This window comes from Dermacentor albipictus, chromosome 2 (genome assembly GCF_038994185.2).
Source record: "Dermacentor albipictus isolate Rhodes 1998 colony chromosome 2, USDA_Dalb.pri_finalv2, whole genome shotgun sequence".
Classification (NCBI taxonomy): domain Eukaryota; kingdom Metazoa; phylum Arthropoda; class Arachnida; order Ixodida; family Ixodidae; genus Dermacentor; species Dermacentor albipictus.
In genome coordinates, this window is record NC_091822.1 from 65990511 (window position 1) to 66112406 (window position 121896).

General features: G+C 47.5%; 2 protein-coding genes and 3 pseudogenes across 3 annotated transcripts; 3 read left to right on the forward strand and 2 right to left on the reverse strand.

Annotated features, from left to right (window-relative positions):
- Window positions 1–12443: 12443 nt before the first annotated feature.
- On the reverse strand, window positions 12444–19317 carry LOC135903223 (uncharacterized). 2 transcript variants are annotated; one of them, XM_065433631.1, is made up of 2 exons: window positions 17892–19317; window positions 12444–14251 (listed from the first exon to the last, which is right to left on the reverse strand). In XM_065433631.1, exon 2 carries the CDS (start codon window positions 14161–14163, stop codon window positions 12787–12789), a length of 1377 nt encoding a protein of 458 aa, XP_065289703.1. In that variant the 5' UTR covers window positions 14164–14251; window positions 17892–19317; the 3' UTR covers window positions 12444–12786. Both variants share the same exon structure in this region, with proteins under 2 accessions (XP_065289703.1, XP_065289704.1).
- A 13838-nt stretch (window positions 19318–33155) lies between these two features.
- LOC135903289 (U5 spliceosomal RNA) lies at window positions 33156–33285 on the forward strand (annotated as a pseudogene).
- Window positions 33286–37561: 4276 nt separating this feature from the next.
- LOC135903290 (U5 spliceosomal RNA) lies at window positions 37562–37691 on the forward strand (annotated as a pseudogene).
- An 8985-nt stretch (window positions 37692–46676) lies between these two features.
- On the reverse strand, window positions 46677–46821 carry LOC135903286 (U5 spliceosomal RNA; annotated as a pseudogene).
- Window positions 46822–54940: 8119 nt separating this feature from the next.
- dtn (transmembrane protein 132C dtn) lies at window positions 54941–117940 on the forward strand. Its single transcript, XM_065433630.2, has 14 exons — window positions 54941–55199; window positions 57986–58335; window positions 63696–63874; window positions 65782–66051; window positions 69943–70089; window positions 75431–75656; window positions 76390–76533; window positions 82046–82248; window positions 82934–83021; window positions 89911–90162; window positions 94236–94427; window positions 103610–103813; window positions 106452–106778; window positions 108528–117940. The coding sequence occupies exons 1-14, from the start codon at window positions 55160–55162 to the stop codon at window positions 109317–109319; spliced, it is 3414 nt and encodes a 1137-aa protein (XP_065289702.1). The 5' UTR covers window positions 54941–55159; the 3' UTR covers window positions 109320–117940.
- The last annotated feature ends 3956 nt before the right edge of the window (window positions 117941–121896 follow it).

Sequence of the window (121896 nt, forward strand, 5' to 3'; positions counted from 1 at the left end):
TTTGAATAGGGCGCGTCGGTGTAGGTCCCGAGCTAAAGCCTCATCTTAAGGACAATGTCCTTTGGATGACGAATATTGTAAATACGCTTGCTATAGAGTACGCAGCATCATTAGGGCGAACATTTTGCTAGTGACATTTCTGATAGCAACTGTCCCCATACCGTCTACATCGATTGTACCTAGGAAACGCAGTAGAAGTATAATAGGTCAAGAACCAAGAGCCTTCTACACGTGCAAATAATAAAAGAATACTAAAAGAGAATTTTATAACAGTTCATTTAGAAATAACAGGCACAAACAGGCATCTAAATCCGCGCACCTAAATGGGTGACGCTGGGTTATGTTAAAGCACTTGATTTACAAGCAAGTGCCAAGGATCCATCTCTTATGAAGGTAGGTGAATTAGGCAGGCCCTGAGGATAGGAATTAGGTGAGGTGCCGAGGACGGTGGGCTGGCCAGGGCTATCAGGGCACGGAGCTGACGTCGGTAGGCTGGTTGGTCAGTTTTCGGACGACGGTGGGCTGGGCAAGGCCCTGAGGGCCGCGATAACACATTGGTTTCATTGCATTTGCTGCCGCCTCACACAGAGACATCCCCCTTATTTGGAGGCGATGCTTGCACTGAAAAATAAACACAGATATTATCAGGGATGTCGGAATGACAAATGTATGTGGCGATGTTTTCATGTTGAAAAATGGCCATGCTGCAAGAAGTTTGAGCAGAGTTCGAAGGGGTGAATCAAGAAATCTTGCTGCGAGGATTTGTGAAGCAACACTGTTATTACACAACTGGCAGTACGTCACCTTTACAAATCAACTGTGTTGATAGAGAACCCAAACTTGTCCAGTTTAAAGTCGACAGATGACGACATAACAAATGCTGCCAACAAGGCTTAGCCGGGACACACTAGTGCGTCAAGAATATACAGGTTGGTCATTTCTAAGTTTTACGTAATTTATATATTGGCCGTGACAGATAACATAATTCTAGTCCTTGAGCTTCATTATTCCTAGAGGGGGACATTACTTGCCCGATAAATCAAAAACTGATGTTTAACTAATGAACAAAAATGCACTAATTACCTTCTGAATTCATAACCTTAGGGCACATCTGGCAAGTTACCATTTGTAGCCGGTAAATTGCAAGGCGTATCCACTTGGAATTAATTTCCAGAATGACTGCCAGTTTGGAAATATGCGCCATCAAACTTGCCCTAGAAACGCACTAGTGTTCCACTTACTTTTTTGACAAAACCATCATTTCTGCATTGAAGCACAAAAGTAATTGGAACGCCCATGTATTTCAATCCATACTTTGTGAAATGATATCTCGAAACTGGTGTCATCCGGAAAATTCATTTCAAGTGGATACGTTTTGCAAGCTCACCGGCTGCAATTCCTGAATTACAATAGGAGCCATAAAGTAAGTAAAAAAGAGGTTAATTTCTGCATTTTAATTGTCGTAGCTGCAACAGGTCATTTTTAAAAATTCCATAGTACCTAAAAATGATCACCCAGTATGGCGGCACACACATGTATCGAGACAATCTGGTTTTGGGTTGACATATTAGGCTCCACTCAAACAATTGGGGCCTCACAAAAATTGGCCTGTAGGCTCATTCCCCATGGTAACCTTTAGTAAAAGGCGAAAGGTTCTGTTTAGAAAAAGTTTATTCAACAAGAGACGATACGAACACTGAGTCCCAATCACGGCACAATTCCACCACGACAATGACATATACAAAGTACGAAGCACGGTATACACGACACGTTTTCAATGTGTCCGAGTCCTCACTCACTAACACATAACTACATAGACCCACGCAACACACAGTCACACAGAAACTTATTGTCACGTTATATAAAATGATGTTGATATACACAGTGTACACAAAGGTTAGGTACAATGACGTCACAGAGACATTTTGCATAATTTTGAAGTGTTGCTATGAGATAGGTATATACAAAAATTATCAAGTATATGAGATCACCCACACGCACAAGCCACATGCACTACATTCTGTGCACATTCAGTGAACACATCTGATGGCCTGGCTACAAGAACCAGGCTGGTCGAAAATTAAGCCGTACGCGTCTATCAGACACCGACAGGAAACGGAATGGCCACTGTCGAAGGAACTCTTCTTCCCCAAGGAAGAACCACTCCTCTGACAGAAACAACAGTAGCTCAATGTGGAACCTCCCCAGAAGTGGAAACAGAGCGCGGCGACGATGTCCTGCGGCAACTGCTCGCACCGGTTACGCCATTGACAAAAGGCCCCCGCAGCAATTAAAGTCGCACAAAGCAGCCACGGGAGCAGCGACCAGATGTAATAAAGGGGTTAAAACCAAGGCCACGGAAACCAGTGTGCACGGCCCTCCAAAATACCCTTGCAATGACGCATTGCAGCAGCACATGTTTATTGGATTCCTGAAGGGGCAATTTGGACACAGCGAAGATGGGACTACGCCCCCCCCCCCCTCTAACCTGTCACGAGTTGGAAGCACTTGCCACCCTAGACGCCACATGAAGTCGCGTAGTTGGCCAGGCAGAACTAATGCCGTTATTGCATCCCACGACACATTATTGGAACGTGCGCGGCGCGCTGGAGGAACTAGAGGAAGAAGTAAGGCCGACATTGCATTCACAACGCGGTTTTCAAAAACGTCTACATCAGAGCATACCTGTTGTATGTGGCGATAATATGCCACCGCCGTTGAGTAAAATGCAGGTGCGTTTAACACTTGTGGTCCGTGATTTAAGTACGCATCCGGTAACATGTAACACATTTTTGTGCCAAGGAAATAGCAGGCGAGTACACGCGCAGTACACGAATCGCGCTGTAACAGATGGAGCAGAAATCGAAGAGCAAGCCGCGGGCAGCGGACAGACACGGATGGGAACGCGAACCCACCATGAGTGCGTAGTTGCCCAAGCACCGCGCGACAGACCAGTTCTGTACTCCCCGACCAGAAGAAGCAACCATGAAGGGACTGCAGAGAACTAGTAGCTCGTAATGGTGGCTGTACAACGTGACAAACGTACCACACTCGGCCGCAAAATACAGACTGTGCTAAGTAGCTTCTTTCTAATATAGAGGTAAATCATACGCTTGAACATCTTGAATATTTTGCCTTATATCTTCAAGAATTGAGAGCCACACAGATTCTGATATGCCATCATAGGTGTAATCAATGCCTAAAATACGAATAGAGTCGCTCTTTTGAAGACGGAAAATAGGACTTAGGCGTGTCTGTGGTGAACCAATGAACACATAACGACATTTTGAAAACTTTAGCGCAGCACCTGGAATATTTCCGTACTCAGGGAAAATTCGAAGAAAACGGGATAAGCTATCTTCATTCCTGAGATACAATGTGATGTCATCGGCGAAGGCTGTCATCTTCACAACACCACTACCAGGCAGTGGGAGACCGCACACGTGAGGGTCTCTCAGTACTGAGCGTAGAAATGGCCCAAGATTGAGCACAAAGAGCACTGGGGATATAGGGCATCCTTGACGAACACCACGAGTAACGGGAAATGGTGCACTTTTCTGACCATCAAGAAACAATGTACTTCGGATATTTGAATAGGCAGCCCTAATAAGTTCAACAAAATTTGACAAAAAGCCAAACGAGGTCAGTACATTAAATATGTAGCTGTGTTCAAGGCGCTCTAATGCCATTTCTTTATCTAGGTAAACTAAGAGACCACGCGCTGACCTGGTCAGCGTGCATGTCATTATGTCACGCGTAACGAACGAAAGACTGTGATTCTCTGTGCCAGGGACTGAGCATGTTTTGTAGTCAGCGTTTAGAAGCTTCATTGGCCTCCATTCTCCTGGTCGAACTGATGATGGATCGTGCTTAGGTATCAGCACAATACGGCCATCGCGAAAACTAGACAGGAATTCAAAGTTCTCAAAGCAGCGGCTGATAATAGACACGAAAGTGGCACCAATATCTTCCTACAATGTTAGATAAAACTTCATGGGTAACCCGCCAGGTCCTGGGGCCGAGCCACGCTTCATGGAAGATAATGCTGCTTTTACCTCGTCAGCTGACGGTCGTGTACAAAGACGTTCAGCGACTTCAGGTGGAACCTGAGGCAGCTCACTAAGCATGTCGACGTTATCATGACCCATTCGCATATTCGTACGCGCCATATTTTCAAAACGCGATACAAAGAGCGAATAATCACGCGTGGGAGGTGACATGACAGGAAGTGCTCTAGGGGTTACAGAACCGAATGCATTCGGCTGTCTTAAAAGCGAGTTTCTTGCAAAGCGCAGAACTTCAAGGTGTGCTCACGGATTACCTCTGCATCGCCAAGCAGACGCTGTCAAAGACGACGCTGCGATGAGGTGTTGGATACGCCTGCGTAGCTCTCGCTGCCATGACCGCATCAGCGGAGTCGGCTGATTGACCCGAAGGGCAATACGGAGCTCCGTGGCAGTATCCGCTAGTTCTTCTGACGTGCGTCGTCTGAGTGCACGACCTTCGTATGAACAATGCAGACGCCACTGCACCTTGAGCGCCTCCCATGGCCCTCGGTCAGAAATAGAAACAGAGGTTTGCAAGACTCTTGACAAACAAGAGCGCGAATGCACCTCATGTAGAACGCGGATGTCGAGGCACCGAGGTTTTGCTGATGAAGACGCAGGGAAGCAAACTTCAAGCATAACTGGTCGATGATTCGAAATATAAACAGAAGATGAAGGTAAAGTTATTACACCAGATTGGGAGACATACTGAGTTCAATTGGTTGGCCCATAGGCACGGTGTAATCTGCTTGACGACGCGCCGCGTCGCCACGTCCAGACAAATGAACCATGAAAAATTGGCAGTGGCTAGGTCAGCTATGCCAGGATAAACGTAGCGAAAGCTAAGGCATAGCATGGTTAGCCTTGGTTAATCTTGATTGCAAGTCCTGGTTTGGTTGTCTAGCTATGTTGCGGCGTTTAGCCAGTCGTTCGGCGCGCTGTTCGTCTGTTTCCTGGCCGATTCATTTCCTCTACATATCGTTCCGATGTCGATTCCAGGCCTCCCCCTGCTTATCACAATTGTCGCCTTCCATACTGCCGCCTCAACCACAGTTGAGGCGCACGCGAGCTCTTTTTTAACGCGACAGCGTTAAGGAGCTCGTGTCGCAGAAAAGCCGGTGTCGTCGGTGTCAGCGTCGGTGTGGGCGTCGGCGGCGTTGGCCGTGAGCGATAAATCCCAGCAGGCACTTCATGAATAAAAAACAACTTGCAAGATGGGCTGGGTGGGAATCGAACCAGGGTCTCCGGAGTGTGAGACGGAGGCGCTACCCCTGAGCCACGGGTTCGATGCTTCAAAGAGGTACAAACGCGCCTCTAGTGAATGCGGTGTTGCCTTAGAAACGAGCTGTTTCTCAGGCTCAGCCGTGCGTCGCTTGCTCAGGCGCACATTTCGTTGCCGCGCCGAACGCTGCGTTGCTCGACGCTCACCGCGTCCGATGCGGGGCGCGTAGTCGCGGCGCCGTAGCCCGTTGTCTTACATCCCTTGGCGGGTCGACGGGAACGCTGTCGCGTTCCACTCTTGAAGGCGAAGCTTAAGCGTCCTCCAGTTTTTTTCAATCCTCCGACATGTTATCAGGCATACGACGCAGTTGGCGAAGCGAGCGGAGGCGAGCGCAGCGACGACGAACGCGGTGTGACGTCATGCCAAACGGCGGTTGCGGAAAGGCGCGGCGCTGCGCACCGGCGGAACACCTGTGGCTCGTTGCTAGTAGTGGCGCATGCGCAGTAGTGACTAGTGAGGGCGAGAGAGAGAGAGAGAAATATTCGCGGCGGGGAGCGCGTTGTGACGTCATGTGCCTCCTCGGAGCACCGTCACGGCGAAATGGCAAGTTCGCGGCCAGTAAAGCTTTCTCTTTAGAAGTCGATATGTATCCAGCAACGAAAAGCGCTGGACGAGGCGACGCAGCTTCCGTGCGTTCCATTTAGGGCGACCCCAGCCCGGGCCTTGCACATCTGCTCGCGTGTCTAAAACGCAATCAAAATCCCCAAAGAGAACTACGTGACGACCATCCAGGAAATACACGTCCAGGTCACGAAAAAGTCGTTAGACCTAATGGCTTGCGCAGGCCCGTAGATGCACAAAATCCGTAACCTAAATGAAGATAGTACACAATCAAATGCAAGTATCCGCCCTGTCCCACCATAAAAGACATAATGATGTCGCAAGAGAGTTCTGTTGAAAATAATAATACCGACTCCACTAGAGCGTGACGCCACGCAAGAGAAAAAACAATCGAGGTTGAAAGTGAGCTTGAAAGTAAGAACGTGTCCAATAGGGAAAAAAATTGTTTCTTGCAAACTGGTCAATGCAGCCTCTGTTTATACGAAGTTTGCCCATGTGGCGGAGGAAGCGGCGATCGCTCTGGCTTTTCATAGCTCAAAAGTTCCCGCTATCATCTTCTCGGACTCGCGCACGGCGGTTAGATTCTTCTCGTCCACTCTCGTATCTGAACAGGCGAACAGTATTTTGCTTAAAGCACTTCAAAGGACTAGGGCGAGCAGCGAAGGATACCACATCTCGTGGTTCCCAGCCCATCTAGATAGCTCAGTTAACCCGCTTGGATGTAATCCTAACGAGCAGGCCCAGCGGAGAGCGCGTGATTTCACGTACCGCGCTGTCACGGGTAGCCAGGCTCGTAACGAGGTCAACATCCACAAAGATCCATTATGTACTTTCCACGAAATTGTTTCCCATTATCGACTGGGCAGGAGGATATTTCTACCCCCTCACCCTAAATTAAACAAACATTTCTCAGGCTAGCACACTCAGAGTTCTGCAAACCCGTTCGTATCCCACTCCTCGGTCTCTTAACAGGATAGATCCTGCCCACTCACAGTCGTGCCCCAAATGTGGTCATGACTCATGCTCTTTTGAACACATGCTCTGGCTGTGTCCAGCCCTTAACGCCTCTCTACCCATCACGAAAGAACAATGGCAGGAATCGCTCAAGAGCAGCAATCTCCACATGCAACTCCAGGCTGTCCAGAGGGCCCACGACATTGCGGCGGAACTTCACCTCCCGGTCCCATTGTGGGTGGCGCCACCGACTTGATCTGCGGGAGCCTTCGGTTTTAGCTCCGCAAGATCTCATTCCCTCAGGACTCAAATAAAGTTCTTGTCATGTCTTTGCAAACACAGAATGTCACAATTTTTAGCGCGGGCCACACTGATAATTTCGGCTTGTTTCATAAGACTTCGGAATCCCTGTGCATTCAATGAAGATTTTCAGGGTGTCAGCCATATTTAATTAAATGTGTCGCCTAACTGACCTGGTTGTGTTGCTCAAGTCGGCGCCCCGGGAACAATTCCAGCGGACATGCAGTAAACACGTCAGTTCTTCGACACTCTCGAAGAAGGCTGAGGTTTCTTTGGCCGTTGTAACTCGGCGCGGCGATCCGGGGCGCCGTCCGAGCCGGAGGATGACGCCTCGGCACACATTACGTCTCGTGCGACCACCATTTCCAAGTCGAGTCCACCCTGGCTTGGCGAAAGTCCAACGCTACTATCAACTCCAAGGCTGAAGCTATTTTCAGATGATGATGATGATGATGATGATGATGATGATGATGGAAGCGGGTGGGCTGCGGGATCGGTGACATCGCCGCCGACAACTTCTGCAGCCGGGGGCTCATTCAGATGGAACGGCGCAGTGGCTTTTCCAGAAGAGTCAAACATCAGGTGTGGCGTTGGAAGTGACGCAACTGAGGCGGATGAAGGCACCGCAGACTTCGTTGGTGTAGCGAGCGCCGATATCGCCGGGCCAGGTGTTTTAGCCGTGTCGAAAACTTCGGTGCAATCAGGACTTATGGCAGTAGTCAAAGTGGAGGTGCCACCGGCCACAAGACGCCTGTCTCTCGCTGTCTGGGAGGCCGGTGAACATGGTGTGCTGCGATCGGCCACACCGCCAACAGCACGGTCCTCCATTTCGGCTGACGAGGCCGGCGAACATGGCGTGTTTTGAATGCTCGAGCTGCATGCTTCTTCTTTGTCATTTTCCGACGCTGGTTGGTGCGGTGTCAAGGCAATCTCTCTGGTTACGGTGCCACGCGCCGTCGCGACCGCAGCTGACGCCGGCGGTAAGGAGGTAAAGGCACCAGCAGTAGCGTCTGAGTAGGAACGCCGCACAGGGCACACGACTGTAGGGTGACCAGCCCCGCAACGCCGACAAGGACGGTCACATCCGTCGCCTTCGTGGCCATGGATACCACAACGGCCACAGAACGCTGCGGTGCACTGAGCCCGGTAGTGGTTGCCAGAGCCACACCGATGACACACGCGTTGCAAGCCGCGGTGGTCAAACGTCACACGATGACCAAAGACTCGCAGATAATTGGGAACAGGGGTTGAGGTGCTCATTTCCATTCGAACGAATCGGGTGCCCGTGAGCACGCCATGTCGTCCGCTCATAACCCAAGCGTTGACAGACAGAACCTTGCCGTATGATGACAGTGCCTGGACGAGCACTTCATTCGGAACGAAGGATGGCAAGAAGAGGCAGGTTACGTTGGTGACCTGCGAGCCGACGGGAACGACAGGGCAACGCTCGCCACCGATGACAAGGCAGACAGCATCGACGATTAGAGTCACGGAAACCATACTCTTGACGGCGACTTGGAAGTTGAAGCCTCCCATGTGCTGAATGCAATAGATATATAGGCCAACTATTGAGGCCGTCGCGTCGACGACTCTCTCGGGACCATTCACCGCCGGGACAGCAACATCGAAGAACTGGGCCTTCTAAGGTGCCCACAGAACTGTAGGTGTCATGGCGTGAAAGATGGACGCCCCTGAGGTGAAACACGCAGGGACGTCAGCAGAAACAGCAAACCGGTGTGTTTAGAAAAAGTTTATTTCGACAAGAGACGATACGAACACTGAGTCATAATCACGGCACAATTCCACGCGGACGATAACATGTAAGACACGAAACACAGCGCGTTGTCAACGCGAGTAGTGTCCGAGTCCTCACGCACCAACATATAAACACGTATACCCACGGAAAGGCACAGTTACACATAAACTAAATGCCACATGTACAAAATGATTTTCAATATATACAGTGTGCACAATGGTTATATACAATGATGATGTGATAGAACACTTTACACAATTTTGAAGTGATGTGCACGAGATGTGTATATACAAAAATGATCATGTATACGAGAGGACACACACACAGAAATCACGGGCACCTGCATTCTATGTGCATTAAATGAATATTTCTGATGGTCTGGCTACAAGAACCAGGCTGGACGAAAATTCAGCCATACGCGTCCATTAGCCACCGACAGGAAACGACATGACCACTGTCGAAGGAACTCTTCTTCTCCAAGGAAGAACAACTCCTCCGACAGAAACGACAGTAGCTCAGAGTAGAGCCTCCCCATAAGTGGAAATAGAGCGTGGTGACGACGTCCCATGGCAACTGCCTCGCACCGGTTACGCCATAGACAGAAGGCCCCCGCAGCAATTAAAAGTCGCGCGAAGCGGCCACGTGAGCAGCGACCAGATGTAATAAAGCGGTTGACTCCAAGGCCACGAAATCCAGTATGCACGGCCCTCCAAAATATCCTGGCAACGACGCATTGCAGCAGTACATGTTTATTGGATTCTTGAAGGGGGCAATTGGGACACTGCGAAGATGGGACAACGCCCCACCGCTCAAGCCTGTCCCGAGTTGGAAGCACTTGCCACCCTAAACGCCACATGAAGTCGCGTAGGTGGCCAGGCAAAAATGATGCCGTTATCGCATCCCACGACACATTATTGGAATGTGCGAGGCGCGCTGGGGGAACTAGAGGAAGCAGTAAGGCTGACATAGTATCTACTACACGGTTTTGGAGAACGTCTATATCAGGACATACCTGTTGTATGTGGCGATAAAATGCCACGGTCGTACAGTAAAATGTAGGCGCGTTTAACACTTGTGGGCCGCGATTTAAGTGTACGCCCGGTAACATGTAGCGAATTTTCGTGCCAAGGAAATAGCAAGCGAGTTCACGCGCTGGACACTGATCATGCTGTAACAGACGGAGCAGAAATCGCAGAGCAAGCAGCTGGCAGCGGACAGACACGGATGGGAAGGCGAACCCACCGCGAGAGCGTGGTTGCCCAAGCGCCGCGCGACAGACTAGTTCTGTACGGCGCGACCAGAAGAAGGCACCAAGAAGGGACTGCAAGGACCTAGTAACCCGTAATGGTGGCTGTACGACGTGACAAACGTACCACACTCGGCCGCAAAATACAGACTGCGCTAAGTACCTTCTTTCTGATAGGGGTAAATCATAACCTTGAACATCTTCAATATTTCGCCTTACATCTTCAAGAATTGAGAGCCACACAGAGTCTGATATGCCATTAGAGGTGTAGTCAAGGCCTAAAATGCGAAGAGAATTGCTCTTTTGTAGACGGAAAAGGGGACTTAGGCGTGTCTGTGGTGAACCAATGAACAAATAACGACATTTTGAAAAATTTAGCGCAGCACCTGAAATATTTCCGTACTCAGTGAAAATTCGAAGGCTACGGGTTAAGCTATCTTCATTCCTGAGATATAATGTGATATCATCGGCGAAGGCTGTCACCTTTACAACACCGCTACCAGGCAGTGGGAGACCGCATACGTAAGGGTCTCTCACTGTTGAGCGCAGAAATGGTTCAAGACTGAGCACAAAAAGTACTGCGGATAGAGGGCACCCTTGACGAACGCCACGTGTAACGGGAAACGGTGCACTTTCTCGACCATCAAGGAACAATGTACTTCGGATATTTGAATAGGTATTCCTAATAAGTTCAACAAAATTTGACGAGAAGCCGAACGAGGTCAGTACATTAAAAATGTAGTTATGTTCAAGGCGATCGAATGCCTTTTCTTGATCCAGTGAAACTAAGAGACCACGTGCCGACCTGGTCAGCGTGTATGTCATTATGTCACGAGTAACGAACGAAAGACTGTGTATCTCTCTGCCAGGGACTGAGCATGCCTGATGGTGTCCTATTAGGGAAGGCATCAGGCTTCTCAAGCGCCGGGTGAGAACAGCTGTGAAGGTTTTGTAGTCAACGTTGAGAAGCGTGATTGGCCTCCATTCCTCTGGACGAACTGATGACGGATCGTGCTTAGGTATCAGCACAATACGACCGTCCCGAAAACTGAACGGGAAATCAAAGTTCTCAAAGCATTGGCTGATAACCGATACGAAAGTGGCACCAATATCTTCCCAGAACGTTAGATAAAACTCCACGGGTAACCCGTCCGGCCCTGGGGCCGAGCCACGCTTCATTGAAGATAATGTTGCCTTCACTTCCTCGGCTGATGGTCGTGCACAAAGACGGTTAGCTACCTCAGGTGGAACCTTAGGCAGCCCACTAAGCAAAGTATGAAGTCCTTGAGAGCCAGAATCTATTTGCATGGTCGTACGCGCCATGTTTTCAAAATGCCTTACAAAGAGCGAATAATCACGTGTGGGAGGTGGTGTAACAGGAAGTGATCTTGGGGCCGCAGAACCGAATGCATTCGGCTGTTTAAAAAGCGAGTTTCTTGAAAAGCGCAGAACTTCGGGATGTGCACACGGATTACGTCTGCATCGCCAAGCAGCAGCTGACAAAGACGACGCCGCGATGAGGCGTTGGAAACGCCTCCGTAGCTCACGCTGCCAGGACCGCATCAACGGAGTCAGTTGATTGACCCGAAGGGCGATGCGGAGCTTCGTGGCAGTATCCGCCAGTTCCTCTGACATACGTCGTCTGAGTGCACGTCCTTCAACTGAACAGTGTAGACGCCACTGCACCTTAAGCGCATCCCATGACTCTCGGTCAGATCTAGAAACAGAGGCGCCCAAAACTCGTGACAAACAAGAGCGCGAGCGTGCGTCATGTAGAACGCGCATGTCCAGACGCCAGGGTATTACTGATGAGGAAGCAGGGAAGCGAATTTCAAGTATTACTGGTTTGTGATCGGAAATATAAACAGGGGATGAAGGTAACGTTATCACATCAGACTGGGTGACATACTGAGCTAAACTGCTTGGCACATAGGCACGGTCTAACCTGCTTGACGACGCACCGCGTCGCCAGGTCCAGGCAAAGAAATAATCATGAAAAAGTTGATATGTATCTAGCAACGAAAAATGCTGGACGAGGCGACGCAACTCCCGAGCGTTCCAATCAGGGCGACCCCAGCCCGGGCCCTGCACATCTGCTCGCGTGTCTAAGACGCAGTTAAAATCCCCAACGAGCACCACGTGACGACCGTCAAGGAAATACACGTCCAGGTCACGGAAAAAATCATTGGACTTAATGGCCTGCGCGGGTCCATATATATGCACAAAATCCGTAACCTAAATGAAGATAGTACACAATCAAATGCCAATATTCACCCAGTCCCATCATAAAAGACATGATGATCTCGCAAGAGAGCTCTGTTGAAAATAATAATACCAACTCCGCTAGATCGTGATGTAGCGAAGGAGAAGAAACAGTCTAGGTTAAAAGTGCGTTTGAAAGTGAGGACATGTCCAATGGTGAAAAAATTTGTTTCTTGTAAACACAGTATGTCACACTGTTTTGCGCGGGCCACGCTAATAATTTCGGCTTGTTTTACAGGACTTCGGAACCCTTGTGCATTTAATGAAATAATTTTCAGGGTGTCAGCCATAATTAATTAAATGTATCACCAAAGTGACCTGGTCGTGTTGTTCAAGTCGGCGCCCCGGGAACAAGTCCAGGGGTTAAGCAGTCCACGCGTCACTTCTTCGACCCTCTCGAAGAAGGCCGAGGTTTTTTGGGCCGCTGTAACTCGGCACGGCGATCGGGGCCGCCGTCCGAGCCAGAGGCTGACGCATGAGCGCGCTTTACGTCTCGTGGGGCCGCCATTTCTATGTCGAGTTCATCCAGGCTCGGCGAGAGTCCAACGCTGCTATCAACTCCGAGGCTGAAGCTGTTTTCTGATGAGGATGATGTCGGTATCGGTAAGACGGCGGGTTTGGTTTCATCGTCACCGACAACCTCGGCAGCCGGGGGCCCACTCAGATGCAAAGGCTGCGCCGCTGTAGGAGATGCAACTGAGGCTGATGAAGCCGCAGCAGACTTCGTGGGTACATCGACTGCAGCGATCGCAGGGTCAGACGCTATATCCGCGTTCAAAACTTTATGGGGGTCAGGAGGAGTGATGGTAACAGCCGAAGTGGAGGCGCTTTCGGCTACAGCACGCATGTCCCCTGCTTGAAAGGCCAGCGAACATGGCGTGTTGCGATCCGCCACGTCACGGTCTTCTTTTTCAGTAGAGGAGGCCGGCGAACATGGCGCGCTGTGACTTCTCATGCTGCATGCTTCTTCTTTTTCATTTCTTGACGCTAGTTCATGCGGTGTCAGTGCAATTTCTTTGGTTGTGGCGTCACGCGCAGTCGCAACCGCAGTTGACGCCGGCGGTAAGGGGGGAAAGGCTCCAGTAGCAGCGTCTGAGTATGAACGCCGCACAGGGCACGCGACCGTAGGGTGACTATCCCCGCAACGCCGACAAGGACGGTCACACCCGTCGCTTTCGTGGCCATGGACGCCACAACGGCCACAGAACGCTGCGGTGCACTGTGCACGGTAGTGGTCGCTGGAACCGCACCGACGACACACGCGTTGCAAGCCGCGGTAGTCAAACGTTACACGATGACCAGAGACTCGGAGATAATTGGGGACAGGTGTTGTGGTGCTCATTTCCATACGCACGAAGCGTGTGCCCGTGAGCACGCCACGTCGTCCGCTCATGAGACCAGCGCTGACAGACAGAACCTTGCCGTATGGTGATAGTGCCTGGACGAGGACTTCGTTCGGAACGAAGGACGGCAAAAAGAGGCAGGTTACGTTGGTTACCTGCGGGCCAACGGGAACGATGGGACAACGCTCGCCACCGATGATGAGGCAGCCAGCATCGACGATTAGAGTCATGGAAGCCATGCTCTTGACGGTGACTTGGAAGTTGAGGCCTCCCATGTGCTGAACGCAGTAGACCTCAGAGAGGCCAACTATTGAGGCCGTCGCGTCGACGACGGTCTCGGAACCATTCCCCGTAGGGACAACAGCATCGAAGACGTGGGCCTTCGAGGGAGTCCATGACGCTGTAGGCGCCATGGCGTGAGAGGTGGACGTCCCCGACGTGGAACACGCAGGGGCGTCGGTAGAACCGCTTGTTCCGTGCGCCTTCTTCTTCTTCTTCGAACTGTTTAGAAAAAGTTTATTTACACTATTTACAAGACATCATAAAAGCAATCATACAAGCAACACTATGTAAAATGAGAATACAGAACTATACATTGTGAAACACACACTTTACATGTATGATGGCAAGGAACATTGTATACAATACATGGAAATGAAATTGAAAGGAGTAACATGAAGTTGCAATTGAAGTGGCGTACTTATCGCCCCTCCGGACGGAAGACTAGCTGCACTCGGCCGTTTCGAACAAAAACAAACGGGCACGACCAGTGGCGGAGAAACTCCTGTTCCCCGAGGAAGAACAGTTCGTCCGCGAGGAAAGCGGGCACCTCTCGCCTCAAGCGGCCCATTATAGGCCACAGTGCTCTGCGGCGACAGTTTCCTGCCACCGCTTCACAGCGGTTTCGCCACAGACTGAACAGGGCTGCCACGAGAAGAAGGCCGGCGAAACGCCCGCGCGGAAACCTTCCGCTCGATACAAAGTCCCGGACGCCCTGGCCTCGAAACCCCGCATGGACGGCGCGCCAAAATACGCGTGCGACAACGCACTCGATTGTTGCGTGTCTGTTTGTCTCCACCGACGTGCAGTTTGGGCATGTGGAGACACGCACCACGCCCCAGCGTTCTAACCTATCCCGGGTTGGGAGCAGTCCCCAGCCAAGTTTCCAAATAAAATCACGGAGGTGGCCAGGCAGCGTAGCCGTGGCAATGCGCTTCCACTGGAGACGATGCGCTATGGGACGTCGGTCAGGGGGCACCAAGGGAAGTAGGACAGCGCCCATTATTTCTACAACCCTGTCAGAGCAGGGGTCGACGTCTGGACAGGTGGCTGACAGATGCCTGCGGAAGGCTACGCTTGTCCTGTACACCGCAGGAGCTTCCGCCGACTGCGGTCCACGATTCACGGGGCTCGTAGGCAGCAAAACCCGCAGTGAGGTGCCAAGGAAGTACCCTGCAAGGGTCTGCGCGGGGGAGCCATCATTGGCCAGGGTCCGCATTAAAGTCCGCAGTAATAGTACGGAGGCTGTTACTGACACATTCGGGAAGGATAAGCCGCCGCGATCACGGGGCTGGGCTAACGCCGGTCGTGCCAAAAGCTCAGTTCCACCCGCCCAAAAAAACGAGTTGGCACTGCTTTGCACACTCCTCAAGACACGAAGGGGGGGCTTAGCAACGTGGCACAAGTACCAAAAGTTCCCCAAGAAGATGGACTGTACGAGGTAACGCCGTTCGAGAAGAGGCAAGTCGAAATCACGGGCTGCCTGAACGTTGTTCTTTAGTGTATCCATGACGGGAATCCACATGCCCTCCCAAATGCCTGATGGATCGAAACATATACCCAAAATCTTTATTTTAGGATGCCACTGTAATGGCGAGGCAATATGGAGACGTGAATTTGGGGAACCAATGAAAAAATATTTACTTTTGGAATAATTTAGCCTTGCACCTGATATTGAACTGTAGTCCTGAAATGTGTTTAGGGCATAGAGGAGTGACTGTTCGTTGTGGACATACAGTGTAATGTCATCCGCATATGCCGTTACTTTGACAGATGAGCTACCGGGTAGCGGAAGGCCTCTAATATGCGGATGACGTTCTAAGGCTATTAGGTAAGGTTCTAGGGATAAAATAAACAAAACTGGAGAAAGAGGGCAGCCCTGACGGACCCCTCTCGTAACAGGAAAGGGCCTACTTTCGCGTGAGTCTAAGGACAATGTGCTTTCGATATTGCTGTACATTGCTCGGATCAGGTCAGTAAAATTTGGGGGGAAACCGAAAGCGTCTAATGTTCCAAATATATATTCGTGTTCCAAGTAATCGAATGCTTTTTCCTGATCCAGAGAGACTAACAAGCCTTGACTATGGCGACCAATCGTGTACTGAATTATGTCGCGTGTAACACACGAGTGAGTATGTATTTCACGGCCCGGTATTGAGCACGCCTGGTGCCACGCGATAAGCGACGGGAGGAGATTTCCAAGTCGGCGAACAATTACACAGGCTAAAATTTTATAATCGACGTTTAGCAGAGTGATGGGACGCCAATCGTCGGGGTGCGTTGATGTGGGCTCTTTCTTGGGGATCAGTGAAATGCGACTTTTACCAAAGGAAAGCGGCAAGGTGCGATCTTCAAAGCACCGTTCTAATACTCGCGTGAGCAATGGTCCAATGGCGTCCCAGAACTCCGAATAAAACTCCACAGGGAGACCGTCGGGGCCTGGGGCCGACCCACGCTTCATTGTATCCAGCGTTCCCTTAATCTCGTCACTGGATGGCGGAGCAAGGAGCGCTTCACACGATTGGCTGTCAACGCGTGGCAGTGCGCTCAGCAGGGGATGAGCGGACGCTCGGGCAGCGTCGATGGAAAGAGTCTTTTGTGCCACGTTTCTGAAGTGCGCGACGAAGTCGTAAAAGTCGCGGGAACCGGCACCAGGCGGGGGGGCGTCCGAATCCAGAGAATGGGCCGGTAATCCCGCCGGACGAATAAATGCGCGGCGAGCGTACCTGAGGACTTCGGGGTGCGCACACGGTGCCCGCCTACAGCGCCAAGCGGCAGCCGACAGCGAGGAAGCCCGCACTAGCCGCTGGTAGCGCTCGACAAGCTCATTTTTCCACGCGCACATAACTGCCGTCGGAAGCGGGCTGCGCTGTGCGATGCGCAACTTCGTCACCAACGCCGTCATTTCCCCGGAGACGCGAGCCCGTAGGGCTCGGCCCGACGCACTGCAGTGATGACGCCACTGCTCTTTTAACATATCCCAGTCATCTGGGTCGGCTCCGATAAGGGACGCTCTAACAGCTCGCAGTAAACCGGCTTTGGAGTCAAGGTCGTGCAGGACGCGGCAGTCGAGACGCCATGGGCCTCGAGCTGACGGAGACCCTGAGGGCAGCTCTAATACCAGCTCGAAGGGGCGGTGGTCGCTTACATATACTGGCGACGCAGGAAGTGGGCGCACCTCGGCGACATGAACGTAGCTGGTAAGACGCCGCGGTACATAGGCTCTGTCTAGTCTACTCGACGATGCCCCGCGACGCCACGTCCAAACGTACGTACTACCGTGGAGCAGTTCATACGCGTCGAGGAGCGCAAACTGCTGCACCAGCCGACCTAGCTCCCTGGCGTTGCCGTTAGGCCTGCCCCTGCCAGGGCCCTGGACATCTGCGTCCGAATCCAGCACACAATTGAAATCGCCCAAAAGAATAACCGGACGCGAATCTAAGAAATATACATCCAAAGGTTTAAAAAACGCGTTAGAATTCGCAGATTGCGCCGGCCCATGGATACATAGAAATCGGATACGTACAGAGTGAAATGTGCAGTCGAACGCCAGCACGCGTCCGAGCGCGTCGAAGGTTACATGATGGTCGCGCAACAGATTACGGTTAAGAACAAGCACTCCAACGCCGCTCGAACGCGTGGTGGCGTACGAGAAAAAGCAGTCAATATTGAAAGCGCGCTTGAACATCAAGACGTCGCTTAAATTAAAGAAATTTGTTTCTTGCAGGAAGAGGAGGTCGCAGGCCGACGAACGGGCAAAGGCGACCACCTCTGCCTGCTTTTGAACGTTACGAAACCCATGCACATTAAAAGTCATCACTCTGAGTAGAAGATCCATATTGGTAGATAAAGGGTGGGGTACCTTCAACTGACGGGGGCGAGTTCAATTGCGCCGAAATCGGCGCAGAAAGTCTCATTTCTTCCGCACTGGCGACCCGGCAGAAGCGCGAGGCTTCCGGGGTCGAGAGGAAGCCCTCAATGGGCTCCTGTCACGCGACGAAATGTCCGAGTCGGTGGTTGAGCCGCGGTGCCTTTTCGTGCCAGTGGTGGGGAGGGAGGGTGGCACGAAAATGTCCGGGCTGCTGCCGCTCACATCACTAGCAGTACAGTCGTCTTCAATTCTTGTAGACGACGACGCACTCGAGGAACTGGTATATGCGTCGCCCAGGGACGCCGCGTCGTCATCCTCGCCAGGCGTCTCATCGATCACAAGGCTGCACGCCGCCGAGTCTACAGACAGACAGGGCGACGAAACAGCCTCTAGGGCATTGTCCTCTGTGGGCGCTCGCGATGTTGGGGGTTCGACACGGTGTTCTCCGGCCATCTCCTGGGAGCACAGAGGTATGACCGGTTCCGGAACGCTCTCGCAGTTCTCCGGTTCCGGGCTCGCGGGGGACGTTGTCGGCGTCTCAGCTGGTGCCGCTGGTAGCGCATCTTCCTGGGCGGGAGTCAACGCGGCTGGCGAATCGGTCGGTGGATCAGGTGAGTGAGTACTCGACTGGAGCGGCGGGAAGTTCTTCGACGCCGCCTCCGAGTAGGTTCGCCGCAGGGAGCAGGCGACTGTTGCATGTGGATCCCCGCAGCGGCGACACGGCAAAATGCAGCCCTTACCGATGTGGCCATAGATGCCGCACCTTGCGCAGAAGGGTGCTGTGCACTGCACACGGAAATGGCCCGAAGACCCACAACGCCGACAGACGCGCTGCATACCTTTGTAGTCGCAGGTGACGCGGTGGCCTGCCACTTTCAGGTAGTTGGGGACTGGTGAGCCGGGCTTCATCTCAATACGGACGTAGCGCGTTCCAGTGGTGACAGTGGGACGCGAGCCCATCACACCTCGGTTGATGTGCAGTACTTTACCGTACGGTGACAGCGCTTGGGCCAGCGTTTCGCTAGAAACGCGGCACGGTAGAAACATGACGGTCACTTGCGTGACTTGCGGGCTCAGGGGAACGATGGAGACGCGTTCATCCCCGATGACGAGGCTGGCAGCGTCGACGATTTTAGCCATGGCGGCTTCGCTCTTCAGGGTGACTTGATAATTGCGTCCGCCGAAGTGTTGGACGCAATAAACTTCCTCCAAGGATACTATCGAAGCCGTCGCGTCGACGACGTCTTCGGGACTTGTCCCCTCAGGGACCACAACATCGAAGGCATAAGCCTTCGGGGGCGGTTGGCTTACCATGGTCGCGTCGGCGTTCGCCAGCCGAAGAACGCCTAGCTGCACTGGAAATGAACCCGGCCACCAGCTACGGGTGGCCGAGACTGTTTAACGCCGCTCGACTACACCATGACTACACTTTGATCTTAGCCAAAAGGCCGAGAAGCGAGAAGCGAGAACTACGGTTGAAACTGACCTCAAGCGAGACCTGAACAACAGTAATACGTGCGCTCTTCAGAGTGGAGCATTCGAACTGACCCTCACACTGTAACAACGTTAGGTGTTCGTTCGACGAAAAGTATTTGTTAGGCATGCCGAAATGACAAATTTCATTTAAACCACCCGATGGACACAAGCTCTGACTGTAGGGCCTTTAATCGAATCTTATTGAAAACTTATTGAGTTAAGAGCGTAATTGGGCCGAACGCTCTGAGCGGCATCACATAATTCAACACGGAGAATCGCTGGCATTACCAGTGCTCCTACCAAGATGTTATTTTCTGTCGCATGTAGTGCAGTGCCGTCTTATGAATTAATCGGTAATTGCATGCAAGGAGGTTTGATTTAATGCATATCGAGTGTCATCCTACGCGGGTGTCCAAATATCCCGGGTATCCATAGCGAAGAATGCAGAACCAACGTGCTTATATACCTCGAGTGGTTCCTATATATTGCGTATTCGACGCTTCTGGCTCAAATGCGAGCGTGAGCTTTTGTTGCGATACCAATTTAGTGACGCTCGAGGCGCGTTTGCGATGCTGCCGTTGGTGTCGGCGCCGTCGTGCTGTCACTGCATCGAACCGCACGGCCCATGCGTTGTTTAGGTCTCCGGAGACTCGACAAACGGTCATTGCATTAGGCGGCAAAATGCGAGGAAGCCAAAAGGACACCCCCTTATTCTCACTCAGCTGAGCGGGTGCATGACCGTGGCGTACCTATCACCGAAACTGGCATGAGTGAACCTGTCAGTGCCAGGAGTCGCCAGTCTGCAAGTGCAACAAAGTTGATCACTTATTTTAGTTCTAGAGTGTCGTGATTAAAAAGAAAGGTGCAGTATTTCATTCTATGAATTGCGTTCGTTCACGGCATTGCACCATGTTGGTTTCTTACACTGTATCTATTATCAGTATATGCGATGCCATCGTCACTATACAGGGTGTTTCAGGTAACTTGTGCCAATGATTTTTAAAACGTTGATTAGCCACAGCTTAATGAAACCAACGACATGCGGTTTGCCATCACTTGGCGCTCGTTGGAGTATTTTTTTTATATTCCGCTTAAATAGTTAAGATGAACTACGCAAAATTTTTAATATTCCCTTTAGGGCCAAGTGCGCTTCGCCGCGTTGCATGGGGGTTCAGAAACGACCGATCCTTTTTTTTTTTGTGTGGCAACGTACATGTACATGCTGCGTGGCGATTTCTTTTTCCGGCGTTTAGAGAAAGCCCGCGAAATATCAAGTAAAACCACGTGACTGCGCTCGTGCGCTATCTTATTGCAGCGCGCTCAACCGTGCGTCGAGCCTATCGCTTATCAGGGACGACGACGCTTCCTTTCCGTGTGCCACCGACTGTCGCACTGTGAAGCCGATGGCTGGAGCCGCGGCCGCCGACTTCGCCACGCTCCGCGCACGCGGTTCTTTCGCACGAACGGCGATTGAGAGCGCAGCAATACGATAGCGCACGAGCGCGGTCACGTGGTGTTGTTTAACATTTCACGGGCTTTCTTTAAACGCCGAAAAACCACATACCGCATCATGTGCGTTGCCACTAAAATTGGGCCGGTCGTTTCTGAGCCCCCTTTACAACATAACGAAACGCCCTTAGCCCTAAAGTGAATATTTAGGAAATTGCATAATTCATCTTAATGAGTTATTAATTAAGTAGAACATAAAAACTAGTCTAAGGAAAACTACATGACGACAAACCATAAGCCGATTGGTTTCATTCAGCTGCGCCTAAGCGCTTTTTTTTTTATCATTGGCACAAGTTACGTGAAACACCTTTTAAATGTCCTTGTGCAGTGCTGCCGACTCTAGGAAAAGTTCCCTAGATCAAGAAATTTTAGGCACTGTTTAGGTAATATGAGACTATTGCCAGCCTTTAGAAAAATTTCGCACTAAGAAGAAAGCATTGCTGCGAAGCCAGAACGACCAACACGTGGAACTGCTGCCACGGAGGCCGTGTTTCGATTTCAGCAACCGCAAATCACCTTCGCATTACCAGGCTATAAGTACGACTTGTGAGTGTACTGCAGTGTACTGAACGCGCTGCGCCAAACAAACGACAGGATGTGGATGTCCTGGGCTGGTTTCCAAAGCACCGATATTGCGCTGCTTGCATTCTGCCGTGTACTGATGTGCACCTCGAAGGAAATTATCATCTGTAACTGGCGAAACAAACGTATGCCGCAACAGTGGACAAAACATGCAGTAAGGCAAATCTCGGCGTAGGCGGGCAAATGTGTACCAACCACCGAGCACAACAAGGCGGCCGCGGCGCTGAGCAGCGCCGTGAACGAACTCAATTCATTGAATGAAATACTGCACTTTTCTTTTTAATCACGACACTCTAAAACTATTTAGGCGGAATATAAAAAAAGAATACTCCAACGAGCGCCAAGTGACGGGAAACCACATGCCGTTGGTTTCATTAAGCTGGGGCTAACCAACGTTTTAAAAACGCCCGCACAGCATGATCAGCTACCTTTCGAGCACGCTTATGCGCGCCCACGGGCGCGGGTAGAAGTGCAGAGCATTTTCATTCTTTTAGGCCCCGCTGGTAGGTCAAGATCGAATTCAAGTTCGCAGTTATTTGGCTACACATTGCGCGTTCTGCTCGCGTTCGTTTACAGCAGCTGGCGTTTCAGTAGCGTCTGGTGTTGTGCAACTAGGTGCTCCCGTCAACATTTAAAACTACCGAATATCGTTCACCGTTTTATAAGCAGGTCATTGCGTTTCAGAAAAGCTTATGAGCCTACTATAGTATGCATATATAAGGTGCCCTAGCTCACGTTAGCCATGCTCTTCAAATAAAGGAGCGTCCAAAGTCATGATGTGAGATACGATTGTAAGACTTAAAGCGTTCGGTCCCCACGGGTCTGAGACTGAACACCGTAGGTCTTAAAGGCATATTTAGCACCATGAATTCCTAATCTTTTTTTTCTTTGAAGTGCTTGGCTAACGTTAGCTGGGACACACGGTATAACTGAATTCAATTCTGCGGTTTCACATCACAGAATCACGATTTGATTGTGAGTCATGCCGTGGGGGGGGGGGGGGGGGGGGGGGGCTCCGGATTATTTTGTCCACCAGAGGATCTGTAACGTGCCCACAATGCGTGAGACACGGCCGTTCTTGCAGTACACGCGGTATACTGCCAGTATTATCTCATGATTTATTGTCTGATCGCACAGAACAGACATACGCTCACTGGCACCATTGCGTGGGTCAAATGGCGCTGTATCTGTGCATAAGCCTGTTTGCTAGATCTTGTAACGTATCAGGCGCGATAAATGAAATTGGTCAAATTTTATTTTACTTCGTCCTATGACAATGCGGCGTGAAAGGAGGCGTGAGCGTAAAGGAATAAACGGCCGCAAGAAGCAAGCCCCCATGGACGAGTCAATAAAGGAACACATCTGCAAAACTCGGGCAGAACTCACCTACAATGACAATCCGAGTATGCGAATAGCCGAAACGCGTCAGTCACGTGTGAGGCGTGCCGGGCTTTTTTTTGTGTTTTCCAGTGAACAAGCTGCGCCTTCTGGTTGCGCCACCGTGAGGTCCGGGCGGACCCAGTGGCACAGACACAGTGACTCAAGTTGGCGTCAAAGAGGTTCATTGCAGAGTGGCGCATACCCAGTGGCGCATGCGCAAGTTCGCGTCAGAGATGTCAGTGTCCGCTATGCGCATTCCTCTATTAAAATGCTTGCATCTGGTGTTCAGTTTTAGCAATTAGCTGGTGCTGTTCGTTTAGTTCGGAGGGTATCAAATCGGCACCATGGACTCAAGGAGGATAACCTCATTCGACTAATGCATGCCTTCGTTCTGTGCCACTTTACATACGTGGCAGCCATGCATCGATGGAAACGGGCAGAGCGGGATAAATTGAATGCACAGCTTAGGAAGATTACCAAGCGGGCTCTCGGGTTACCCATATACACTTGTAGAGAGCGCTTAATGCAGCTTGGCATTCATAACACTCTTGAAGAGATTGCAGAGGCCCAGGAGCGCGCACAGCTAACTCGCATCACAACAACGAAGGCAGGGAGATCCACCTTGCACGAACTCGGATATCACCCCGATAGAGTAGCGGAGGAGTTCTGTGACGTTCCTCCGTCGATTCGTGAGAACATTACGGTCGCGCCAATACCTAGGAGCATGCACCCCTATCATAATCGCGGTAGAAAGAGGGCAAGGGCGGCCAACCTCCTTAGGCAAATACACAGTGATCAGCGACAGGTCAGCTTTGTGGATGCCGCTTCTTGTAAGGGACGTCGGGCGTTTGCCATCGTCACTGTTGATGGTCGGCAAGGAATCAACAATGCTCCCTCGGTTCGAACGAGGGACTCCGAAATAGCTGAACAAATGGCTATTGCACTAGCCCTGTTGGATAGCTCACGGGATGTCATCTATAGACCATAATACGCTAGCCTCGCACCCAGACTAATCGAACGCATACTCTCGCACCCGGATTGCCCGGTCGACCAGCGCCATAATGTCACGTGGTCGTGACGTTGAATAACACAGTAGCAGTACTGTGAACGACAAAACTAACTTTTATTGGGCGAACCTGTGCCCACAAAACAGGCTACACTTAGAGCGCAACGATAGCGGCGAACACGCTCGGCGATCGTCGAAAATCTGATCAGCGGGTCAAGCGCGTCGGCTTTTATACAGCAATCATCGAATGTTCCAGATTAAACGTTGGGACCCGCATGCCTTCTAAAATGTTCTACACCATTCGTGTCAAGCGATGAAATCAGATAACACAACGTTCGGCGACAACAGACAGCGGATAGAAGCATCGATAACTTTCCAGAAACTTCGGACACATGCAGGCGCGTCCCGCGCTGTGCGATAACATTTGTTAGGCGACAATACTTGTCGCCCGATAAAGACAAGTACACGTGTCAATACCCCCCTCTTAAAAAAGCATCGACCCGATGCTGCAAACAAACGAAAGTAATAAGTAAGCACTCATAGCAAAGAAAAAAAAACAAAATAAGGAAAGTTAGTTAGCGTCCGTAAAATGGTTTAAGACGCACCACGTGGACCACTTCAGGTCGTGCGCGACGTCGCTGTGAATGCGAAATGCCGTCTGGCACGACCTCATAGTCCAGAGCGCCAATACGTCGGATGACCTTGTAGGGTCCGAAATAGCGTCGGAGTAGTTTCTCACTGAGTCCTCGTCGGCGTATCGGTGTCCAAACCCAAACACGGTCGCCGGGCTGGTACTCAACAAAGCGTCGTCGGAGGTTGTAGTGTCGGCTGTCGGTCCTCTGTTGGTTCTTGATCCGTAGGCGGGCGAGCTGTCGGGCTTCTTCGGCGCGCTGGAGATAGCTAGCGACGTCAACATTCTCTTCGTCAGTGACGTGGGGCAGCATGGCGTCGAGCGTCGTCGTCGGGTTCCTGCCGTAAACCAGCTTAAACGGCGTGATCTGTGTTGTTTCTTGCACCGCCGTGTTGTAAGCGAATGTTACGTACGGCAGGACGGCATCCCAGGTCTTGTGTTCGACGTCGACGTACATCGCTAGCATGTCGGCGAGGGTCTTATTCAGCCGCTCGTCTGCGGGTGGTAGGCCGTGGTCCTCCTGTGCGTTGTCTGACTGTATTTCAGAATGGCTTGGGTGAGCTCTGCTGTAAAGGCCGTTCCTCTGTCGGTGATGAGGACTTCTGGGGCGCCGTGTCGAAGCAGGATGTTTTCGACAAAGAATTTTGCCACTTCGGCTGCGCTACCTTTCGGCAGTGCTTTAGTTTCAGCGAAGCGGGTAAGGTAGTCTGTCGCCACGACGATCCACTTATTTCCGGTTGTTGACGTCGGAAAGGGTCCCAGCAAGTCCATCCCGATCTGCTGGAATGGTCGGCAAGGAGGCTCGATTGGCTGTAGTAATCCGGCTGGCCTTGTTGGCGGTGTCTTGCGTCGCTGACAGTCTCGGCATGTTCTGACATAACGGGCGACGTCGGCGGTCAGGCGCGGCCAATAATACTTTTCTTGTATCCTCGATAGTGTCCGGGGAAAACCGAGGTGTCCAGCGGTCGGATCGTCATGTAGGGCGTGCAATACTTCTGGACGAAGTCCTGACAGGACAACAAGAAGGTAGTTGGCGCGGACTGGTGAAAAGTTCTTCTTCACGAGGAGATTGTTTTGAAGCGTGAAGGAAGATAATCCGCGCTTAAATGCCCTGGGGACAACGTCGGTGTGCCCTTCCAAATATTCCACCAGTCCTTTTAGCTCCGGGTCTGCCCGTTGCTGTTCAGCGAAGTCTTCCGCGCTTATCATGCTAAGGAAGGCGTCGTCATCTTCGTCATCTTGCGGCGGCGGGTCAATGGGGGCGCGTGATAGGCAATCGGCATCGGAGTGTTTTCGTCCGGACTTGTAGGTTACAGTGATGTCGTATTCTTGTAGTCTGAGGCTCCACCGCGCCAGTCGTCCTGAAGGATCCTTTATACTCGCTAGCCAACACAACGCGTGATGGTCACTGACGACTTTGAATGGCCTGCCATAAAGATAAGGGCGAAATTTAGCTGTAGCCCAAACGATGGCGAGGCATTCCTTTTCGGTCGTAGAATAGTTGCCTTCCGCTTTTGACAGAGACCGGCTAGCGTAAGCTATCACCTGTTCGACTCCGTTTCTCCTCTGGACTAGAACGGCACCGAGGCCTAGGCTACTGGCGTCAGTATGGATTTCTGTATCGGCGTACTCGTCGAAGTGCGCAAGTACAGGCGGCGACTGCATGCGTCGTTTGAGTTCTTCAAATGCGTCGGCCTGCGGCGTTTCCCACTTGAACTCAACATCACATTTAGTTAGACGTGTCAACGGCTCGGCGATGCGTGAAAAGTCCTTGACAAAGCGCCTGTAGTAGGCACACATGCCAAAGAATCTACGCACTGCCTTCTTGTCGGTGGGCTGCGGGAACTTTGCGATGGCAGCTGTTTTCTGGGGGTCGGGGCGTACTCCGGATTTACTGATGACGTGGCCTAGGAACAGAAGCTCGTCGTAAGCGAAGCGGCATTTTTCTGGCTTCAGAGTGAGCCCTGATGACTTGATGGCCTCTAGTACTGTCGTAAGCCGCCTAAGGTGATCGTCGAAATTTTCGGCGAAGACGACGACGTCATCCAAGTAAACAAGGCAGGTCTGCCACTTCAATCCTGCTAACACCGTGTCCATGACGCGCTGGAAAGTTGCAGGTGCCGAGCAGAGTCCGAATGGCATGACCTTGAACTCGTAGAGGCCGTCTGGCGTGATGAAGGCGGTCTTTTCGCGATCTCTCTCGTCGACTTCTATTTGCCAGTAGCCAGACTTGAGATCCATCGACGAGAAGTACTTAGCGTTGCAGAGCCGATCCAATGCGTCGTCTATCCGTGGAAGGGGGTATACGTCCTTCTTCGTGATCTTGTTCAGACGACGATAATCGACGCAGAAACGTAGGGTTCCGTCCTTTTTCTTCACCAGGACAACAGGGGATGCCCACGGGCTTTTCGACGGCTGGATGATGTCGTCGCGCAGCATTTCGTCGACTTGTTCTCTTATAGCTTCGCGTTCTCGCAGCGAAACTCGGTAAGGGCTTTGGCGGAGTGGTCGAGCGTACTCCTCGGTGATTATGCGATGCTTGGCGACTGGTGTTTGTCGAATCCTCGATGTCGTCGAAAAGCAGCCTTTGTATCGTCGGAGCAGACTTCTGAGCTGCTGTTGCTTAATCACTGGGAGACTTGGATTAATGTCGTAGTCTGGTTCGGGAACCATGGTCGTCGGGGTAGATGCGGCGGAATCCGAGAGGACAAACGCATTACCGGTTTCCACAATTTCCTCGATGTACGCGATCGTCGTGCCCTTGTTGATGTGCTTGAACTCCTGGCTGAAGTTTGTCAGCAACACTTCAGTTTTCCCTCCATGCAGTCGAGCGATCCCTCTTGCGACGCAAATTTCACGGTCTAGCAGGAGACGTTGGTCGCCTTCGATGACACCTTCTACGTCAGCGGGTATTTCGGTGCCGACCGAAATAACAATGCTGGAGCGGGGCGGGATGCTCACTTGGTATTCGAGCACACTCAAGGCGTGGTGACTACGAGGGCTCTCCGGCGGTATCGCTTTATCTTCCGACAGCGTTATTGACTTCGACTTCAGGTCGATGACTGCGCCGTGTTGGTTCAGGAAGTCCATACCGAGAATGACGTCTCGTGAACACTGTTGGAGGATAACGAAGGTGGCAGGGTAAGTCCGGTCATGAACGGTAATTCTTGCCGTGCAGACTCCAGACGGCGTGATGAGGTGTCCTCCAGCGGTTCGAATTTGAGGGCCTTCCCACGTAGTCTTAACTTTCTTCAACTGGGCGGTGATGTGTCCACTCATGACGGAGTAATCAGCCCCTGTGTCGACTAAGGCAGTGACTGCGTGGCCGTCGAGAAGCACGTCGAGGTCGGTGGTTCTTTGTCTGGCGTTGCAGTTAGGTCGTGGCGTCGGATCACGGCTGCGTCGTGTTGAACTGAAGTTGGAACGTCGCGTCGTCAAGTCGTCGTTCGTCGGTGTAGTCTTGCCTTCCTGACTTCGTCGGGACGGCGGCGTGTCGTTGTTATGTCGTCGAGATCGTTTCGTCGTCGTCTTCGTCGGCGGCGGAGGATCTTCGTCAGTTCGACGAACAGCAACCGCACCTCCATCGGTTGCTGCTTTTAGTTTTCCGGATATGGGCTCGCTGACCGGCCCCGGGCTGGGCCAGTGTATGGTCGGCGCTGCGGCGACAGGTAGCGTCCTGGTGACGGCGAACGGGATGGCCGTCGAGGGCTCCACTGAGTAGCGGCGAGGTAATCGGCGATGTCACGTGGGCGCTCTCCAAGCTGTGGACGCGGCGCGTTGACGGCGAAACCTCGCAGTCCCATCTCCCGGTACGGACATCGTCGGTAGACGTGACCCGCTTCTCCGCAGTGGTAGCAGAGCGGGCGGTGGTCAGGAGCACGCCAAATGTCCGTCTTCCTCGCGTAGGTGCGCTGGGCGACGGGTGGTCGTGCTGGCGGCGGCGGACGACGAAATTGCGGCGTTACAGGGCCCTGGCGCGGTCGCTGAGGAGGGCCTTGACGGCGTACGACGGCGGCGTAGGTCATCGCTTCGGGTTGGGGTTGCGGTAATTGAGGTTGCACCTCCGGGACTCCAAGCGACCGCTGAACCTCATCTTTGACGATGTCAGCGATCGAGGCCACTTGAGGCTGCGACGACGGGAAGATCTTCTGAAGCTCCTCTCGTACGACTGCCCTGATAGCCTCGCGCAGGTCTTCGGAGGCCAGTGATTGAACTCCGGCATAGTTTGTAGCGTTGGTGCGGCGGTCGAATTGCCGGTTTCGCATCTCGAGTGTCTTCTCGATGCTAGTGGCCTCGCGAAGAAACTCGTCGACAGTCTTCGGTGGGTTTCGTACCATACCGGCGAAAAGTTCCTCCTTAACACCACGCATTAGTAGCCGGACTTTCTTTTCCTCGGACATTTCCGGGTCGGCGTGGCGGAATAGGCGGCTCATTTCTTCTGTAAAAATCGCGGTGGTCTCGTTGGGCAGCTGCACTCGGGTTTCCAGTAGTGCTTGGGCTCGTTCTCGGCGTACGACGCTTGTGAATGTCTTCAGGAAGCCGCTTCGGAAAAGGTCCCAGGTAGTCAAGGTGGCTTCTCGGTTCTCGAACCACGTCCTGGCAGCGTCTTCCAATGCGAAGAAGACATGTCGCAGTTTGTCTTCGCTGTTCCAGTTGTTAAAAGCAGCGACCCTCTCGTATGTCTCAAGCCAGCTTTCTGCGTCCTCGAACGTTGAACCGCGGAACGTCGGAGGCTCCCTGGGCTGCTGCAGCACGACGGGGGATGCTGGGGCTGCCATTGGGGTGGACTTGGTGGCGATCTTCCTGCACGTCTCAGGTAGGAGTCCGTGCTCTGGGGGCAGTCCTTGCAGCCGGCGGCTAGCTCGCTGGTCTTGGGCGACGTTGGTTTTGTCCTCGGGCTTCGGGCTTGGATCGCGGCTTTGCGGGGGCGTTCGGTACATGAACGCACAAGCACCTCCACCAGATGTCACGTGGTCGTGACGTTGAATAACACAGTAGCAGTACTGTGAACGACAAAACTAACTTTTATTGGGCGAACCTGTGCCCACAAAACAGGCTACACTTATAGCGCAATTATAGGCTAGCGCTAGCTCTAGCACTCCAAAGTGCGGAAATGTGCCCGTTCACGCGGATCCAAAGTACAAGAAGTCATCTGGGCATCGTTGCGTCGTGTTTGACTGCCAAAATAACCAGCGGAAAAGGAGCAGGTTGCTTAGCGCTGTTTGCGAAGAGCATAATACACGTAGGGAATCGTGCCGGTGCGGTGTTTTCAGCCTGCACCGATTTCCATCCGCAACGAAGAATGGCAAGCTGCACCACCGGCGGATAGCTGCAGTGAATAGGAAGAACTACCAACCCCGTGAAAATGCACGAGTGAGTATTCGGTCTGTGTATATTTTGGTGCCACGTTCAACTTTGCGCCCTACGAACGTAATATGTGTAACACGCAGGTATGCTCTGAGCACTTTCTGGACAAGCCCACAGAGCAGAATCCCGCGCCGGTGCTTCGCCTTGGCTATAACAAGAAGGCAAGCCTTTTCGTGTTTTCATTCAGGCAGAGCTCCCGACGGTTAAGCGGAACAGTTGAGTTTGCGGTTAGCGATCCTTGCAGCTGGTGCACGGCATGACCATTAAGCGTGAACAAGTTGCAGGCGATAGTATGTTGCCCTGCTGCTGAGCGTTATTGCTAATGAAAGTAAACCGAAGTCTGCTCGTCACGTAGCATTCGTCCACAAAAACGTAAACGACGAATGCTCGTCGCCGAAGGCGTTCTTGCAGCGCGCCTGTCTTTACGAGCTGGTGTTGCTGGTGTCATTCGTAACGAATTCATTTGAGCCTCCTGAGCTCTAAAGTGCGTGCGGGCTGTTATGCGGGGCAAAGCGCAAAATTTTTCCGTTCATAAGGCCAGGAAAATAAGGTGCTTAATTATTGTTGTATTTCGTAACAAAATTTTGCTTGTTCTCACCAGTGTTTTTACTGTTTTTTTTTTTCTAAAGGAGCGCTAACAATCCGATATGGCCTCGCACAAGCGAAACAGGTCTGATACCAGGTAGCTGCAGTTGGTGGGGCTAACTGTTTGGAATGCAGGTGCGGTTGTTGTCTTGTGCCAAAGGCTTCCCTGATGATGCACCTTTAAGTAGGGATGGTAATTTTATGTGCCCTGTCATGGTTTGTGCGATTGTACAACACCTGCATCCGTCATGCTCGCCCTGTTATACGGGCTTTGACTGCACATGTAGTTGAACATTATAACTACTGTAGTTCCTCATTTTCCAATTAGTGCAGGTTTAGCATCATATGCTGCTTTTTCGAGTGCTGTAGGCTTGTGTTCTGAATGTTGTACTCTTAAGTGGTTGCACGATACAATTGGCCTGGTGCATTTTCTATTTCATTTTGCGAGGACTTTATATCTTCGCAACAGTGATGGCATGGGAAAGAACTACAGCCCTTTTTACTATAACATCTATTTGTTTTCAATGTGCAGGTGGTGAAGGGCAGGCGTCTGCTAATCATGCAGTCAAACGACCTCGCCAGTTGGTTGCCAAACACGGCCAACCCAGTAGGGACCATGACAAACAAGACCAAACGGAATGTGCAGAGGACAATGTTCTGCGTGCTTTAATAATGACACCAACACAGTGCTGTAAGATCCTTCACAGGTTACGTGCTTACGTGGTTACCCGATGTATTCGCTTCTGCAGTCTGCACATCACTCAGTGTGGCCATTGCGGACTTGCATGAGGTCTTGAAGTTTGATTGAATCGAGACAGCGAAAATGACAGACTAGAAAAAACGCGAAACACACCTTCCGCGCAGCTAAAAAGCCCAAGTTTCGCTTTCGCGCCGGGTCACATCTCCCGGCGTGGCAGCCCAGGCCTGCTACTTCGCGGCGCTTGGGATAGATAGCGCGATTAGCGCTCATCAATATGGCGGCGCGTTTTGAATTCACGGTGTTTTGGTGTATAGTGATTCAAGATCTGCAGTCAGAGCATTTGAAAAAGGCACAGTTTCCAAATAGCCCCTCAGACTTATTGGGGGCAAGGCAATCACGCACCACTTCATTTATTGGTTTCCGGCACATCAGGGTCAGATAAAGGGTGCTCCTCCCAACCTCAACGAGACGGCTCACGGGGCTGCGCGTGAACTTGTCCACCGCGCTACCCTCGACCAGTTGGAAGCCGACTCCCCAGAGAACAGGGACACGCCCTCCACCTACAACGAGATTACTAAACACTACTATCTCAGCCGTAGAGCCTACTTTGTTCCTCATCCGCGCCTTAATAGAGCTCAAGCATTAGCACTCCGTCTACTACAAACGAATACCTATCCGAATCCGTCGCTCTTACATAAAATCTATTCGGATACTTACACCAACGCTACCTGCCACGATTGTGGAGATATAGCCACGTTAGACCATATGCTCTGGCGATGTGCCCGTTCGCGCTCTATCATAGCTAGCAGCTCGGCCAGATGGGAGGCGGTTCTCCGCAGCCCTCTTCTGGCTGACCAACTCTGGGCTGCCCAGCAGGCCCACGATGCGGAGGAGAGGCTCGGCCCTCCGGTTCTCACGTGGGAGCGGCCCGCTTCGTGAAGACTCACGATCTGCAGGACTTCTTTAAAGTTTCACCACACCATACAATACCATACCATACCATACCGGATGTTCAGCAACGCGTCAGCTCAGACTTTGGCTCGAGATCTCACGCGCCGAGCCTCGTCCGCGGACGCGGACGGCGTGAACGAGGAGGAGAGGCACCAGGAATCCTGCGAGACGTATGACGAAATAGCCCCATCGCTTGAGACGTCGCACGCTCCCACCGCAGGCCAAGCAACTCTATAAAACGCAAGCGGTCGCGTCTAGGCGACTCTAAACAAACACATACCCACACCCAAAGTACATTAACAAAATCAAAGTGGCCAAGGAAAGCGACCTATGTAGACTCTGTTCACAAACAGGGACACTCACAAACATTATTAATGTGGGAATGCACCTCGCTCCCTCGGTCAGCAGCGAGACTGACTGGACCGCCTGGCTCACGGTCGGGGACATCGACCGACAGCTTGGGCCGGTGGACTCTGCGGAGAAGACCAAGCAGGCCCAGGGCCTTACTTGAGTCCGACCCCTTAGCCACCCCTCCCCCCGCTTTCAATAAAGTTTATCTCCACCATCACTATCAGCAACACTGTTCTCTCGAAATTACGTTGGGTGTCCCGCGCAATTATAGATTGTCCCAGTTGTCCAGTTTTAAATCGAAGCTTTTTTTCCCTCTTCCTTCAACCTTTACACTCACAAGTTCACAGCGTGCATATGCATGACATGAGCGCGGCAGAGAGGATAGGCGACGCAAGAATGTCGTTTGGGCCTTACCACCGCGTCGGATGGGCACAATGCCCTCTGAAGCTCCCTAGCTGCCGCCTCAATGCCCTTGCTCCGAGGTCGAATTACATTATGCCGCTCAGAGCGTTCTGCATAATTACGCTCTTAGCTCTAAGTTTTCGATAAGATTCAATTAAAGGCCCTACGGGCAGAGCTTACTTGTATCCTTTGGTTTAAATACAATTTCGCATTTCGGCACGACTAATAAATGATTTACGTCGAACAAACAGCTAACGCTGCTACAGTGTGAGGGTCAGTTCGAATGCCCCGCTCCGCACAGTGGACGGGCAATTATTGCTCAGGTCTCTCCTCAGGACCACATACGAACTAACCTTTCGCCTTTTACTAAAGGTTACCGTGGGGAGGGACACTCCAATGAGCCTATGGGCCAATTTTTGTGAGGCCCCACTTGTTTGAGTGGGGCCTAATATGTCAATCCAAAATCAGATTTTCTTGATACATGTGTGCGCCACCTTACAGGGTGATCATCTTTAAGTACTATGGAAATTGTTAGGAATCACCTGTTGCAGCTACCCAAATTCTTGTCCTTCAGCTGGAGTATTCGAAGAGGCGTCCAGAAATAGAAACACGTATTCAACTAATTCACAAAAATCCACAAATTAACTTCCTAATTAGTTGATTTCCGGCACATAATGCAATTTGCGAATTGTAGCCGGTGAGCTTCCAAGACGTATCCACTGGAAATGAATTTCCAGGACGACACCGCAGCAGAGAGGCTCGGCTTTCCTGTACCGACCTGGGAGCGGCCCGCTGCGTGCTGACAAGCGTTCCGAAGGGCCTGAATAAGGTTTTACCATACCAGCATCGAGTTATTATTTCAGCAAGTGTGGAACGAAATGCAGGGGCGTTAGAGTTACTTTTGTGCTACATTCCATAACAGAACATTTTCCCAAAAAACTAAGTGGAACAGTAGTGCATTTCTAGGGCAACTTTGATGGCGCATATCTCCAAACTGGTGTCATTTGGAATTTTATTCCAAGTCGATATACCTTACCAGCTCACTCGCTACAATTCGTAAATTGCGAGATGTGCCATAAAGTAATTAATTCAAAATATATTTACAGTATCTGTTACATCCTTTATTGCCGGAGGCAGGGTACAGACTGGCGGGAAGCCGCCGTCACGTGACACATGGTAACTCAGGGTTGCTTAGCCCTAAGATTGTCCGGCTATCTACCCAACAGCTCTACCCTACCACCATCTACCAACTCTACACAACAGCTTGTCCCTTGATCTAAACATTGCCACCTTCCTAGAGTTCCATGTTACTTCTGGCGCCATTTCCAGCATTCCTACTTCCCAAAGACGCTGCTGCTCTTCCTCCGCCTTACCGGCCCTCAGTGGTAAACGACTGAATGCGTCAGCATTGGAAAGCTTCTCTGCGGGTCGATACTCAATTTCATAGTCATATGCTCATAACATGAGAGTCCAACGCAGCATCCGTGGTGATAGCACCAGGGGAATGGGCTTGGCATGGTGCAACAGTCTTAAGAGAGGTTTGTGGTCCGTCACAATTTTGAAATGCCTCCCATACAACGACTGATCGAACTTCTTAATGCCAAAGCCAATTGCGAGCGCTTCTCGGTCTGTTTGGGCATAATTCCGTTCTCCTGCGCTCATAGTTCTCGATGCATATTCAACCGGTCTCTCGTTGTCATCTTCACCCACATGACTCGACACAGCACCCAGTCCATACGGGGAAGTGTCACAGGCCAGCACTAGGGGCCTGTTGACATCATAGTGCGCAAGAATACGCGAGGACTGCAGCAGATCTTTCGCCTGGCGAAATGCGTCTGCCTCGGCTCCCGTCCAACGCCACTCGCGACCCTTGTCCAACAGCCGGTACAGTGGCTCCAAGGCATGAGCTCCTCCTTTAAGAAACTTGCTCTAAAAGTTCAGAGTTCCCAAAAAGGCTTGAAGTTCCTTTTTGCGTGTCGGCTCCGGGGCCTCGTGAATACCACGCACCTTGTCTTCTCGGCTGCACACCTGCAGAGTTCACGCTGAATCTCAAGTAACACACTTCCTCAACACAAAATTGACATTTGCCAAACTTCAGTCGCAGACCGTCTTCATGGATTCTTTTGAGCACCTCTTGCAAACGAGCATGATGCTGTGCATCATCTCTTTCACCGATCAAGATGTCATCCAAGAACACAAGCACACCATCAATTCTATGCAACAGTTCTTCCATGTACCTCTGAAAAATAGCCACTGCCACTGTCACGCCAAATTGAAGACGGGTTACGCGGAATAGTACCCGATGTGTTGTAACCGTCAACAAGCCAGCTGTTTCTTCATTAACAGTCTTCTGTTGATATGATTGTCCGAGGTATAGCCTTGAAAACTTCGAGCAACCTGCCAGCCTGGCAAACAGCTGCTCTGGTGTCGGCAGAGGATACGTTTCCCACTGTACTACACGATTGACTGTGCTCTTGTAGTCCCCGCAGATCCTTATCGATCCATCTTTTTTGACAACTGGAACGACAGGTGTTGCCCACTTCGAGAGCCGTACAGGCTGGAAAATGCCTTGGCTCACCAACCTGTCCAGTGCTTCGTCGACCTTCGGTCTCAATGCAAACGGTACTTGCCGTGGCTTCAGAAATCGCGGCGAAGCTGCCGGGTTCACCTCTATGCGTACAGGAGGTCCTTTACTTGTCCCAAGTCCAGGCTCAAAGACTGAAGAATACTTCTTGAGCGAGGCCGTTGTTCCCCTACTGCCAGTTCTACTCGGCTCGCACATATTGTCAACACCACTCAGACTTATTCCCCAAGGACTTGAACCAGTTCCGACCGATAAGTCCGATACTAGCACCTTTAACCACCACCAATCGCAGGCGATGCTGCTGCCCCCTTAATCCCACCGTCACGGTCAGTTCACCCAACAGTCGTAGTTCATTGTTATTGTAAGCATATTCGCAGCTTCCGCATAGTCCGGTCGTTGATGATTGAACACACTGCACCCGAGTCCACCTCCATCTCTAGGGGACTTCCGTTGACGCGCACTTCCACTCTCACGGCTGGCTTCTCACCAGACAGCACGAACACGTCGTATACGTCCGACGCAGCATTCTTGTGACGGCCACCATTGGCCCGTTTTCTGCTCGGAGAGTTCGGCTCAGCCGAAGCGCGAGCTGCAGCCTTCCTCCTGCATGCTCTTACTATGTGCCCTCGTTGCTTGCAGAAGTGGCACTGCACATTAATGAATTGGCAACTGCTTGGCGAATGCGCACCCTTGCAGCGGAAACATCCGCTTGTGCTCCCAGGCGAACCAGCCTGCTTCTGGGTACCCTCCTTGGCTGTCACTGGGGCAGAGACTTTCGTAACACATGGGTCGAAACGCTTCCCGCTCACGCTGCAAACTTCAGACGATGTGCCACTGCCGCGAATTTGCTCGGTCTGTCGCTGCGCAGATTCCATTGCAATGGCTTATCGTGAGCTGTCGCAAACGTAAGCTCCGGCTCCGCCAGCAACCGGCGCTGAAGAGTCTCGCTTCGCACCCCGCACACCAGCCGGTCGCGAAACATGTCGTCGAGCGACGCACCGAAATCGCAATGTTCCGAGAGACGTCGCAGTTCTGCGATGTAGTCGGCAATAGACTCACCGGGCTGCTGCTGACGTGTGCCAAACTTGAAACGCTGTTCTGTCACCCAGTGGCGTAGCTAGGTCGTCTGGCACCCGGGACCCATAGGTCTTCTGTCACCCCCCTCCCCGGGTGTAGCCGGCGGAAAGAGGGGTGTCTTCAGACGTATCTGACACCCCCCCCCCTCACTGGCCCCTTGCACCCGGGGCCCACGGCCCCCCGGCCCCCCCTGTTGCTACGCCACTGCTGTCACCAACGGTCGCGGCGAGAAGTAGTTTGAGAGACGCATGAGGATCTCATCGTAGGCCACCGCCGACGGCGCATACGGAGAACAAAGGGAGCGAACGATGGCATACGTTGCCGGGCCGCAAACGCTGCAGAGCGTTGCTCGCTTCTTCTCGTTACCGTCGATGTCGTTTGCTTGAAAGAAAAATTCGAGGCGCTCCAAATACAAGGGCCAAGACTCTGTCGGAACGAATTCCCCAATCGTGCACAGTGCAGCTGCCATTTTCTCTACCGCCAACCGCTTCGGCTAGCCATATGCCTAATCAGCCCTAAATTTGAATCCCCGTCGCCAATTATGTTACATCCTTTATTGCCGGAGGCCGGGTACAGACTGGCGGGGAGCCGCCGTCCGGTGACACATGGTAACAAAGGGTTGCTTAGCCCTAAGATTGCTTTAAAGCGAAGCTTTCTTTCCCTCTTCCTTCGACCTTTACACTCGCAGGTTCACAGCGTGCATGGCAGGAGCGTGGCAGAGAGGATAGGCGACGCAAGAATGTCATTTGGGCCTTACCACCGCGTCGGACGGGCACAATGCCCCCTGAAGCTCCCTAGCTGTCGCCTCAATGCCCTTGCTCCGAGGTCGAATTACATTATGCCGCTCAGAGAGTTCTGCAGAATTACGCTCTTAGCTCGAAGTTTTCGATAAGATTCAATTAAAGGCCCTACGGGCAGAGCTTACTTGTATCCGTTGGTTTAAATACAATTTCGCATTTCGGCACGACTAATAAATTATTTACGTCGAACAAACAGTTAACGCTGCTATAGTGTGAGGGTCAGTTCGAATGCCCCGCTCCGCACAGTGAACGGGTAATTATTGCTCAGGTCTCTCCTCAGGACCACACACGAACTAACCTTTCGCCTTTTACTAAAGGTTACCGTGGGGAGGGACACTCCAATGAGCCTATGGGCCAATTTTTGTGAGGCCCCACTTGTTTGAGTGGGGCCTAATATGTGAATCCAAAATCAGATTCTCTTGATACATGTGTGCGCCACCTTACCGGGTGATCGTCTTTAAGTGCTATGGAAATTGTTAAAAAAAACCTGTTGCAGCTACCCAAATTCTTGTCCTTCACCTGGAGTATTCGAAGAGGTGTCCAGAAATAGAAACACGCATTCAATTAATTCACAAAAATCCACAAATTAACTTCCTAATTAGTTGATTTCCGGCACATAATGCAATTTGCGAATTGTAGCCGGTGAGCTTGCAAGACGTATCAACTGGAAATTAATTTCCAGGACGTAACCGCAGCAGAGAGGCTCGGCTTTACTGTACCGACCTGGGAGCGGCCCGGTACGTGCTGACAAGCGTTCCGAAGGGCCTGAATAAGGTTTTACCATACCAGCATCGAGTTATTATTTCACCAAGTGTGGAACGAAATGCAGGGGCGTTAGAGTTACTTTTGTGCTACATTCCATAAAAGAAAATTCGTAAACTGCGAGATGTGCCATACAGTAATTAACTCAAAAGATAATTACAGTATTTTTGTCAATTCGTCGAAGTCTGTTTTTGATTTCTCGTACAAGTAATATGTCCACCTGTATGAATTATCAAGCTCAACGACTTGAATTATGTTATCTGCAACTGCCTAATTGTAAATTACACAAAACATTTATTTGTCCACCCTGTGTATTCTTGACACAGTACGTGTGTCCCTGCTAATCCTTGTTGGCAGCGTTTGTTATGGCATGTGTCGACTTTAAACTGGACGAGTCTTGGTTCGCTATCAACACAGTTGATTTGTAAAAGCGACGCACTGTCAGTTGTGTCGCAGCATGGTGACCACGCGGTAAATGATACATAAATCACCGCGAGAGGGGGCACGTGTTGTCCACGCGAACAGCGTTCATAGAACTGCCAGGCCATTTTTAAAGCGAAGCGTGCTTTGCCTTTTCTTACCACTTTTCCACTGCTGCTGCTGCTGCCCCGTACGACGCGTGGAGGTGTTTCAGAGCGTGCATATACATGGCAGAAGCGTGGCAGAGAGGAAAGGCGATGCGAGAAACTCGTCTGCATCCTTCTATCACTTCGCACGTGCACAATGATCTCTCAAGCTCCCTGGCCGTCACCACAATACCCTTTTTACAGCTGTGATAATCGATGAGCCCCCGCAAAAGCCTTGCGGAAACTGCAGCGCTTCCCTACACTAAATGGAGGCAGAGAACGGGCAGAATCGACGCAGTCAAGAAAAGAGTGGGCGACAGCCCTGCCACTCATCGCTCGCAGTTCCCATACATGGGGGCAGGGGGGAGAGGTAAGACACGACGCAAAATGCGATGAAGTGCTACTACTAGACGCGAGAGGGGTCGCACGTCAAATCAACACTTCTGTGCCCACCGCGATAGCTTTGCGGCTGTGGCATTGCTCGAGGTTGCGGGTTCGATCCCGACCACGGCAGCCGCATTTCGAGGGGGGGGGGGCGAAATACAAAAAACGCTGGTATGGTGCACGTAACGAACCCCATGGGTTCGAAATTCATCCGGAGTCCTCCTCCACCGCACGCCTCATTATCCGATTGTGGTTTCGGCAGGTAGAGCTTAAAGTTTCACTTCTGCGACGATGTGATGTACCATGTGAGGCAATGACAACGCTAACGTTCTCGGAAGTTATGAACACTGGCGCACAACAATGGCTCAAAGAAACGCGTCCTGCTGTGCGTTCTGTGTACAACGCACGCAAACAAAAGTTTTGCTCCCAAGGTAATGTTTAACGTGAACTCGTCACTCTAGGGTTGGACTAAACGGTGCAGAAATTCGACATTCGCCGTCAACGTCACCGTAAGATATCGTCAATCAAATCAAACAGCACCGAAAGATTCAATTACATCGATTCCCACAGTGCGTGGGTCCGCATAATTTTACAGCGAAGCTGTATTCCTCTACCGTCCAAGGAAATTTTCGTGTCGTCGGCGTGGTAAGCAAAAAACTCCCCATACGTGTGCCGATCTCGGAGATAGTGCAATACCGGCCCAACCCGCGACGGAGGTGAAGCACGCTCAGGCGTGAAGCAGTCCCCATACGTGGGCCGATCCTGAAGATAGTGCATTGCCGGGCCGACCCGAGGCGGAGGTGAAGCAGGCGTTAAGCACTCCTCATACGTGGGCCGATCCCGAAGATTGTGCAATGCCGGCCCAACTTGTGACGGAGGTGAAGCATGCCGTGAAGCAGTCCCCATACGTGGGGCGATCCCGAAGATAGTGCAATGCCGGGCCCACCGGAGGCGGAGGTGAAGCAGGCGTTAAGCACTCCTCATACGTGGGCCGATCCCGAAGATAGTGCAATGCTGAGCAGACCCGCGGCGGACAACACGGCGGACAAATAGGGAGACATGAAAAACGACCACAAGGCCCACTTATAACTCCAACTTAACTCACGGACAACTTTCTGTGGCAATGAAGGGAAAGCTACGGGGGCGGAGCTTCTGCATAAGCGTTACCGCGCCAAGTAGTCCACCAGCGTTTGGCAGGGCTTTTGGTCGTTCGGAACAGACGCTGAATCGGCGCAGCTTCCACGTGCGATTGTTTCGCATTTGCTCAGACGTAGAAGGGAAAAGCCGCAAAATAAGTAAGCTTTTACATTCAGTGGTGTGTTTTGTCTTATTTAACTGTTGCTAATAAAGTGTTTATGTTTTGGCTTCCCCAGCCTAAACAAATGTGGATGAAAACGCGGGGCTCTTTTCAGAAGTGCTCTCGCCTGTGCGCACTCTGCCTCTCTGCTTCCCTTCATAGCCACAGAAAGTTGTGCGCGACTATAGACGTGCTTCTGCTCACACTGCCATTGAACTACGGATAATATTTTACTGTTTTCAGGGACCACAAGTGGTTTGTCTGCGTATGTTGAAGCCTTTCAATCTTCCATTCCTTCAAATCTTCAAGATCTGCGAAAATACCACATTTACGCACCAGGTGTTATTACCAGTTCATTGTAAAATATTTAGCGCGCACAATTGACAAGGACAGAGTGAAGGGGGACACACGTGTGTCCACGTGTGTCCCCCTTCACTCCGTCCTTGTCAATTGTGCGGGCTAAATATTTTACAATGAATTCGTACCAACTCGCCCAACTATCAGTTCTGCTGTAATTACCAGAGTTTCATGACAGATGTGCGTCCACTTTCTGAACGCTTTTTAAAGCGGAAAGTGGACCTTATCGCAACAGCCAATTTGGTTTTCACGCCAAACACCCACTTAAGAAACGTTAAAGGTTTGCTGCAAATCCACCCAAAATATTGCATCTTGGCACGCAGTACAGTGTCCTGTTTTCTGCGCTGTATACTGAACAGCGTGCTACTATAAACATGATATAAACTCATTAAAGAGCGACGAACGACGACGAACTTACTTAGTGCTAGAACACGTCTGTCCCAGCTAGCCAGTTTTTGTCAAATTTTTATCAGTCTTTGGAAAGCTTTCCGCGTCCATCACCTCAGGCTAGGACGCGGAACGTTCCGCAGGCTCGTGCGGCCAGAAATCTGCGACCGCAAGCTCTTCTAAAAATCATTAGTACTTACTGCCTTAAGTCATTAAGGCACCAAGCCAACCACCAGTGAAGGCTCAAGAGAAGCTCCTACTCTCGTGGCCGTGGATGATGGGCCTATTGCCGGCCCGTCTGGCCAGAGCTCTACATTGACAAGCTCCTCAAGCAAACGAGGCACCTAGCTGGTCCAGCACCAGCGAAAACACAGAGGTCTACTCAATTACAGGCGGCGACTCATAGGATGACAGCTTCGTGTCGTTGAGGAGCCGAAGGGCTAATAGTAGGCTCATCAAGGCGTCATCACCAGCGAATACGTCAACCATGCAGGCAAGCAGTAAACCCTGGCCGCACACCATCCTCTTCATGCCAGTTGATTCTTCGGTAAGCCTACGAGTATTGAACCGGCAAGCTCTCTCTGTTTTTTGAGGGAAAGGCACCAAATGGCATCGAGGAGGTCCGGCTCAACACACGGAAGAATGTTCTAGCTGTCGACACAACCCATGTAACCAGGCTGGAGAAGCTACGACAGATAACAGATTTGGGCAACATAAAAGTACGACCGGTCATACCCATGGATGGGGCCTGCACTGCAGGTATAATGCATCATACTGAATGGGCGATTTCAAACACGGACCTGCCAAATCTGATAATACAATCGTACGAAGGAATGGTCATCACGCACGCATACCCCCTCGGAAACAGCCGTTGCATGAAGATAATGTTCAAGGTTGGTTCCATCCTTTCGCACGTAAAGGTCTGTCATTTGCGACATGTCGTACGGCAGTTTGTTTCAAAGCCTCTTCAATGCCATAAGTTCTTCAGTATCCGTCATGTTAACGGCGTCTGCGCCAACTCCACAATGTGCCCCCGGTGCGCAGAGTCGCACACGGTAGACGTCTGCCGGGCAACAAACTTTAGGTGTGGCAACTGCGAAGGCACTCATGAAGCGACATCTAAAGAATGCTAAAGAAAGCTAAAGAATGCTGCAAGGGATAACTCACCCCATAGAGAAGCCTCAGAAAAAATCTGACGTCGACGTAATTGTTGACGGAAACGCTCAAGACAGGGTGGAGTTCGTGCACTGCTTGTGCCAACGCCATCATCTTCAAATAGAACGCCCAAGAAACACAAGGAGGCCTCAAATGGAAAAGGCTCCCCCCGTGGAAGAGTGGCCGGCGCTGGCAAGCTCAGTCTTCTAAAGAGCATCCACCGCTTGATGCTCCCATCGAAGCCCGCTTCTATTGGTGAGGCTTCAACAGTGGACTGCCAAATGACTACGGTGTTGCGATCCATTGTGAATGTCACGAGGGCTATGCTGACAAGCATTTACACCCCATCTGCACGAAATGGCTTACAAGTGCTGTACACGCTGAGCTCCATCCTAGCAAGCCTTGAGTGAAGCCATGGCTGACAATCACCAGTCATTTTGTAAGGAGGTCAGAGAAGCATCCATCCTTCAGTGAAACGCTTGAGGTCTAAGATCTCGCATCGCCGGTTTTCGTCAGCTTGTTCTCACTAACCGATTTCCAATCATTGCCATCTGTGAACCAAGATTATCATATCCAATAATGCCATCCGGCTACGAGACAATATTCTCATCAAACGACAGCAAAAGTAGCAAGGTCGTCGTGTTTATTCGCCGAAGCTCACTTACATCGTCCAGCCTGTGCAACCTCATGACGACAATCCGTATGTGTGCATGACTGTTAAAAATAGAAAAGTCACCCTTGCACTCTTAGTGGTGCATCTGTCCCCGTTAAGCCGATTTGACACTAAAAGACTAGATGACATCTTAAAAGCGCAACCTTGTCCGTGGATTCTCACCAGGGACTTCAACGCACACCATACCATTTCGGGAAGCTCAAAAGTTTGCGCGACGGGACGAGGACTAGCTTCATTAGTTTCCAACAATGGTCCCTACCTGCTGAATGGCGTGATTCCAACGTCTGTGTGGGGAATAACGTATAGCAGCTGCCTCAATTTGACTTCCGTCTCCGCCACTTCGTCACACATTTTAAGTGGTTTTTGGACATTAAAACGCATGGAAGCGACCACATCCCCACTTACCCACTTAGATCAAGGGGCTGTCTAACACGTATACGCCCACCGCGATACGAAGAATAGATTGGACTGTATTTAAATCTGAGATCGAGGACGTTTGTCACAAAGGCCTCTCTTGTGGACTTCAACAAGCTATCAAGGAAACGGCACGGACGGCCACGCGCACGCTCACGTGTTCTCCAAGGTACTCTGAATTCGACCTGGAATTGGAGCGGCTTCGCGTGATTCGCTGTCGTGCTGAAAGAAGATATCGACGGCCTAAGTCAATTCAGGATCTAAGGACAGCCCGGCGCATGCAAAAGAAGATACAGCGCCGCATTGATAAACTTGAGGTAGAGCGGTTGTCGCAATATTGTGCGTCCCTAGATCCCGGCAAACTGCTATCTCAAATATGGAGAACTGTGCGAGGTCCACGTTCTGTTCCGGAACAGCGCTTTCCGTTTCCGGTGGGAAAGAGCTGTACGCATCTAATGCAAGACAGTGCCGCCCAGCAAGATAGGAGACTGTTAGCGGCAGGCTATCCAAAGACTTTAATCTCTGCAGTGGCTGAATCTGTGTTCAAGCGTTTGAAAATGAAAAATAGAGGGGATCGCGAAGTGCGAGACAAAATAAAAAAAGATCTTGGTGGTTATGCCATATGTACATGGCATTTCACACAGATTGAAAAAAGTTGCGGCAAGAAACGACGTCCGATTGGTTTGTTCTGCGGCTTGTAAGCTTACGAAACTTTGCATGAGGGTCTCGCAGCATTGTACGCGAAAGAATACGTGCAATACCAAGCATGGTCGCGAAGTACCGCACGTGCGACACATATGTAGTGTACAGTATTCCTTCGAAATTTGGTAGAGATTGCATAGGACAAACCGGTCAATGTGTGAATGATCGGATGCGTGAGAATGCGAATTTAATACCCACAGGCACAGGAGGTAATCTTCCGCTACCTTGTAAGGAGTGTGGTTGTAATCCCATCTACAGTGACGTTTCAACCTTGGGGAAGGCTAAGACTTAGCAGGAAAGAGAGTTGAGTGAAGCCTATCGCATCTGTAAACTTGACCCCGAGAAGTGTGTAAGCGCGCCATCTGTGTTCCTTGCCAAGAAAGAACTTTTATTTCTTGATCTGTGTAGACGCATATAGATAAGGTGGTGACCGTGTTGTGTTATGTTGTGCCTTGTGCATGTGTAGTACAGACTCGGGGGACGGCGTTTTCATGAATGAAGTTCAGTTCTTAGTCCAGCCACCCTCCTGTCGCTTTTTCTGTGTCTGCTTCTCGATTTTTTTCAACTTTCAAGTTTGCTGGCATTCTCCTATAATAACCATGTACCAACTAGTCCAACAAGCCACTCTTATGAAAGACTATAATTATCCCGTCCTTTTTTTTCTCTTTCCGTTTATCCCCGCTCTTCTTTCCGCCTTTACTTCCCCTTTCCCTTACCCTAGTGCAGGGTAGCAGACCGGAGATTTTAGCTCTGGTTAACCTCCCTTCCTTTCTCTCATTTGCATCTCTCTATCTCTCTCATTCAAAACCTATCGGTCGGTCTGGCTATCAAGTACCACAAGTGCGCTTACTGAGCTCACGCAAGAAACAAAAGCAGAATTTGTTTGGGTCCTGTTCAGATTTCACAGCTTTTTCCCTGGAGCTTCATATGTCTTTGACATGTGCAGACAAATTCATCCACCTTCGAGAACCATTGATATGTGTGCAGTTTTACAGAGGCGGATCTATCGTTTTCCAGCCAAATTTGACAATGACTTTGAGAAAATACAGTTTTGAGCGAGCAGCCGCTTGAGATATTCTTTAAGGGAAGCTTTTGCTCAAGCGCAACTCCAACGCGGCCTAATGAAATACATGTAAAAAGCAAAAACGCTTTCGGAGATATCCCCTGGACCAATTTTCATGAAATTTGTTGCATTTGAAGGAGAAAGTTAAATTGCAGTGACTGTTGGAAGCATAATTTCGATTTAGAGCCTGAATTTTGTTGTTAAAAATTTGGAAATTTCGAAAGTTTGAAAAATGTAGCAGCACGAAGTTTACAAATTAATAGCTCTGCATCAAGAACAAATATCGTGGTTCTGTAAACAGCATCCACTAAATCATTGAAAGCGGACAAATTTGGTATGTCATTTTTTACCTTACGTGAATCTGTTACGTTGTGTACAAGGGTTTTGCAAAAGATGTATTTCCTTACTACTAATTTTTTTTTACATTCATGTATAACAAATTAATTTTGTCCACTTTAGATGTACTATTAGGTGCAATTCACATAATTGTGATATCAGTTTTCATAGCCGAGTTACAGAGATGTAAACTTGATAGTGTAGTTTTCCGAAAATCTTCTATTTTTGCCACTTTTTGATAAATAATTGACGACTTAAATCAAAAATTCGTAACAAACAGCCACTATATTTTAAGCTTTTCTTTTAAATGCAACAAACCTCGTCAAATTTGGTGAAGTGGTTGCCGAGAAAAACGAATTATTCTTTTACATGTATTTAGCTAGGAGCATCCTATAGCTAAAGCTTCCTTTTAATAACTTATTCCAATGGTTGAGTATAAAGCAGCATATGTTTTTGTGTACAGAGCATGATAAACATTTTGACGCCAGTTGAAACAAGCTTGGTGCAATGGTGCGCCATGCACTGTTCCAGAACGTGTCCCGCTTTCTGTGTGTTAACTCCAGGTTTTAGAATATTCATGTCCAGGTTTTCCCTCACTCTGTAGGGTTGCGCCAATATCTTTGGTGACATTGCTACATACCTAGAAAGAAAATTGCGGCAGATTTCATCTCACGATGATTGTCGACGGCAATGCGAACAGCAATCGAACAATGTAGCGACACACCATATATTCCTGAAGCCGCGTTTATTTGGCACGTGTAGTGGCGATCCTAAGACTTTCGTCGCGTCGGCTATGTGCCACGTGCTGCGATATCGCACCACTACGCTGGCAGACCAGCTCTGGGCCGTCCGGCAAGCCGAAGATGCCGCCCGAGTCCAAGGACTTCGAGCCGCCACCTGAGGCCACCACAGCAAGAACTGCCGGACTAGTCTTTAATAAAGTTTCTTCTTCTTGCTATGACACCCACTTGCGAAGGCCGCCATTAACATGGAACTATGACGTCGACTGTGTGACGATGAAATGAAGAAGGAGCAATACTGATTGAACGACATAGGCGCATAACGACGATGGCATGACGCCAATAAGACAAATGACTACGTCACTTTGGCCAATCAACTGTGCTGATAGCGAACCCAGACGTGTCCAGTTTCAAGCCGACACATAACGCCATAACAAACGCTGGCAACAACGGTTAGCCGGGTCATTCATACCGCGCAAAGAATACATGACACCGCACATACGTATCAAGACAATCTATCTTTTGCGGTTACTTATTAGGCCCCACGCAAACAAGTGGGGCCTCACAAAAATTGGCCTATAGGCTCATCGGAGTGTCCCTATGGTGTCCCTCCCCACGGTAACCTTTAGTAAAAGGCGAAAGGTGTGTTTAGAAAAAGTTTATTTCGACAAGAGACGATACGAACACTGAGTCATAATTCGTGTGGGGTCATAATTCGCACTGACCCTCACACTGTAACAAAGTTAGCTGTTCTTTCGACGAAAATTATTTGTTAGGCATACCGAAATGCGAAATTGTGTTTAAACCAACCGAAGGAAGCAAGCTCTGCCTGTAAGGCCTTTAAATGAATCTTATTGAGCAAGTTAGAGCTAGGAGTGTAATTGCGCAGAATGCTCTGAGCGGCATCACGTAACTTCGAGCTCGGAGCAACGCTCGCGTTGCCAGCCCTGCTACCGAAAGGTCTTTATTTTTATTTTTTCCTGTCGCATGTAGGGCAGTGTTCACATATGTATGAATGGGTTGTTTCGTGCATGGAGGTTTGATGTAATGCATCTCGAGTATCATCCTACGCGGGTGGCCAAACATCTCTGGACTTTATAACGAAGAATGCAGAACCCACGGGCTATTATACCTCGAGTGGTTCCTATAGATACCGTATGCGACACTTATCACTCAAATACTGGCATTATCATGAGCGCTGTCACCGTTGGTGTCGGTGCCGTTGAGCTGTCACTGCATCGAACCGCACGCGTGGCCCACGCGTGGTTTGGGCCCCAGTGACTCGAAAAACCTGCAGTGCATTTGGCTACAAAAGCGAGGAAGCCAAGAGGACGCACCCTCATTCTCCACTCAGCTGAGTGGGTTCATGACCGACGCTATCACCGAAACTGGAATGGCTGACCCTGTCAGTGCCTGGAGCGGCCAGTCTGCAGGTGCAACAAAGTTGAACATTTATTTTACTTCTACCGTGTCGTGATTAACAAGAAAGGTGCAGTATTTCATTATATGAAACAAAATTTGCTCACGGCTTCGCACCATAATGGTTTCTTACACTGCATGTGCCATCAGTATGTGCAATGCAATCGTCACTACACATGTCCTTGTGCAGCAATGTTGCCAACTCTAGGAAAATTTTCCTAGGTCAAGAGATTTCAGGCAGAGTCTGGGTAAATTGGGAATACTGTAAGCATTTAGGGAAATTTGGCACTAAGAATAAAGCACTGCTGCGACGCCGCACCGACTGGCAGTGGGCCTGTGCCGTCAGCGCCTTCGCAGAGGAACGGGCAACGCTGGCCTGACGAGCGGCATCGGAGCCAGCTGTGGAAGAAGACCGCGACGAACGCACGAGCGCGTTCGCTCTGTTACGCCGACGCCAGCGCTCGACCCAAGACTGGGCCCCTAAGAACTGCGCTCTAAAAAGCTACACAAAATTTTCAGTCTACTAACATATCAGAAGAATGTACTTTTACAGGAAATATATTTGTAAACGGAACCACCGCATCTTGCAATAATCGAGGGAATCTTTTGAAATTCGTACCTAGTCAGAGGTAAACTGCTTTCGGAAGTTGGCAGCTCTAGCACTTTGTGAGATCGTTCGTGTAACTGTTTATCCAGGCACTAAAATATGTGTTTCTGCTTGCCCATACCGTGGTCTCATTATGATTCACGCCATGGTGTGTAACTCCGGATTTATTCTCACCACCGAGGCTTCTTTAATGTGAACCCAGTGCTGGGGACACGAGCGTTCTTGCGCACCACCCCAATCGGAATGCGGCCGCCAGTACCGGAATCGAACCCGCGACCTCGAGCTCAGCAGCGCGACGCCATAGTATCTGGGCTGCAGTGGCGGGTCACGTATAACCATTTATCTTTGTTCTGTTAGCAACTTAGTACTGCGTGACATTCTTGCATTTGTTGCTGATCTTTTGAACACTGTTGTACCTTTGGCTAACTACATCGCTAATATTGCAAAGTCTTACACCATTCGTGCTGTTACTCAGTTTCATGTTCGTTTCTTTCTGTGCATACCCAGAGAAGTTCTTTTTTCTTTCATTTTCATCATGCGGCAAGCAGTGTAGGGGATGACGGACTCGTCAAAATCGTCCACGCAATTTCCCCCCTTCAGTTCGTTCCAACGGAGAATTAAAAATAAAGTCAGTTCCATTCTTAACCCTTTCCCTACGCGAAAAAAGAAGAAAACTTTATTAAATTTAACGGAACTTCTTTTTTGGCTCAGCTTGTAGAGCCTTTTTTTTTTTCTGAATAAAACGGTACCATTCTTTGAATTCAATTGGGATTCCTTTATTTCACAAATTGCGTAAAAACATAGCTTGAAGAAGGCTTCACTGCACGGTGGCCCTATTGTCCTGCAAAAAAAAAAGCGTTTTGAAGGGCTCGATACGCCGTGAAAAAAAACAGAATATGAAGGCAAAATTGCCTAAACGGTGCAGTAACATGCACATGAATAGTGGTTACTTTTCCGCAGCTCCTAAACTTCGTATGGTAGACTCACGGGCAGCCGCAAGGTCATCCGGTCCATCCACAGAACCGTACGTCGTCATCAGATTCCTCAGATGAGAACACTTCACTTTTCGTTTCTGTGCAAAACTCTACAGAGCAGTCGCCCAATGAGGAGTCATCGAAATACTTTCTTTTGCGCGCGCTTTCATTGTCTCGTTTCGAGGAGGCAATCATGTTTTATGCGGGTATGCCAGAGGCGGCAATATAAGGAAGGCCGGCGCTGGGTGCACGCGCGTGGCAGCAGACGACCCCAAGTGGAGTCCGCTGCTGCCACGCATGATGACGTCACAAAAAGAAAACTTAGTAAAAAATACATGAAATGCTAACGTTATCGTTTTGTTGTTAAATACACTACGCCTAAATAAATAAAGCATTTATTTTATGCTGCGTTTCAAAATCGAAAATGACTGTCGGCGCCTACACACGCGTGCACGCAATGGGAGGACCGTTGCGATTCCTTGTGGCTGTGTGGTGTGTACTGTAGTATTGAATCACTGTGTAATATCGGCGAGTACGAATAACGTTGCCGTTACGAAGCTACAGAAGCTTCGAACGAACTGTGCTGCATCCACGAAACAGCACGACATGTCGCATCATTTGGACTGTCGGTTTCGAAGAGTCGTGGTAGCACAGCGCCGACTGCATATGGTGCCGACACGGATCATGCATATTGCAGGGTGTGTCGTATGTAGCGATTCTTTAAGTTGTGTGTACGCCTTCTGGCAAAGTCGGATGCCTGTTTGGCCTTGGACACCACGTCGACACACTGCTCTCGAGCTCGAAAACGCAGAAGTGGTGCGCGTCGGCATTGACGTCGATGTAGGGTGCATACACATTTCCAAATCGCTGTGCAAAGTAAGGGCGCCTTTTGTCGATGAGCAAAGTGCATTCAAACATTTCGCGTCGCCTTAAGCACGCAGAAGCCTAGTAACGAAAGCCTGGACATGAAACGTGAATCTAACAGAAAGGCCTGTTCCCGCCTCAAGGCAATGTCAGCAAGTGTCTGTGACGAGTGTCAAGTGACTCACACGAGGCTGGGCGTTGAAAAGTGTGTCTCGAGTGCCGCTGCTTCACTCTGGCCAGGGCCCAACCCGCTTTCATGAACCATTTGAAATGCCCAGTGTATTAGTTGCTATAGATTGTGGTGCAGTGAAACAGCCATTCCATAGCAGCCATGAAAATTACCTGTGGAAGTAATAATAATGCGATAGGCTTTCGTGGTTATTGTCATTATGTATCACATGCATCGGAGTGCGATCATTTACACCCTGTGCTCGTGTTTAGATAAATGCTTTATCTTCTGAAGCAATATCTGCAACAGCAATCCTACGAAGGATGAAACATTTGTTTTTTTTTCCGCGATCGATGCACAACACTAAGCGGCAACTGCAGCAACAAGCATTTGGAACGAGTTTAAACGTTTTTACCATAACAGCAAAACGTTCTGCCAAACTGAGAGCCCACATATGCTCCATTCACATCAGTAAATTCAACAAACAAGAGCAACAGCACTGAAAAACGTAACAGGGGCTGCACAAGACCACACCATCAACCATAAACGCGCTCCAAGGCATAAAGAAACGAGCTGCTCCAGCGTTGCGCCCAAGTGTGGCTCGAGATCGCAAGCTCGAACACCATCCGGTTCTTCCAGCGCAACTAACTAGAACAACATTCTATCACACAACACAGTAAGAAACCGTAAAATTGTGTTTTAGCCAAGCTGAAGCACTGAAGCAGCTCCAGCAGCGCGCGCAAAACTATAAACCGGAACACGCCATACTTGTTTAAACAACGTCATCATAACTGTGACGTCACTTCCGTGCGTGGCAGCAGCGTTTTGGTATGGCATTTCGCTTCTACCACGCGCGTGTCACCAGACACAAATGGCACAACATGGGCAAGTGAGGCCATCTAGTGTCAGGAATCGCAACTAGCTGCAATAGGACGATCACCGTCGTCAAAGGTTCACTGTGTGACAAATGTTTGTTTATGACGACGTTACTTTGATACAAAATTTCATGACGACGATACTCATCAGCGGGATGTAAAGGGTTAACGAAGAAATTGGTACGTTTAGGAAACCTACGCACTAATACCTACGGTCTCCAATCGTGAGATCCATTCGGCAGTGCTTTCATTTACAGCGTCATCTACCTTAATACATAATTAAGGGAAACCTGTCCCATCCAGTTCAGATTTTTCTCCTCCGCTATCTACTCGCCATCTTTAGTAAGTACTATCTCGACGCTCACCCAAGAGCGCACGTAGTCCCTGATATGGCTGTGGTCGGTTTTGCCTCTCGTCTGTCCAAGTACACGTGGCAGTGGCAGTTGTTTAGAGCTGAGAAACGTGCTGTTGGGCTCGTTGGTTCGTCATGACGTATGCAAAGGGCACCAGACAACAACATGGCGGACAAACAGGGAGGCATGAAGAACGACCACAAGGCCCACTTATAACTCCAACTAAACTCGCGGACAACTTTCTGTGGCAATGAAGGAAAAGCTACGGGGGCGGAGCTTCTGCACATGTGTTACCGCGCCAAGTAGTCCGCCAGCGTTTGACAGTGCTTTTGGTGGCTCGGAACAGACGCTGAATCGACGTAGTTTCGCGTTTGCCTAGACGCGGCATGTAAAAGCCGCAAAATAAGTAAACTTTTTCATTCAGTGGTGTGTTTTATCTTATTGAATTGTTGCTAATTAAGTGTTTATGTTTCTCTTCCCCAGCTTAAAGTAATGCAGATAAAAACACGGGACTCTTTTCAGAAGCGCTCTCACTTGCGCGCGCTTTGCCTCCGTAGCTTTCCCTTCATTGCCGCAGAAAGTTGTCCGCGAGTGTAACAGCACTTACAGTTACAGCGCGGTATACAACTTGTGGTCGTCTCGATGTCTCCTTATTTGTCCTTCTGGGACCGTTTGTAGGTCATGTTAAGAGCTCGTCCCGCTCGTGTAATTATTCTAATTATTACAGAGAAACCATATACCTCTACCGTCCAAGGAAGTTTTCGCGTCGTTGGCGTGGTAAGCAAAAAACGTGGGCCGATCCCGAAGATAGGGCAACACCGGCCCGACCCGCGGTGGAGGTGAAACAGGCGTTAAGCACTTCCCATACGTGGGCCGATCCCGAAGATAGTGAAATGCCATGCCGACCCGCGGCGGAGGTGCAGTTCGCCACTAAGGGGCCCACATACACAGCTTCGCTGGTCATCCTTCTTCACAGAGTGGAAGGGCACTGAGTTTTTTGCTTGGTGTACTTCTCTGTTTCTTTATCACATGCAATTCGCTCATACATGCTTGTCTCGAGAGCAATAGTATCATTGGAATTGAAATCGCTGACACCAACAGTTAAAATCTGCTGTTCTTGACTGCCTTCTCCACATTACACGACCCGCCAAGACTTCAGTTCTTCCTATCAACCTCAACAAGAATTTCAGCTTGCTCTCTCATCCACACACCTCTGTTGTTCCTGTCCATTAACATTCCAGATATCATTGTTATCACTCGTTGGGCAGCCCTTAGATTCCTCTCAAGCTTCTTTGTTATCCTTGAAGCTACGGTCCTTCAGGTTAGCATTGGTTAATGATATGACTAGCACTTTATCGCATATTGCAATGCGTAACTAATAGAGTGTGTCATATGAAGAGATTTCAGGGTTCATTATCCCATATTTTACTTGCGAAAGATGCGGTCTCAATACAAGCTTCTCAGATGAATGTCTTTTTCTGTTCCCCAAAATACCTGTTTAGCCCAACACTAAACAGCACATATGGCAGGTGTTTATCCGCCTGCCCTCTGCGATGTTGCATGTGTGTTTTCAGAGTAAGGTGAAGTCTGTGCGGTTCGTATACCTTTTACCATGAACGAGCTAAGCATATCAACAGCCGTCAAAGCGCTTGAATAATCACCTGCAAGCAATTGGGCAGTCAAAAGCACCTACATAATCAGTCTTATTAAGAAAGCTTCCGTCGAATTGGGTACGTACCATTTGAAAATTGAGAGGCCGTTTTCACGTGTTGCACAAACACCGATCCCGAAGATAGTGTAATACCGGCCCGACCCGCGGCGGGCGTGAATCAGGCGTTAAGCACTCCCCATACGTGGGCCGATCCCGAAGATGGTACACAATGCTGGACTGAGCCGCGGCGGAGGTGCAGTTCGCCATTAAGGGGCCCACATATATTGCAGCTGGTCATCCTTCTTCACAGAGCGGGAGGACACTGATATTTTTAATTAATTAGTTGATGAGTAAAGGTTATGCAATGGTTCTTGTAAAATATGTTGATCCAAAGGAGTCATATAAAAAGGTTCCTTTAGTCCAGGGATCCACTCGTCAACTTTTTTTAGGGAGTTCTGGAAGAGGAGCATGCCGGCGATCTTCCAGCAATAGCCATAACCCTCTCAATGTTCCTATAAAGGCCGACCTACATTCGGCGTTTCCTCGACTTCCATTGGCGTTGGGTCGCCCGGCGCCGAGGGACGCAAGGTCAACGGACGCCGGTAGAAACGCTGGATGCGTGTCGGTGTAGACGGTCTTCATGCGAGCCTCGGCACAAATGAATTACCTCTCCGAAGACTTCAATATCAGCATAAGATTCCACCTGGAAATCATTGCGGGTCTTCAGAGTTTCGGGACGAGCTGACACGTACCGTTCATGAATTACGCCCCCAAGAGTTTGCATACATTTAAGTTTTTTGAACGATTTAATTTTTCATAACTCTCGGAATATAGTGTCGCGCGTCGTTTTGCTTTGCTTTTGCCGGCGTTCGTTTTCACTGGGCTAGCTGTCACTGTTTATTTTATCACTGTTATCAAGTTGTCGCTCGCTTCAATTTGCGACGGGCACCCAATCTCATCGGAAAGCCTCCTTTGCTACACAGAATTCCCGACAACGGTCAAGAAATATCGAATACCGCACAGGCATGTCTCGAGCCTAGCGACCGCAATAATTCGGTGATCGCGAACACGAGCAAAGAGTAAAACTACGAGACGTGTCACCTGTAACGCTCCACGTATAAGCCCTTAATTGCGTCTTTTCAGGTTTGGTACGTTGTACAGAGGTCAGGTTTCAACGACGATTTCTCACAATTCTTTTCATTTTTTTACGATTTTATTCCGTAATTATAGTTATTTTCGGGAACTTTTTCGGAATGCCCGCTTCGCGGACAGGCATGTTCGAAGTGCAAAGCCAGTGTAGTAAAGTGCTGCTGAAAAAGTACTCCCACGAATAGCTTGCGGGACTGATTTATCGAGAATTGTTGGCTATATTAAAAAATAGCGAAAATTATGCTCTAGCGAAAATTAACTCGCCTTCATAAGGCCCGGGCCGGCACAGAACGCCTAGCGGTTCAGACCAGTGTGCCGCTGGAGGACGAGGCTATCGCGAACGGTAAGTATTTTTATAGCATTATAGCCCCTAGGAAAAAACGACAGTGCTCCCAGCCTAAATTGATCGATATAAAATCAGACCGACGCTCTGCTCAGATCAAAAAGGGCGCCACCCAGAAGCGACCAATCGCGACAAAGTAGAGCAAGAGCCATGAACGCTTGTGTCCTGCCACTAGCGCACAACCCAACGCGACAGTAATGTTTAGTTCCAAAACTCACCACTACAAACAAATTTGGCAACGTAAAGCGCTGCTTGTCGACGCCCATGCTACTTGTGTTGGCAAGTAGCGCCAGTCTTTGATCCTGTAATCTCGTCATTTTGCGCATAGCGGTGAGCCTGGGAACTACTTGGTTTGCTCGATTTTGTTCCGTTTCGTCCCGCCGTAAGGACATCGCGACGTCGGTCGAGCGGAGTGTGTTGCAATGGGAAGGGGCGACGCGCGGAAGCGGCACTCGCCCGAAGGATGCTGCTGGATGCTCGAGTGCATTGTGGGAAAGCCGATGCAGACGCTCATCTGCGCACGATGGCGGACGCCCAGTCGATAAAAGGGCTCTCTTTTGTATGTTCACGCTAGAAATGGATCTTTAGCGAAGGTGCTCGCCGACGGAACCTGCAGACATGAAACACTGGAAAGACCTGGTGTGGATTTTCTGTGCCGGTGAGTGCCGACCGACAGCTGATTAGCGTTCTGGCGTTGCCTCCAGACTGAGTACGCGGGAGGCAGTGCGGCCTTGTTTTGCGTGACACTGCGTTCGTTGTTTGTATGGGCGTTTCTCCGGCCGCGCGCGCGCAGGAAACGTCGTTGCCTCGTTCGGCAGAAAGACGATGAACGTCACGGGCACCCAGCGACAACGGCAAACTCAGAATCTAGATATTACGCATACAAGCGGCGCCCGTACGTGTAGACGTCTGACGTACGGAGACGGCAGGTGCCGATTCTCCGGCGCCCGCGCCGCAACGACGTGACTGGCATGCCGTTTCGGCGTGCTTTTATTGCGAGGTGTACACCACGTTCTCAAGACTTCGTACAAGTCACCGTATTCGCCCCAACTCCTTAATTCTTGATGCATGGCGATCCAAGGCCGGCGTAGGAGACGATCGCCTTCGATCGCAGCTTGCCATTTTCGAGCGGTGTTTTGCTTTTGACATGTGCTTTTTCGCCGCGCGCGTGGCCTTCCATTGCAGCCCGGCGCGCGCGCTATGCGCGCCCGTTAACGATCATAACAACCGGCTCTTCCTTCAAGCTTGCCGTATCCGTCTGCTTCCTGCCAACTTGTGGTTTCGCGTGTAAGCTAAGCTACAAACTGAGACAGCGATGGAAGCAAATGTGACACCTCTTTGGATCGTGCGCGCGGTCGCCGGGAGATTGCAATTCGCAAACAAACACGTAGCCGGGCGAGCTCTGTCTTTGGGTTGGGCGCGGTGCGTGACATTCGTCGACATCGCGGACCGGCGTCGCTGCCGACCCTGTCAACGTGGTTAGGAGGGGCGAGCGCGTCGCGTTTTTTCCTTCTTTGGGTACCCAAAAATAGGGTGGCCATTTTTAAAGGGAGGAGAGAGGAGGACGTGCGTAGTGGCGGAGCCCGTTTGCGGGACCATCAACTCGCGCGCGCGCGCGTCTCCGATGAGAGAGGATTTATGGCTTTATTGCGCTGGCCCGTCGGCTCGCCGTGGTGGGCCCTGGCTAGAGCAATTTGGAGCAGCTGTCCGGTTGCCCTTTGTGAAGAGAGGCGATCTGTCCCGCGGCTATTGGCCGTGCGCTTCGAAATCGCGACGCGATTGAGAGGACATCGAGCCGTGCGTTCTGGTCGCCCTGCGCTGTGGGTGCGGTACGTGCATGAGCTTCTAGTGACTCGATCCGTACGCTTACAATAAAGTGACGCACTTTCATGATACGTTAATGTAATCACTCGAGAGCTAATTTGTGTGATAGGTCAGAGTAACTCGATGCATTTCGGCTGGGTTAATTGCTCAAATTAACCCATCACCCGTCCAGCAACAGTTTGTTTCTGCTGGTTATTCCTGGAGGCCGTCCAACGATCATAACACGCACTTCATATGTAATGCACACCGCAGGAATCGAAATATATTATGTGTGGAATTGAATGACAGCATAGCAATTTATCATGCATGATGTGCTTGCAAATTATTTGAGAGTATACAATAATTGCCCTTTAATTACGTTCCAACAAATGTATAATGGTGTATTCATGTAAAGCATAGATATAGTACCCAGCCATTATGGGCAATTGTGCTCGCACAGTCTTAGATCACACGTATACAAACATGTTCAGTGGAACTATTTCATCATTATACCTAATCTTATAGATGCATTCAATCTAGCCTCTCGTAGAGGTTGGACAGGACGATTGGTCAGATGAACCCTACAAATGAAGTTAGACTTGAGTTTTTAACTGCTACCACAGAAAAATGACAAATATGTGACACTGATCATCCTATAGTTTGTACCTGGCACACTAGTACTTTACCAACTCCACCTAACTATACCATACATAAATAAGATATATTATCCCTGCCCTTTCCCTTAGGTCTGTTGAATATAGGTTTAATTAAATCTCTGAATGCCACAAAATTACCCAGAAAAGCAAATTTTTTACGTCTCTATAAACTATATATTTATGTCACCTTCAGGATATTTTGTGTCGTATGCATTTCTTGTTTTCTTTCATATTTCTGTCTGCATATCAGACAAATTTATTATCTGTGCCACTAGGGAAATAACAACAACCAGCATTCGAAGAGCTAGCTATTTTATGTGATGATTACTTCATGTGATTAAATTATGGAGAATCTGATGGCATCGTGCGTTGATTGGCACTATAACCTTTGTGTGTCAGTTGTCTGACATAGTGGGAAGTAGGCCACTTTCACAAAGCATGTTGTTAACTTCGGGAATAGATTTCTTTGTTGTCTTGAATTACATCCAGCATTACACACAGTTCACCTGGAATACACTAATTCATCCAAGTTAATCTTCCCTAGCTCTTGGTAGGGAAGATTACTGGAATGTTCTTGATATTGCTTGCATGTGATGTCGGGGTAATAGGCTGCTATTCTTATTTATTTATTTTTTAGCATGGTTTCATATTCTAGCGTATTGGTTCAGCCTTGTCTGTAAGAGACATTCAAGCGCAATAGAGGACACAAACAAAACGAAGTGGACACACTCGGGCATTAGCTTCACCAACTGTTCATAAGGCGATTTTTTGAGCCATTTGTGCCAAAGACTTCCATGTGGCACAACTGACTCTACTACACATCAGCACTAACTTCAACAAGTGGCTTTGCAAATTCATTTATAAAGCCCTTGAATCTTCTTGGACATGTTTGTCTTCGAGTATATGCGTATCCTGATTGTTTCCTAAATACATGTAGAGCTTGTAGCTGATGGCACGGCTCGTCTTGCTACACCATTTCTCGCAGTGCGGGTCCTGTGGGCAGCCAGTGTCGAGGTGGTGCTGGACCCCGGCGATGCGACGGGGGCATTCTTCTTGAGCTCACCAGATGAGTCAGGGGGCGTGGAGGCATTGTCATCCGAGCCCTCGCGACGCTTTGCACTCACTTTCTCGAGCCGCATGACGGTAGTGGCACAGTTTGGGCCGTTCTCAGTGCGTCAGACTGTGTACGCAGCCAGCCCGCTAGCCTCGGTGGGGAACCAGAGCAGCACCTCGGAGGGGCCCGAGCCCATGGGTGACGTGACGGCCCACCTGGTGACCCCGGCGCCTCGCAGGGACCAGCCGACGTTACGCATCCTCTTCCACACTGGTTCGGAGGTGAGTTGCACACAGTAGGCTCGCTTTAGTAAAAACTCCAATGAGATTATTTCCACGATAGGCTGAAACATTTTGGCAATTTAGTTTCCTGTATTTACGCTTGTTAAGAACGCAGTTAAGGAAAACTACATCTTTCTAGAAAAACTAAATGGTATTTCTCTTTTATGTTTTGCTCGAGGCGCTACGCTTGGACATGGCTATTTATGTGTCATAATGTCTAAGCAACATTTTAAGCAGAAAACAGCTAAGTGCTTATCTAATACAATCATGGTAGCTCAAGTATGTAGCCGCAAACTCTGAAATTGGGCTACGTTTAAGGGCCTGCTATTTGACGTGATCACACATTTAGGCCTGTTGCCAAAATTCTTGTGTGATCACAGTCCATGGTATATCGGCTCTTGTCCATATACACAAATCAGATCAGTCAGTACACAAAGTAGTTCGATTGATGGAGCATCATATGTGTCATATGAAAGATGTGGGTTTGGCTCCTGCTGGTGGCAAGTTGCTTTTTTATTCATTTTTCCTTTACGTTATAATTTTTTTTTTTCATTTCAATAAAAACCACAGGTAATTTCGCTTATGCTGCCCTTGGCTTTATGTGGTTCGGTCCAACAATAAAATTGAGCCCCTCAGTTCCTCTTCTTTCTCATTGACATCAATACATGCTCTGCTAAGGTGTTTGTTAATGTGTTGCTCGCCTTGGTGTAATTCTTATGTTGCTTTAACCATCTAAAATATGGAGTTCTGGCCTCACTGATGTAGTATGATTTGCAATCTGTGCATGGTATGTTGAAAAGTGTTAACTACACTAGGAAACCTGCACTGGGGCAGAGCATCCTTCATGTTAATCAAATCCTGTCTGAGCTTGCTGCTTAGCACCTGGACTGTATTTCGTGGTCTATAAACACAAGTTTCGTAGTTTTATGATCAGTGGCAAGATTTATTATTTTCATATGTACGTACCCATCATCATCAATCATGTTTTTTTAATTTTCGCCATGAGTAGTGCTGATGCTTGGCACCAAACGAAGCACTCAGTAACTCGCTTCTGACTTTATTTTCACAATATGCCTTGCAGGACTGTTGTTGAGTGAACTGAAATAACAGATGTCTAAGTGAATTAAAAGTTGCCCGTCATTTGACCCATTATTTTACATTTTACGGCAGTAGCTGTTGTGAGCTCACTCCACTGGTCACTTTGATGTCACCAGTGTCCCATACTGCAAAGCAGTCATGCAATAGCTGGTGCACTATTGTGTATATTGTCTTCATAGTATGTCTGCATAGTGTGTCAGTTGAATGTTTTACCTCTCAGCCACTCCAGTGGTGCTACAGCACTGAAGAATGATGGCGCCTAAAGAATGCAGTTGCGTTACCAGCAGTTATAACTGCCTCACCAGCTACGATTGGCTGGCACAGTGCTCTGCAACATATCCATAAATGTGGTGGCTTGACTCAGACATATGTAGGAAACACAGGACATTACAATTGAAAAAAAAAAAGACTATTTACAGTAACAGTACTTCAATGTTAACCATTCTAAATGTGGTGAGCGTTGCCTATAGGGGCACCACTGAAGGCGACATAGTGGTCTATTTGGGAATGAGGCACCGGACATGTGGGGCAGCTGTCCGGCAACTACAGCAAGGATGACAGAGGTGCAGGGCTGCGATTTTTTGTTTGTGCACCTAAAATATAATTATTTGTGTGGTGAAAACATTCGAAAAAAGAGGCACTGTACGATAGCTGACATGTAGCCAATGTTGCTGTTATATTCTATCATTCAGTCCATATATGCCCTTAGTGCTTACCCCAGACCAGTGTGACAGTGCCTAGCTATCAGTAAAATATGTCGCTTACCCAGCATTGACTTGCTGCATTATTTAGTTGCTACACATTGCATATGTGTAGCTATATGCTACACATATGCTATATATAGCCTTTGCTATATAGCATATAGCCTTAGCTACATATATAGCTATATGCTACACATATTCAATACATGTAGCTAAGGCTATACGTTATATAGCGAAGGCTATATGCATTGGCTATAAGCAAATGCAGTGTTGTTGTCAGCATATAGTATAGATGAAGTACTGGCTAAACAGCGAGGAACATCATTATTATACACGAGGAAAAGTAGAGAGGCTATTTTTGTCACAATTCTTTAATATAGAAGTTCTTTTACAGTGTGGTAATTCACTGGGCATAACGCCTTTTTTAAGTATGCAGTTACTGTGCGTGACTACGTCAGCGATAACAAGCCTGTGTCGCAGAAAATCTGGCGTCAGCAATCACATCAACAAAAAAATTTTTGAACAACGTATACCCAGGCCTTCCACATTATGCATGGAATTGACTGAACGAATTAAATTTCTCAAGCTAAAATATGTAGAAAAATCGAAAACTACGACTTTCACACAACTTACAGACATGATATCTTTCTGATTGTAATTTGACTATACGAGAAAACATAATTCTGTTACGCAAAAACTTCAAACACTTCAAACAGCCTTCAAACACTGAAACTGGCTGCGGCGTTCACCGACCGGCCACGGCATCTGCCATTTTTCATGGGCCAGTGCGATGGGTGTCTTGGGGAGCTTGCTGTATACTTGTGTGACGAACCTACACGGCCGAAATAGCAACAGCAGCTGTGCATTTGTTTCTGATATAGGGGGCACAAAATTGCTTACCCGCCAGAAAAGCAACACTTTTCAAACATTGGTAACGTAAGATTGCTTGTTTTGCTCCACGCATGTTGTCCAATGGTGTGTGTTTTATCACAGTGCACTTCACATATGATTCATTTTGCCGCTTGTTATGCGCTTGGACAATGACTCCCCGCAGTTATCACCTGCATAGTACACTCAGTGTGGTGGATAAGGAAAGGAGATTGGGAAGTTAAATAGATTGTTAGAACATACAGCCACAGACCTAAGAAAGGTGCAAGCAAGCATCAATTATAATGTTTTGGCTCGCAGTATTTCGACCCAATAAGCTAGAGGAGTGCGTGCGGTAAGGGAAGGTGCAGAAAGATGCTATATGCGCAGCTGTGCACATGCTTCTTTCCTTGCAACCACCATGGAATTTGTCTGTGCTGAACGATGTCCGGTATTGCAAGTGGGATTCACAGCCTTACAGTTGTTTGTGAGGGCCACTTCCTGCATGCTGTAAACAGCCGTCTCGGCTTGCCACAGTAACTCGATGTTGCACTGCTAAGGCTGTGGGTGCCGTATTCTAATGGGAGCAGAAGCCAAAAATTTAATTTGGAGTTCCCTACTATGGTGTGCGTCGTAGTTGGATCATGGTTTGGACACGTAAAGCACCAGAACTTCATTCGATTAGCTGCCTCGGACGCATATGTTACAGGATGCAGTTTTCATTTTCGCCTTCAGCACTTTCTAAAGATTGAGATATCAACAAACAACAACAATGCCACTTAATATCCGTAGAAACAAAAGCACTTGTTTAAGATTATAAGCGATCTCATGTTCGAAGGAGCATCATATCATTGATCTCTCAATTCATGAATTTCGTGACAGTGGCCACATGAATTGATTTGATTATTTATGACAGCGCAGAAATTAATGACAGTGCACAAATCTATGACAGAAACAAGAAACATCAAGCTATTAGAGGAGAATGCAACAAGGAGCATCAACTGCACCAAGCGAAGGATACAGTCTCGTGTCAATGGAACACAAAACAAATACAGGACGTAGCTGATAGTTGCAGATTCAACACGCAGACCCCAATATAAAATGTGGAATAAAAACGCGTGAATGAAAGGTAAAATCAGCCCGTATCAACCTGCACAGAGCAAAACAGTCTCTCTTGTCCCCAATTTGCCATACTGTGTACAGGTGGCGTGGCAATTGGAAATCTTGGGTTCAGGTATAGCAGGGGGAAAGTAAACAAGTCTGCAGTAGAGATTAGCAAGAGGCGATTGGACGTTTGGTGGCAGAAAAATAGGGAGACCACAAACAATGGAGGCATACAGTAACAAAGTAGTGGTTCAGAAAGTTTGTGCTGGGAATTCTTCGTGTTTATGTTCTGTTTTTTTTTTTTCAAAAAGATAAGTAGGACATTAGGCAAAATAAGAACAAGAGCTTGGTGACACAACCCACCACCACGTTTCAAAGGCGACGCTCATAGCAGCCATCCATCCATCCATCCTTGCAGCTTGTAGCAATGTTCGCAAGACATGCTTGGCACATTAATACAGTTAATACAGTTCTGCTACATCAGCACGATGCAACAGTGTTTTTTTTTCCATACGTAAGGGTGACTGTAGTGATGTGGTGGCATGTTTCTGAATCCTTTGATGAAGGAGTGGAGCTGCACATTGAATTCACAAGGACCAGTTGTGATATTGCTGGACCAGCCGATTACCAGTGGCCGGGAACAGCATATCCCCATGTCTATGAGATGTTTCAACAGATCAGCAGAGCACATGCATGGTTTCTCTCGTCTTACGCATGTTAATATTTAAAACCTAGGAAAGCGCTGTGATGTTCCATAAGGTAGTATATGTGTCACTTTATGACATACTAATGGTGTTTCTACTCACAAGAGAAAATGTTCCTTGAAGCTCCCTCCGAATCCATTCAGTAATATTTACTATGTTAATAGGTGGCGGGTTGTGAGAGTTTCTTATGAGAAGATATGCTTCAGCAAAATAGCCTACCTCTTCTTCGTGCCCTAAGCTGTCCAAGAATGTTTGATAATTTTTTCATGAAAGCACATCTTGCCAAAGTTTTCATTTGTGTGTGAGCACCTGGTAGCAAGGGAGATTTAGGTGTAAAATATTGAGTGTTTCATTGACAGTGGTTCAGACTCTAGTATTGTTTATATAGCAAAAAAGAAAGAGGAAAAGAAAAGCAGAAGCACAAGTCAGAGCTTAATTTTGTAATGCCCAAACATAGTTCTATATCAAGGAAAATTACAACCGGTTCACCTTTATTTCTAGCCACGGGAAGTACTTCAGCCTAAAAAAGAAATGAAATGTCATTTGAGTAAAAGCCTAGTTACAATAATAATTAAATAATTAGTAATTAGTTTGCTCAGTTATCTACAACTGAAAACTTGGTCCATTATATCGAAAACACAATATAATTTGTCCTATGTTTCCTATATGCCTAAATCCGAATTTTGAGGTATGAAACTCGGCATAGCATAGATGTGTTGGGCATTATAGGGTCAATATTATCTGTAAATACAGTCGAAATTAATGCATATTGTAGTTTTCTCACAGGACAAACCTACACAAAGTTGAGCATTGTGCTGTGTTAACATTTGGTTGAGGAACATTGGATTGATCTCGCCACTGATGTTGGATATTATGCGTGCTGCAGGTGGGTGGACCTTCAGTGTGCGTGGCCCTGTATGCCCAACTGGGCTCCGAGCAGCTGGTGAGCGTGTGCCAGCCCAACCGGGATGGGGCCTGCCTGGCCGAGCTCACCCTACCGGCCGCATGGTGGCCCCCGCTGTGGGCCACTGCTCATAAGGCGCACCGGCCCACTATCGCCCTCCGGTCAGTGGCCATGCGGGTTTTGTGCAGCTTCCACTGTTCATGGGCAGCTTGGTTAACCAACATGGTGCATCAGTCTGTGATGTCGGCGTTCGTATATTCAGCTGGTTGCTTTCAAGTACTCTGGTGAAGCATTTGGCCAATTGAAATCGGGCATTAGGAACAGATTCACTTGGTTCATTCCCAGCACTGCACTTTGGGTTGGAACATGGGGAAGCGCTCTCGCCATCCCGTCAGGAGCGCCACCAAGACCTGACCATGTGCCAAAACCACAGTCTGATTATGAGGCACGCTGTAGTGGGGGCTCCGAAAATTTTGACCCCCTAGGGTTCTTTAACGTGTGCCTAATCTAAGTACATGGGTGTTTTCGTATTTCACTCATACAAACTTTACACATGGCTGATATCAGAAATGTTATGTATACCCAGCTTCTTGTATACGCATTTAAATGTGTTAAGTGAGTTCTGTGGTGCAAGAGGAACTAGAGCTGCGATGTGCCACACATAAAATTAAAAGTAGACAAGAGAGACAACGTAAAGGTAATATCAGCTCAGAGCTTACGTGAAAAGCCAGTTTTCTATAAACCTAATGGTAACAGGGGTCTAGGGAGCAGAGTACTTTCTTCAAGGATTAAGAATGAATGAAGAGGTATTTTTGCTTTCCGTAAAGCTCTTTGAAGTATGCCTCGCAATTGATTGAAAATGTCTGTTGGGAAACAAAGTTTCTTTTGTAACAGGGCACTTGTAAGAAAGTTGGCCATAAAGGATTAAGTAACCTTAGTGGAGACCTACGTGATGAGTTCAATTTATATAATGTCTCCTCGGAGCTAAAAGTATATGTTTATATAAATGAAGAAGTTTCTCTAGTAAGTTCTACAAGTTGCGCTTTTATTTCCACTTTTCACTCTAGTACGATGTTTTAGTGCAAAACTCGGGTAAATTGTTGTTACTGGCTATGATGTCTGCACAATAGCTTGTTGAACCTGTTTTTTGTGGCAGTCTGTAACTTGGACACAATTCAATGGCCTTTGATAGAATAAAGCAGCATACACAACTGAAAACATTTCATGCATTGTACAGCTTTGAGATAGGTGTATGCTGTCAATGAAGCCTTACTTGTGAACTCAATATTTTGCATTTTAAGCTCGCTCTCAAGATTTGACATCATTTGCTGGTGCTACAATTTGTGAAGGGTAAAGGTCTGGATGTGTTGCATTGACGAAAGTGCAAATCATTCATGAGACCACACATTTGTGATGTGTAAGCAGTTTGAAAATATAGTAAAACTTAATTGCTAATAAAAATAAAGTCGCTTAGACTGATATAGTTTAAGATAAGCACGATACCATAATAGAAGGCACTGGAGCAGGAGGTGTAGTCATTTGATCGAGTTAATATTGATGTGTCGTGTCAAAAAAAAAAAAGTTGAAAGGTGATTCAACCTGTAGTTAAGTCAATCGAAGACAACGTCCTCCTGAGCAAGTTTGGAAAGAGAATGGGGCAGAGTCGCTGTGCACAGCACTCTATTGCAACAAACCTCGCATGAGGGGAGTAGGAGGGGCGTCGGACTGTTCAAATATTTTGGCTCGACTATTTTCAGAATAGGCCCTCGAAAAAGTCTAAAAACCCAGATACCTGATATGCAGAAGCGGGGTTAGCTCGCTAAGGTAGACATTGTCTTCAAGAGAAAGCAGCATAAGTTTCAGAACAGACAGGGACAAAAAGAAATGTCATACAATATGCCACTTTAAATTTTCATTCCTGTCATAAATGACCAGTCTATTCCTTTTATCCCAGTCACTAGTGGTTCTTTTTGTAGCAAAAAAGTCGGGCTCTGCCATCTCTTATTAGGGACTTATCGCCATGGCACAGCAGCACACGCTTATTTTCTCGCTTTAATTTTTTACTCAGGTATGCACTGGTGCGGAGCAGCGTCTCTCAGGAATGTCAGGGTCAGTCGCTGCGACTGTCGGCAGCGTCGGTGCCGGGAAGTGGTGCGGGCCTCTCCTTGGGGCGGCTTCCGCTCTCTGTGGCACATGGCAGCTACGAGGAGCTGAGTGGAGGCGACGGCGTGGTGTGCCTGCTGGTGCCCCAGGGCCCGGTCTACCCGCGGTCCAAGGTCTACGTGCCCCTGCTTGTGCGCCCCAATCCTGCCTATCCACTCCACTCGTTCATGATAAGGTAGGGGTAACACCACCTCCAAAACATTCTTCTTGTACAGATGGGCTAAATATGTAAGAAGCACTTGTGTTCTATGTGTAGACATTGTACTAAATGCTAGTTTAGAGCATGCGTTGAGTGCACGATCGTTTCGTGATAAAATAACTTATCAGTGTGTCGTTCAGGAATAAGTTGCACTTGTTTCTATGCTGCAACTGGAAGTTATGAAATTGTGGACCTAAAGTTTATAAATACTGTCGACGACATATTACTGGCACTATTTTTCAGGCTTGCTAACCTGCTTGTGTGCGCCATTTCTACAGTTCACTTGGCACATTCTTTTCTACTTTATTCAGACTTTTATGCTGCTTGCTGTGATGTGTGCATCCCATTATAAATATTCGGCCGAAGCCATCCGACATTGAATGTCGGCGCTAATGCACTTGGCATTGAGCCAAGTGCCACCTGTGTATGGCCTCTGAAATGCATGGCCCACTGGTGCATGTGAAAGCTTAAAAGCGCATCGTGCAGCAAGCGAGCTTTTCTCTCGCTCCTTTCTGGACTCGCTGCACCATCTAGTAGCGGTGCTGAGAAGTCCAGGCGTGGCCTCCGAGACGAGAAGCGTGATGCGCCAGTGCCTGCAGACATTGAGAATTGTTGCCCTGCTTGCCACGCATCCAGTGGTGCATAGTCAGTGACCCAAGTGGGAGAGAGGTTGCACCATGAATGCACATACCCAGTGCATCATTCATGGTGCAGCTCACTAAAGCTTTGGCATGAAAGACGTTAACTCAAAAGTGTCACATACCGATGCATTGGTGGCGCCACCTGCTAAAGCACCTGGTTGCTGTCCTTGAGGAACCCTTGTGACTTTGGTTCGATTTAACTCGGCATCGGATAAACTTAAAAAATCTTTTGCGTCATTGTAGAGCGACACATTCCCAGTGGCGCATACCGTATTTATTCGAATATAAGGCAGGTTTTTCCCCAGAATCTTCAGCCTCGAAGTCACCCCATGCCTTTTATGGAAATTTTGCCTTTAGATGTGGCTTCACGGCAGCGAGAATATCAATGCCGTGAAGCCACGCTATAAGGCGATATTCACGCCGTCGTGAAGTAACACTTTAAGGGAAAAAATTCATATATAGCCTGCACTCCACATGTTGGAGCTCCCTCTCCCCATATTTCATGTTCTCCATTTTGCATTTTGGCTATGTTAGTAATTTATTTCGGGTAATCCCTGCCGTGTCTGAATAATCCGTCGGCTACTGTATATCACCTTATATTAGTGTGTGTACTTAAGGTAGTTTTCTTGGGTCCTCCAACTGGCACCCTCACCTTATAATCGAATAAATGCAGTACCTAGTTACATCATGTTCACATCAGAGATGTTCATTGAAGAGTGGCACACACCTACTGGCCCATACCCAGTGACCTAAGTTGGCATCAAAGGGGTTCATTGAAAACCAGCACAGCACATACCCAGTACTCCAAGTCAATGTCAAAGTGTTTCATTTAACAGCGGTACCCGTCCGGTTGCACATCTACTGTGCCCCATGTCCACATGGAAAAGGTTCGTCGAAGGAGTGGCAGATATATACACATTGCCACATACTCGGTGACCCAAGTTGGTCCGACGGTTGGTCTTGAACCCTGTTCCCTCAGCACAGCAGCTTGATGCGCTACTGATTTGACCCTGGACTACCCAGTCACCTAGGCAGGTGGGAAGAACGGTTAGGTAAATATAGATAGATAGACATGCACGCACACCAACATGCACACGCAATCCAGAAAATGCGTGTAGTACCCTAAGAATGCAAACACACTCAAACATTAAAGGCGATATAGCTGTTGCTGGCAATAGTCTGCTGTAAGGAAGCTTTCAGTATGTACAAAGTCCTCTTTAGATATCTAAATACATGCTTCACCTCCTTTTTTGTGTGTGTATGGTTGAGTAAACATATTTTTTATTAGTGCATAGAGCAACTAAAACATAAGACAGGTGGGCTAGCTTGAAGGCTAATTGCTTTGCAAATGGTTAAAAAAATTTTAGTTATTTCAGAGGGCCATAAACAGAGCTTCAGCCATCTGGCCTTTGTAAGACCTAGCATTAAACATAGTGTGCGTGCTGAGCACAGTATCATCTTTGGATATCTGTGCCGTCTAGTTCATTTTATCAAGCCAGCTTATGTATCGCCAACTTGTGCTTTCTAAGCTCACCGAGTTGTGTTTATGTTGTTTTCTTTCTTTTTTCTTTTTTTGAAGCTCAGTCACATTGCCCTCGTTGCCTGTGCTGTGGGTTTTAGGCAAGTGGTGGGCCACAGTCTGTCTTGTTGCTTCAACCTCACAGCTTTTCCCATCAAAAGCTTTGTCTGTTTATGTGGTGCTGGTAAACTTAATGCTCGCACAGCGGGGGCCCCCCCCTTAAATGAAGCATCAACACTGTTGCATAGCTTTATCTCTTTTAAGAAAAAAATACTAATACAAACCATTCGTAATGTTTGTCAAAAATAGCATTAGCTTCATTAGAATTTAGAAACCGACTTCCTGTTGGAACCAGTTGTCCGTGCTTCTTGCCTGCACTAAAAATTCAACACAAGGCTCTTCGTGCGTGCTGCTGAGTGCTCCAACTCCTCGTAGCCGGCATGTCCCTTCATTCTTGGCTTTTCTTCTCCCGCCCCTACGTCAGTGACTGCTGACACTACACACACGCTGTTAGTTTCGAAAGTGGCTTTCAGCTTGCAGAACATCCGAGTGAATTACCAAACACGTTTAACCTTCCGAGCACAAATGAAATGCGTTCAGCACAGAGCTGCAAATCTGGCAGCAATGAGTCCACTGCCGCAATGGAGTATTTCCGTGAAGTGTGTATGCGGCGTGCAGTGGTTTCGTTAAATTGAAACTGTGATGCAAAGATCCATCCAAGTAGAGGTTGGGGTCGGATTCGTTTTAGCCACCCACAGAATCCTAAAATGCTGTTCATGGATAGCCTTTGTTTGCAAGAAGACAAACCTGGCGCATCTCCACTTCGGCATCCCATGCCTGGCGCCACCTAGTGAAAAGATTACTTGTCATCCACGCTTTCTTCTGGAATGCATATCGGACTGGGAGGCCTTTCGTGTTATTGAAGCAGAGTGGTGATCTGCTTTTAGCGATGATGAACAGCCACAGTTCACAGGATTCATCCATATGCGCAGCTAGCAAAACTGAAAACACGTTGCTTATTTTTGCTCCATGGCATGTACTACTCTTCAAAGTCAATCTCTTGTTTTACAGCATCTGCTAATACAGTGCCATTTTAAGTTTGTTGGCTATAAATATTTCCAATGGTGCTAGAAGCGATCAGATCTCCTTTAGGCAAAGTGCGTTTACAGGGGCGCAGCATTTGATTGGACTCTCTTTAAACGAAACCTCAAGGGACTGGGCAGATTGGGTCCATTTATCAGAAGTTCCATTTTCTGAGAGACAAAGGTGAATACAATTGCATGAATACAAAACCAACCAACCATGAGGATGGTGTTCCGCTTACGAGGCAGTTCCGTTTAAGCGATTTCCGTTTATCGAGATTCCACTGTATTGAATGTGGCGGTGAATGGCAGTTCGCTGTATGCATAGTACGTCACTATTCTCTTGCATGAGATTTTCAAGGAGATTTTAAACCTGTTCGATATTGCGCAATCATTCGATATGTTCGAGTTTAATATATCTGGGATCGACTGTATAAGACATTTCATTATGTGTGCCCCATCCCATCTCTTAGCATTTGCTGTCAAAGATCACCCAACTACACATCGATTGAAAGACTGAATTGTTGCAAAGAAGTTGACATTTAATAATATGAAGGGTGGTTGCACATAGCAATCTGCAGCTGGGACACTGATTTCAGGCATATGCTTTGCTCTCTCCTGACAGGGCCAAGGTCAAGCCTGGGCTGAGGATTCTACAGGTGCAGCCTACGGCTAAGCAGTCGTGGAATGTTGCAGTTGACACAAACTCCAAGCAGACGTCCGCGACTGTGACCGTCACTCGCCTCAGCGAGGATACTGCGCTGCCAGAAAGGTCTGAAAAATGTCACAAGAAGTTTCCATGCACCCTTGATGAAAGCAGCAAGCAATGATTTCCAGTGTTAGTGCAAGTCATGTGATGTCGTGCGAGTTTTACATACACAGGAGACACCTCTGGCAAACACAAAGGGGCCGTATAGATATGTTTGTCTTATGAGACATACAGCTCAACTGAAACTAAATTAAATAGTCCTAAGAGTTTGTCTGTTTAAAAGGATCACACTCTATATAAGTTCCGCTACACATTTCAGCAAAACAAAAATGAAAGAGAAGGGTGAGCGATGTGAGAGTTGACTGTACAGTGTACGCTTTAGACAGCTAGCAGCAAAATCTACTAGTCATGCTGTTGTAGGTGTATGATACAGTAGACTTCCAATAATTCAGCGTTGTTCAATTCAACGTTTCTTTTCAACCTTCATAAGTTCCAAAGGTGCCCATTCTTCTGAAACACTTGTTTTAATTAAATATTTGGCCGATTCTAACCTTTGTGCTTTGTCTTGTAGAGTTAATTATTTGAAGATAATGATGGGCTATTAGCAACTGCTGTTTGAGGCATTACCTTCGCCATTTATGGGTTCAATGCTAGTAGCACAAGTAAATAATGACAAGTGGTACAGGTCCATCAGTTCTTAAATATTGCCACTTTCATGAGTTATCCGTCTGTCTGCAGAAGGAAACCATACCTGATTTGTAGGTTTCAGGACTTTAAAAAGATATTAAAAAATAAATATTAAGTTAAGCTGTGCTGCTGGCTTGCATTCCTGGGGCTGAAAATAGGCTGAATTGACCTAGCCTGCAAGGCTTGGTGTGCCAGAAAACAAAGTACTGGCAAGATACAAGTGGCAAGACTGCATTGAAGTTTCTCACTCAACTCCCCATGTTCTCATAGATGTTGGTGACATTAGGGGTGGTATTCTCAGGTGATCAATTTCAGCGATAGTCTCCCTTTCGTAAGAGTCAGCCCACAAAAGCCAACTAGAGCTTCTCTCTCGTGTTTGCTCAACCCTCGTTACCCTCGTCTGATGCCTATTCCCTGGAGATCTTGCAAAAGTGAGCTATCTACAAAAGTGACTGTCCAGGAATACGCCCCCTGGCTGAGGCTAGTGAATTGCTCATTAAGAAGGAAAAGATTATCAATTGCATTGTAAGATACACAAAATATCAGCCGTAATATTCAGATTTCCTGCATGAAAATGGCCTAGATACATAAAACACCGCTAAATGTTTGCGACGTTACAGTGATGTTATCAACACAATGTTAGGGCATGAAATTAAAAGTACTTCAGCACGTTTCTTAGGGGTGATTTCTTGAAGCCTTTCTCTTGAGTGTCGTTTTAAGTGTGGGCTGTTAATTCTGAGGGTAACCATATACAGTAGAACCTCATTGATTCATTCCTGTTACGCACATTTTCCCGGGACCAACATTTGCAATTGAGAACACAAAAAATGACCCAGTAGAGTTATGCTCATTTTTTACCGGTTCATATTTTCTCAGAAAATATGTTGCCGTAAAAACCCGCGTATAATACGAACCCGAATATAATACGAGGTGAAATTTCTGGGACGAGAAATGGAAAAAAAAATTTTGCCTGCGTATAATACGAGTGAGAGAAACTCGGGGAAAACATTTATTTAAATCGGACTCAGCATTTCATTCACTGTCGTCCTCCGCTGCGCTTTCATCGGACAATTCCTTGTCTGACATATCCTCCCAGAGATACTCGTCCTCGGTGCCATCGGGCGCATTCGAGATCCTGCACTTCTTGAAAGCGCGACGCACAAGGTCTTCTGGGATGCTCGCCCATGCGTCCACGATCCACTTGCACAGCGCGGCTGGCGATGCTCGCTTCAGCCGCCCAGTCGGCGTCACTGCAGGTTCACCTGACCGCATCCACTCTGCGTAGCACCGCTTCACCGCGTCCTTGAAAGGCTTGTTGACACAAACATCTAGAGGCTGCAGCTGAGACGTCATCCCACCCGGGATAACGACAAGTTCAGTATTACAATCACGCAACAGCTTCTTCACCGAGTCGGCCAAATGGCCACGAAATGCGTCGAGCACGAGGATGGACGGGAACGACAACAGTGCACCGGGCCGCCTACACCAAACAGACTTTATCCAGTCGAGCACAAGACTCTCATTCATCCACCCTTTCTCATAGCATTTAAAGATGACATTTTTCGGCAGCTCACCTTTCGGCATTGTCTTGCGCTTGAAGACGACATAGGGCGGGAGCTTGCGGCCGTCTGCCGTGCATGACAACATGACGGTAACACGCGTCATCTCGTTCCCAGTGGACCGGACACAAACATGTTTCGAGCCCTTTTCGTGCACGGTGAGGGGCGATGGCATGTCCAGATAAACTGGTGTTTGGTCAGCATTGCCGATTTGCCCTAGCTGAAAGTTCTTCAACTTGCGCAACGAAATAATGTGGCGCTGGAAAGCCACCAGTAACTCTTCAAACGATTCCGGCAGCTGTTGCGAAATTGAAGTTCTTCGGCGCAATGAAAATTCTGCACGGCACATATACCGATAAATCCAATGCTTGCTTGCGTTGAAGGTGGAGCTCGTTAGGCCTTTTTCTCTCGCAAGCTCCCTAGCTTTTGCCTGCATGAGCTCCACGCTCACAGCAAGATGCGCGGCTCGCTGTTCTCGGACGAATTCCGTCAGTTTGAGTTCAATTTCTGGGAACGTCCCATTCTTCGGGCCGCGAAAGCTTCTTCGTGTTCCGCTGCACTCGAAAAGTGCTTCTTTTTGCCGTCGCCATCCACGGATGCTTCCCTCTGTGACGCCAAGCTGCCTCCCGGCCGCACTGTTGCCGATTTCCTCTGCCGCTAAAATCACATTTTGCTTGAAAGCTGCCGAGTACTGCTTCCGTGCCGTCGACATCGTGCTCCTTCACTAAAAACTATGCACTTCGCGAAGCGCGGTTAACACGTGAACTGCCAAGGTCAGCACTCAACAAAGAAAGAAACGGTACCGTAGCCACGCTGCAATAGCGAAGGCGAGCCCTAGCCAGGCAGCAATAACAAAGCCAAGTCGTAGCCATGCAGATATCACGAAGCCAAGGCGTAGCCACAGAGCAATAACGAAACCAAAACTTCGAGCCGAACATTGAAATTTTTGCCGGATCCGCATATAGTACGAGGCGGAAACTGGGGACGCTAATAACAGGAAAAAAACCTCGTACTATACACGGGTTTTTACGGTATTTTGGCACCAACGTTCAGTATGCCGCCAAACTGCGACCACATGATCCCTTTCAGGCCGCTAAATCCCTTGTAAACAAGAAGATGCGCGAGGCGTGCACGATCGAGAGCAGTATATAGCTGCCCACCACAGCAACTTCACTGCAATACTCACCCGCCCTTCTCATGCGAAAACGCCGGTGCGCACTCCGTTTCTCATTTCATTACCAGCAAATTTTCTTTGGGGTCATCACAAGTGGCATTTACAGCTATCACTGCCAATCCTGTTGCGATAAGCATCTTCGCCTAGTATCTAGCTGTTTCACAGTGTGTGGTGCCGTTGGCAGTGTAGCGCATGCTTTTGTTAGGCGATAACCAAAACGCACTGCCGTTCCCTGCTGCAGGCATCGCAGTGTGGGAATCACATTTTGCAGTAAAACACGTTGTGGGGCTAGTTGGGGCATAGCTTTCAATAGAATAAGCGCCTAAAAGTGACAGCACACAAGAAGAAAAAAAAAAAAACAGGAAGCGCCTTGTCCTGTCTGTTTTTCTTCTTGTGTGCTGTCACTTTTTGGCGCTTATTCTATTGATCACATTTTGCTTCGGCGGCTTCCGGCATCGCCCGCCAGCTCTATTTTGTCTCGGTTTCCCATAGACCCTTTTAAAACACCACACTATAGAAAAACAACAAAATGCGTCTAGGGCCGCCAGAGCACCACCAGCTCGACTCACGTCGGCGTCTCATGCCACGACAATCCGCGCGACGCTTCGCGTTATGTAAAATGTAAACAATAGTTGATTCTGTCCATTTTTTTAGTTGCTTTGGGTCGTACGTTTTCCCAGTTGGTGCGTTTTCTTCTCGCGGTTTTTTCTAAAATGTATGAATGAGGTTCTACTGTGTTACATTTTTGCGCATGAACATTTGTTTGAGCTCTGCAATGTATCCCGGTGAGCCCATGTAATATTATGCGCCATTTACTCCCACAATATATACTCTCAAGTGCACCCTCCTGGTGGCGCCCTCTAGTAGCATGTTAGTGCTGTTAGTGGCGTTAGCTACACCACTGCGTTGCCAACTATTACAAAGCACACTACAGTCAACGACCGATTATTCGGACACCAATAACATGGACATGCTGGATTGTTTGGAGAGCCCCGTGGCACCGCCGCTGGCCCCATAGGCTCAACGTGTAAAGACAATAAAAATTCCGGACACCTTACAGAGTGTTGTGCAGTAATTCAGCCTCTGCCTGCACGAGCATGTGCTGATATCGCCACCGAGTCGAGCAGAAATAGCAATGTTCTTGTTTTGAGATGTCCCTGGCATGGTCATCGGTCATGTTGCCAGCGCTCTACGAAACCGAAACTAGCAAAGCCTAGTTGACCTAGTAGTGGCCGATGAAAATTTGGTACATGCATTGTCTGTACTTTCATCTATGTGTAGCGACAGCATGACACTAGCCTAGATACGATAGATATGAGCCGCGATTTTGTAGCGAGGCCTTCCACTCGATTCTATGCCACTCTTAATTATTATTCACCATCCATGGCTGGTTAATCCTGTCGATAACGTGTGCAGAGCATCACCCCGTCCACTGAGGAAGCACGAAAAGCATGAAAAGAAATGGCATAAAAGGCATTGCTAGAAAAATCGCGGCCACAGAACGTCTAGGCCAAGGGCAAGGTGTATGTGCGCACACCAACACACATTTACAAACTTTGACCGTATTCTTGAACGATCACTTTAGAGGGAGGGTTTCATTTTTGTGCGACTAGCACTGGACGCGTTGATGGGCAGCAGCATTTCTGCACAGTGACCAGATAGCATTCCCGGCACTGTGCCAAGAATGCCGTCGCTCCTAGATGCCAATGTATTTTGTGCTGTAGTCGCACAAAATCGAAGGTATCCCCAAAAGTGACGATCTGAGAATACTGCATGTCTTTCTTGGTCACTTATGGAACAAAGTAACTTATTTTTGGGCGAATCTATTTCCGATTCCCAGTTATTTGGGATGTTTTGGCAGTACCCGTCGAGTCCAAGTGATCGGTGGACAACTGTACTACTACAAACACTAACATCATGTTTTTGCGTAGCAATTTTTGTTGAAAATTGCGGTTGCATGGTCTCTCTTGCACTTGCTACGCAGTGGGGAAGAAGTACTCAACTGGCTCTTCGAAGTGGAGGAAGGTCTGGGCCATGAAGATGGAGGTCAGGTGACCTGGCACCTGCGCTACCTAGACCTCCCCAACTTGGACAGCACAGCCACTGTGAGCAGCACTGCTAGCGTCAGTGAGGTTGACGACAGCATCAAGCTGACCTCCCGGCTGGACATCCACAAGGACGACGTCCAAGCCGTGCTTCTCGTCGCAAAGGTACTCATTCACTTTGGCAAGTCGGGGCAGTTCAGAGAGGGCTGTTTGAATGCAGGCTCTGCTGCATGAGACTCACTGCAGTGGTGCTCGTAACTTCAGTAAAGCATATAACACTCATTTTAAGGCCACGCTTTCTTTAGATACCCTACCAGGCTTCCCTGGTGATTGTCAGGTGCATCTCGAGCGCAGCACGCACAGTGCAACGCACCCACATGTGTAAGTCTCGCATCTGGTGTCCATCGAGCGCAGAGAGCATGAAAGCCTCCTGGGCACATTGCATTCAGCACATGTGAAAAGAACTCCAGCATCAATGCATCAATCACGCCAAGCAACACGCTCACATGAAAGTGTTTACGTGTAATCTTTTAGTATAAATTTGAGTGGTGGTGAAATGAGACCACCACTGATATCTAGGCAGACTTCTTCAAAAACAATGAACCAGAGAGCTGAAAGGGAACATCAGCACTGTTCGGCAAACAACATTGGGCACCTTCACCTTGTGTGTTTTCATAGGATTCCTTTGAATTCCTTTCACTCGATTGTATTCCTTTCTTATCTTCCACCGTTAACTGCCGGCTGATGCCAATAATAACCAGTGGCAGAATGATACTCAAAGCACTGATGACATGCAAAAAAAGGAATGTTATTGGAGTGGAATCGTTACCTTCACATAGTTTCTGGCATAGAAGTGTTACATAACTTCTAAAACATGCATGCTGGGAATTGTTTGCAGTCAAACCAGCTGCTGAATACAGCAGTGCTGACCGGCAAACAGGTGTCGCAGCCCATGAAGGTGTTCGTGGTGAGCCAGTCTGGTCTCCTGGGAGATGTGACCCTGCAATCCTCATGCCACTCAGCTGACGAGTCCGTTCTCAAGGCAAGTGGTTGCAACAATGGCCATGTTTTCCAGGATATTGTCCTTACCCGCTGTGTAGCTCACAGGCATGAACTTCGGCTGAAAATAGGCTTTTCAGCTTGTCTGCTACCAATAGACACAGTATACAGTGAACTCTCACTTGAGTGAACTTCAAGGGACCAAAGGAAATAGTTCACTTAACTGAAAATTCACTAAACTGAATACTATTTACTAGACCAGCATAAGACATGGCATATCGAGTCAAAAGTTTGAAGTACAATTCATGGAGCAAAAGACATGGCATCCATAGTGTTGGAAATGTGTGAAATGGGATTTGTACATATCAACAAGTATAAGGTTCATAACTGTTATAATGCTGCCTTTCTCACTTAGAAAAAAAATCTGTAATCTTCTTCTGCACTTGTACTTTTAAAGCACAGGAAGTAACAAAACTATCCAAAGAGTCAATGTTTTTGTACACTTCTTCTGGCACAGCTTGCTCGTGAATTGCCGTTGTTACTTAAAACTGGAAGGCTGAACGGAACTGATGAAAAACACACCTGTAGGTCGTTTGTGTGCGCACGCGGAACCAACAAGACTAGAAAGAAAGAGACGATGACCATGCCACAACTAGCCAATCGGAAAAACACACACACACCACGTGGTTTGGGGTGTGACAGATCGCCGCCTTGCTCTGGCGGCGTTGTAAGCGCCGGCAATGTTACTTTGTTCATGGCCTCCAAGTTTACATGCTTACTCGTTTTGTGCAGGCGATCTCGGAGGCCATGCCTCGTTGCCATTCGTTTTCCGCGCCACCGCTTTGCCCCAGGGGTGCTGTAGCGCCAGCAATGTTACATTGCCGCTGGAGTGGCGGTTTGATGAGGGCGGGCATCGGTTGCGCCTGCAGTGCAGGGTGCAAAACTTAGTTGAACTGATCGTAAAAATAAGCCTTGGTCCTCTGAGCGAGTTCGTTAAACTGAAATATTCACTGTTCCGAAATTCATTTAAGTGAAAAATTTTTGTATAGAATCTATAAGAAAACTGCCGGGGATTTTTAAACAGTTCGTTATTCTGAAATATTCTATAAACCGACGTTCGTACAACTGAGAGTTTACTGTAGTACTTTATTTGGTGCCAGTATTCTGTACATAGTGCTGTAGACTCCCATTAATTCGACCTCAGTTATTCCAATTCTTCACTTAATTCGAATGCATTAGAAAGTCCCAGCAAGAATCTATACATAGGTTATGGAAGGAAGACTCATTTAGCTTTCATGTGAAAGTATGCTGCTGCAGTTAATTCGACTGCCATCAGTGCCCTCTCAAGTGCGCAGGGACTAGTTCTAAAAGCAGACGGCACTACTGCTTCCCTAGGCGACAATGGTGACGGCACCAACCCTTCCTGCAATGACGATTACGACTTGTGCTATGCCCTGGTCAATGTCTCTTTTAAAGATTTTGTCAGCGCTGATGAAAGTTCTGCTGTCTTGTGGGCCACTGATTAACGACAATATGCATAGATTTAGTGCAGTTAGCATTCTTTGCCTACTTCAGGCATTTTGAGCCTGTCTGTCTTGTCTGTTTGTCAGTCCATCTGTTCATCCTCTTACGCCAACCCAGTGACCGAAGTTGTCAACCAGCTTGAGCTACGAAGTATCTGCTCACGGTCATGATGCTGCCATGGTTGTTCCTTAGTCGTCATTCCTGCTTCGTCATCTAACTGTTGTCACACCTCCTACGCCAACCCAGTAGACCAAGTTAAATATATTCGGCCACCTCTTGTCATGCCATTGTCATCGCCCCATCGTCGTCACTGTGCCGTTTTACTGTCATGGTCACTTCAGTAACATCATCCCATAGTCGTCATGCCGTCAATGCCATACTGCCTTTGTCTTTCCGTCGATGTCGATCCTTTTTCGTCCTTCTATCGTAATTATTCTGTCATCTTTCAATCATGATTATGCGACCGTGGTCATGCCATCGTCGTCATTCCGTCGTTGTCAGGCAGTCGCTCTCATGCAGTCAGGGTCGTGCAGTCATCGTCACTGCAGCTTCATTATCTGACTCTCGTCATGCCGCCATCATCGGACCATCCTTGTCACACAGGCTTCGTGATGCAGTCATAAAAGCACCATTGTCCTCATGCCGTTTTCATGCCATCATCGTCATGCCATTGTCTTCATGCAGTAACCTCGTACTGTGACTCCACCATCTGTCATTCCACCATCAAAATACCACTTTCATTGATTAGTCAAGCTCTTTCCTTCTTCAGCATTCTATTGTATTGATGTCGTCATTCATTCGTGATTGCGCCGCCATTGTCATACCATTGTTGCGATTGCGTAGTCGTCAGAGAGTCACTATCATGCATCCATGGTCATACCATCATCAACATGTCATTGTGGTCGTGCCATCATTGTCGTTCCAACTTCATCATACCATTGCTGTGACTCCATTGTCGTGATACACTTGTCGTCACCTCATTGTCGTCGTGCCATTGTTGTCACATCGCCTTTGTCGTTCCATGGACGTCATTCCTTGTTCATTATTCTATCGCCGTCAGTGTGTCAACGTCAGAGTCATCGTCATGCCACCATGCCCATAGGTGACCTTGGAAAGCTAGTGCAATAGCAACACAGGAGGATAGCCGATTATGTCACATGTAGCCGACACAACGGAACTTGCAGAATGACAACTACAGATGTTAAGTGATCTTGACTTCAGATATACGGTGTGTCACTACATTGGTCAAATGCTAATTGCATTGCCATGGACAGTCACTGTGAGATGAAGTTCTGCCGTAATTTTATTGCAATAGCAATTATATGGACACTGGAGGCGTATTTCTGCTCTCAGTGTCGCTGTGACCTTCCGTATGAAGTCCAAGGGTGATAACATTGTCGCTGTGTGCTATATGCTGTATGTGCGAGTGAAAGCATGCGAAGGGGAGCCGACGATGGTGGCTCAACCTCCCGCATACAACGGAGGAAAGCAGGGAGGAAGCGTGCCGTCTTCGTTCACACGCAAGGCACTAGGGAAAGTGGAGGAAGGGGGGCGGTGTTCTACTTCAGCGGCAACTGTGTACGGCGCAACCGTACGGGTCGTATCTTGAAAGTGATCTGTAATGGGGACAGAGTGCAGAGTACCGATAGGTTCGTGTGCACTACGTTCTCGCCACTCAATTTGCGCTGAACCGCTAACCAGCACGAAGGTCACTTCGCTCGCTTTTGCTGCCACTCTTCCTCACACCAGCTGTTTGACAGCGAGTATCTGCAGTCATCAAATGTGATGTGTTAATTTTTGCCCGTGCACGTGTGACATTATGCTTAATTTAGTTAGTAAGTGAATGTTTACAAGTTTATACGGCCAATAAAACTACTGTCCTTACTTCATATAGCTGTCTAGTAATTTGCCATTGCAATCGATGCTTCACCTTTCAGGTGAAACTGCGACCTTTCTTTTTTTTGTAGTACTTTGAAATACTACATTTTACCAGTGCTGGCATATGGGGCACAGACTTGGAGACTGACAAAGAAGCTTGAGAACAAGTTAAAGACAGCACAAAGAGCGATGGAATGAAGATTGCTAGGCATAACGTTAAGAGACAGAAAGAGAGCGTTTTGGATCATAGAGCAAATGGGTATAGCCGATATTCTAATTGACATTAAAAGAAAAAAATAGAGCTGGGCAGGTCATGTAATGCGCCGGTTAGATAACCGTTGGACCATTAAGGTTACAGAATGGGTACCAAGAGAAGGGAAACGCAGTCGAGGACAGCAGAAGACAAGGTGGAGTGATTAAATTAGGAAATTTGCGGGCGCTAGGTTGGAATCGGTTGACACAAGACAGGGGTAATTGGAGATCGCAGGGAGAGACCTTCGTCCTGCAGTGGACATAAAACACTGCAGGCTGATGATGATGGTGATGACTGAAGTAGCCTGTCAATGATGAAAGACTACTTCAAGCAATAAAAGATATTCTAATTAATTTGACCTTTAGGATAATTTGACCAAACCTTGCTGTCCCACAAAGGTTGAATGAATGGAAGCCAACTATATTGACCATATAGTGTTTGGTGCCATCAGAATTGTTCTTGTGCTTTGTGCATGTATGAAGTTGTGTGTAAGTGCACTGCACATTTTGCAATTAGGTTTTGTTCATGAGCTCACAAACCAAAGCCCTGAAAAGCAGGCACTTTAAGCATCGCGAGCAGCATCCACTTGCACATCAGAAGCTGCCACCATGAGCTGGAAATGTTGCTTGTTCACGGTGACAATGATTGTGGAGCTGATTTTGCTGTGACATAGCACAATAAATATTTGCAGGCACACTGTGACCTCCTTTTCTTGAAGTGTGCCTTTCATCTTAAAAAATAAAATCATGTGTAGTCTGTATCCATAGATAGTCCGCACCTCGCAAAAGGTCAACTTTTAAACTAGAATAGTTTGTGAACTATGTGAACTACAAAAACATGATACTTCAACCAGGGAGGTGGAGTTAAGTTTCATTCTACTGCAGAGTATGAAATGTGCTTGCTTAAAGTTTAAGAAGGCAAGTAACTGAATAATTATGAAATCTATGCTTTTATTTAAGCCTTTCTTAGAATTATACACTTGAGAAGTGTATTGTTCACAGCAGTAGCTCTCATGGGTTCAGTCAGCTCTTACCATGTCCATATGTCCATTCAAAGGCTGTTCCACAGGACTAGTTACTTTGCACAACTTCAGAAGTTGCTTCAGGTATATGCACAGAGGTTTTCCAAGTGTTTATTCATCACTTGTGACAGTCATAAAGCACTCACACTAGTGACAAGAAATTCTAGTTCAAGAGCATTAGTTTTAACCCAGTACTCCGACTATTATTCCAAGGCTGGAACCAGTGTTCAATATTGTAAGCAATATCATCATATTAAACTGATCTAAAGGGCCTGAACACAAATCCAAGGTAACGAGATGCAAAAGGGATTTTAACTGAAGGATATGTCTGCATCAATCTTGTAAACAATGGGGATGTACTTCAGCAAACTCTAAGGACACATTAACTATAGCACTTGTACACTTCGCTCACAGCCAGTTCACAAAACTAATTGTGTAAGTAATTGAAGCGTTATCTCTGTGCCACCATTAAAGAATAGCAACAAAGTAAACATAGCGACACATCATTGCACTGAGGCTCTTCATCGGTTGGCCTTCAATAACTTTTTTTTTTTCTTCAAATGCTTGTTTGAACCAGGCACAAGTGGATGATAGAGCTAGTGGTAATTGAATGACAAAGCCGGGATCAAACCCACAACCTCGAGTTCTGCAGCGCAATGCCATTGCATGGGGATAACGGAGCGGGTGGTTTGCTTATCTTTAAGATCGATAATGAACACAGAAATGCCAACGCACCACAGGTGGGATGGAGATGCTCAAGCTTGCGTGGTGCCTTACTATCATCTAGTACTCGACCAGCTACTTAGCCAAAATAACATGGGGAGGTTTGCATGTGTTCCTAACAAGTACCAATTATGTGGCCTGGCCTTATCCATGCAGGTCTCACCGTCATGCACGTCAGTGTACCTGGACGGCTCGGAAGTGCGGGGCTCACAGAATGCAACTGTGCTAGTCAAGTACGGAACATACACGGGCCAGGCTGCCTTTCTAGTGTGGATGCCCGAGCTTCCCCTGGACCTGCGGCTCTCGGACACAAAGCTGAGCCAGATTCGAGCTTGGCGCACCCCGCACAGGCACAAGAGGTAAGGCCTGGCCCCGGTGCACTGACGTCCACACCACAGCCTCTATCATGGTGTTAACAGTGCAAAATGTAGACGAGAAGACGACATCATCATCTCGTTTCTCGTCTACACTTTGCCCTGTTAACACCAGGATGGAAAACCAACAAGCCCAAGCTGCTATTCTAGGGCCTCTATCAGCTCTTCGTGTTCTCTCACTTGTCACACACGCTGTGCCACCTAGTGGCGTTTTGTTCATTTTTCCTAGTTGCTTCAGGTGGTAATTCAACACGTGATGCCCAGGCTAAGTGGTGCTTTTCATATTGTAGTTACAGCTTTTACTGATAGACAGTTTGCATCCTTGATGTTCTTTGTTCCTCACCCATCATCGCACACCCATCACTTCCACACGACAGTATGATAAGCTGTGGCCCTTCATGTCGGTAGCATTAAGCAAATGAGCCACGTGTATAGGTTATTTAGGGTGTAAACACAAAAGCAATACTTTGTAATTTGACAGGTTACTTGTCTTTCATTGTAAACTGATAGCACATCTTTTCTTCATCTTTTTGTGCTCCTCGCGGTGTTAACAACAATATATGGATCCGCTTTGCCTACAGATTTATGCAGTTTCGTTTGTGAAGTTCAAATGCTGTGGTTATTACAGTGCGGCAAGTGTAAAATTCTGGAACTCTCTGTGCCTTGCCAGGTGTCGGAACCCGCTCCTCCAAGGAACCGTGGACTGCCGTAACAATTGGTTGCGCAACAAGCGACGCATCCTTGAGAAGTGGGATGATGTACGTAGACTATCACTTGTTGAATGCGTTTTTATTTTTTATTTTTTTCAAAATGATTCAGAAGCCAGAATGTTTGTTTGGGCCATTTAGTACACACCGCACCATCTCTCTGTGCCTGAATGGAGAAGACTAATGCCAAACTTTAATGTTTAGTGCACTGCATGTGAGACGCACGTAGTAGCATGTAACTCCTTCATGTTTTGCAACTCCTCTGCTCACCACAAAACTTCGGGCAGTGCAAGTTGATGCAGTGACCTCCACACCGCTCTCCTCAGCCACTTTAGCTGCTGCAGACCCATAAATAATGACACATTGTGACTGTGAGTTCGTTGTGTTGTATGCTTCGCCATTATGGACTCTGTAGGCCGCTATGATCCCATTTTACGGAAGTGCTGGTTCTCACCTACTGCACATTGCCATCAGCTACGGATGACCAGAGCAAAACATGTCCTCCTCCCTAGTACCTTGGTGCAGTCCACAGATTTCTCTCTCTCAACTCACACATGCACGCAAGCATCGGGCAAAGCTGGCACAGCTCCTACGTGTCTGCGCCCTCGACAAAACGGAAGTACAGTAAACACTCATTATAACAAAGCCGCTTCACTCAAATCGTCACGTTATGTGAAATTTCTCCCAGACCCGACCGAAACACATGCATTTAAAACCGGGTTACTCGAAGTATGCAGATAAGCTGTACTGCTTAGAACGAACTGGCAAGGGGCCTGCGCACACTCACAGCGGCGCTCAGCGCGTTTCCAAGCCGAGCAAAGCCAGCAACTTTTCTCCATCACCAACTATGCCATCGCACTGCCTGCACACCCTTTTCCTCCATGCTTCGCCCATGTATTATCGGTGGGGAGCGCGTGCGCGCGCACTCATGCCGGCGCACCACACGAGCGATCCTCAGCCTCTTCTTCACAGCTCTCCATCGTGCACCCTCTTTCTCCGTGTTGCACTTGCATGTTATCAGCAGAGAGCAGCACATGGAAGCAGTGTGCAACAAAAGAAACAAATGTTACTTTGCGCCACCTTTCATGAGCCTGGTGTGTCCAAAGTCACCCGAACCGAGACGCACTACTTCCTCTGTGCTTGTGTGCAAGCTTGCATCAGCCGGTACAGGCTGTGTAAACACATGGCTTCAGTAGGGAATGGCACTGCCAGTCCCCGCATGAATAGGTCTGACCCGAGAACAAAAAGTTCTTTTGATATGTGAGCTGGAAAAGGGCAACCGGCAGAAATGGGAAATCACGACTTACTGCGTTCAACATTGTCAACAGCACTGAAGAACAAGGAAGCCATACCGGACAACTTCGAGAGGAGCTTCTCAGCCAAATAGAAGCGCAACCGTGATTCAAAGTATCCTGAAGTGGAGAGTGGACTTCCTGAGTGGCTGTAAAACTCCAGAAGTGGGAACCTCCTCGTGAATGGGCTTGTGCTGACCGCAAAAGCCGAAGCTTTCACCCTCTAAATGGGCAAGCAAGATTTTAAATGCAGCAATGGCTGGCTTGAATGCTTCAAGCGACGGCATGGTGTTTCCTCAAAATCAATGTTTGGTGAAAATGCAGTCGTGGACCATGACACCGCGAAGGGATGGCGCAAGCATTGTTTAATCTCCCTACTTCAGTAATGTAAAGAGAAAGACACTTGCAACCAAAACGAGGCTGCATTCTTCTACAAATTGTTGCCAAAGCACACATACATTACAATAGGGTCCTCATTGGGAGGCAAACAAAGCAAGGAGGGTGTTAAGGCTGATTCACACTGGTGGCTGACAGTGGTCGCGCAACCAAGTTTGTTGAAAATTGACATTTTCCCCCAAAAGCAACCATTTTAGACCAGTCACACAACCATATTCACAAAACTGCAGAACCAACAGGACATCTGTATACGCTGCCGTTTATTTTATGTGGCAATGGCATTGCAAGCAGACGTGAATGGCATATCACGAGACATTTGGGTGCAGTGACTCGCCGGTCATACTTGCTGGTGTGGACATCAGTCACCTTGAGTCACTTTTTCATTTGAGGACAAGCTTACTTTGTTGATAATGGGGAAGGCAAAGCCGCAATGCTTCTGCAATGCATTGATGCCCAAGGACTTCATATGTAAAGACAATAAATATGCTTGTATGACTGTTAGCTGTTTTTCAGGAGTACAGTCAATGACTGATAATTCGGTTTCCATGGGGAACGTCAATAAGTCCAAACTATGAAATGTCCAAAAAAACGAATGTATAAAAAAAAACATTATTTTATTTATGTTTTAAGGGCCCTGTGCAAGGAAGAAGTGATCGATTCATTACTGTATGCACTTTCGCTTAAGTGCAACCAAGTCCACCTGCATTTATGCCAGTTTTGTGTTGTCTCTGTGCGCCGATGCAAGGATTGCAAAGGCTCGAGTCAGATCCACATGTGGAGGCTCCAGAACACATGCCACATCATCATCATCAGAGTTAAAGCCGCTGTTTGACTATGGGAGAACTTGCTCAATCGTTCCATCATCATTCAGTTCGGCACACAATAACACCACTCTGTCAATATCTGCAAAGTGTTCAGATTTAATGGCGGCAGGAATCGGCACACCGCAGCCTAGCAGGTCACCAATGTTGTTCGCATTTGAGCTCGTGGTAGGCGGCAGTTCAGGCTCTTCAATTGCGGAGTCGGACTCATTCGGACTGCAACTCAACACTCATTTGGAGTCAGACTATGAGGACACCGTTAGTGCCATTTGAAGCGGACTGTCGATAACTTCACAAGAGAGACTTCCTGGAGCCTGCAGAGTGCTGTCTGGAATGCATACTAAACAAACAAACAAGCACAGACTGGCTGAACGCTGTCAGGAGGGCAAATTCAACAAACAACAGTGGGCGATGCACAGTGGTGCCAGAATGTATGGGATGATCACGATGTTGATGTGACCTCACAATCAGACAGTCTCCAAGATCGGCATTTGCAGTAAAATCTCTGAGGCGCACTGCTGTGACCAAGGCAAGGCCTCACAAGTCAAGCTTGTAGTCTCCGAGACCGTACTTGCCAGAGGAGATAATGGCGGCAAAGTCAGTGTATGCTACAGCCATGGACAGAGTAGATAATTGAATGTAGAGCTGGCAGCTGTCCGAAATATTGGTCGTCTTTACCCATTAAGTATTTGGGGCCATTGGCAATGCCACGAAGCTGTTCGAATTACGAAGTATGTCCGGATTATCGGTGTTCAATTTATCAGTCGGTGACTGTATGTGCACCTCCTGGGTCAAGGCAATGCATCGCTATGTACTTTTCGTTGACAACGGTCCCCAGCCATGAGAAGATTGACAATCTCATAGCGATCGCTTTGCAGTTTCTTTCAGCAAGCACAATTACAATATCGCAGCCTATAAATCAGGGCATTATTGAGACCTCGTGAAATCTATGCCGCAAGTCTTTTATAACACCTGCTCATTGCATGCCATGCCAACACAGGCTACAACATCGACCTGCTTGCGGCCGTATGAAAGAGCCGAGAGCTGCAAGGATCACAAACTTCGTCTAGCGCATGCAGGTATTTGCCAACCCTGCTTAGGCGAGCCAGATGATGATCACCAGGTTTGCAATGATCTCTAGAAATCTGTGCGCAGAATTGTTGCTGAAGAGGCAGAAGGCAACTCCGACTCATGTACTTTGGCTGATGCTGATGTTCCCGTTGTTGCCCCAGCTACAGATGCCGAAATAATAGACTTCATTCTTGGTGACCCCGATGAGGACGAGTAGGCAATGGACAAACAGCCTCATAATATAGAGCCTCCGTTTGCTGCAAAACAATGTTGACTGCACGAGTGGCAACCACGACCTCATGCAGTGCCTGAACAGATTGGAGCAGGCATTACTCACACACAGCAGATGCAGCCAACCAACTTCTTTGCATCTCAATAAAGGTTAGCTTCATTGAATATCTTACATTTATACCATTGTCGCACGGCCTATTTCGATCGTGATTGAGCCCAATCTAAATTTATATTCTTGACCATGATTGGCTCCCATTCACAGTCAAGAATTTTCGAAGTTTAATGTAATGAATAATTTGCCCAATGCTTTCTTTGGCTTAATTATCTATTGGCTTCATATTGTAACACACAGTTGAAAGAACATACTTCATTTAGTTTACATTGGGTGAAGTTGGGCCCAACAAACAAACAGCTAAGTGAGAGTCTGGCTTGCAACTCCAGTGTACACTGTCTTTTCATAAGGACTCCACATGCCTTCTTCTCGTGTCCTGCACTGAAGGCACATTACTGTGATAGCATGGTCCTTGCGAGCATGAGTTCGACGCATCACTGTTGCTCTTTTTCACACGTATTCATAAACAACTGTGAGGGCGCAGCAAATGGCTGGCATGCCCAATTTGAAGGCAGCTTGTGTCAGTATGCTCGTGTCTAACTAAAATCATGCCCACCTGTTCCCCATCTTCCCATTCATTGTCTCCTGTTTGTTGGCCATTCTACTTTCAGATGTCTGTTTCAGCATTTTTTCTTGGCTGTTCAAGTTACGAGGAAGCTTTAGCTTATGCTCATTTCTGATGCTGAATGTTCACATACTTGTGAAATGCAGAAATACTTTTCTGAGATAACTCCTGTGTAGCAGTTTGGGCCAGTTGGTATGTCATGATTACTTGGCAGAGCAGTAATGCAAAGCAAAAAAAAAGAAATACAACCGGACGACAGGAGAAACAAGGACCTTGTTTGTCATGTCGTCCAGTTCTATTGCTTTGTGCTACCCAACGTTACTAGACTAGCTTCAGTTTTAAAACTCGGCGCCGTTGCGCGGAACCGCCACCCGCCCGCGCGTTCGTGGCGCTGCAGTCGCGCCCGGCTTCACTTCCTCACTAGCTGGCTACGCGGGCGGGCCGGACTAAGCTCGCGGTGCAGCGTTGGTGTATTCTGTGGTTCGTTGTTGGCGGCGAATTTGAGCAAACATGTCATCCGTGAAACTGTAGCCTTCGCCGAGTTTCTTAAGAATATCAGCAGACAATGCCGACGTGCTGCGTACCTGGCTGCATAGGCCGCTATCGGAACAATGTCGACAGTTCGGCGCACCACTTTTTCTGTGCTACCAGCAATGCGACGGTTCGCTCGGCGTGAAACATAGCGATTCCTCGTGCCGACCGGGAACTCACTGCGAAATCAACGGCACGCGCTCGTGCCACTGCTCCCGCCTTCCTCGTCGTCTTCCACAGCTGGCTGTGTGGCCGTTCATCTTTCCAGCGTAGAATTTCACTTCACTTCTGTCGTCGTAATCACCGTGGTCGTAATGGGGAGGCCGCGTTTACGGGGGTATCAGCCATTGCTTAAGGGACTATGAGCCACTCATGGTCATACGTAACGGAATGATTTAATTTTGAAGAAATTTAATTTCGAAGAATCACAAGCAGCAAATCGCAGGTGAAGGCTGCTAACCACGCCGCCGAGCAAACTCGAGACATCGAACGCAAGCGACAACTGCGGACATACAGTCAGTGAAGTCGTTCTCTCTCGCAGCCGATTGTGTGTGTAACCTCATAACTGAGAAATACTTTAATGAACCCTCGGGATTAACCCAGTGATAAACACAGGGGCCGCACGTTTCAGCTTCGCTGATTAAGCATCTTCACGGAATAAAAAATCCGACTTTTGTGTGTGTGGCTTGTGTGTACAAAGACCAACCTCATTTCTTTTTGTAGCGCTTCTTTGGCGAGGTGAGAAGCTTCGGTGGGGATGAAGATCATCCTACAATCACGCACTTTGGCCAGATATTCAGGCTCGTGAGCCAAACTTCGCGAAACGTTAAGACGACGGGAAGAAACAACATTTAGAAACGCAGCTTCTGCGCTTCGCTGTATGCGTTTCTTCCTTTCGTGCAGTTTACCCTTCTTTCAGTATTAACGAACTCGCGCGATAAATCTTATTGCTGTGGGTGGATACCGCTTTCTCGTGGTATCACTAATTCGGACAAGGGAGAACGCCAGCGAGCGTGAAACACGCGCAAACTGCCCGTCCGCACGAGCTCAAGGCTGTGACGAGGCGTCTGCAGTGGAGCCCGATGGAACAGCGTTGCCCTCTGGCAGCTGTAACAGAAGTGGCGACAGCGGCTGTAAGCGCGCGGGCGGGGAGTTTTACAACTGAAGCTAGTCTAGTAACGTTGGTGCTACCGTTCTCCCCAGTAATCATAACCACTGGACTGATTTTAATGAAATTTCTTGCATTTTAGAGAGAACTCTAAATTCTAGTGACCGTTTCAAAATGGAATTTTAATTATGAGGTTATTTTTTTAATCGCTGGAAATTGGCAAGTTTAAAAAAGATAGAAGCACAACACTTACAAATCCATAACTTTGCACCAAAAACATATATTGTAGTTCTGTGAACTGCACCCCTTGGAATATCCAAAGTGGACAAATTTGATATCATAACTTTTATCTTGCATGGTGGTGTTACACAGTTTACAAGGGTTTCACAAAAGACCTACTTGCATATTAGTAGTGTATTTGAGAACCATGTATAATACATCAATTTTGTCTGCCTTAGATGTACTATTAGATGCAATTTGCAGAATCTCGATATCATTTTTCATTGCTAAGCCACAGAATTCTATGCTTGAGTTCTGTTTTCTCGGACTTTGTCATTTTTCAACAATCTTTATTAAAAACCGACGGCCTACATAACAGAACCACTTAAAACAGTCACTAAATTTTATCGTTTTCTTTTAAATGCAACAAACCTCATAAAATTTGTGCGGTGGTTTCCAAGAAAAATGATTTCTCCTTTGCCATCTATTTAGTTAGGAGCCCCCATGCTAAGGCTTCCTCTTAATCATAATTTTCCCAAGTCTTGCAACAAGCAGCAGTAGTATTGAAGCCTTTTTTTTCCCCCCCGCATGCAGGGCGATGGGCCATCATCGGGCGGTTCCCCGGGGTCCTGTCGCCTGCGGTTTCAGCAGGCACGGGTAGAGGTGCTCACGCGCTTCCAGAGCGTGGACCACAACTCCGGCAGGGAGGCCTACCTACTAGGGCGTCGGACCCAGGTGGCCGTCACCAGGCTCGTGGCACCTTTCCTCCGCGTGGCTGACGCGCACCTTGCCTTGCTGAGGGGCACGACCGTCCGGGGGCTGCGTGCAGGGCGCACCGAGGTCCAGGTGACTGCGCCGAGTTCCATCCATTGCTTGCACTGTGGGGCTTTGAGGATGGGCACATTGTGTCGCGAGTCGTGTGCATCATTTGCACAAATGTAACGGTACCTTTATTTCGAGTGTGTGTTATTGCCACCTCGAGAATGTGCATTGTGTTGTAACCAGAGCCACAGCTTCACATTAGGCTTGTACAGGACACTAAATCGTGTATTTCAAGGTTCTACGATATGGTCAGCCATCAAATTTGAGTTTTGTGTCTCAATGAAAAGTGCAGGAGCCTGTTCACCCAATCAAAAAGGTTAAGGGCTCTGCAGGCTCTAATAATCTGAAATTACTGACTCAAACTATATGTTGAGGCTCGTGCCACTGGCAGCATCCACCATGTTGATATGCAGATGTCATGTAATGAGTCATGGCATACTGGGGCATCATCTGCAATGCATAGACCATTCGGCTGCTCCAAGCTGCTGACACAGCATGTAATCACTCATTATACTTCAATATTGTTGCCGAACGTTCCCAGCAGCTGCTTAGTGTGACTGCACTCGGTACCCAATGACTGGTACCCAATGCAATGCCGAAGACTGTAATTGGCTGAGTCATCAATAGATTAAATTTGACCATCTCAAGTTGCACCTAGAGCCAGAAGTCAAAAGGAAAGCAGGAGGAAAAGGCAGGGTACTACCAGAAGGCTTTGTTGGCTTGCAGGAAGTGTTCTTCCCCAAACGTACCAATTGAGTTTGAGCTAAGGTGGTACTTTCTGTACATGGTTTTGTACAGGAGATTACTGAAAGTGCTGCTCACAAACTCTGTCTTCCTTGAACAAACTGGTATGGTGTCGCGCAGGTTTCACATTTCTTTCGTTACCCACCACTTTGGCTCAGTAGCTATGTTATTCAGCTGCTGAGCATGAGGTTGCAGGTTTGATACCTGGCCACGGTGGCTGCAATCACAATGCTCATGTACTTGGATTAAGTGCAAGAGTACTGACACAAAAATTTTGTATCCTGCTTTTTCTGCTTTATTACATAGCTGCCGGCTCCATAAATGCAGTGTCGTGCCAGGATTCCTCGAACATGCATGAAGAATTGCCAATTATATCCTCTTTTAATGCGATCATTTCAAAATGGAGCTTGGCTTCTTGACGGAGGGTTTGTTTACGCACCCCTGCATGTCGCAAGAATTGGAGGTAGTGGTCACGTGGTATCGCAAACCGCTCATGCATGCACTAGTCAGCCTGGTCCAGAACAGTGTGGTCAACTTATAACAATATCAAGAAGAACGAAAAATCCTATCATTATAACCAATCATCGCTACATCTGGACTGCCATTAGAAAAAGCAAAAAGCAAAAAAACTGACAAACATGCCTTTGCAGGTCTGAAACCTAATCTGCCACTTGCACTAAAAGAAACATTAGGCAGTGAAAAATAAAATGTTTGTTTGTACCTCTAAATAGCGTGTCAAGCGTTAGGCATGATGAAATAGAAATCTGCACTTGCTCTCGCAGGAGTTTCAAGTTCACAACCGCAGTGTGCATCATGTGCAGCTGCTGCGCAAACATTGGTGGCAATAATTTAGCTTGCATGAAATCAATGAGCGACTTAATCGGTGTCGGTGTCAAAGACTGGCTATTGTCAATCTTATCATCGCTCCGCTCCTGTCATCGCCTCCATCGATTGCTTGCCATCTGTTGCAACAGCAATCGCACTGTTGGATATAACTGCAGAATGAGGCGGCACTATCCGCACTCAGAAACTCCTCCATCAAAGCGCCGATTGTTTCATCATCCATAGTGACATGCTTGCAGAGCTCGGTAATGTCGGCGGCTTCCGCTGTGTTGGTTTCACCCAAGGAGGTTTCGCCCTGGCGCATAAAGTCGGCCTTTTTCATTGATCGACAAGCCCACTGGTTCCAGCCTTCATGATCGCGGTGCTCCCAGTATTCAGAATCGTCGATATCATCAACTCCACGAGCTCGTACTATTTGAGTCTTGCAAAATTTGTTGCTTTGTATCAAGCGACACAGCTTTGTGCTTTGTCGGCGCCATCTTCTACTAACTGGGCTCTTTTCTCCACTGCTTCGGGGCTCCTTCCACATCGCATTTCTGCACCCGCTGACAGAGAGAGAGATAGAGTGCAGAAAGGGCGGACACCGCTTCGCCTGTTTGCTTTACTTTCTCTCTCGTTTTCTCTGGACGCGGGGAGAATGATTGAGGGTAACATGGACGTGAAGTGGCTGGCACCATCTTGTGGCGCGCTGCACCAACTCGCAGTGCTCTCTGTGGCTTTTGCAATCAGTACATAGGTGGGATGAACTGTGCTGTAATGGCGGTGGATATGAACTCACGTAGGCAAGATTTTCGCCCTGTCTCGGGATTGTTCGTTTAACGGAAACTTAGTGACGCAAATGTCATGATTATTCTACATGGGAAATGCCACCCAGAAGGCAAAATTTTTATCGTTATATCCGATATGTGTTGAATAACATATTCTTAAAAGGTCAACAACTGATTTCCAAACGCCTGATTTTTTGGACATGCCCATTAATTCGGACGTCTTCGCGGTACCGTCACGTACCACGTAGAATCAATGTATAAGAATGGCTGAAATTTCAGACGCGAAACACCTTCACGTCAGAAATTTTTCGGGCTTTTTGCCATAACCATAGGTCCGAAACGGCTTTAATTGAAGCCACCACTGCCGCCATTTTTATTACGTCGCTGCCTCAAACTGGCGCTCTCCCATGCAGATCCGCTGGCAGACATAGCCATGGCTGCAGCAACGCTATGCCTAGCTCCTTTGACGTTTGTTCTCAAGCTTGTTGCCGTTCGGTGCCGTGTTTTTTATTGAATCAATTCGCCACTGTTGCACTGGCACGGACTCCGCCTTTGCAATCCTTGCCAATGGCTTCGAAGCTCGGAAAGCATGGCGTAGTTGCATAATGCCAGTTCACAAAAGTCAGGTTCGCCTCAATATAGCATACAGTAGTATTACGCCGTAAAGCACACCACGAGTAGGGAGGGGCAATTGTCACGGGACATAGTATGTTTCCCCTAATTATACACGCGTACAACTGCCGTCCCCTATCACAGTACGAGCACTGATACGCCTAATAAGTGTACCGGCAGGCCTTTAGAGCAATTTCAGACATGCCTGTGGCAATATGAGCACTTGGGGGCAGTAAAAGGCATGAATTCACTTTTTCAGACTGTCCAATTTTTCGATCGTTTTTGGGGGCCCTAGGGAGTAGGAAAAATCGGACGTTGACTGTATGTCTTTTTTTTTTTCTCATAGCCCCAATGCATAAGTTGATATTCTTCAGTCGACCCTTCGTTATAACCGATATATCGTTATAAGTGGACTGCACTAGTCATAAACCACGCAATGACCATGTTGCCAAAAGCTGGACGCATGCTTCATAAACTGTTCTTTCCTTTCACTTTCCGCATTCTGCGCTGGCTAGTAAGCCAGTTTCTCTGCTGCCACTTTTGTCCGAATGTGCACCTTCTCTCCCCTATTGTGCAGTCGTACGAAGCTTTTGACAAGACAGTCGCAATGTGGCTTTGACTAGTGCACTAACTCGCACATCTGTCACATCGTGTGGCACTCCCATTTTCTCTGATTCTCATGGCGTACGAGGGAGCCCTTCGTACGCCATGAAATGTAGCCCGCTTTTTGAATTTGTCGCATTAAAAAATTTCATAATTCATGATTTGTTCCACATCAGAGAAGCTGAGGCCTAGCATTGTGTTTAGCAGCTGTTGGAGTTGGTGGCAATCTAACAGCAAAAAAAAAGCAGAGAAAAATTGTGTCAGTGCTCTTAAAGAAGCCGTGCATAGTAAAAATTAATCTGGAGTTCAAGACTACAGTGCCCTTCATAGCCCGTTGTGCAGCTTCGGGACACCAGACCAAACAATTTAATGTTTATTTATTTGTTTCAATTTGTGGGAAGGTTGGTGCATACAATATAATCAAATTGTAAAAAAAGAATCGGTACACCCCTAAAGACATTGCGTCATAGCCAAGTGGCACTGTATTCTTTTTTTTTTTCTGATTGTGCGTGCCTCTTGGCTCTGCAGGTGCTGTCACCCATCACAGGCAAGGTTCTGGGTGCGAGTGAGCTGCGGGTGAGCACGGACAAGGAGAGCCTGGTGCGCCTCGAGGTGCAGCTCGTCACAGGCCTCTCGCTTGAGGTGCTTCCCGACGACGCTGCCTCAGGGGTGTTCGTGGCCAAGACGTCCACCAGCCAGGCACTCACCTCACTTTACCAGGCAAGGAAGCTACACTCCGCACAGCATGGAAATATGTGTTTAATTACTTATTACACTTCAACGGTATTATACATTAGGAGTGGACTTTATGATAGTAACCCGCTGGGGTGGCTTAGTGGCTACTGGTTTGGGCTACTAAGCATGAGGTCACAGGGTCAAATACCAGCCATAGCGGCTGCATTTTGATGGTGGCAAAATGCAAAAATGGTCTACCATGCATTGTGTGCACGTTACAGAACCCCAGGTGGTCCAAATTATTCTGAAGATCCCCACTACGACAGGCCTCGTAATCAAATCATGGGTTAGGCATATAAAACCCCAGCATTAAATTTTTGGGGGGAGATGCTAGCTGTTGGTATATGACAACAAAGCATTTTACGGTGAGTACTGTCCCGTGATCATATAACCAGTACTCTATTGGGTGCAAGAAAAGAAAAATGCACTTGAGGACTGCAGCGTATACAGTGGTGGGACAAGATTAGATCTGTAGCAGCACAAACGAGGCAATGCACCGAAAGATGGGACAGAGCTACCGCCAACGCCGTCCACATTTTTCCTCGTTCACACCAAACGCGTGCAGTGCTCGTGACTACAGCAAGCGTCTCTGATGGCGGCTCGGTAAGTTTAGACAGTGGAACGAGAGTTGGGCTCACTCGTCATCTAGCGTCTGAAGTCTCTGCCTTTTCTTCATTGCATAACGTTTCTGATGCAACCTGTTGTATATCTGTGTTTACTTGTGTACTTGAGTTTACTTGCGTTTACTTGTGTTTACTTGTGTTGGCGCAATTGCATCTCGTAAACACATGCACGCGGCACTTACAGATATATTAAATTAGAGTTCATTACTGTTTGCATGTACTGTGAATGTCTGGAAAATCTGGCAGTACGAAAAAACAAATGCGTGCTTTTTACTGTCCTCAAGGGCTCAAATCGCCACAGGAATGTCCGAAATAGCTCTAGACGTTCCAGTTCATTCATTAGGCATCTCAGTGCTCGTACTGGGGCAGGAGATGGCAGATGCATGCTTGTATAATTAAGGAGCACTTACTATATCCAGTGACAACGGCCTTTTTGCACGCCTAGTACCCTTCACCGCAATACATTGCATATGCTTGACCACGGAGTACCGCTGTATCGTGGCAAAGGTGACTTTTGGAAACTGGCAGTATGCAACGGTTTTTAGACCCCTGTCGTGCTTTCTGCGCTTCAATGCCACCGGCGAATATGATTAAGGTGGACTCGGTGCCATTGCTTACAGCAGCAAATACTTTCAACAAAAAGTATTGCACCGAATGACAGGAAACTTGGTAACAAATGTCGAAGCAGCTTGCAGAGCACATAATAGCCACGGTGGTTGAGGCTGGGTATGGATTCCAGCATATTGTCACGTGGTAGTGACGTTAAATGTCACAGTAGCAGTACTGTGAAAGACAAAACTAGCTTTTATTTGGCGAACCTGTGCCCACAAAACAGGCTACACTTAAAGCACAACGATAGCGGCGAACACAGTCGGCGATCGTAGAAAATCTGATCAGCGGGTCAAGCGCGTCGGCTTTTATAGAGCAGTCATCGAATGTTCCAGACTAATCGTTCGGACCCGCGTGCCTTCCACAAAGTTCTACACCATTCGCGTTACGCGATGAAATCAGATAACACAAGATTCGGCGAGAACAGGCAGCCGGGTAGAAGCATCGATAACTTTCCAGAAAAGTCGGATACACGCAGGCGCGTCCCTCGCTGTGCGATCACATTCGCTAAGCGGCGAAATGTGGTCGCCCGGTAAAGATAAGTACACGTGTCAATATCAACATATGAAAGCGCTGTTACAGATGAAAATGGCGATGGTGGTGACTTTGATTAATGCTGTTTTGGACCTTGAGTCATGCCAAGAAGGCCAGAAAATAGACGACAGAGGGTTCCAGCATCCGAAATTTCAGACATCCTTATACATTGGCTCTATGGTGGTGCCATGTAGGCGCCCAATGTACCTGGCATGTCAGAAAAATCGGGGGTCTGAATAAGTGTCTCATGCTGCAATGATTCGTGCAGTGTTAACTACAGTTGAGTCTGCCAAATGTTTTAGTGACTTCCAGTCATATGTTTTCCCAGTTACAAATACATTTTTTCTTGTGCTTTTTCCTAAATGTATGAATGAGGTTCTGCTGTAATTACAACACCAATGTATATACTCTTCTGGGAAAAGAGTGCAACCCTGATTTAGTTTCAATTCTGCAGTAGAATGCTTACCTGAAATCATACTTACACGTTACAGAAAAGAAGTAACAAATTACAATTACTTTGAAAAATGGAATTGATTACAGTTACCAATTACTGTCCCGTGAAAGTATTGGAGCAATTACTAAAAAGTAATTGATTACTTAGAAGTTACTTTCGTCCCTACTTTTATTAACGTTGCACAAATATACTAAATAGAATGAGCTGGCCTGATTCTTCCAGCACATCCTCTGTAGCCCTACAAACATTGTTTATCTTCATTAATAAATGCTTTTCAAAATTTTCTTCGGTAATCTTCCCTTGTTTTCATGTGAAGACATCTGCTTCGACATCGAAAACTCGCTCGATACACACACTGGAGAGAGGGGCTGTGTTGTAACACATAAACACCTTGCCCACAAGATTGTGGTTACTCATCACCGTAACGCTGGTGTCTTTGTTCTCAATGAAGCGCAGTGGGTCATTGTTGCTGTGGTAGGGGAAGGCACTCCCAACAGGGCCACTGAAAAACTGAAAAAGTGCATATAGGTGATTGCCTGGCACCAACATACAAAGTGGGCATTGCTATCACGCCGTAGAAGTGCCATTTCAATTTGCCGGCAAACATCTAGTGGACCTTCTCTCGGTGCCTTTCATTCATGCATAATCTATTTATTTATACCATTTAAAAATAAACAAATAATTGTAACAGATGCCAGCAAACATTCACATTCCTTGAATAGGTGGCCAAAATTGTAGTGCAAGTTAAAATAAAAGTGCATACCATTCAGCCGTAAGAATATTGTTCAGGCAGTACTATCACAAAGACAGGTGTACATGAGTCACATATATATATAAGAGAGATAAAAATATATGGGCTGATTGGCCAAGAAGTTTTCTATATCAGAGAAGTCAGACTGCACTAAGTGAAGAATTTAGCAGAAGCTCTTACCGCCCATGAAAGCCGCCCCTAAACGCTTCCATGTTTACTACAGTACAGACCACTGGTAATGTACCTGCTTTTAGCACAGGACCGTTTATAACGTGGGTTTTTTTACCACCGGCATGTCTCCCATAGAACTCAAGTACAGGTGGACCGTTTAATGTGCAGGCGCGCAAAGCAGAGTACCGGTTATAGTGCAGCTTTTTGAAGCGCGCGACAATGACATCAGTGCGTGAAGTACGGCTTCGCTACCAGGTATATACGCTGAGGCACGGATGCGCACAGCGATGACCAGCGGCGAAAAGGCAAACAAAGAGGAGAAGGAGCAGCTGACCTTGGAGGAAAGTGGAGTGTGGGGTAGAAGCAGTAATGCAGTCATAATTTTTTTTTTCTTGGTCTCTTTGTCACGTTTCGTGTGTCTACGTCGTAGTTGACCTCTCTGCATGTGTGCAATCTTGTTGTTAGGCTTCGGTCGCCATGCAGCAGCGTCTTCAAGTGGCACCAAAAGAGGCATGCATTATTGCTTTTAGACCAAGGAACAGGTGATAAGAGACGTCGAAAGCGGGATGAAGAAAGCGTCAGTGGCAGCTAAGTACAACATATCTGACGCAACTGTGTCGACTATCTACAAGAATTGGCAAATTGGCGAGGCCATGTGGCTTTAAAAAGCGAGGGTGCCTGCCAGTGATATACAGAGCGAACAAACAAAGCATGGATGATGCAAGAAATTTTTACGAGCTGGCTTTGCAAGTTCGACGAAGATACAGTGGCAAATAAGTGAAGGGTCATGCTTATTGTCAAAAACTGCACAGGGCATGACATCCAGCCAAAGTTGACTGCAGTCAACTTAAAATTTTTGCCAGCCAACACCACTGCAAAACTGATTGATAAAAGTCAGCCCTTCGATCAGGGCATCATCACAATTGTAAAGGTGCTGTACAAAAAACACATCTGCAAAAGAGTTTTGCTGAATATACAGCAGCAGCAGCCTCTTAAGGTAAACTTAAGGGGCACATTTTATATGGTTGTCACTTCATGGTGGCAGTTGAAAGGCACAACAATAATCAAGCGCTTTAAAAAGGCAGGCTTCGTGCGTAATGCCGAAGCTCTTGAAGCCGACAAGCAGAGCAACACTGTCGCCGATGAGACAGTCTGTGCCGACGACGTGTGGTCCGGCCTCGTTGACAGCCACTTCATTTCCGAAACTGACACTTTTCAAGGATGTGTCGATGAACTCTCTATCTGCGGGGAAGCAAGCATGGATGATGCGACTGTCGCAGCGGTGCGCAGTAGTATGAAGCTTGCAACCGAAGGCGAGTAGGACAGAGAGGATGATGTTGACTCGACGTCAGATGTCCCGTGCAAAGACGCGCTCAAATACCTGAGAAAAGTAAAAATGTACTGTATGAAAAATAGTTTGAGCGACAAAGCACTTCAGTGTTTAAGCTTCATAGAGGACGAAATCATTCGACGTGCAGTGAAAAAACATCGCTAGATGAAAATCACAGCATTCTTCCGCTGATGACATACTTGTGAAGTGAACTTAATTTTTGTGCTGAGTTGTGATTGCTTTGTATGTTCGTGTGAGTGAAATGTGCAGTAAATTGTGTTTGAAAGGTAGGTTGCCTATTTGGCATATGCAAGAGCCGATAAGTGCATGCTTTCGTTATAGTGCAGTACCACTTATAGCGCAGATTTTCACAACTCCCGTGACCTGTGCTATAAGCAGTCTACATCGTTTAAGGAAAAAGCTCATAGGTCGGACTTTCAAAAGAAATGTGCAAATCTGTAAGCGTACCATGTTCCAGTGGTTGAATTGTAGTTGCAGGGTGCTGACTGTGGATGAGAAGTAACTCATTTAGGTGTTTTATTCCTTTCAACTTTGTAGTTTCTGCCAAAGCTGTGTGACCTGTCAGAACTTGTATAGTCAACAATGTAACTGGTTACATGTAATTGGTAACTGAAAAATTAATTGAATTGCAGTGAACATCACCGAGTAAACAAAATAATTGTTAAATTACAACATTGCCAAAAAAAAACGTAATTGATTACGAGTAATTATTTACATGTGCCATATTTCCCCGAGTCTAACGCGCCCCCGATTCTGATGCGCCCCCAATTCTAACGCGCACCCGATTTTCATGCGCACCCAATTTCCACTCCCTTTCACTGTTGGGCTACAGCATCTCGTCTTTATTGCTGTCCATAGTATTTGAAATGCCGCATTTTTTTAAGGACTTCACAACCATGGCTGATGGTATCCCAGTTCAAGCTTCCGCAATGCCCCTTGCCACTTCCTCGATTGAAGCACATTGCAGCCTATTGCTGGCTGTGAATTTGTGGCTTCATTCATCAGCCGCTCATAATAAAGTGCCCGAATGAATTCCTTGACAGGCTTGTTAATGCACAAGTCTAGTGGCTGGAGCTGGAAAATAATCCTGCCTGGCAACACCACTAGGTCTGTGCGGCAAGCTGCAAGCTTGTCCTTGACATACTGGTTCATGTGGAACCAGGTGGTCCAGGTATCATACACAAGCATCCAGCAGAGCCCTAAGCCAGCACTGGGCCTCTTGCGCCACACACAGTTATCCAGTCAAGGATTAGCTCAGTGTCTATCCAACCTTTGTCGTTGGTGTGCACTACAACACCTCTGGGAGAGTTTACAACCTCGGTGAGAGTCTTGAACTTAAAAACAAGAAAGTGTGCCAACTTGTGGTCATCTGCTGTACAGGCCAGCATTGGATTTGTTGGTCAACTCCATTGTTGAGTTGGCAGGCATATCAAAGTACTGTACATCGGAGTCTGGTCGGCATTACCGATCTGGCCGAGTTGCTAAGCATTGCTGTGGCGCAACGATAAAACAAACTGCTGAAAAGAAAAACAGCTTATCTTCAAATTCTTGTGGCGATTTCTAGCACATGCCAGTCCACCTTCACAAAGAATATCCTTTGCACTCTATAAATCTACTAGTCTAGTTCCGGCTTGCTTTAAACTGGCTTCTCGGAATGCCTCGTCTCCTGGGAAGTTCAAGGGCCGCAAGTTAGCGCCTCCGTGGTCACGCGCATGTCCACTCGGATCTTCCTGACAAAGTCGGCCAGCTCGTCTTCAAGGTCCGAGAACCTCCCTGTTCGCGGACCGCGGTGGCCTTTTCTTGATGTTTTACTGCTGAAAATGGATTTCTTCAGTTTTCGGCAGTTGCGAACGCAAGTCTCCTGTATGCCAAAATTGCGTGCTGCAGCTCTGTTCCCGCTCTACTCCGCGCGTAGGATCACTTTCCGCTTAAAGCCATTTTCATAGCGGAAACGACACGTCTTTGTAGCCGCTGCATTCATTTGCTTGAAATTTATCAAGCACGATAGCCTGCCAAGTGAATATGCGAGTAGATGTCACTGATACATACAGCTTACTGTAACAGATGTGCGTATCAAAGCTGTATGTATCAAACATACGTACAGCTTACTGTAACAAAGGCAGTACCCCACGATTGAAAATGGCTGCTGCAACTGCAGAAAATGACAAGGAAACGTTGCGTTACCAGCAACAAGTAAACCGCCACTGCCTTGTGATGGTGATGGGAAGTTATGGGGTGGTTTCCGGTTTGTACTCGATTCTAACATGCATGTGATTATTGGGCCTATTTTCCTCGAAAAAAGGTGCGCATTAGAATGGGCTAAATATGGTAATTCATTACATACCAGTCTGCCTCAAATCAATAATTGGAGAAATAATTAGTGAACATTTGTAGCTTTGCTGATTGATCTGTGCAAGTAATGTCCAGGTCACACAGAAATTCGCTTGGAGAGCCAGAATATTGCTTTCTGACAGAGGCAGTTGATCTTTTCACCTCTTCAATGGAGGAAGAGTGCCTGGTGCATATGAAAATTCATTGGCAATTTAGCGCTAAATGTGAGAGAAATGCATTTGGGGGCATTATGGCGCACCCCTTTGAGGTCCCAGATCCATGATTGAAACCACATTCACCACTTTGCTCAGTGGGCCTCTTCGATTTTCGCAGTTCTGGCAGCCCGCTGGTAGCCAGACGGCAGCCAGCTAGTTCCGGTTCTGACAGGACGTCACGTGGGCTGGGATCCCAAGACAACCCGAACCTGCCCGAAGTTTGCAAAATCGAACGCCGGTACAGCTGGCCAAATGTAAACATGCTACCAGCATGGCAGCGCCCGTCGAGGCCGACGCGCGCTCGGCGTAGTCGGCCCATTTATGTGTTGCCACCTTGAAAATGTATAGTTGCATTCAGGAATACGATCGCTTTCGCGCGATTTCGCGCGACTCGTCGCAGGACGCGAACTGGGCCAAGCTCGCCTTGCGCAGCGCAACAGGTGGCCTCCGACGCGGCAGATGACAAGACGCGAAATCGTGATTGTATACTCGAAAGCGATAGCTGGAAGATCCCTGTTCGCAGCGATCACGTCGCCCACCGGCGACATTGATGAGTTGGCGCTGTATCATCACAAGAGATGAGAAAGCAGGTTATCGGGTACGTCTCATACGCATAAAATTTCGCGCCGACCTGCTTAGGCTTCGATTTCAGAAAGTTTGTTGTGGCTGATGGTGCTTCTCATTTAAGGAGCTCGACGCGGCTGACGCGTGAAAATGCACGTCGCCTGTGACCAGCGAAACGTTTCACACTAAAAACAACATTGGTCGCAATCATGAGAGCAATAAGCCAATGTACGTGTGTCTAAATGTACCGAGTGCAATCAGTGTATTCTTAGATCAACGGCCTGCAGTTCGAACACACATCGGTTTCAAGCTGCCACCTAAGCATACGACAGAGAGACGGAGCGAACACGGGCGAACTGCAAAGCCTTCGCTAACTGCAGAGAAAGGAGAGATATACATACGCGAATTATGTGAAAAGGAACGCCACCAGAGAAAGACGAAACCAAGATGTACCGCAATGTGTGAATGAGCGTCTACAACTTGCGTGGAACACGATGCAGATAACATGCACGCATGAGAGCGCGGCGCGCTGTTCACCGCCGCGAAGAAGCAATCAGGGGACACACACACACACAAGCTTCAAACGGTTCACCAAGGCTCGTATCGCACCACTTCGCGATGCGGAACGGAGCGTTAGCACCTAAAAAGATAACGCTAGAAGTAAGGAAATCCGAAGATGACCGTATACAGTTGGCTGAGCGAGATAAATTTAAGTCCTCAAGCGCCCGCGTTGAAATCCGTGAAGTCCCCGTAAAGATGGCGGCGAGCGCCCATCGCCTCTTTTAGTCGTCTGCTAGCCAGAGAACTTCCAGAGAGCAGCCAGACCAAAATCGTCCAGCGCGAGCAAAACGAACGCCCGGCGGAAGTGCGTAGCGCGGTGGGCAGAGCAACCCGAGAAAAACGAAGGCGCTCTGGCTGGCTCTGGCAGCCCGCGGGTAGCCAGAAGTGGAAAATCGAAGAAGCCCAGTGTCATTCAGGAACTCACTGGATAGGTCCTGCCTCTTCAAGGAGCGAAGTGTCACTGACATTCTCTCTCTCTCTCTCTCTCTCTCACACACACACACACACACACACACACACACACACACACACACACACACACACACACACACACACTTTTTACACATACATATGCACATGCATGCATATTCACATACACATATAAGACGCTCTTCTAAGCTCTTCCTCCCTCCCTCTACCTTTACCATGCAACTGGCTTCCCGCACTTCACACACATACACTTTTTTCCACTTTGACACTCCTAATGATAAAGCGTTAAAAGGTATGTCTTGTGTCCTGAGCAACCCGCCGTGGTTGCTCAGGGGCTATGGTGTTGGGCTGCTGTGCATGAGGTTGCGGGATCAAATCCCGGCCACAGCAACCGCATTTCCATGGGGGCAAAATGCGAAAACACCCGCGCACTTAGACTTAGGTGCACGTTAAAGAACCTCAGGTGGTCGAAATTGCAGGAGTCCCCCACTACGGCGTGCCTCTTAATCAGATCTTGGTTTCGCCACATAAAACCCCATAATTTATTATTATTCTTTTTTTTGGTCCTGAGCAGGAAGGCTTGCTGGATGTGACTCTGAGGTTCTCGGACGGCACGTGGACTCCACTGACAGACGTGCCGGAGTCTGACTTCAGCCTCGTCACTGAAAGCCTGGATCCAGGGGTGGTTGCTCTGGCACCTGTGGCGCCCTCGTCGGGTGGTCTGACGGCACGACCACGTATCGTGGCCATTGGCCAAGGGCAGGGAAGCTTACTGCAGGTACTTCACTAAACCTTGATTAGAAAAAAAAGAATCAGTTTTGTGAATTTCTCAATTTAGCTAAGGAGAAATGTTTCTTCCGGGTAGATAGCCATAAACATAACTGTTTACTAGCTTGAAGGGCCCCTGACATCAACTTCATGGTTGTCTTTGTTTCCTTTCTCCTTTTCTTTTTTATGTGTCCTAACCCCATATTCATGCTACTAAGGTTAATAATTGCAGAAACATTCTTGCATTATTCACAGTGATCTGTGTTTGGATTTGAGAGGAGAATGAAGTGATGTGATAGTGATATGGGCACCAACTGATGTTTAACCCTTCCTATCCCAATGTCAACAAATGTTGCCATAACGTAAAGTAGCACTGAGAGTCATGTGCACGCCACCGGACTTTCAAATACCACTTTCATTTATTTAATTTTCTTTTTTTTGGAGTGGGGGGCACTTCGATGTTTAAAAATGTACATAATTGGTGGCACAACCCATCCTCACAGCAGCTCAGCAAGATAAAGAAAGGTGGCATACTCCTCGAAGTACCGTGACTCGGTTTATACCACTTGCTTCCAACTTGTCATGATGCATTTTTTGTTTATTTATTTGTGACATTTCTTGTATGAAGGAGCATCACACAAAGATCACTTTTACGTAAGGCTTCTCGGGAAGAGGCAACCAGAAGTATTTTTTTGCCCCACACATCAGGTTGCGTCCGCATACATGTTGCTGTCAGGAAAGCGGAGTTCCCAAACTGCACATGAAGCACTGTCCAGGTGCATTTTTCATCACACTGTAGAACGAAATGCAACAAGATGTTATCGTGCTTTTGTTTTTAGTGCAACATGACATTTTGTAGGTGTGGATTATATATATTACTTAAATATATGTGTGTGCTCACACAGAACAAGGCTTCAGTGCAAAACCCGCAAGGTGTGTCTGTGCAATGAAGAATGAACCGACAAACTGCTTCGAAAGGTTCCACAAAGAGTGACCCTGTATTCCTAGTGTGCACATATGTGGACACTTACTTTCTTGAATAATTCAGGTTCATTGAAGGAGGTTTATCTTTTCCTTTTCTGCATCATTTGGCACTGTCTAATGCAAAGTCAACCATCAGATATTTACTTAAGTAAACATAAAGGAGCGCAACCTGGAACACAGATGAACAAAGAGGACGGGACGAGCACTGTACTGTCAACCATATTTATTTGATGATTGCCACTTATGTACATGCATCTCTACTCATGTGCAAAGGGGCCAACTGAAACTGACACGTGCCTTGAGACAAGAATCTAGAAAGTATGTTCTTTATATTTACTGAATATGTACCAAGAAGCCCGGCTACAACTACTGCTATATATCTAGTTGTTTGACTACAAGGAGCATGGGATACAAAGGGTTAAAATGTCAGTAACTCGGGCATGCTCGATTATTCGAACAGCTTCATGACACCGCCACTGGCCTCATAGACTTAATGTATAAGGACAACTGAAATCTCGGACATCTTACAGCATGCCGCGCAATAATTCGAACACCGCCTGCACGACTGTGAGCTAATTTGGACCCTGAGTCAAGCAGAGAGACATCGGACAAATCTCGGACATCTTACAGCATGCCCCTAAAATAATTCGAACACCGCCTGCACGACTGCGAGCTAATTTGGACCCTGAGTCAAGCAGAGAGAGCGATAACCTTGTTTTGATACGTTGCTGGCCATGTCACTGGCACCTCCCAAGAACTGAAGCTAGCAAAGCTTAGTTGAACCATTAGTCGCTATTCACTACCAAATGACAGGACAAGCCGAGCCAAGCGGCTAAATTGTAGAGGCTGCATTAGTGATTTGTCATGCGAGTTCCGCACTTCCAGCATTTTTTTTCTTGAGATGTTGAATAGTACCAATCCTGGGTAGCTTCACTGATTGTCATTACGAATTTTCGTTGCTCAGAATCGTCAGGTAGGTTCAAGTGACACCAACTACACCCTGAATGTCTGCAATGAATGAGTGAGGAAAGTGGCGGACGGCGACTGTTACGAAAAAACCCTCAATTGTTCAGCTACCAGAGCATGAGCAACCTCTATTGCCAGGGGATAGAGATTCAGTGTATTATGCGTGACTGTATTTTTGCCTATCTGTAGTGGTAGAATGACAGTGGTCAAAATGCGAACTCAACAGGTTACCGCTAAGCACACTTTATGTTTCAAGCCAGTGCATCATTAAGTGCGAAATAATGTGACTGGGCAACTCTATGGTCATATGGTGTGTAAAGACTGAAAAAGCTAAACAGTGGTCCATACCATGATGACCTTAGACTATTGCTGTCAATCCATTCTCATTCTAGCTTCATTTTAGGTGCGATAAATTAGGTTTTGGTGATTGGAAGTCTATTTGCATTGTTACACCTCTCCATGTTGGTTCTGTCATCTCTGGTGTTTTGCTGCATCAAAATTCTAGCAGAAATTAATGCACCAGCTAGCCCAGCAACATGTTTTATTGAGCTATATGCGTTGCCTGAATAGTAGTAGACTGACCAAATCTCAAGACTTATTTTATCGAACCAGCATTTTCACCCAATTACAGCTGTTTACCAGGGTTCCTCTGCACTGTGTGATTTGCACATCTTTGCATTCTCTTCTCACTCCATCAGCTGAGCCTGGAGCTGGGCGAAGCTTGTCAGCGGCGGCGCCGAGGTGCCCCTTTGGCCTGGGCACGTGCCAGGGTCAATGCCCGGTTCAGCTCGGCCGGTGCCGGTGGAAGCCTGGATGCAGTGCCATACCAGGACGGTGCACGACACCTGGAGCCGTCGGTGCAGGCACACCAGAACCGGGCCGCCCTCTCAGCCGATGGATCGCGTTCACTCATGGCCTCACCGCTGGAGCTGGGCCTGTATGCCCTTCTTGGTGTGCTGGGCCTGGCTGCCGCTGTCATGGTCACGGGCTGCACCGTGCTTGCAGTGAAATACCAGAAGCATGCAGTGAGTGTGCCAGCGTGTCGTCTGCTGTCTCAGCTGTCCGGTCTATTGTGCCTCAAGAATTCTTTTTTGGAGTGTGTGCGGTCACATGGTAATTGATGTGTTATAGGCAGTTTGATCCCACAAAGCCATAACACCATTCCACATCAAGAAAAATTAGAACAAATTGTGCACGTTTGTTTCTGGCCATGAAGAATATATTCGTACAAAAAAAGCATTTATATGGTATATTAGTTAGACATAATTTAGTAATTCATGCTGGGATGCGGTCCTGCACAGCCCCAACCTCGAAGAACAGTTATGGGCTGTCCAACGGGCCCGCGACGCGGTGGAGAGGCTCGGCCTCTCTGTCCCGATGTGGGAGCGGCCCGCTGCGCGCTAGTGTGCGCCCCAAAGGACCCCAATAAAGTTTTTCATCCATCCATCCATAGTTTAGTAATTAAGTACCGTACTTACTTGTGTAATGATCGCACCCTTGAATTTTGTCGTGAAAATTCAATTTTTTTCTTTCTCGTGTAATAATTGCACCCCGAGCTTGCCGCAGCGATATGTAGTGTGCCAAGTCTAGCTAATGATGATCATGAGAGCTAACCATCTGCCAAATGCTACGCGAATGACTCTTCAGGACATCCCAAGCGGTGTGCACGTGCCAAACATTCTTAAGCAGATGCCCCATTTCATTCCTTTCATCACTTCCATGAAAAAAGAAAAGCTACAACCAAACTTGCCTTGGCTTTATTATTTGTAGGCCTTATAATGCTTGTGGTCAACAACAACAACAAAAGAGGCACCTTTCGATTCCTCTGGCGTGAACTCGTGGGCACACAGCAAATCTTGAGCGGCAACAATAGTAGCCACATTTACACTGATACGTTAGAAGTGTACCCTATTCATACGCTGACACTTGTTACACAGCTAACATTCACCTACCCTTAGCGGAAACTTGCCGTATTAGGATAGTAGTGAAGATAAATGCCACAGTTCTTGCAGCATGCCCACCATGTGTTTCTATGTCACTGGCAGCTGAGCACGCCCATCTCTGTTTCTGTCCCCTCAAAGTGGACATGGCTACGTTATTGCCACAAACTAGCTGATAATGACGATATTATTCATTACTAATAGAAAGAAACTGTTTGAATGCACGTAATGTACTCTGGAGAAGAAAAACACGTTCGGCGCGTTTGGCTTGCTGCGCCAGCAGCCATTTTTGTTTTGGTGTCCTGCACTGTTACGGCGGCAGCCACCTGTTTGTTGACCTGTTGTCATCCCGCAGCAAACGCAGGATGAAAAATTTTTTTTTTCTTTTCGCTGAAAAGGTAACCCACATAATGATCAAACCCTGAATTTGCATCAATTTTTTTGACAAAAAAGTGCGACCATTATTCCAGTAAATACGATAATTATTAGCAGTGATTGTAAGGAAAAATTAGTAGTGATGGTTTTCTGAGTGATCCGCAACTGAAATTTTGAGGTATCAAACTTAGCGTATCAAAAATGATATGTTGGATTTGGTGGAGCCACACCTACTTGCTAACTTTCGCACCACATTTTACCACTTTTGAGGCAAGTTCCATTGTTTGCTCATTTTGTTCTAGCTTGAGTAACTAATTTCTATTTCTACCTTCTTATGGAATCTGGAAGGGCTGCTGGTGGATCCAGGGCCCTTCTCCAAGGAAATATCTCATTAGCAAGCTCTGCTTTCTCAATGCCATCTTGTGGTTGGCACCTCTGATCTGGTGCTTTTCTCGACAGGACGTGAACAACACCACAGTCTCTGTGCAACCTGCTACTGCTGCTGCTGCTCCCCCCTCGCACCCTCGCCGCCCAGTGTCAAGTGCCCATGACTGGGTCTGGCTGGGGCGGGCCACGCTCGAACGCAGCTCCGTCAACACGCGCTGCTCCCAAGCGCTGGTGGCCCCCGAGGACCACTCCAAGAGCCCTCCCACCTCCCTGCCTTATCCTGCCACCACAGGCCGCATCACCACTGTCGACAACAACCCGCTGCAGAGCACTGGCGATGACACCGCTGGCACCAAGAAGGCTGGACCCCAGCCCCGCATTCGCACCAACCCCATGCTTACGTTCACCCGACCACCCCCGGTGCCTCCACACCGAACCACGTCACGCACCAGTCCCGCCACTGACTCGCTGCAGAACGTGCCACTTCTGGGTCACGTTAATGGCAACATCCACCACCAGAGGGCATTGTCTCCACATGTTCGAATTCAGTCACCTAGCTCCAAGATGGCTTCTTCCGGATCGAAGACTACTTCACCCGACTCCAAAACAACATCTCCGGGATCGCGGACATCGCCAGACACAAAGTCCACGTCACCGGGTGGATCCAAGACAACCTCACCCGAATCCAAGTCTACGTCTCCCAGCAACAGGAGTGTTCTGCCACCCATCTGCAAGGTTGTGAAAGCACGGGCCAACGGGAAGGCAGTAGCAGGAAGTACCTTGGAGTGGGAAGACGTCACCAAAGGCATGAACTATGACCAGCTCGTTGAATATTTTGACTCGCTGAAGGAGTCGAGCGCCTAGAAAGCAGCGGAGGAAGCCTCGACTGCCATCTGAGTGCGATGCACACCAGCTGATATGCAACCTTGCCAGAGCTGGCAAAGGTTGCCTCAAGGCAGTGCCTGCGTGAACTCTGAGCAGTGACTTACTTGTGCATGCTTTGGGCGACGGGTTGGTGTTCTGTTCACCGCCACGCCACCACCAGCTTTTTGCATGGAGCTACAATCAACCATCCTTTGCCTCCCGTATGGTTCCTTTTCTGGCCGAGTGTCAGCGCTTCTTATGCAGCCAGCCTGCAGCAGCGGGCTCACTCATTTCTCAGATGTGGGGGGTAGTTCTTGCAGGCCGTTTTTGGTGAACTTGTCTGACGAGCACCTTTGTGACAGCTGCCTTGTTTGTGCCTGGGGGAAGGGAGGTGTGTTGCTGTGTGACAGGGTGCTGTCAGCTTCCTACTCTGAGCACATGCAGTCGCAAACGGGTGAGTGAAGCCTGCAGTGCCCTCTGTATCTTCTTGCTCCTCGGTTCTGCAAGGTATTTTCTTTTACGTGCCCCACCGCACCGGTTTGCGCGAGATCGATTTGGGGTACTGTGCGCTGCCTGTATGTTATGCTTACTGTGTTTGGCAGTGCCGCTGCGTTGCAGTGCCACGGTGTTCAAGGTGTTGTGACACTAATTATCGCAGCATTGTGAGCCCCACAGTATCGTTCAAAGTGATTTTTTTTTTCGCTGGTGGCCGCTCGTGCTGCTGTGTACTGACTATTGCCCCTGTTATAAGAGCAGTATACAATAATTGAAGCATATACAAATGTAGTCAATTTGCAGGAAATCTCGGAAGTTTTGACGCGTGGGGAACTATGGAATGCTGGGCAGATCCTTGTTGTGACCAAATCTTACAGCTGTGGCAAGTTATGCTTGTCAGTTTTCATCATGATTTGAAAGCATGTTGTTATGCCAGGAAAATATGTAACTGACTATTGTTCTCGTGCTTTTCATACATATAAAGCCCAGGCTTTATGTATGCTCGCTGGTTGCGTGCCAGCTCGTGTCTACATGCCTATGTTAATCTACATGCAGGCGCAGACGTCTACACCAGTCAAATATGGGTGCCCGTGCTGGCTCACATTGCCACGCACCTAGAGATAGAGACCAATCAGAAGACGCTGTCCAAGCACGCAGCAGTAAGGTGATCGCAGCAGCTGTGATCTGGTGCAGACTACCCTGCTCCTCCATCTGCTGAAATTATGTAATGTGAGCAAGCGTTTTTCCATTTACGTTCATTTGACAAAAAAAAAATGAATATGTTCGACAGAATTGAAGCATTTCGAAGTGCCATCAATTGAGCTCAATCTGAAACAACGTCCATCTAGCCAGGAGTGAGCGTGCATCCTTTGTAAATGCCAACCACCGTTGCTTAGGAGGCATGGCTGCTGCGTAGGCTCGTAGATGTGAGCTGGCACACACCGGAAATCGTTCGTGGCTTAAGGCAATAGTCAGTATGCTTTCTTCAAGCATATTTTTGTACAAACACAACAATGGGAAGAATGTGTTGCTGCTCATTCCAGTTGCCATGTGTTGTGCTTGCAGCAGGTGTTGCCGTTGGCCATGTTTTCTAGCCAAGCCTGTACGCTTGGATGTTAATATTTTTGTTTGTTTTAGGTACTTCGAAGGCCAGTGCATCTCATATTATGTGCCATATGTTAGTTTTATAGTTTTCTATAGTGTATACTAGATTATTTGCACCATTTTTAAATATTTCACACTTATTTACGTCTGTGCACCAAAGATCTCAGGAAGACATCTGCATTCGCACTTCCCCCTGAGGCATAAGCTGACAAAGAACAATGGGAAGTCCTTGGCATTAGGTTAGGAGAGAGGGGGGTGAGGGATGTGAAAGGGTGGGGGATTGCAGAGCAGTCACCTTCTCTCCAGTGAGCAGCTCAGTGGGGGCAAGGGGGCCAATAGCACTCCCTAGGCTGCTGGTACACAAGTTTCGAGTTTTCGATATCCCATAGAGAACTGTGAAAGATAACTTGGAAGAGTTTCATATGCATTGTTGAATTTGACAGTGTCAAATTGCAAGCACAAAATATGCCTTGCATCAGGTTGATTAGGTGGCATACAGCTGCTGTTTGGGATGCTAGGCAGTTTCTAATTGGCATGGAGTGAACATTAGTTCTGCTAAGCCCGAACACTATTCTACATGAAGGAAAATTAAAATAACTTGTTTACCTTTATTTCAGGCCATGGAGTTTACATTTATACCCAAAAAAATTGTGTCATTTTAGTTAAAATTAATTAGTATTGCAAATAATTAGTAATTGGCTTTCTGAACTGTCCACAACCGAAGCTTCGCTCCAGCATATTAAAAATGCTACCATGGGCTTTGCATTAAGTTCCCCATGTTTAAATCAGAGCTTTGAGGTATTTAACGTAGCATCAAACATGATACTTTGCACTTTCTCAGGTTAAATGGTCGAGAACGTGCCAAGGATGCACTGTGGAAATATTTGGCACCCGCCCATGTGAGGCCCTTCGCGTGCCTGTGATCTGCAGTGGTATACTCGTGGACAACTTTCTGGGACAATGAAGGAAAAGCTACAGAGGCAAAGCATGTGCAAGTAAGGGTGCTCCTAATAGAAGTCCTGCATTCTCATCAGCATTAACTAAGGCTAGGGAAGAGAAAACATAAAACATCTTACTTACAACAGCAAAATAAGACACCAGTGATTGTTAAGTTGGACTTATTTTACTGTCTTTTTCTTCTGCCTTTGGCGAAATGCGAAACTGTCACATGTAGAAGCTGTGCTGACTTGGCATCTGTTCTAAGAAACCAAGAGCACTGTCAAACCCTGTCGTATGCTTGGTGTAGTGACACAGATGTATCAGCTCCATGCCTGTAGCTCTCCCGTCATTGCCACAGAACATTGTCCGCAAGTATAGTTAGAAATCTAGGGGTGACTGCCTCACCACCTCCCCATAACTGCACCCCACTTCCCCTACTGCGTCCCATGCCAGTGTAGCAGCTGCTTCATCATTGTTTTGCATGTTTTGCAGAGCACTGTTGCAGCTTTGTAGTCATTACAATTTGGGAAGTCTTGAGGACATTGCATCTCAAGTTGTGCAATTTTTTACGGGCTGCCCTACTTTCGTGAGCGGCATTTCTGTTAACCATATGATTGCATCTGTACTTTCTCCATCTTTTGAGAGGAATTTTTTTGTTTGCGGACCAAGGTTGTACTTTGAGAATTCCAAGCAGAAGAACTTTTTGCTGCATACATGTCACTTTCACCCAGGCGGCTGCATCCTGAAATGTTCAGTATTTGAAATAAGCCTGAACCAGATTGTACAATATAGATATATATTGCCGCTTGCGGTGCTTTTTGAACTGTATATACAATGTACTGAGCCAAACCTCTTGGTTCACTCTTCTGGTTCCTCTGTCAAACAGTGTCAGAGCTGCTGCTTTTGTAAGTGAACAGAGCGTGTAACGGCCATAGGAATCTCATTCATAAAACACCATTTGCCATTGCGAATGAGCAAAAAACATGTTGCCCCGCTTTTGCACCTGCTCCAACTTGACTGCCAAGGCAGCAGCATGCATGCTCTTGGTGGTTGTGTGTTCAAGGGCAGCTTTTGCTTGTGTATTATTTAGGATGCAGCACTGAATGATCCCTCATACCAAGGGAAGGCAGTTATTTCATCATACCTTATCCAAGGGATCTTTTGATTGCCTATACAATAGTGAGATATTTGCTCTTCAAGCCTGTACTTGTTCTTCAGAACCATTGACGTGGGCTGCAGCAGCGACCAAGTAATGCAAGCTCAAGATTCTGGTATGAAAAAGTTGTCAACATCGATAAAGCTACCCGTGATTTCAGCATTGTTCACTTTACCACTTAGCTAAATGAAACTGTTATTTTGTATTCTTCTTGGTGAGTATGAAAAACCTTACATTAGCATCGGGCATTTGCTGCATTGTACTGCCATTTTTGCAATGTACACGAAACACTGAACAAATATTTTCTGATACATTGCTTTCATTTCAAGTCTGACCTTGCATATCTCTGACATCCTCTTAGTTTGTGTGAGCAATGTCCTTGAAGCAGTGGGCTCCAGAGATAGATGGCAGTTACCGCATTGAAAATGACAGGCTTGAGACGTGTGATATATGCCAAAGAAATCTCTGCGTCCTAGCATCTCACCAAGTGTCAATAATAAAACTATCTAAGGCAAATTCAAGTTGGAAGAAAACCCGTTACTGCTTGTGAGACTGCTTTATTTATTATTACTTACTTATTATGCAGGGTCGAGAAGTGTTTCGAGTTCCTTCATTTTTAAAGGTTGCGAAAGCTTTTCATAGTTTCTGTGTCCAGCTTCGCAGGGATGAATGAACTTAGTGAATCCTGGAGTTTTCTGAAAGACCAAGTACAAAGACTGGTAACTCATCCATGTGATGCCGCTGGCAGACACGTGTCAGCATGGTGCCAGCACATGACCGTATAGTGCGTTATAACTTTCTGGGAATGTGCGCGTATATTTATTTTTTTCCTTTCTTACATACATGTTACGGGCTGCTCAGCAAAACTAACAACGTGGCGAGGATCAGCTTTTTTGCCAAGTGTTTTCTTGCTGTAATGTTGCACCTTTTTGTCTGCTCACTTGACATTTGCTCAGTCGTTTTATCAAAAGTTGTTTGTCTAGTTAGGTTTTGCATTATTTGTAGATACCAATGCCGAATGGTGGCGCATATCACAGCTGACATCCTTGAATCTATTATTTATTGACTCTTATTTACCTTTCCATAGAAGCTTCAGGCTCTTTTCCCTGCTGTCATTTTAGGATAGCACACATAGTTGCAAAAGCGGTCTTCATGTCGTTCGAGTACTATATCTCATCTGCTTTGTGAAAAAGCAGCAGCTACTAGATTTGCTTGGGGGACCTCCATTTCAAATATTTGCACAGTACATTAGCTTTTTTTTTACATTTCTGTATTAGTTTGACATAATACACATCCATAAAGAGCATGTTACTCTAGCTTGCCTACTGTATTTCTTGCTTGTTGAACAAAGGCTCAGAAACAATAGGTCTTCTGTATCATTCATTGCTCGGCTATAAAGGCAGTCTTGAGTATCATGCACCGTTATTTAGCAGAGGAATAAATTTCTCATCACTTATTAACCTCATATTTGTCTGTAGTCAGGTTCTTTATAGGTTAGCATGGCTATCACAGCAGCTGTTTATTAAGGAGCAATGTCTTTTTGCGGGCGGGGCTAATATTATAGGTACGCCTACATGTTTACTTAAAGAATGTGCGAGATGCTAAAATTTTATCTGGCATTCTTCCATGGTTTCTTTATGCAGTGTTGTTATCACATTTGCATATGATAAAGCACTAATTTTTGCTTGCTGCATATTCTCACTGGCAGTGTTCATGTCCTCATTATGCAAACATGAACTGCCACACACATCCTTCCAGTTAGTTCATTGGTTTTTCAGCATAATGTGGTCAAGTGCTGTAAATCTTTGTTGTGAAGGTGGTTTCGTTTTAATGGGGCCATGGTTTACTCTGCTAACTAAAAGAGATAATTAGCAAAATTATAAAAGTCTCTCACAGGTGGTTCTCGTTTCGATTTATTTTATTTGCATAAGGTGGATAGAGCTGCAGCTATCCCTCATCTAATATACTAAACCTTTTTAGGCCGTCATTCTCAGTGAAGCTAAGGACAATGCGAGTGATGGAAAGGAAAATTATATTTGCACAGGAATATAATTTTTAAACTATAACAGATAACCTTTGGTGGCGATGTGCACATATACGACAGCATTTTTTCTTATTATTTTATTTTTCCGGATAAACCAGACAAGCTCAAGATCCCAAGTATATCATTGAACAATGTGGACCAAAAAATTCAACGGTGTCGCTAAATTTAAATGATAAGAAATTAGTGGCAAATGCAGGATCTTCTTTTAAGGTTGTTAGAATAAATATGCTGTTCACGGTATGTGTATGAGTGGGGAACCGAGCACAGGCATTAGGGTTGACTACCAAGCTTGTGTTGAAGATGTGGCAGGGAGCAGCTACTCTGGGAAAACATTGTAAAAGCATGAGTGATGGGTGTTCAAGCAACATTGAGATATTATAATGATATAGAATACTTGTAACATTATTTGTGTTGTATAAAACGAGATTTTAGTGGCATCAAACACAATCTTATGAGTTTGGAAGACCCCTGAAAATGTACATGGTGCTGGCTGGCTTGTGAGAACCATCCGAGCAATTTTTTTTTTCTACAGTGGAATGTGGGGTTGGGCATTTAAACAATGCCAGCACATTGTCACTGATATGCATCTAACCAAACCTAACAAAATTCAACGGCATAGCTTTTTTTACTGGTGCAGCTTTCCTATTCCACTCCACATTTAATGGAATTGTGCTTTCAACGAAGTCTCCTTGCTGCTCCAAAAACTTCAGCATAACAGTCTGTTGCAAGTTGAGGTGAAAAAAAATGAAATTCGTTGTTGCTCAGCTGGTGTACTAAGCAAAGTGTATTGTTAGCTTATTGTAAACCGTAAGCCGAGATTTTCAGAATGCGCTATTTTTAGAAAGTCGCTGATATTCTTTCTTCGTGCTCTTCAACTGCCCGAATGAACCTTGTCCATCTTCTATTTAACTAAGCAGTCTCCATTGTTTTCTTGGTTCAGTACGTAATTAGGTATGCTGCTCACACAAAAATAGCTCCAACACTACTATCTTTGTCATTGCCTAGTATGTTCATTTTCTTAGGGCTCGAAGTGTGCTGTACTAATTAAGGGCCATTAATTGTATCAGGGCAGTGCAGGTTTGATATGTGCTGGTGAACCAGTGAAAGTCGCTTCTTTTTCATGTTTAAAAAAATGTGCATTTACTCAGTTATACATTGCATAGTGTAACTAAACTGCATTTCCTTTCAAGTAAATGACAAATTGCTAACTGAGGAACACTGGGTGTATTTCACAGGTTTCTGAGCACTTCATGCCAAGTTTAGAGGCTGTGAAACTGGGCATGCAGCAGGTATATCGAAAACATGTTTCATATGGTATCAGGTGACGCAAGATGGAAGTTGAGCAGGCTTAATTGGAAAAGGATGCAGAGCCGCAGGCAATGCCTGGTATGGAAATGCAATACTTGAAATGCATTGCTTGGCTCTCTCGTTCCGAGCACACAGTAACTGGATCTTGTGATTTTATTTGGGCAGTGTGATTGTTGTGTGCCTGCAAATGTTACCTCAAGCTCTCTGATAGCAGCAAGTGTACGCCTAGCAAGTGAGAATGACAAGTGGCTTTTGTCGTGTTTTGCGTGTCATCGCCTGTACAGTGGACATGCCGGACAGTGTGCACTGGTTCATGTGCCGCAGTTGTAAATGCCTTTGATTCTTGCATTGTGTTCAGAATATGACTGAGCGACAGTTATGCCGGTGTGACCACAGACACGTCAAACTGATGGTCTTGCAACTCAACGGTGAATTGGGTGCTGCTACACAGGCAGATTCGATGGTCATCAAGTCACAAGTCCACTGAATTCAAAGAGCTCCATGGAACTCCCAGGAAATTTTATAGGCCATCGAGTGGCAGCCATGCGGCCCTCTCTTAGCAGTGTTTTTGAACCAACACGAAAAAGATATGTATATATCTGCCACCAAAACATTCTCTAAAGACTATCAGCAAAGATTATCAGCATTGAGTTCAAAATAATTTATATAATCGCCAATAATGCTATACATAATCATTCGGGTTTTTCGTGTGGCTTTGGTGTGGTAATCGTTGTGCCACTCATTCATAATGTGAAACAAGTGAAACTCTCAATGGCCATTGAAAACTGCCATGTGGCAGCAACCCAACTCCTTCAATTTCAACAGAGTTTGTCAATTTCAACAGCCCTTGACTCAAGGGCCTTTGAAACGTGCCCCTGTGACTCAAGTGTTACTCGTACCAACAACAAGATGCACCGTGCATTGTACCATACATGCCTATACTTCAAAACACCTACACAAGTGACACGGACACACACTCTACTTCTTCATATTGCTGCTGTTTTTAGTAATGTCCGCTTGAACATTTGTGCATGCGATCCACACCTAAACCTGCAGGTGTGTATAATTTTGCAGGCAGCCTTGAAGGAAAGGGAAATCTTTTAAATTTATCCTTCTTTTTCTTCTTTTTTTTTTACTATCAATGTTCTTCATCTACACAAATGCTCCTTTGCATGAAGTCTTTCCCATTTCAGCCACATTTCATACGCCAGCACTTGTGCGCTGCATCTAACGCGGTTGCCTTCCTCGCCCTCTTCCACCCCTTCTTCCTGTTTCAGTCAGATGGTGACATTAATTTATTTTACGTGTTTGTACAGTCTTTGCATAATACAGAAATGTGTACATATATGCACTACTTAAGGTATTGTTTGTGTGACTATGCCGATGGTACACGTATACTATACTCGACAGCTGCGGCAGCCAGCAGCTGCGTGCAGTGCATATAGACGACCTTGATGCTGTATAGGTAGGAAGAGCTCTCGTGTAGGCACCTCTAGTCACGAGGGGAAACATTAATGTCCTTAGTGTTTCTTTTGTACTTGTTTTGAGCCAGCCAATAAATGTGAAACCCCTTGATGCCTTGATGTGTACAGTTTCTCGTACATGCACATTTGCTAGCTACCATGGAAGTTTGAGTGTTCATGTGGTGGTCTTCAACATCCATTTCTTGTGTGTGGGGCTTAAATAAATTATAAATCTGGCCGACCCTCAGCCGCATAGCACATGGCTCTAGAGTTGGCATGCTATGACACTATATGGCCTGGCTAAGAGGCAGTGTGTTTTAAACACAAGAACCTTGGTGCAACTTTATTGGCCAGTGTGATGGCGCACCATACCTGTCATTCCGTTTTGTCGATGACACACTAGTGCTATGGTCACAGCAATTGTATCCAACCAACTAGCCCAAAAATCTGTACTCCTAACCTTGACCTAATGCTTGGATGCATATACGTACAGTTAAACCTGGATATAACAAACCTCAATATAAGGAAATTCTTGATATAACAAAGTATTTAACACTCAATAATCTCTTGTCCATAGAACACCATGTACTTGGAACCTCAATATAGCAAAGTGTGTTTGTATGCCATTACAATATAACGAAATTTCACTGCCACCACAAAGGGATGCCGAGACAATAAATCGACACTTCCACAGACGGTCAAATGATTCAATTACAAGCGGATTTGTGCAAGCGCACCTATCTAATCGCACGCCGAACAACGAGAGCGACCGCCGAAATAGAGCTAGCCGCATCGTGTTCCATATAAAGCACAAGTGCGGTAAGATCCTATCGCCCCCCACGCACAGTGCGTTTTAGGTGCGATTTAAAATGCGCAATTGTGAGAAAAGAAAGATGGTGGCTTGACGAGTGCCCCCTTTCCATGCGAGCAAAGGGAAAGAGGGGAGCTCGCTTGCAGTAACACGATCAAGAGTAGGCGGGGGTGGGGGGATGGGGGTCAGTTGGCACGCTTCTAGGCCATGGCTGCGCATGCCTGTAAGCGCGGCTGAGCACATACGCAGCCGCAGACATCTGCCGTGTATGCGAAGAGTGGGCGTGCCGAGACAGCGTGGCACCATATGATCCCGACGTGTAGGGGCCAGCAGCCACTGTACGAGGGATCGGCGTTTCGGTATCAGAATTCCCCGTAGAGGTCACGAACCCTTAGTTCGTAGCAGGTAGATTCCTGGGTGTGGTCATCCGTCCTCGTGGCGCTCTTGTGACTTTTCTCCCTGGTCAGGTCCGGAGAAATTGGTCTTGCAAGCAGGTCTCGCAACTTTTCGTCTCCTGCGTGGGCAAGCAATCACCCCAGAACAGTGCCGGACCCACAACCACAAAGCAGCGAGCACAAGGCCACCCTCCACCAAGACACACCCGGCTTTTTTTTAAAAAAAAGAAAACCCGCTACACCTTTCCCATTTCCTACGCGCGTCCTCCCTCCCTCGACACTAAAAACAGCCATTTCTTGAAAGCGTTAAGACGTGGTTTTTAAAATCAGCTAACAATCGGCTTCACTTCGGAAAACATGAACAAACGAAAAAAAAATGCCACGGAAACCCTGATGAGCAAGAGGCTTTCGATACTCTAGGGGCAACGGCATTGCAGTTAAGCTTACCCTTCTTGAACCAGCGATATGGGGAACCAGCGCTGGAGTTTGGATGGTTGGATGGATGTTATGAGCGTCCCCTTTGGAACGGGGCGGTGGCTTGTGCCACCAAGCTCTTGCTACTATGCTGCCTAATATCCTACCTAGGTTAACCCATGAGAAAAAAAAAAAACACTATGAACTACCACGTCCAAATTTTCTGATACCCTATTGCGAACTGTGCTTTTGTACGTCTCCGTCCTTTGTCGTTTCCCTACTTTTCTTCCACCAATCCTCCAATCGCCTCTTACTGATGTCTATTGCGAACCTGTTTGCTTTACCACTGCTCCCGCTGAACCCAAGGGCTTCAAGGAGGCCAGTGGTGCCTAAATCGACCGCTGGATAGATGTCTTCACATTCTAATAAAATATGCTCCGTCGTTTCCCTAGCTTTACCGCAGCAAGCACATGCTTCTTCTTCCTTCTTATATCTCGCTTTATACGTGCGTGTTCTAAGGCATCCCGATCTCGCTTCGAAAAGTAATGAGCTTCCCTTTGAGTTATCATAAATGGTTTCTTTCCTAATTTCGTTTTTTCCCCTTAAGTAGTTACTCATGGCAGGTTTCTTTTCCATTGCCGCCACCCATGAGATTAATTCAGCCTCTCTGACTTTCCGCTTGACCTTCTTTGTTGCTGTGTTGCCCACCCCACAGGCCGCATACTTGCTGGTAAGCTTCCTAGTTCTTTTCCTCCACTGTGAATCAATGTTTTGCCTGTACAGATACCTGAACACTCTCCCAGCCCATTTACTTTCCTCCATATTCCTCAGCCGTTCTTCATACTCAATTTTACTGCGAGCTTCCCTCACTTCAAAACTAGTCCAGCCCATATCCCCTTGCACAGCTTCATTTGTAGTCTTCCCGTGAGCGCCCAATGCGAGGCGACCCACTGACCTTTGGTTCCCGTCGAGTCCTGATTGTACCCCTGATTTAAAGCAAACAACCGCATTTGCAAAAGTAAGTCCTGGAACCATTACCCCTTTCCACATACCTCGGAGGACCTCGTACCTATTGCATCCCCATAGCGCTCTGTGCTTCATTATGGCTGCATTTCTCTTCCCCTTGACTGTTATGGTTTTTTCCTGTGTTTCCATATATCCGTTGCCTTCGTTTATCCATATACCAAGGTATTTATATTCTGTTACCCGAGGTATTTCTTGGCCCTGTATCTCCACTGTCTGTTCACTGTTTTCATTGAATACAATAACACCTGATTTTCTAACACTAAATTTCAAACCTAAATTGTTGGCTTCCTGTCCACAGATATTAGCCAGACGTTGCAAATCACTTTGCTTGTTTGCGAGCAACACAATGTCGTCCGCATAAAATAAACCTGGGAGTTGCTGCTCTATTACTGTACCTGCCTGTTTGTATGAGAGATTAAACCCGATATTACTTCCTTCTAGCGCCCTCTCCATCCTCACCATGTACATCATAAACAGCAGCGGGGATAAAGGGCACCCCTGCCTCAGTCCCTTGTTGATATGAACTTTCTCCGCGCTCCTCATCCCTTCCCATTCAACGCAAACAGTATTTTCTAGGTAAATCTCTCTCAAAAGCTGTATACAATCGTTACCTAAGCCTTCCCCTTCCAGAATATCCCACAAAATGCTGCGGTCTACGTTGTCGTATGCTCCTGTAATGTCCAAAAAGGCCACATACAACGGTCTGCTTTCTGCTTTTGATATTTCAATACACTGAGTAAGAACAAACAAGTTATCATCCAAACGCCTACCTATTCTAAAGCCATTCTGAAGCTCTCCCAAAATGTCATTATTTTCTGCCCATGCTTGAAGCTTTAATTTGATTGCCTGCATTGCTAGCCTGTATATTACCGATGTAATGGTCAACGGTCTATACGAGTGAATTCTGTCTTTCTCCCCCTTACCTTTATAAATTAAATTCATTCTACTTTGTCGCCAACTGTCTGGTATTCGTCTATCTTTTAAAGTTTTTTCAACTGCTTTCACGAGAGCTTCCTTACTTTTTGGTCCCAGTTCATTTATCAGCCTAACGGGAACCTCGTCTAGCCCTGTGGCTGTGCGCTTAGGAATTTTCTCTTCCGCTTTATTCCAGTTTAAATTTGTAAGCACTAGCTCCTTTCCCCCTTGGGTCTCTTTCATGCTCTTTTTTTCTTCAAATACAACCTCGTCCTTGCCTTGGAAAGATTCGGCTGTTACTTTTTGGATGTAATTTATTGCTGCTTCTCCTTCCAGTCTGTTTTCATCTTCGTCTAGGATATGTTGTTGTATTGTTGTTGATTTCCTGCCTAATAATTTTATCTGATTCCAAAATATTCTAGGTGCGGCCTTCTTTTTCTCACGTATTTCTGACAACCAACTTTCACTTTCACCTTTTAATTTTGCTTGCACCAGTATTTGAACCAT

Coding starts and splice junctions, on each gene's coding strand:
- LOC135903223 (XM_065433631.1), bottom strand. CDS start 14,163: ATGGCGCCTACAGCGTCATGGACTCCCTCGAAGGCCCACGTCTTCGAT.
- dtn (XM_065433630.2), top strand. CDS start 55,160: ATGAAACACTGGAAAGACCTGGTGTGGATTTTCTGTGCCG. Junction 63,875..65,781: donor CGGCCCACTATCGCCCTCCG/GTCAGTGGCCAT, acceptor TTTTTTACTCAG/GTATGCACTGGTGCGGAGCA. Junction 70,090..75,430: donor GATACTGCGCTGCCAGAAAG/GTCTGAAAAATG, acceptor CTTGCTACGCAG/TGGGGAAGAAGTACTCAACT.